This window comes from Myxocyprinus asiaticus, chromosome 46 (assembly GCF_019703515.2).
Source record: "Myxocyprinus asiaticus isolate MX2 ecotype Aquarium Trade chromosome 46, UBuf_Myxa_2, whole genome shotgun sequence".
Classification (NCBI taxonomy): Eukaryota; Metazoa; Chordata; class Actinopteri; order Cypriniformes; family Catostomidae; genus Myxocyprinus; species Myxocyprinus asiaticus.
Genome location: NC_059389.1, coordinates 13,976,246 through 14,120,424, shown reverse-complemented (window position 1 = coordinate 14,120,424; position 144,179 = coordinate 13,976,246). Strand labels below are relative to the sequence as shown.

The 144,179-nt window shown below is 37.7% G+C and overlaps 5 protein-coding genes across 14 annotated transcripts in view; 2 read left to right on the top strand and 3 right to left on the bottom strand.

The window, feature by feature from the left end:
* Nucleotides 1-9,979, top strand: part of LOC127435977 (aryl hydrocarbon receptor nuclear translocator-like protein 1) — a 16,550-nt gene extending 6,571 nt beyond the window's left edge. For all 4 annotated transcript variants that reach the window (XM_051689833.1, XM_051689834.1, XM_051689835.1 and 1 more), the window contains 14 exons: nt 11-43; nt 158-315; nt 594-673; nt 793-885; nt 958-1,075; nt 1,371-1,520; nt 2,986-3,232; nt 3,436-3,542; nt 3,686-3,836; nt 5,127-5,209; nt 6,832-6,940; nt 7,031-7,124; nt 9,101-9,194; nt 9,339-9,979. In XM_051689833.1, the coding sequence (XP_051545793.1) occupies nt 11-43; nt 158-315; nt 594-673; nt 793-885; nt 958-1,075; nt 1,371-1,520; nt 2,986-3,232; nt 3,436-3,542; nt 3,686-3,836; nt 5,127-5,209; nt 6,832-6,940; nt 7,031-7,124; nt 9,101-9,194; nt 9,339-9,496 (1,675 nt within the window). In that variant the 3' untranslated portion in view covers nt 9,497-9,979. The remainder of the gene's footprint in view (nt 1-10; nt 44-157; nt 316-593; nt 674-792; nt 886-957; nt 1,076-1,370; nt 1,521-2,985; nt 3,233-3,435; nt 3,543-3,685; nt 3,837-5,126; nt 5,210-6,831; nt 6,941-7,030; nt 7,125-9,100; nt 9,195-9,338) is intronic.
* Nucleotides 9,980-10,599: 620 nt separating this feature from the next.
* btbd10a (BTB (POZ) domain containing 10a) lies at nt 10,600-37,232 on the bottom strand. 5 transcript variants are annotated; one of them, XM_051689878.1, is made up of 11 exons: nt 37,041-37,232; nt 34,230-34,284; nt 32,490-32,624; nt 25,373-25,575; nt 24,090-24,339; nt 22,299-22,401; nt 19,386-19,490; nt 19,132-19,252; nt 18,530-18,727; nt 16,033-16,143; nt 10,600-13,375 (listed from the first exon to the last, which is right to left on the bottom strand). In XM_051689878.1, exons 3-11 carry the CDS (start codon nt 32,573-32,575, stop codon nt 13,059-13,061), a joined length of 1,494 nt encoding a protein of 497 aa, XP_051545838.1. In that variant the 5' UTR covers nt 32,576-32,624; nt 34,230-34,284; nt 37,041-37,232; the 3' UTR covers nt 10,600-13,058. The 5 variants fall into 5 exon arrangements, with proteins under 5 accessions (XP_051545838.1, XP_051545837.1, XP_051545840.1 ...); XM_051689877.1 differs by lacking the exon at nt 34,230-34,284; XM_051689880.1 differs by lacking the exons at nt 19,386-19,490; nt 34,230-34,284.
* Nucleotides 37,233-43,536: 6,304 nt separating this feature from the next.
* Nucleotides 43,537-45,920, top strand: si:ch211-176l24.4 (uncharacterized). The gene is made up of 3 exons (XM_051690181.1): nt 43,537-43,690; nt 44,097-44,178; nt 44,873-45,920. The coding sequence occupies exon 3, from the start codon at nt 45,003-45,005 to the stop codon at nt 45,918-45,920; it is 918 nt and encodes a 305-aa protein (XP_051546141.1). The 5' UTR covers nt 43,537-43,690; nt 44,097-44,178; nt 44,873-45,002.
* zgc:162634 (uncharacterized protein LOC555881 homolog) lies at nt 45,915-49,124 on the bottom strand. 2 transcript variants are annotated; one of them, XM_051690182.1, is made up of 2 exons: nt 48,967-49,124; nt 45,915-46,702 (listed from the first exon to the last, which is right to left on the bottom strand). In XM_051690182.1, the coding sequence occupies exon 2, from the start codon at nt 46,515-46,517 to the stop codon at nt 46,302-46,304; it is 216 nt and encodes a 71-aa protein (XP_051546142.1). In that variant the 5' UTR covers nt 46,518-46,702; nt 48,967-49,124; the 3' UTR covers nt 45,915-46,301. The 2 variants fall into 2 exon arrangements, with proteins under 2 accessions (XP_051546142.1, XP_051546143.1); XM_051690183.1 differs by lacking the exon at nt 48,967-49,124 and adding an exon at nt 47,181-47,539.
* Nucleotides 49,125-55,875: 6,751 nt separating this feature from the next.
* galnt18a (UDP-N-acetyl-alpha-D-galactosamine:polypeptide N-acetylgalactosaminyltransferase 18a) lies at nt 55,876-131,330 on the bottom strand. 2 transcript variants are annotated; one of them, XM_051689800.1, is made up of 11 exons: nt 130,904-131,330; nt 99,777-99,969; nt 97,107-97,273; nt 94,769-94,952; nt 87,154-87,351; nt 85,655-85,769; nt 79,216-79,401; nt 77,038-77,175; nt 76,118-76,213; nt 62,756-62,920; nt 55,876-56,562 (listed from the first exon to the last, which is right to left on the bottom strand). In XM_051689800.1, the coding sequence occupies exons 1-11, from the start codon at nt 131,142-131,144 to the stop codon at nt 56,416-56,418; spliced, it is 1,830 nt and encodes a 609-aa protein (XP_051545760.1). In that variant the 5' UTR covers nt 131,145-131,330; the 3' UTR covers nt 55,876-56,415. The 2 variants fall into 2 exon arrangements, with proteins under 2 accessions (XP_051545760.1, XP_051545761.1); XM_051689801.1 differs by lacking the exon at nt 79,216-79,401.
* Nucleotides 131,331-144,179: the final 12,849 nt, after the last annotated feature.

The window sequence follows — 144,179 nt, the reverse complement described above, 5'->3', positions numbered from 1 at the left end:
CTGAATCCAGGGATGACCATCCGGGCCGGATAAAAAATGCCAGGTAGAGTATAGATGACCACCAAGTGAATGCTGTCTTTTTTTCCTCCTAACATGCCATCTGTAAATGATTGAATTTGTTGATTAATGCTAAATTGCTAACCATTTTTGTTTTTAGGGAGGCTCACAGTCAGATAGAAAAGAGACGCAGAGATAAGATGAACAGTTTTATAGATGAGTTGGCATCATTAGTCCCCACTTGCAATGCCATGTCTCGAAAGTTGGACAAACTCACTGTACTGCGCATGGCTGTCCAACACATGAAAACGTTAAGAGGTGAGAGCACAGTCAAAAGCCATAACACATTTTAAAAATCAACATTGTGTCATAATTTACTCACCTTTACCTTGTTCCAATCCCGTATGACTTGCTTTCATCTGTGGAACACAAAAGGAAATTAATGTTAGAGGGAGTGGTAGTCTCAGTCACCATTCACTTTCATTCATATGGGTTTGGAACAACATGAGGGTGAGTGAAAGAGCTTGGGGGTGAACTATCCCTTTAATTCAATGTCCATATGAGTTTTGTAATTGATCTTTCTCTTTTTCTTGTAGGAGCCACTAACCCATACACCGAAGCAAACTATAAACCAGCATTCTTGTCGGATGATGAATTAAAGCACTTGATATTGAGGGTGTGTTTAAAATATCCACTTCAAGGCTTTGAGTTAGCGTTGATGATTTTATCATGTGGAAAACTGGTGAATGGATCTGTTTTAAAACTCAGCCTTTTTTCTTTCTTCTCTGTCCGCAGGCTGCCGATGGCTTTCTCTTTGTAGTTGGTTGTGATCGTGGAAAGATTCTTTTTGTCTCGGAGTCTGTTTACAAAATTCTCAATTACACTCAGGTATGTTTTCTTCATTTTATCTCTTAATGTAACAGTGAAGTTTATGGAGTTAATGCAAAAACATTTTTTCAGAATGATCTGATTGGCCAGAGTTTGTTCGACTATCTGCATCCAAAAGACATTGCCAAAGTGAAAGAGCAGCTGTCATCTTCGGATACAGCACCACGGGAACGACTCATTGATGCCAAAAGTAAAAAAATGTTATTATCATTTAAAAATAAAGTAACTAACAACTATTGATAATTGGTTAATCTGTCAGTTATTTCTTCTGTAAATAGGATAATAAAAGTCAACTTTTCTGCATTTTATTAAAAACGTTTTCACATAACTAAAGTGACAGTCGTTGTCAACTACTTTCATTATCAATTTTTATGGATATTATAAATTACTTGTTGCCACTCAAATTAAAATTAGCAGATATATTATACATGTTTCAGCTTAATCTTTTAAAACACTCATTGACTGATGTTTGGTTCTCTCTTAAGCTGGTCTACCAGTGAAAACTGACATCACTCCAGGGCCCTCGAGGCTTTGTTCAGGGGCCCGTCGTTCCTTTTTCTGCAGAATGAAATGTAACCGGCCCTCTGTCAAAATGGAGGACAAGGACTTCCCCTCAACTTGTTCTAAAAAGAAAGGTATCTTCTTTTGATGCATAGTGAAGCTGAGCTGAACGTTTGCATGCGGTAAATGGCATTTGATATGGAATTATGTTTATTTAAACCGGTTTTAATTCGGTTTATCGACAAATACATGCAGAACTTAAACTAACCTCAGTCTCAGTTAAAAAACTAACTTTAGCCTCCAGCAATGGCCTGACTGTAAGCCATTATTTCCTTATTCAAATAAATGATGTGCCATATAGACTCAACCAGGGTTAGTGCAGCAGTGTCAGAAATAAACTTCTTTATTAAGGGACAATTGTAGGTCCTAGTATATTTTCATGGGTATTTTTACATTTTTGAGGGGATATTTTTTCTAGCTATATAAAAACACATTGTTCTGTCCATTTATGTCCAGTACTTTAACTTATTTAATAATAATACATGCAGAAATGCAGGGTTGGGGAGTAACGGAATACATGTAATGAGATTTTAGATTCATCCTCCGCCACCCAGTTTGAGGCGAGTCACTACGCCACCACGAGGACTTAGAGCGCATTGGGAATTGGGCATTACAAATTGGGGAGAAAAGGGGAGGAAAAAAAGAAAAAGGAAAAAAAAAATGCTATCCAATGTAGCCTTTAACATAGTATAGAAAGCTACAAATAATATATTTTCTGCCTCATTCTGAATCTGAATCCACATACGATCAGAAAAGGATGTCGATGTGTACACTCAGTGGGCTATTTAAGTTTGGAGCAGCAAAAATAGTTTACCCAGTGTAAATTGTCATGTGAACATTTAGCTTTATGCTAAGCTAAAATGCTATTTCTTGCCTTTACATGCATCTGTTACCAGCGCTAAATTCACTTTATAGCATAACTTTTTTCTCTAGTAAGACCTTTGATATTAGGGCAAAGATGCACTACATAAATGTAATTCTTAATGAGAATTTAATTGATGTTTTCCTGTAAAAATATCAGAAAATCCTTAAAACAAGAAAAATTTACTTGAGTAGCAAAACTGCATATAATATTTAGGCTTTTTTTCCGAGAATTATTTTTACAGTGAAGTGTATTTTCTTACTTTATTACTTGTTTATTGTCAAAACAAGTGGAAAAATCTGCCAGTGCTGAAGAAGTAATCCAAAGTATTTAGAATACGTTACTGACCTTGAGTAATCTAACGGAATATGTATGTAATTTGTAGAGGAATACTTTTTAAAAATGTACCTTCCCAACTCTTCAAAACTGTATAGATATAAATGACAAAATATATCAATAGTTACTACTTGGTAACTTAGTAATTGTCTCATTTTTGAAATATCTGGTTAATTTTTTTTGTCTTTTTATGACTCATGAGTAGCATTGAGATTGTACTTGAATAAATAGTTGTTTTATGTTTTATTTCCATCTCTGAGATGAGACTTTTTATTGCTGATGGGCAAATCAAATGTTCTCTCTCTCTCTCTCTCTCTTTCTCTCTGTCTCTCTCTCTGCAGCAGACCGCAAGAGTTTCTGCACCATCCATAGCACTGGCTACCTGAAAAGCTGGCCACCCACCAAGATGGGTTTGGATGAGGATAACGAACCCGATAACGAGGGCTGCAACCTCAGTTGTCTGGTGGCTATCGGCCGTCTGCATCCACATATCGTCCACCAGCCCATGAACGGCGACATCCGTGTTAAACCCACAGAATACGTGTCTCGCCACACCATTGACGGCAAGTTTGTTTTCGTGGATCAGAGGTCAGTAGATCTGTTCAACGTTTATACAAGTATTTCATGGATGCCTAATAGATTGCTAAAAACTTTAGATTCTCATTAAAATTTGATTTTAATTATCATAGAAAGCTCAAGGGTTTTAGAAGTATGGATTTTAGGTTACGTCAGTGAATTAATGTCTGATTTAATGCATCGGTTCATCACCGCAATATATTGTTTCCATTTAGGGCGACAGCCATCCTGGCGTACTTGCCCCAGGAGCTTCTAGGAACGTCGTTTTATGAGTATTTTCATCAGGATGACATTGGCCACCTCGCTGAGTGCCACAGACAAGGTTTCTGTTTTATTAAGTAAAAGAAAAAAGCAGTTTCTTCTGAAATACTTTCTCCACTGATGTTACCATTATTGTAATAATGGCAGTATATAATAGATTTGTAATAAATTCTCTTTTTTTTTTTTTTTTTTTTTGTCTTTTAGTGCTACAAATGAGAGAAAAGATCAACACAAACTGTTACAAGTTCAAGATAAAGGACGGCTCTTTCATTACTCTGAAAAGCCGCTGGTTCAGCTTCATGAACCCCTGGACCAAAGAGGTGGAATATATCGTTTCTACAAACACTGTTGTTTCGTAAGTGTCACATCACAACTTCCGTATTTTGCTGTTGGAAACGTTTGTTTAAATTGGAACTTTAAAGGGATCATATCTTTTGAGAAGAAACTTCCTCACTAATGAAAAAAGACTATTTTTGAAACTAAGCTGCTAAAAAAGCTTATTCCCTATCAGACAGACAAATAATTTTTAAACTTTGAAAACATTATCGCCCACATGTTGTCCCATTTAATTCTATGAGTCAGAAAGAGGGTGGAAATGGTCCTAAAAGTTAAATGACGACATTACTGACATTTATAAGTGGAAAACTGTACATAATAATAAAAATTTACTTTCTCAATTAATGTCCTTGGATTTAATATGCACAATTTATCAGTGCATGTTATTCCTTAGTAACCAGTGTTTGGGCAGGGACAAAAAATAATTAATGACCAATAATAACATAGCCTAACAACCACAATCCAATCAAATCCAAGTGGAAACAATCAAGTCCTGTTCTACGTTATTTCTTGTTAAATATATTCAGTTTCACTTTGAAATACATCACTACACTACAGATGTTAAAGGGATAGTTCACCCAAAAATTTAAATTCTCTCATCATTTATTCACCCTTATTCCATCCCAGATATTTATAAGAATATTTCAGCTCTGTTGGTCCATACAATGCAAGTGAATGGTGACCAGACCTATCAAGCTCCAAAAATCACATAAAGGCAGCATAAAAGTAATCCATTCGACTGCAGTGGCTAAATACATATCTTCATAAGTGATATGATAGGTGTGGGTGAGAAACAGATCAATATTTCAGAATTCAGAATGTGAAAGTGGAGATTTATAGTGAAAAAGGACTTAAATATTGATCTGTTTCTCACTCAAAATGATTGCATCGCTTCAGAAGACATAGATTGAACCACTGGAGTTTAATGGATTACTTTTGTGCTGCCTTTGTGATTTATGGAGCTTGAAATGTCTTGTCACCATTCATTTGCATTGTATGGACCAACAGAACTGAAACTCTAAAACTCTTTGTTTGTGTTCAGCAGAAGAAAGAAAGTCACACATCTGGGATGGCATAAAAGTAAATGATGAGAGTATTTTCATTTTTGGGTGGACTATTCCTTTAAATGCATTACAATTACTTCAATCTTTGGTGCAGATAATAATTAAAAATAATAGATAAAATGTTCCGTGAAATACATTATGACCTTGTTATACTAGAACATCTTCCTATTCTGAATTACGCTTTTAACTTTTAGTTTTCTGTTGCTAAATTGAAGTGTAATGAAAGGCACTGTGTGTTGTTTTAGGGGCAGTATGCTTGAAGGAGCAGATTATTCACAATCAGCCTCCTCCCCCCAGAGCATGGACAGTGTTCTAACATCAGGAGACGGTGAGATCACTTTCCAGCTATTTAACAGCACTTTCCCTTGTAGGTTTAGTTTTTCTAGCCAGAGAGCTGTAATTCTTGGCTGAAACTAGCTTTGTTGCTGCATCTGTACTGTTGGCCTATCCAAAAGTCATCGTATGGGTGGGTGTTTTTTTATGATTTAACGCTCACTGTGAATTCTGTACTCTTGACTTTTATGTATATATATATATATATTGTTTTTTTGAGATATTTCTCCTTTTTCTCCCAATTTGGAATGCCCAATTCCCAGTGTGCTTTTAAGTCCTCGTGGTTGCGTAGTGATTCGCCTCAGTCCGGGTGGCGGAGGATGAATCCCAGTTGCCTCTGCGTCTGAGACCATCAATCCGCACATCTTATCGCGTGGCTTGTTGAGCGTGTTGCCACGGAGACATAGCGCGTGTGGAGGCTTCACGCCATCCACCGCAGCAACCACGCTCAACTCACCACGCGCCCCACCAAGAACGAACCACATTATAGCGACCACGAGGAGTTTACCCCATGTGACTCTACCCTCCCTAGCAACTGGGCCAATTTGGTTGCTTAGGAGACCTGGCTGGAGTCACTCAGCACACCCTGGGATTCGAACTAGCGAGCTAGCGAACTCCAGGGGTGGTAGCCAGCGTCTTTTACCACTGAGCTACCCAGGCCCCCAATATTTTTTCTTAATATTTAGACAATTTTGCAGAAATCTGTTAAGCAATACAATTCTTAACAGGGACTAAAAACTAAATGTTTTTCATTTCGGTTCATTCTGAGCAAAACTGTATTTTTTCGTTCCATTTCAGAAGTTACGCAGCCTCCTTTCCAAATGGTTACCGGTTAGAACAAAACAAAAGAACGGTTAATAACATACTTTTTACAATGACAGTACTCTGCACTAAGGAGTGGGTGAAATACCAACTGCAGCATTGCCAGATCTCATAAGAGAAGCAAGCAATCTTTTCTGGAAAAACAAGCTCAAAATAAGCCACTTGTCTCAAAATGTAAAATAAATGAGCGATTTATCACGATAGAAATTGTAACAAGCATACAGTTATTTAACAGTAAAATTGTAATTAAAGATCTGCTTCTTATTCAAAACCCGGCAGCATCAAATTTGTATTACTGCATCATATCTAACAATAATTCAGTGAAGACTTGGAAACAACTGAGAAAAGTACTTTTTTACCTTTAATAATGTTTTCCCTGTATCTGAATTAGCTGTGCATGTATATGTAGTAATTATACATAGTTGTTAAAAAGGTTCATTCACAGAATATGACATCATCTACAGACAATTGGGCAAAGAAATGTGTGATGCAGCCATTTCCTTCAGGATCAAAGCACATTTCATTTTTTCAGGGTGTAGTTCCAAAAATATACTATGCTAAACCCTTTGGCCTTTAGTTTCATGAAAAAATTATCAGAACAAAATTAACCAGTTATAGCCGGTTTCCAGCATTTTTTCACTTCACTCCACACAATTGAAAATCACTATGTTCCGGTTTTCAGTGACGTTCTGCTAAAAATTTCTTCGTTTTCATTCCTTGAACCATTTTTAGTCCCTGATTCTTAAACACTCTTAATCACAATAATCAATTTATAAGTGTGTGTGTTTTTAACAGGTATAGGGAAGCGTGCTTTTCAGACTGTTCCTGGTCTGCCAGGAGGCACTAGAGCGGGAGCTGGAAAGATTGGACGCATGATCGCAGAGGAAGTCATGGAGATTCAGAGGTACAAGAAGCAGCCAGCACATTTAGGTTGTGCTTAAATAGACCTTAGAAAAGTGTTTTTAAATCTTTAATTAATGATCTCACTCCTCAGGATTCGAGGCTCCTCCCCCTCCAGCTGTGGCTCCAGTCCTTTGAATATCACTGCCACTCCTCCACCTGACACCTGCTCTCCAGGGGGCAAGAAGGTGAGACGTCCACATAAACCACTCAATAAGTAAGCCACACATGCGTTACAGTGATTTTACCATCGTGGAAGCACCATGGTAAAATAATTGTAACATACAGCCTCGAGTGACTCATTGCTTTTATAAAACGTAACCAACAACAATGTGATAAAAGACCATTTTCAATAAAAAGTTACATTTAATAATATTTAAAAATGTCAAATAATTAAGACTTCTTCCTCCAAGTATTAGAGTTTATAAGCTTAACTGTATGGTGTTTATGTTTGCCAAGTAGCATAGCAACAACGCATTAAAAAATATTAATTAATCATTTTAATTAATTAAAAATGACAGCATAGAACTCTGCTTATCCAATCACAATTTAGAGTCATAATTCTCTGTTTCATTGTACACAATATAAAATAGATAGCTCCAGTTTTGTATGCTGATTGGTCAGTGCAGTGTTCCAGCTGTCCTAAAATAAGGGATATAGTAACAGCTATGATGCAAAACATGTTGCTTTAGCACCTGATTCACTAATGTAACAATTTACAATGAGTCTGATTTACACTGAAAAGAGGCGTGTTTGCAGTAAAAAGAACGACAATGATGCGTTTACATGTAGAAGTGGGTAAAAATATAGATTTTCCGATGCATCACGATCTTTATTTGAAAAGATATCGATTCTTAATTCCCAAGATCAGTCTTTTACTCCATGCACAACCCTCCACTACAATGAGAGGAAATCACCCGCATTTGCAACCAAATTTCGCACTATGCGACTAAAATTTATACATTTGGCAACTAGCTGGTAAATGTTTACATTTTATTCATCAGTAATTGTAGAATTTAGTTATGAAGTGTTCAGCAGTGAGATCCTTTCACTGTGTGTTGAGAGTAAAAGTTGTTTCGTGTAATGTGTGTCCATAGACGAGATCCACGTGACCCATTTGTCACTGAATAATGTCTCTTTTAATACCCTTTCTGGTCTGTTCAACAAAAAAGAAACATTTTATTCCAATCACACATAGTATGGATGAGGTAAAGCCATTCGAGTCCTCTCTCGTTAACATTCACTCATTTAAAGACACTCTTTATAGAAATGCCGGTTTTCTTAAAGAGACGGTACCGGTTTTTAGCACATGTTCAACAAATCAATGTAAATACTTGTAAATAGTATAAATTATGCAATTAAACAATAAACATGTAACAAATAGTAATATACAAAAAAAATATAATATCTTATTTATTGATTTATTTAAATAGACAAAATGTGACCAAAATGCTAATAAACTAATAAAACTAATAAAATATAATTAGTAAAATTAATATTTTTATATTGCACTTGGTCAGAAGGTCCCCTGCATAATTAACAGCATTAGCTGGGAGAGAATTTCTGAACCTGAAATATACCCATATGAATCTATTCTAAATCGAATCGAGAGTTTGTGAATCGGAATCGAATCGGGAAGTCTGTAATAATACCCAACCCCATTTACATGCACACCAACTGACTATCAAAAATCAGCTTATTCAAAAAACGCAAGAAAAACGCATTTACGTGAGATTTGAAATAATTGAATTGTTCTCTGCTTTTGACATCAAATGTAAACAGGCGTGCGCACAGTACTTGCGCTTGTTGGTTAAGCTGGTAAAGGTGTTTACGTGCAACAAGAAATCGCACTATGCCGATTGGTTTTTGCTCAGTTTATGACCTTACCCTGATAAAGGAAAGCTATTTAATGTGTTTACATGACCACACACATTTTCTGCTTAGTAGGCATTATCGCCATTATTTAAATATTGTTTAAATACTCAAGGAGCAGTTAAACTGGATTGCAGGTGGTTAGTGAAAAAAGACTAGAAAAGGGGTTTTGCACTGAAATGCAGCGTGCAAAAAGGGCACAACTTTTTAGAGAATTCAAATGTCTTCTAGTGGAAGGAAGGCACATGATGAAAAGTTTTTAAATGAAAATTGCTGGTTTCTTTTTACATAGATTCAGAATGGTGGGACTCCAGATCTGCCTTCAGCAGGAATTGTGCCTGGGCCTGACTCAATAGGATACCCATATTCAAATAATTCAATAATGAGTGAGTACACTGTGTGTGTGTGTGTGTGTGTGTGTGTGTATATATATATATATATATATATATATATATATATATATAAAACTCAAGATCGGACATGTAATATTCTCATATTTGTAGCCTAAGTACGCAAATCTTCCACTGCAGGTGATAACTCCCATCTTAGCATTGACATCATGGAAGAACCCGGATCCAGCAGCCCCAGCAATGACGAGGCAGCCATGGCCGTTATCATGAGCCTCCTTGAAGCTGACGCTGGTCTGGGCGGACCTGTAGACTTCAGCGACCTACCCTGGCCTTTGTGAAACCACAGCGGAGTGCCACAAGGATGTGTATTGGGTCCAAGGCTAATCAGGTCTAACTGCAGGAACTATACCACAGCTCATGCACGGTGGTTTGTGGAGGACTAACGAGACTGCTGATGTTAGATACAGGACCTCCTTCTCAAAGCACACATAAAATGGTTCAGCTCCATACTTCCACCACCCCCTCTGACTGGAGATATTGCATTTCTCTTCTCACGATGTTCTGACCTGCCTGTTTCTCTGTAGATATCGGCCTGTATTATCCCTATGATGCCCATCAACAAACATTATCTTTATACATATATAAATATATAAATTTTTGTTTGTTTTAATGTTTTTACACTACGGAAGTTGTTTTAATGTTAAATATTCTATATGCAGATTGTAACTAATGTTGTAATTCTATTATGTAAGAATTCTTTATGCAAAATATATATAGTAAAAGTGTAACGTATTAAAATAAAATAAAAAAATTTGTCTTCATTATTTTTTATTTGATTGTTTTTTACAGATTCTAACACTAAAATACTTCTGAATTTTTACAACTTATCATTAATACAGTACAATATATTTTGATATTGTTGAATCAACATACTGGCTGTCAGGTTACTGATGCCCTTAGTCAGATTATTGTAGAATAGATTTTTCCTTGGTTTTATTATTCACAGTGTGATGTAATCATGTCTGTTTCAGCTGATGTGCCTTAGTCTGGCTTTTGATTGGTCCACGGCTGTGATATTTTTGTTCTGTGTTGCCATCCAGTGGCAAAATCTTTGAGGAATTTAAATGCGTTGGCAGGGGAAAGGAGAGGATTGCTTTGTAAATGCTGCAATTATCAAGTTCTGTGTCATAAGCTTAATTAGATCTCTTATGGACATTTAAAATGTCACATGCATGGAATGTTCACGAAAGAGCATTCTAATTTATTTTAAAATATTGATATTTTTCTAAATTAACTTGCTGGTGAAAAAAACATTTTGCACAAAGGAAATGAGGGACTATTAAGTTTAAAGTCTTAATCTTTTCTGAAGCCTATTTGTAGAATTTTTTTTTTTTTTTTTTTTTTGCTTAAGTCAAACACCACATCTAATTAATGAACCAAACCAATTTAATCATGTTTATTAAAATAACATTTCTCAAGTGGTACACAAAAAGTACTTGTCAATAGTGTCTCTTGCAGCACCACACTCCAGCTACAAATAAAAATAAAATGAAAACTAATATATAATATAACATCACTTCTGTACAACTCATTCAGAGGCCATGCATCACAGTGAGCCTCCATGGGTGCTCCATTACACCCACTCTACACAGTGCACAACGTGGCAACTTGAACATTCCCATTATAAAAAAGGACTTTGTGCTCTTGCAGTGTAGACAGATTTGTTGATAGTAATGGAAATGTGACTTTGTGCACCTGCAATGTAAACAGCTTGATTGACTATAACGGCCATTCTAGCTTTGTCAAGTTGCTTCACTTGCCTGCTTGTAGGGCTGGGCAACATATAAAGTACTCTGCAAAAGTCTTTGTCACATAAGATGTTTAACAAAAGCATTTGTCTTAAGATGGTTATTTATATCTTCAGCTTTAGTGTGTCAATAGGAAATATAAATGTTAGACTCCCAAACATTACTTTTGCAAATAGAAAAGATTAGAATAGAACAGGGGTGTCAAAATCGGTCCCTGGAGGGACACAGTCCAGCAGAGTTTAGCTCCAACCTTAATTAAATACCTGAAGCAGCTAATCAAGGTCTTCAGGAGTGCTTGAAGATTACAAGGAGGCATTTTAGAGCAGGGCTGGAACTAAACTCTGCAGGGTTGCGGCCCTCCAGGAACGGAGTTTGACACCCCTGAAATAGAAGAACAGGGAGCCCTGCAACAGATGTCATGTCCCCCACAGAGCTCCTCACTGAACATCGTGACTGTCTGAGATTACATATAGAGACAGAAGCAATTGAGAGAGCCTAAACAGATAGAAGAACTGTGGCGAATTCTCCAAGAAGATTGGAACATCCTATCTGCCAACAACCAAGAAAAACTGTGTCCAGGTGTACCTAGGAGAATTGGTGCTGTTTTAAAGGCAAAGGTGGTCACACTGAATATTGATTCAGCTTTTTTATGTTTACTGGACTTTGTATGACATTAAGTGATAAAAAATATTTATTTCATTATTTTTGAAGACATCCTCACTATGCAACATTTTTCACTAGTGCCTAAAACTTTTGCACAGTACTGTGTGTGTGTATATATATATATTATAAATTTTTCAGCCTTTTGACAATATTTGATACATCTCGATGTTTGTGCATTTGTATTTATGTAACAGCAATATTTACCTACATGTTATTACTAAAACATTTAAATGCATGAAAAATGCCATGCAGAGACTTCTATTAATATTATCGGGTGAATGACATAAATTAATAGTTGAATCAAAGATTTGATCATTGAAATGGACAGTCTGAAATGCTACATGCAAACAATCGTTGACTCTGAGTTTTAAATCAATAATTTGAAATAGACAAGTTTAAAATTATCAAATTGATTCACACAAACAAATAGTTGAATCAGAATTTTGAAACAGTTCTTTGAAATGGACAGTTTAAATTGATTTACACAAACATATCATTAAATCTGAGTTTTGAATCAGTTCTACCAGAAAGAAAGATTCTCGTTCGAACCGTCAGATCCTGCCAGAAGACGAATGGCAAGGGAGAGGGACTTACCCCCGGGACCTAAACTGGAGGTGAAGGGGTGATAACAACGCACATGATGCGATAACAGACAAATTCAGATTTATAAAGATGCTGGATTATGATTGGACGAGACGCCTGATTGAATGAATGGTGTATAATACTACAAGTCTTCCTGACAGAACTACCGCTACGCTTCCATTTCTTTGAAATGGACGGTTCAAATTGATTTACACATACAAATTGTTAAATCTGAGTTTTGAATCAGTTCTTTGAAATGGACGATATGGACTGATTAAAAAAATTCGATTACAACATCTTCGTTTTAATGCACTCATATTTGCATGGTGCAAGATGAGACATAACTGCGAAACTAGCCTAATGATGAGGTGTTTGGAAAATGAAAGGAACAAATGAAGAGTGCAATAAAATAATCACAATATTCATGATGTTGCTTATTTTAAATTCCTAGTACAAGCATCACAAATACTCGATATATTGCCAAGCCCTACATGCTTACAGTGTAGACATAGGTTTAGAGTGGGTTGTGCTCCCTTTTATTGCTTAGTCAGACAGCAATAGCCACACAGCACCACATAGTACAATCAAACACTTCAAATACTAACCAAAAGTGTGCCTAATTAAATAAAATATAAATCTCCTTTGGTTGAAGTCTATAGGGTGAAAGGCATAGTGTACAAAGGGCATTTCACATTTCTACTGCCGCAGCAATCAGGTCTTTATGACTTGTAAGGCGGGAGAGGACTTGAAGAAAGGCAATGCAGTCTTGGTAGCGGGACTTGGCCTCTCTCTGCAGTGCTCAGTGGCAGTTATTGGACGGAGGTGGTGGTAAGGGGATGTGTGTGGGTCAGATGACCGGGGACGAGGCATCAGTATCAGGGTCATAATGATGGCTGGGTTGGGGGTGGTGGTTGGGGAGGATGTCCAATTCATCCACCTGAGGCCCAGGGTGCATGACCACGAGCTGGTCCTGAGGAATGTCTGCAGCGGCTGCGGCGAGGTTGGTGATGGACTTGCTTTTCACACACTGGAAGTCCACATGTCGGCTTTTACCTTCCTCTTTCTCCCAGGACATTCGAATGAAGGGTCTCTGGACGTAGTTATAAATTACTTCAGGACGCCCACCCGGTCGCTTCTTTACCTTTTCTTTATAAGTGGGATATCCTAAGTGCAAATATGAGCACAGTATTAAAAGTAATGTCTGCACAAGTAATTCATTATGCATATAGTGATATAGAAAATTGTCATACATAATTTTAATATTATCATACCCTCCTGAGATGCCTCGTCCGGATGCGTGGACATTAAGTTTTGGCTCCACAATAGGCTATCCATAATTTAATTTCTTTTAAACGGACTGATCTCAGTTAAGGAGACTCTAGGTTGTCATTAAAGGGTTAAACCTTCGACACGCGGAGTCATGTGACAAAACAACATGTCGCGGATTACAGCTGAGTTTGTCTTTGGAAGAACAAAACAACATGTGGTAAGAAACAAGAAAAAGTTTATACATCAAAACCTATTTGAGTCAAAAGAGAAGATTCTCTAGTTTTATCCGATATGCCATTTAAAAAATGTATTTATTTTGAAAAAATTTATTTAATCGCTGTTAAATACAATGACCACGTACGTGGACTAGGCTCATTTTCAGAATTATTTATGCTAATTTCTGATGTACTGTCTGTAACATCTCAACATGAACATGAACACTCCTGGAAACAAACAATTGGATGATAAAAAATAAAAAAAACATTCTATAGCTTGGTATTACTTCAAATTTAAAAACTTAGTCCTACTGTCCTCGTATGTGGACATATATATTTTAGGAAAAGGATTTGGTCTAAAAAAAAAAAAAAAGAAGAAAAGAAAAGGAAAATGCACCCAGCAGTCACGCTCGGGTCTGAGGAGGATACATTAAAAATACACTATCATACATAGTTGGATTTTAGACACTCAAGTCTAAAATGTATGCATTTTGCATTAGATACAAAATATTAAACCAAGTGTATTATGTAAACAAATGATGCTAGACTTCTTCTCAAACTAACATCATTTTTCTAAGCCATTTTTGCAATTATTATTAACCAACTGGTCTCAGTGTGATTTTTAGTGGATGTATGAAGTCACACACGTGTCTTAACACAGTGGTTCTCAACCTTTTTGATTCCAAGGCCCCCATTGTCCAAGACAATTTTCAAAGCCCCAGAATCTAGATGTATCAATAGATTATAATATTTATCACGATTAATTACCTGATTCCAAATCTTTCAGTTTATATATTGTAGGCCTACATCATGATTTCAACTAATTTCAGCATTTAGATGAAGTTATCAATAGAACTTATTTTAAATCATTTCAAGACATCTTGAGGCCCCCTAATGGGTCCCGGCCCCCTGGTTGAGAACCACTTTACTAGCAGACTAACCACAGGTATAGTTCATTACTTTAACTATGGACATGTTCCACCAAGTTCTACAAGCAGAAAGTGTCCAAATACTTCATTTTGAACAGTATATCTTTAGCTTTATAATATAAAACCTATAATTTCGCCTGAAATATTTTGCTTGAAAGGTGTGCTTGTGCTACAGCATATATTCCATTAATTACCTAGACTGTGGTGGCCTGCCACAGTTTCATAATGAACCGAAAATATTTTTACACTTCTCATAATATTATGTTTTGCGCCATTGCTCTAAGTCCTCGTGGTGGCGCAGTGACTCGCCTCAATCCGGGTGGCGGAGGATGAATCTCAGTTGCCTCTGTGTCTGAGACCGTCAATCCGCGCATCTTATAACGTGGCTTGTTGAGCGTGTTACCACGGAGACGTAGCGTATGTAGAGGCTTCAGGCTATTCTCCACGGCATCCACGCACAACTCACCACGTGCACCACTGAGAGTGAGAACCACATTATAGCGACCACGAGGAGGTTACCCCATATGACTCCCAACCAGGCCAGTTTGGTTGCTTAGGAGACCTGGCTGGAGTCACTCAGCACACTCTAGATTCAAACTTGCGACTCCAGGGGTGGCAGATCTATTATTTTAAATCTATTTCTATTCATTGCTGTTTTATTGTTATTTTATTACTGACTGTTTACAAGTCTTGAATAATTACTTAAGAACTTGAAAACATTCTTCCATAATTAACATATTGGTTAGTGTTTTTATTTGTTTTGGTATTAAAGCTTGTATTGAGAATTGTCAAATTTCACTACCGACATTTTGGACTGGACTTTGAACACCGCTACCAAGGACAGTATAACGAGAACATGATGCGAGACTATATTTGGGGGCTGATTCGTGAAAGTGATTTACAGTATAATCGTAAATCTCGAGAAACTACTCACTTCTAAATCTTTTGTAGTCATTTTTGTATTATTTTAATATAAATACATGTTAATTTGGATTCATATGTTGCTTTTTCTGACTTTATGTGAACGAAAAGACACAAATTCGCCTGTTTTCTCATTGGAAATAGGTACGTTTCAAAATATCACTGTCCTGGTCACAAAAGCAAAGTTTGTGGGGAATAATAGCATTTTTCTATACTTCTGAGGCATAAGCAATTAGGAAATAACACTTACTACCCAGGAACAAAAAAATATATATATAATAATTTGTTACACAGTGTATTCTATTTAATCAAATTACATCAATGCCTTTTTTAAATGTGGCTTCAGTTTCCAAATACTTTTTGGGGCCATTGCATGCAAACAAATCTCACAAATAAGTACATGAGTCAACAACCTTATTCAATTCAAGTTCAATTGCAGCTGAGTAAAAACCCATCTTTATCCACATCTGGTTATTTAATCTCTTACCTTCAATGCCTAATCGAATTTTCTTCAGTCCTCTCTCCTTCAGAACTGACTTGGCAACGTCTCGGTTTTCAATGTATTTGAAGAACCGGTATAGTTTTGTGCTGTATATAACTGTGTTACAGAAGGAAAGAAAACAATTAGAGAGCCATCTTAAGTGCAAAACACATGACCTTTTACCAGTAAAAACACATTTCCTACTAATACATTTCCTATAAACTTGCATGACTTATATTGATTCCATCTTTAATGGCTTAAACACCAAGCTTCATTCACATGGTAGATAGTTGGTATAATAGCAAGCCTAAATATAGTTGTACAATTTCTGTAGAAAATTTGAAGTTGCTATATAGTTGCTAAGAATTTCAGAGTGTTTTTCAGTGCGTTGCAATATTTTGCTGGTTGGTGTGGTTTCTAGGTGGTTACTTACTGGCCAAAGCAAAAAGAACCCAAGCCACAAATATCTGTGATATTCTGATCCCTGCATATGGCTTGAGTCTCTCCTTCAATGCAAGTCTATGGGATTCTTTTGCCCATTTAAATGAATATTCCAGGTTCAATACAAGTTAAGCTCAATTTAAAGCATTTGTGGCATAATGTTGATTACCACAAAAATGTATTTCGACTCGTCCCTATTTTTCTTAAAAAAATAAATAAATATTGATTACAGTGAGGCACTTACGAAACACTCACTGTTTCAAAACTATAGCCACAAGACAAACAGTATGCATGTTAACAAGGTTTTACTGTGATAAAATCGCTTACTGACCTTTTCTGTGCAAAGTTGTACTTAATTTTACAACTTTGTTGCCATGATGACGTTATGCCGTAAACCCCAGTACCACAGTAAAAACGTTGATTTAACCCTTCCTTGCACTTATGGGTCAATTTGATCCTTTTGCATTTTTTATACTGATTTCCATCAACTTAAATTTACATTTTCAGCCTGAAACTTCATGACATTCTCCAAAGAGGTGATCTGAACCTGGCAATGTCATTTTTTTATTTTATTTAATGTATTTATACACACCTCAAGTTGTGCTTAAGGGTCAAATTGACCTTTTTTTATGTTCAATTTCAAAAGCTTGTAAAACAGGCTCTGTTTGCTCTATCTCTCTACTTGTGGTCTTAAATCTTTCATCTAGGTGCCAGCCTACACTAGAAAAAAATTCTCCACCACCTTCTATTCCAATACACAGTTCTGAAAGGCAGGAGACACCTCAACGCATCTTAAAAAAATCTTGTTAAAAAAAGCTTCGAAAGCTTGTAATAAATGCTGTTTGCTCCATCTCCCTACTTTTAGTCTTAGATCATTCCACTAGATGCAGCAAGCACATAGAAAAAAAAATTTTTTTCTATCACTTTCTAACACAATGTACAGATCTGAAAAGCAGGGGGTGCCCCAACATGGCTTGTGACTCCGCCCATTGACATCTAATCTTTTTTGGAAGCCCCGCCCTTTCCCCATGGAATATCTCGGCCACTGAATGGACTACAAATGATCTTGGAGTCATTTCAAAGCTAAGAACCTCAGGTTTGCAATGATGTATAACATTTTATCATCAGTATTCAGGAACATATTCAAACGATGATTTATTTACAATACTTTTCTTGCTGAACTGTATTTTTGTGTTTGCATTTATGTCTGTTGTCAATAAGTGTTTGTGGGTGTCTGTGTGTATGTATTACGTGTTGTGTGTAATTTTGAGTATGACTGTTCTTATAATAACATTTTGACCTTTTCTACAATTTTATGGTGAGGCTTCTCAAAAAAGACTGGATGTCTATGGGCGGAGTTGGGGCTCCCCCTGCCTTTCAGATCTGTATATTGTAAAAGAAGGATAGAAAAAATATTTTTGCTAGTGTTAGCTGGCACCTAGATGAATGATTTAAGACCAAAAGTAGAGAGATAGAGCAAACAGAGCCTGTATTACAAGCTTTTGAAATTGAACATAAAAAAGGGTCAATTTGACCCTTAAGGACAACGTTGGGACTTGATCAAGGAGGGGTTAAACAACTTAACAGCTCAAATAATACAGAAGAAGAATAAATGTGAGTGCTTTTATAAATTTATAAGCTTCACATTTCTAAAAGCCTCCAAAAATTAGCCCCATTCACCTCCATTGTAAGTGCCTCACTGTAACCTCAATTTTTGCTTTTTTTTTTTTTTATAGAGAAGAGGAGGGACTAGTCGAAATTATTATTTATGGTAATTAACATTTTGCCACAAATGCTGTCAATTGAGTTTAACTTGTATTGAACCCAGAAAATTCCTTTAATCACCCCAAGATTGTAAGTCCTATTGCTTAATAAGAAATAGCACACCTCTTAAGCAGCAGCATGATTTAAGGCATCAAATTATTGCCCTAGCAAGCACCAATAATTACCACAAACAATCAATTCTTGTAAGTCCCCTGAGAAATTACCCATAACACTATTATTGACATGTAGGTAATATACTGTAATTGAGATGCAGGTGCAACAGTGGATGTGAACTGACTTTGTGAGTATTCCTCTCCCATCTGCGGTGGATATTCTTCATCCCAATCCACCACATCATCATCAGTCAGCACCACCACATGACACTCCCTCTCTCCGCTCTGAGCGCTCGCCACCATCAAAGGCAGCACCATCTCCTCCAGATAAAACTCAAACTGCCGCCGGGCGCCATCGTTAGACAGCTCGTGCATGAGTGCACCTGCAGTCGACATGTTCCAGTGTTATTCAAACAGGCTCATTAGGATTCATTCACTGACTCATAGATGAATGATTCAAGTAAATAATGACAGAAATGTTACTTTTTGGGTTAACTATCTCTTTTAATACACTTTAAACAGTCATCTCTGAAATAACATGCACGATCGTGATAGAAAGGCCACATTGATAGCGTCCAGTGACCCGTATCTGGCCAATGCATCGAATACGCCACTGACCTACTTCTGAGTTCTTCACTTTCACTAGCTCTCTCTCACATCTACGTCCTCATTCATCCAAAACACTCGGACTATCATCCACCTCACCCGTTGCTGTGGCAATCAGGGTGTTTTCCAGCACAAAAAGCTAAATCCTTGCAGTGCATTTGACATGTTAATCAATACTCACTGAGGTCTCTGCACTTGATGGTGCTGTAGTCGAAGGCGATGCAAAGGTAGTCACATGCCTCTCTCAGCTCTGGGATGAAGATCCCATCAGGGCAGCGGATTATCCCTGATTTGTAATAATCCTGCCATTTAAAAGGGAAAGACGCAAAGGAAAAAACAAACAGGCAGCCATTACTGAAGCAGAACATATTCTAAACAGAAGCAAATGGCTCCGATGCCAAATAAACACACATACACACACACACACACACTCACTTCCCCCTGCTTTTTCTTCTCCTCACATGCACTGATCCATTTAAAGCCAGCCAAACATCGAAAGAGCTCCGTTATACGCACAGCATCAAGAGACCGATCAAATTGCTTCCATCCAAAAAAAACAAAACAAAAAAGAAAATAAAAGGTTCAAAATGGCTGTTATTTCTGTAGTACTCTCTAATGTGTGCCTTCCTGATTTTTCCACTGAGCAGAGCCTTATGTGGTAGAAGCTTAACCCTTTCAATACCACAGAGTGTCTATTAATAAAAACCTGAGGCTTCAAGTCCAAATTGTGGTCCAAATAAACTACTGAAGAGTCTTTTTGTGCTGGCTTGCATAAACTGCAGCTCCAAAAGAACAAATCCTATGTGAAAAAGACACCTTGAAAATACCACCAGGAAAATTTTGCTAGCTTGTAACAGACATAAATTCGACTAAAAAAAAAAGCCATTAAGCCGTTTTGAGTAACACAACACAGATTTTATGTAGCATGTTTCTTCAATTCTGGAATACACCATTACACACTGTAAAGGGCTTAATCTAATAGAGATCACTGCAAAATTATCAGTTTCTCCGGGTTTACTATTTATAGGTATGTGATTGAGTAAAATGTAAATTTCTGTGATCTTGATCCAGTGGTCCTCCATCCACACCTTGATTGACCTGGCTGTGTGGCCCGATTCCAGCCTTGCTGAAGCAGATCACCACCGATCCCCCATCAAATTTCACAGTGGGTGCGAGACACTGTAGCTTGAAGGCCTCTCCATGTCTCCGTCTAACCATTAGACAACAAGGTGGAGGATCGGTGGTGATCTGGGGGTGCTTCAGCAAGGCTGGAATCGGGCAGATTTGTCTTTGTGAAGGATGCATGAATCAAGCCACGTACAAATTTATCCCGGAAGAAAACTTGCTTCCTTCTGCTCTGACAGTGTTCTCCAACTCTGAGGATTGATTTTTCCAGCAGGACAATACTCCATGCCACACAACCAGGTCAATCACGGTGTGGATGGAGGACCACCAGATCAAGACCCTGTCATGGCCAGCCCAATCTCCAGACCTGGACCCCATTGAAAACCTCTGGAATGTGATCAAGAGGAAGATGGATGGCCACAAGCCATTAAACAACGCCGAGCTGCTTGAATTTTTGCTCCAGGAGTGGCATAAAGTCACCCAACAGCAATGTGAAAAACTGGTGGAAGCGTGCAAAGACGCATGAAAGCTGTGATTGAAAATCAAGGTTTTTCCACCAAATATTGATTTCTGAACTCTTCTTAAGTTAAAACATTAGTATTGTGTTGCTTCAAAATAAATATGAACTTGTTTTCTTTGCATTTTTCAAGGAAACATGGCATCTTTTTTTGTTATTTTTTACCAGCTGTCATTTTCTGCAAATAAATGCTCTAAATGACAATATTTGTATTTGGAATTTGGGAGAAATGTTGTCAGCACTTTATAGAATAAAAATAAAAATGTTAATTTTACTCAAACACATACCTATAAATAGTAAATCCAGAGAAACTGATAATTTTGCAGTGGTCTCTTAATTTTTTTCAGAGCTGTATATATAATAACAGTGTAATGTTAATGATTGAAATGAAAAGCCAAATGAATTGCAAAAAAGTGTGGACAATTACTGAGGTAGAGTAGTCTGTTTTTTTATTTAAGAGAACAAGTTAATGTTGCGATTATGGTAGTTTTGTGATATATTGTGATCAAAATAACTATCACAATTATTCAAATAACATTACATTTATAATTCTGGTTTACGTCACATGTTTGTTCTGTCAGTGCACTAGAAATTCCTCCAAAGATGACACGAAAAAAAAGTGCTATCTGGGTAAATAGGAAAAGGACTTCATACAATGCATCTGAAAATGTTAAGAAAATATCCTGGATCTATATTACTCAATTCAAAAAATCAAAAGAAACAAATAAATTAATTTCTGCATATAGAAAATCAGGCCTATATTTATGGCCATTAAGATTTATTTTCATGACACATAATGTACCCCCTAAATTGCTGCAATGTGAAAAAGATGGTCGTTATGATATTTACACTACTGCAATGTGAAGAAAATTATACATTATTTAAATTGTGAAATTTTTATACATCATAGTAGAGCTCCCTTTACTTCCTTTCAATTTCGACAATTTCATTTTAAAAACCCACTGTAAAACAGCATCTCTTATTTATGTAATACAATAAAATAAGTGTGTAATGCGTGTTACGGTAATGACAATCATCACTGAAAACAATGGCCATAGTAAAGGTAAAACGTCCAGACACAGTACTGTAATAGGAACTGAGGGTAAAATGTGTCCTAAAAATAATGTCACAATGCAAAAAATCTTAATGATCCTAAATGTAGGCTTCATTTTGTTTACGCAAAAAAAAAAAATGTTTTATTAATTTGGAGTTGAATATCCCCAGGATATTTTCTGATTGGTTTTGTGAGAATCACCCAAATAAATTCCCTGACAGGTATTTCACTTCACAGGCACAGCTATTAAATATTTTGTGTACTTTAGCATGGCAGGAAGATTGAATTGACCAATCAGCATCCAGGACGGGAACTATCCATTTTATAAATCGATTAAAAGTCGATCTAAAGGTTAGTGCTGTAATCAGGCCAAAAATGGGGGGAGGGGGGGTTCTGGCACTGACTATGAAGATAAAAAAAAAAAGAAACCAAAGAATGAAGACAGTGGGGAAAGTATTGTGCTGAGTTGCCATTTTTATATGTGAGACACATCTGCATAAAGGTGGAAAAAAAACAGCACCGTTTTGTGCTGAAGTCATGCAGCTTTTGATACTGCAGTGCAGACTAATCCAGCACTTAATCAATATGTGGTAAACTAAGTCAAAGAGACATTTAAAACCTCAATAAAGCTTTTAAAGAAAAGTGCACTCACCAAAATGGCTCTAAACACAGTGGAGCTGATTCCCTCTGCAACCTCATACTCGCCCATTTCATTAGGACGTGTGAAGTTGTGTTCCCTTCCAGATCCGAACATCCTTAAAGACAAAACACACCAGTCACGTATTACAAAATCAACAGTCAACACAATAAGTCAAGCTTTCAGGTGATGTGTGTCATTTTTTCTATGTTAAAATTAGGGCTGCCGATCTATTAAAATTTTTTATCAAATTCATTATAAGATGTGCTGATAATTAATCAAATTAATCATAATTTATCACATATATCAATATTTGCAGAAAAAGCGCCCCCAACTAAAATTCATTTAATAAATAATGATAAAATAATTATATTAGTATAAATACTTTTTAATATATAAATATTGTAAATCAGATAATTTAAATGCATTCAAATTATTGTGGCAGACGAGTAAAGCATTGATTAGGCATGCTTTGACAAGCTTTGCAGAACTTCCCATAGGAATGAATGGGAGAGTGCCCCGAACAGAGCGGTTTTTGGCTAAATATTCTCATTAACGTAACTGATAATATTTTTAAGTGGGCTGGAATGAAAATGACATTTTAAAGCATATTTATCTGACATTTTTTGTTAAAAAAAAATTGTAAATTACAAAGTACTTTAAATGAAACTGTGGAGACCATGAATCAGAATTGAGGTAAACTATTATCACATCAATTGAAAAGAGAAAAACCTCATTTAATAGTGATTACACACCTGATGACATTTAAAAGAACTGCATATAATGTCTCATAATACACTCACTATGATGCTCTGAACTCTTTATTTACCATCGCCTCTACTAATACATAAATTAATTAACGTTAAGTTATTAGCTTTAATTTACCTTGGAGCAAAAGTAGGTGTCCTTGCTGATGTTATACATGTTCATTTGGAAATGAGGGTTCACAGTTTAATCCATAGCAAGTTCTTGTCAAGATTTATTTAAAGATTTAAAAAAAAAAAAGAAAGATAAAACACTATGTGCATCCTCTCCAGGTACCTCGTGTCACTATTACAAGTGAATTTTTTTTTTTTTTTTTTTTATAATTTCTATAAAATTCTGCTTAAAACTGCTCAAACATATATTACTCCCATAGACTCTCATTGAGAAAAAGCAAAAGCTTGTCAGAGAAAATGGCAGATAGCAACATTTGCTAAGATAGGATTGGTCAGAAATGCTTTTAAGGTCAGGCTTAGTGAAGGGTCCATTGAACTCATCAATTTGTCCGAGGCAGAGGTAGAGCATCTCGTTTTGGTTGCACCAAATGGTCTAGCTCCACAAAACTTAAACATAGTTTAAAACTTAGAAAAACACATCTTGAGAATCCTGTATTCAGAGATGCTGGACGGAGCAGCTGTGTTTGAACGCAAGAACATGTCCTCATCTTGTGCAGTCTGCTGACAGTCAATGTGGTTTGTTGTCAGTACAGCTGTGCATTGTCTGTTCAGCTGGAGTTGCACTTACTGCCTCCTGCTGACTAAGACTCATAAAAATATGAAGGTGAACATTCCTTATTATGATGGTCCGGGAGCATGATTCATTGTGTACATTTTTTAATGTGTTATTTTTTTTATACAATGAATCGCACTAAATAAAAAGTATTAAATCAACAGCCCTAGTTAAAATACTTAGTACTATTCTAGCTTAATATGCAGAGACAACAAAGAAAGCCATTCATAAGTTGATTTCCCCCAAAACTGTAACACTGCGTTTCCCCAAAACATTGCTCTGTTTTTTGAGATGCAGAGCTAAGCTTTATCCTACCTGCCGAGCATGGTGTTGGGTTGGGCAGTGAAGATGGATGGGTCGACCACAAAACGAGTGTTATCCACAATCAGAGTAACTCTTTCAGCAGTCCTCAAACTACGAGGGCTCTCCTTTTCACACACGTAGATCATGTCAGTTGAGCTATGGGTTTTACCATGGGGGTCGCCATAGAACAAGCTGGAGGTGCATGCTTTCTGTTGTCTGGGACTCGTGGAGCGTGATGAGCAACCTGAATCCCGTTCACGATCTATGGTATGGACAGGGGAGTTAAATAACAGTAACATCATAAAGTAAACATGCTGATTGCAGACTTGTGCATCTATATGCTATAGAAGCAAATATGTTAGTGGAGGAAAAAGATAATTCAACAATACACAGCAATTCTTTTGTGTACGATTCTGAATCAATCGACAACAACAAAAAAATCATAATTTTAAATGACCTATTAACAATTCTGTTTATGCAAAAAGCTACTAGCGTTTTGTGTCATTTAAAGGGAATAAATGGATTTACACCATTTATGGTAAGTAAGTTTAATGTCACTTATTTTAGTACATATTTTATGTGTATTCTTCACACAGAATTTAGGTGTAGCAGCGTAAATCTTTGGTAAGTTACGGTGGCTTGCACACCTACACTGTTACTGAACAGACATCAAGAATTGTTTTGGGGGGCTAAGGTAGCTCAGCGAGTAAAGACGCTGACTACCACCCCTAGAGTCACCAGTTCGAATCCAGGGTGTGCTGAGTGACTCCAACCAGGTCACCTAAGCAAACAAATTGGCCCGGTTGCTAGGGAGGGTAGAGTCACAAGGGGTAACCTCCTCATGATCACTATAATGTGGTCTGCTCTCGGTGGGGCGCGTGGCGAGTTCTGCGTGGATGCCACGGAGAATAGCGTGAAGCCTCCACACGCGCTATGTCTCCGCGGTAACGCGCTCAACTAGCCACATGATAAGATGCGCGGATTGACTGTCTCGGACACTGAGGCAACTGAGATTCGTCCTCTGCCACCCGGATTGAGGTGAGTCACTACGCCACCACGAGAACTTAGCATTGGGAATTCCAAATTGGGGACAGAAAGTTTTGGAACCAAATTGAGGCTCCCTAAATCAACATCAAATCAAATGAGGTGTCTACAGATTCCCACCCCAACAATCTGTGCAACCAAGTGCAACTAATTCATAAAAATTAGCAACAGCTAGTGTGAAGTTGCAGTTAGTATATATTTTAAATTAACAAATTAACTGGTTCCTGAGTTCATCATAACCCAAAACCCACCACCGAGATGCTGGCGTATGGGTGAAGGGACATTCCTGATGCAAGGGGTCAGCTGTCCTTCACCCCTCTCATGTGAAGAGTCCCTGGAGCGATCTCCAGACCGTCGTCTCTCCCTGGTGTGATCCAGGGTTCCTCCTCCGCTGGCTCCATGCAGGTTCATTTTCACCAACTCTTCCTCCTGCTGAGCTCCACGTGGCTGACCACTGCCAGTAAGACAGAAGACACAGTTATATACACGGAGCAGCTGCCTGGCCTGAGTGCATCTGCACAAGGTGAGGAACTCGGTGAGCACCTGCAATAAACTTGGATGAAATCGGGGATCTAAAAGAGAAAGTGCAGTGACAGCAAATCACAATTTCTCGCTTTTCACTGAAAACCTGCACCATGAAACAAGGACAGCAGGGCAGGCTCGCTTTCACTGTAGCCTAATCTGTCTGCGTTATTGAACCATGTAATCACAGATGATTCATTCCCATTTGTCTCAATTTTATTTACCTCACGTGGTTTGCTCGTAAGAAAAAGTGAGTGAGTTTCAATTTTAACAAGGCTAAATCCGTTTAGGCAACAGCCTTTATTAAAAATTAAATATTTCTTCCCAACTTTAAAAGTCTGAGCCCACTTGTGAAAATGCTTCTTTCTGCATTATTATAATTTAATGCAGTATTTTATATTACAAATTAAAACATCAGCCTAACAATTTGAGTGAAAAGTTGAATTTGAGAATTTCTTAGTATTTGGAAGGTCCTTTTTTTTTGCTTTAATGACAGCATGAACTCAAGCTAGTAACAGACAAAGTAGTTAAAATGGTAAATGTCAGAAATTTGCTTATTTTATTAGTGACATAGAAACAATGCTGAATCTTAAATATTTCTTAGTCATTTTACTTCACATCCATTCATTGTTTTAATTTTTTCGTTGTTTATTTCTAGGTTTAAATTAGATTTTGAATCCCAGATGTTCAATATGTTCAAGTATTTCCAAATAGTCTGAAGTGTATGAACTCAATTGGATTTCTTGCATTTATACAATTCGCATAAATCCTTCATGTACACAGAACTGATTTCGCAACTCAAGTCTTAAAGGGATAGTTCACCCAAAAAATGAAAATTCTCTCATCATTTACCCACCCTCATGCCACCCCAGATGTGTATGACTTTCTTTCTTCTGCTGAACACAAAGATTTTAGAAGAATTTCTCAGCTCTATAGGTCCATACAATGCAAGTGAATGGTGGCCAGAACTTTGAAGGTTCAAAAAGCACATAAAAGCAGAATAAAAGTAATCTATAAAACTATAAATTCTCCTCCCTGCCCAGTAGGTGGCGATATGCACAAATGATGCAAATCGCCAAAAACAAAAGAAGAATGTGAAAGTGGAGATTTATAGTTAAAAAGAACTTAAATATTGATCTGTTTCTCACCCACCCCTATCATTTCATTTCTGAAGATATGGATTAAACCACTGGAGTCATATGGATTACTTTTATGCTACCTTTGTGCTTTTTGGACCTTCAAAGTTATGGCCATTATTCACTTGCATTGTATGCATTGTACAGGGTTGAGAACCACTGCTCCAGACAATCTAAGCAAAGACCAGGTGCTGATAATATTTTCTGGCAATAATAATCATTCACAAGGGGGGCAGAAACAGTATCATTACAAAGCAAATGCCCTTGAATCAAGGAGACTGGAGATCAGCACAGACCAAAGCAGTTACAAACAGCCTTTATGGTTTTCTCATGGGAGCTAATGTGCCTTTTACTTCCCCTGCACTACAAAATAAAGGGAGAAGGGTCCATCAAGCATGCAGAATATTCTGTTTGAATAAATGATGAATAGGCTGGAAATAGGGCTTGTTTTACCTGAGTGAAAGTGCTGCCCAATCTGGATCCCTCGATTTATTTTGGCTCTCATGATTGCACCAGCCATGAGCTATGTGACCCCATTTACCAACCAGGGCGTGACCAAAGCCCACAGCACCAACACACACAACAGCAGCAACAAATTTGATAAGTTCAGTAAGTGCTGCATCTGTTTTGCTGAAAGTTATATTTTCCCACCTGTTGCAGAACATGCATGCAACATTTATATAGCATTTATATTATTATACAAGATCAAATCAGGATCAATTAAAGTTTATCAAACTAAAATAATGTTAACATATTTAATATGTACATCGTGTGGCTATACTTTAGAAACTACACTCACTGAGCACTTTATTAGGAACGTGGACTTCTGCTGTTGTAGCCCATCTGCCTCAAGGTTCAACGTATTGTGCATTCTGAGATTCTGCTATTCTGCTCACTACAATTGTACAGAGTGGTTATCTGAGTTACCATAGCCTTTCTGTCAGCTCAAACTAGTCTGGCCATTCTCCGTTGACCTCTCTCATCAACAAGGTGTTTCTGTCCACAGAACTGCCATTTACTGGATGTTTTTTGGTTTTTGGCACCATTCTGAGTAAACTCTAGAGACTGTTGAGTGTGAAATTCCCAGGAGATCAGCAGTTACAGAAATACTCAAACCAGCCCATCTGGCACCAACAATCATACCACGGTCAAAATCACTGAGATCATATTTTTCCCCCATTCTGATGGTAGATGTGAACATGAACTGAAGCTCCTGACCTGTATCTGCATGATCGTATGCACTGCAGCCATATGATTGACTGATTAGATAATCACATGAATAAGCAGGTGTAAAGGTGTTTGCAAAATTACTTTAACATAACAGCCATACATTCTCAAGTAAAAAACAAGTTGCATTTTAAGTTTAACAGCTTACAAAACAATTTTGCATAAATATAATGACGTAAATAATTATTGTATTAATGATATTAAATGAATATTATTAATAAAATATTTTATTTTTGTAGTCCAATGATTATTACATTTTTGTTGCGTCACATAATCGTACCAGCCCTAATAAACACTACCTGTCAATTTATATTCTCTATGCAAACCTTCATTCTACTAACACTTTAGAAGCTTCCTCAGTCTCGCCTTCTGATTGATATTTTAGCTACCAAGATCACAGCCATTACTGTGATGGTGAAACCTGAACTTCAGCTCAGCTGCACCCTTAAGTACCATCTGAACAGTTTGATGACTCCTTAGCAGCATACAGAAATTCATCCAGCACACAAGCTGGACTCATTGTCTGGTGTTGAGTATTGTACTGCATATAGACCATTTCATAGATCCACTCAAAATCTGCTAATTATATCCATGAAGCTATACTATTGTCAGACATCAAGATACTTTTTTGCTTCTCTATTGCATCAGTCCAGAAATGTGACAGAAGTGGCTCACTAAGAATTAGAATGATGGCATATCTGTGGTGTCTCCAGAGCCCTGAGGAGACAAGATCATCTTCTTGACAGGACAAGCCAATTGGGGATATGCCTTTCTGCATGTCAATCAACGAAGGAGAAAAACTGTGCATAACTTGACATTTTATCCAAGTAACTAAGGGTGCACAAAGCGTTCTGTTACTTACAGAGCAAGTAGCATCAATAATTCAATGCACTGCTGACACTGCTCCTCTAATGTTAAACAGCAGGACAATGCGTTTCCTAAGCACGCAGCACCCAGACATGCGTTAAACTGATTAAACTGATTTTTTTTTTTTTTAAATGATAGAATATTTGATGAGAGAACAGCTTCCTAAATAGTATAAATAGAAGGTATGTTTCTTAAGAAAAAAACATTATAATACATTTAATTCATTCTCATTACTTGTGTCTGTTTCTTAAGGAAAACATTCAGCTTTTTAAGTCTCATTCAAAATGAAGCGCGGGTACGTACCTGCCGGTCTCTCGTGGCTTTAAATTGAAGACAAAGCAGCACGACAGCAACTGAGGAATGAACGCACAAAGGACGCGCGCTCCTTCGGACAAAGAGGGCTTGCCAGCCGACTTAGCATCCTCGGGCATTACTTTCCAACTTCAGCATAATTCGAGGACTCTTGTGTAACTCGTTCGCTGCGAACACAGCCTTGAAATGGTGCTCTCCCAAAAGAAAGGACGCCCTCGGGTAGCATCGGCGCGAGACACGGCAGGACGGTAGCATAGTAACCAGACGGAGACGCTCGCGCAAGCATGAATGGCTGGTCGCTTTTTTCGCTACTGTGGCACGCGGAGGCTGCCTTGATGACGTAGCCCGACCTGTTATAACATCTCCTGATACTGTAGATTCTCTCATGCGTGATAACACAAGGGGCTGGTGGAGGAGACGAGGGATGGAGCATGGAAGTGATGCCAATGGAAAATTTCCCTGATCCACACTGGCATTTAAAGTGCATCAATGGCAAGAAAGTTTACAGTGTCATACAAAACGAAAATGTGACTTTTATGATTACTATTACTACATCTTATTGCGATTGTGGGGCAAATTTAAGGTGTTCACGGTGATGCAAATGTCATGTTTTCAATTCAGTCGATATATTCGTTCGAAATCAATTATATATATATTTTCCTTAATAGTTTTAGGGATGCGTAAAGGTTATACTATAAAGGACGTTCTTGGAGCGGACTAGATAAAGAACAGAGATACCCCACTTTTCTTTCATCATTTTTTCCATTGTCCTGTAAATAGTGAAAAGGATATTTTTTCCAAAACGATCGCTTTTTTACCGCTATCCCGACAGTGCCTCACTACTGCTTTCGTTAACCTTTCTTTCATTCATAAACAATGTGGAATGGCCATTGTTTCCAAATACATCCTTAAAACCGTTTTTGTTTTTACAACCAGCAGGTGGCGCAGTTGTCCATAAAGACATAGGCAAGTACATACAGTCTGTACATAATGTAAAATTACAGGGTTCCCACACCTTATGACTAATAAATATTAGTTGACTCTTCCAGGCTTTCAATGACCATGGGAACCCTAAAGTGAAAAATGAAACATCCTTCATAACACAATTTTAAGAATAAACAGTTACAAACTGTTCCCCCAGCAATAAACGAACAGTTATTGCATGCACAGACAAGGTAGCAAAGACTGCAATCTTCACTATAACACATTTACAAAAATCCCTGGAAACACATATGGCTATTAGAATCTACCTAAGAAACATCCTTAAGGCTAAAAAAAAATATATCTAACCAATGGATTGACTATTGATTGAACTGCAGCGAAAATTGCTGCAGAAGATCAATATTAACCCTTAAACACATACACCGGGCCCTTAGTGACCTGAGACCTCATTCAACCCCCTTTACCTCATCTATTCATTGGAGCTGTGCCCACAGTATTCCTCAATCTTTCTCTTATAAATAGTGGAACACAAATAAAGATGCCAAAATTGCAACAAAAAAAAAAAAAAAAAAAAAAAAATGTATAATGGTTTTAATACCAAAGGTGTATAGGGTCATTAGAGAGCCTAAGTATGTAATAGTGTATTAAAAAAAAAATAATAATAAAAAAAAAAAAGTGACACTTCTATAAATTATATTTGTATGGTTATTTCATATCTATATAAGTTTACTATCACAGGATATCCATTTCATTGTTTATCACAAGATAAATTAGTACTATATTCATTAAAATAAATACTATATCATGTTGATTTTCTGTGCTACAACAGTGAATTATCAGCACCCCATAAACGTGTACACATATACTGTACATTATACATGCTATTTGTTTCTCAATGTGCTGCTGTTGTTTCAGTGATTGACTTGATTTACATTTGACATTGCTATTTGATGAAGAAACAACATGGAAGTAAACTATAGCAAGTGTAACACATTCACAGCAGAATATGACTGTTGTCATTTGGGTGTACAACTGAAATTATGCAAGTTGTGCATCTATTTAGACTCAATAAATGCCTGAGAAAATACTTGAGTAGATTGTGTTATTTGTATCTCAATGTGTGTTTGACAGCCAGTTTCGTCTCATGAAATTACCGGGTGCGTTCCATTCCGAAGGTCTCATCCCTATGCCCTAATCCCTTCAAAGGGTTTACCCTCCAGAGTGAGAGCTTCGGAGGGTTGAAGGGTATAGGGCTAAAAAATATTGGTAATTCTGAATGCACTTCAGCATCATCTATCCAAGCCAAAGGAGCCACTGCCATCGAACAAAGGCTGACGCCAATAAACGTCACCTGCACCTAATCAGAAATATTTACACATGATTTTGCATCACTAACTGCATTCAGAATAGAAACTGAAAAGAAAATTCATGTTTAAAAATTGTTGTTTCATTTATTTTAATAAAAAAACAAAAACAAATGTACAGTGCATTTATTAAATAAATAAAATGCCACTGTGTATTATTATTTTATTTAATTTCCTTTAGAATAACTGAACCAGCAAATTTACAGTAAAATAATACAAGCATTAACCAGTTTCAAACAAAAATCAGGGATTTAAAATAAATAAAGCGTTTATAGACTATGGAGATGAAGGGATGTCACATGTTTTTGTTTATAGAAAGAGACTGATGTTGCAGCTGGTTTAATTTACACGTAATTACACTTGGCAAACCTCCAGATTTGTGACATATGCTCCGGTTTCGGTCTGCTTGGCAGCGAAGTGTCCATCCAGTTGAGCCCTAAAGAAATGCCCGTTTCGAAGGGCACTTTGAAGCAGTTATTTATGAGCCCTTCGGTTTGGAACGACCCTTCAACATGGCAGCCAAAATCTGTCCCCCTTTGAAAGTGCCCTTCGGAGGCAGATTTATACCGTTTGGGACGCAGGGACAGTGTGAAAGTAATGAATCCTGTTCTAGATTTGTCCTGATTTGTTGCATTTTCTCTTTGATATATGAAAAATAAAACATATCAAAATATATTTTATTTTATCATTTTCTAATTGTCTTGAAAATATTTGAAAACTTTTACAAACTCTGGGCATTTTGTAGATCCATTTGTGATAGATAGATATTACGCATGTAAGAAGAGTGTTTGGTGAAATTCCCATGCATTTAAGGGTTAAATGCAATTCATAAAAAAAAATAAATAAATAAAAAAAATCAAACAAATCTTTTCAATGCCAAATGCATTTGATGATGCAGTGTTTTGGAAGATTACAGTAAGACAATAGAACACATTGGCAGGGATACAGTATGTCTGGAGGTCGATACTCCTATAGAAACATATGTTATCTTGTCTTACCTTGAGTGTTTGCAAATTGTTGTCCTGTGATCCCAATTTTCAGAGTCACTCAAATGGCTGCCATAAGAAATGGGGCGTGATGCCATCTCAACTAAGTTGATATTACAGGATTTACAGGTCTTCAGACTTCATAACCTAATAGAGAAAAAGTGTCAAAGATGTCTAAGTTTGTTAATGTGATATGTTACTTTGTATTTTTTAACCTTTTTTGTCCATTTGCATCAAATTGCTTCTTTTATATAGGCACACATTATTCAACAATGTTTGCTTGATATTTGGGTCATTGACAAATAAGGTTGTCCGAGGTGATACAAATTAGAAATCCTTTAAAAATCTAGTTTAAAACACGTGTCAAGTAAGGAGAAATGTAATCTTTGTGTCCAATTTGGTTTCATACATTTCTGAAAAACATTTATAGAATTTTCTACAAAACAATTATTACTTTAAAAATGTCATGTGGTGTAACCATCAAGTAAAAGGTATTAAAGCACTATCCCTGCACCTTGAATACATGAGTGTACACAACATAATCACTGATGTCAAAAATGTTTTCACAGCCCTCTACATTGCGAGTACATCACTCGCATATGCGACTAAAATATCTATGTTATTAGCCACTGGCTAGTAAATATTCAGATTTAATTCGCCAGTGATTGAGTTGTGTAGTGGCGAACCACCGAGATCCTTTTACTGAATAAATAGCTGGCAATTAAGTCAGTTGATAATCAAAAAGGTAAAAAGAAACATTATTTCTAATAACACATTGCACGAATGAGGTAAAAAAATAAAAAATAAAACGGCAAATTCTCTCGTTAACGTACCATGCGCTCATTTAACCATAAGCATTTGCTGTCTGAGCTGCCGATTCTCTTAAAGAGACAGTACAATTTTCGCACTTGTTATACGTATCAATGTAAACTCAATGTAAATCGCATTCAACTAAATGTAGTAATGTAGTAAGTACAATAAATGTGTAAATACATAAATACCATATTTAAAAAGGCACAATCATACATTATGATTAATAATATTTTAACTTTAGAAAAACACTGTAAATATTAAAGAAATTAACACATTAGCTCTTGCAGCATCTATGCAGGGGCTTGGTAAAGAAAAAACAAATAAATTAAAAAAATGTGGTTTTGATAGAGCAGCACTTAAATTATTATTTTTATAATATAATTATTAAATCATTGCTATATGAGTAATTCTATGTTCATTATTAGGTTCCAACCTTGAGAATATTTTGTTAAAAATGTGTATGAAATTTAAAATAGTGACAACAGCTTGTATCATTATTAAAAATGCACTTTCATGACATCACATGAATTGATAGAATGTGTGAAGTTTGTAAATTTAAAACAAGCTAAAATGTAACTGAAATGATGAAAAGTGAAATATAAAACAAAATGTGCAATTCCTCATATTATACTGTGTGAAGTAATTTAAATGCATACTGAAGATGCCCTTCTTGATTTGCTTAATATCTTTTTAGTTTTCTCAGGGTTAAACCATATGACCTGAACAAAATTGTGCCTTTTCATAAAAAAAGTCAAAATATCAGATTCCCCCCACCAACCACCCCACACACAGTCTAAATGAGTCCTATCTAATGGGTTTTTTGTCAGCATTAACTACAAAATGGCTTACTACAAGTTGGTTACACCACATGACTTTGATCTGGTGGAAAAAAGGTTTTCAAATATGAATCATATTTGTTTCACTCAGTGCCGGTCCTACCTATAGGCAAACTAAAGTTGCTTAGGGCTTCCGATCCGCCAGGGGGCCACCCACACTGTCAAAGACATAATAAGTTGTGTTACGAACATACTGATGGGGTCCCCACATAAATTTTTTTTTAGGGCCCCCAAAAGCCTAGGACCGGTGTCATATTCAAATGAGTCCGCCCGTAAAAATGGATCCGCATCTGACGTCATAGCGATTCCTAGCAATTCCATTGGCTCACAGAACTTTTAATGAGTACAATATTCACTGCCTGAGTAGAAATCCTCCAAAATCCTTTTAGGATGTACAGTTGAAGTCAGAAGTTTACATACACCTTACATGTAAACTCAGTTTTTCACAATTCCTGACATTTAATCGTAAAAAACATTCCCTGTCTTAGGTCAGTTAGGATCACTATTTTAAGAATGTGAAATGTCAGAATAATAGTAGAGAGAATGATTTATTTCAGCTTTTATGTCTTTCATCACATTCCCAGTGGGTCAGAAGTTTACATACACTTTGTTAGTGTTTGGTAGCATTGCCTTTAAATTGTTTAACTTGGGTCAAATGTTTTGTGTAGCCTTCCACAAGCTTCTCACAATAAGTTGCTGGAATTTTTGCCCATTCTTCCAGATAGAACTGGTTTAACTGAGTCAGGTTTGTAGGACTCCTTGCTCACACACTCTTTTTCAGTTCTGCCCACAAATTTTCTATCGGATTGAGGTCAGGGCTTTGTGATGGCAACTCCAATACCTTGATTTTGTTGTCCTTAAGCCATTTTGCCACAACTTTGGAGGTATGCTTGGGGTCATTGTCCATTTGGAAGACCCATTTGCGACCAAGCTTTAACTTCCTGGCTGATGTCTTGAGATGTTGCTCCAATATATCCACATAATTTTCCTTCTTCATGATGCCATCTATTTTGTGAAGTGCACCAGTCCCTCCTGCAGCAAAGCACTCCCACAACATGATGCTGCCACCCCCATGCTTCATGGTTGGGATGGTGTTCTTCAGCTTGCAAGCCTCACCCTTTTCCCTCCAAATATAAAGATGGTTATTATGGCCAAACAGTTCAATTTTTGTTTCATTAGACCAGAGGACATTTCTCCAAAAATAAGATCTTTGTCCCCATGTGCACTTGCAAACTGTATTCTGGATTTTAATGGCTGTTTTGGAGCAGTGGCTTCTTCCTTGCTGAGCAGCCTTTAAGGTTATGATGATATAGGACTCGTTATACTTTGGATATAGATACTTGTCTACCTGTTTCCTCCAGCATCTTCACAAGGTTCTTTGCTGTTGTTCTGGGATTGATTTGCACTTTTCGCCCCAAAGTACGTTCATCTCTAGGAGACAGAATATGTCTCCTTCCTGAGCGGTATGATGGCTGCGTGGTCCCATGGTGTTTATACTTGCGTCCTATTGTTTTTACAGATGAATGTGGTACCTTCTGGCATTTGCAAATTGCTCCCAAGGATGAGCCGGACTTGTGGAGGTCCACAATTTATTTTCTGAGGTCTTGGCTTATTTCTTTTGATTTTCCACGTGATGTCAAGCAATGAGGCACTGAGTTTGAAGTTAGGCCTTAAAATACATCCACAGGTACACCTCCATTCAGTACACCTCCTATCAGAAAATAATTGGCTAATTGTCTAAAGGCTTGACATCATTTTCTGGAATTTTCCAAGCTGCTTAAAGGCACAGTTAACTTAGTGTATGTAAACTTCTGACCCACTGGAAATGCGATATACTCAAAGTGAAACAATCTGTCTGTAAACAATTGTTGGAAAAATTACTTGTCATGCACAAAGTAGATGTCCTAAACAACTTGCCAATACTATAGTTTGCTAATATTACATCTGTGGAGTGGTTAAAAAATGAATTTAAATGACTTCAACTGTATGTCAATGTAACTTTGTAACTATGACATTTAATGACCTTTAGATCACATGTTACACATAATAGTATATTACCATAGCTATAGATTGTAAAATTAAACATTTCTTGTTCTGTTTGTTTTTCAATTAGCTTACATTTGGCAGTATGTGCCATATAATTAGCCTACTGAACCACAATATTACAAAATATTTCACGTATTTACACACCTTACAATCGTATATGCACATCAGCAATTATGATGGAAAAATGAGCCTGAGCAGGTTTTAGTACATTTAAGAACATTTAGCTAAAAACTAACTATCCTAAAGCATTTCTTAACGCATGATTGCTTTTTTTTTTTTTTTTTAAAGAATCTCAGCTTTTAATGAGTCGTTTCCTATTATTTATTTATTTTTTTAAACTGTCCCTGGACGGTTACACCACATGACATTTTTATTTTATTTTACTTTAAACCCCCCAAAAATATCTAAATGACTTTGAAATCAGAAATTGAAAACATGTTCTTCATAGAGGAGGTGTAATTAAGTTATTGTTTTTTGTGAATTACATTTTTATGTATTCTTTTTTTATAATGTATTAGCTCTAGACAAAAATGTGTTTCACGTCATCAACCTATTTAATTGACTGTCATAGGCCGAATCTATGCTGCTTTATTAAGTAAGTTGATGAACAATATGAAAAATGTTTATTTCTTAAACTAATACAACAGTAGTAGATACATTTGTTGACACGTCTTGATTTATTTCATTGTCCGAGTACACAGGAAACGATTAGCACAATTCTCAAGCACTGATATCATTAACTATTTGCTGAGCTAGATTCCTTAAAAAGTTTGTCTAAATAATAATAATAGTTTCTGGCAAAGAATATAGTTTACTGTAGCTATTCAGTTAGCTTGTCAGCTAGCTTGGTATAGTGCCGATTTCTCACCTGTCTCTGTTTAACGCTGAATTTTCGCCACAAAGTATACACGTGGATTCTTTGACTAATGTTAATATCTGGCAGGTTATTTACTTCCATGAATCGTCTTCAGCTTGTTGCTCATCATCACCCTCGATAGGATATTCATCTTGGACAGATATGCTGAAGCACATAGCTAAACAAGGAGTAAGATAACTAAGCTCAATATCGCGAGAATACGCGCATGTCTCCATAGAAACCACCTCGCGCTCCAATCAACGGTTGAGTAGCTCAGCTTTTGTAATATTACTTCCATAAAAGGCGCGATTGTAACAAAAATAGAACGCATAGAATAATTAAAAATAATTATGCGTTATCTATGGCTTTTATAAATAATATTTACAGTTTATAGGCTTAGCTTTAAAATGTCTAACTTCTGGAACCCTTTTATATATTCTTTGTCACGTTTAGTTATTTCTTGTTAGTGTTAATAAAACGAAAAAGAAAGTAATTAAGATAACATAACAGCATGGCAAAATAAATGTAACCGCCCTAATAAAGGTTAAGTGCGCAGTCCGAGGTCATTCTGAAGAAATAGGCTACTTAAGAAGATTATGATAACATTTGATAACATTTTGCTAGACACTGCTTTTGATAACATACAAAATGTATAATTTTGACGACAGGCTATTAACACATAAAACGTTCAGACAGTAAAAAAAAAAAAAAAAAAGTTTGTATTGTTTAATTTAAACTGTCGCCATAACAAAAATACATCTTGGAGATAAAGCCTTTGTCTATTTTTCTGTAAGAAACATTTTGGTCCTGCATTTGGTTCTTCTTTGTTCAGCTAATATGCCTTATGATCAAAGAACTCATAAACAGCTTAAATAAGAGCTTTGAGCTTTAAAGTTATACGGCTAGGCCGCTAAAATATGAAAAATTACAGTAGATAAAAATATAAATAGATTGTAAACACTGTATAAAAAACATAGTTAATAGAAAAATAAATATAAATGTTGAACAGTATGAGTACCACATTACATCAAATTCTGTTTTCATTGAGAGTTCATCATGAGTTTTTCCAGATTAGTAATGATATCTTCAGTTTCCCTTGGATTTAGGTCTTTCAGGTTGGGAATAATCTTCGGAAGAAGTCTTGTTCTCTCCGGATCGTTCTTGATTGAGGCTGTGTGAATGTCCCGCAGTTTCATCTGCAGCCAGTCTTGCCTCAGTTCCACGTGTTTGTGCACCCCAAGGTTGTGCATTAGTTGTACTTCATTGATTGCCCTCTTGCTTTTTATCATAAAGAAATGTGAAATTAAATTACATTTTAAATTACATAAATATAATTTTTATAGTGGTATATATATATATATATATATATACACACATGATCAGAAATTAGTTTAAATAGGCTAATGTGTTATAGAAAAAAAAAAATTTTTTATTGCTTTTAATCAGTTAAATATTTTTATTGCTTTTAAAATTATTCATGTAAAAAATATAAAACCTATTTAGAAGTTTATAAATTAAATACTAACCTCAGTGGCTTGCTCTCTGCATTTGTTGAATATAATAATATACAGATGAAGAAAAATAGAGCTGTTCTCTCCAAAAGTCCAAGAGTGAAGGAAACCATTTTTGAACCTGTGAATTAAACAGAAATGTATATAAAATTACTCCGTTATCGTGTAATGTGTTGATTTCACAATTCTAATAATATTTCGTTTTGGCAAAATAATATTATAATAAGTTAAAAAATAATAAATAATAAGGATAAATATAATAGTAAGTTAAAAAGATGCATAATAAGCCTAATAAGAATGATTTTACAATCTTTTTTATTTTATTCCTTTTTTTTTTTATAATTATTTCAACACGAAGGAGTAGCACAACGGATGAAATAGTAGGCCACTCACCACCACTGCTGGTATTAAATAACGGGTAGAGTATTGCAGGGTTTGGTGCATCAGATCACATTAGTGTTGGTCACTCTGAGTTCCTTTTATAGCTCTCTGCACATTGATGAGCCGCCTTCATTATTGGTGATGATGTCACCCCCTTCCCTTGATGAAGCATGCGCGTGACGTGACACCCCTGAATTTGAACTTCTGAACCGTAAATTAGAGCGGTTTATTTCCTTAATCTCCTTCACTAATAATTACACAAGCAAATTCATACATAAATACTCCAAAGTTATTTAAAAACAGTTAATACCAAAGGAAAATGTTTTAGAAGACCACTACTGTACCAACCCTTTATTAGCTCGCATCATTAGGCTATTACCCTATCTTTAGTTCTCAGTGCTGTTTACGTCTTAAATTTACGTCTTAAAATTATGAAAGATACAGTATCAGTGTTTGTGGCTCTTAGGCTGCCTTTAAAAATGTATCTCATAATCTACATTTTTGCCCTACAAATCAGTCTTATTTAACTCAAATGAGTAAAGCAAGGCTTTGATATTGTAATATATATATATATATAATATTTACAATATCACACACACACAATATATAATAACACCATCCTTCTCTGTAATAAGAATTATTGTGTGCATTAAAATCGATAAAAGGCTTTCCAAATTTCCTCACAAATATTGCAGAACTGTAGAGGTTGTAACTCATAGCATGTGATTTCTCCATCAGTTGGTGAGCCAAAGAACCTGCTCCAGCAGTCACAGGTGTCCAAAGGGGCACCCGGGGAGGTGGAGGACGCTGTCCTACTTTTATGGGCACTTGATGACAGATTAGGTAACTATGAGTGAATATTTCTAAATGTAGACCAGGAATGTCCCATGTCATGACACAGAGAGTGTGTTTGAGTACCTAAACAGGTCTCACCCATAGATCTTCCCTTGCGGTGTGGTTAGGGTTTCTCTCCAAGCTGTGAGCATGCCTTCTGCTTCTGACAAGAGAGAAAAAGGGGTATGACGACAGGGAGCAGGCAGTCTGATGACATATGAGGGAATAAGCAACCTATCAGTGTGTAAATTATCGTAGACAAGATAGATCGTCACCGAATATCTGAGTTTTAATGCAATAACCAGATACATAGCTGAATTCATAAGCTGTATCCAATACTGCTTAGATGTCTCTTGGCGCAGAATGATCTTGTACATTGCACCTGTTGATGAGCATACTGTTTCATTTACTGGCATTCTGTAAAACAAACTTCACAGGTGGTAAGCAATTAAAGTTGTTTACATACCAGATTCACAAGATTTATGGCTGACAAGGCCCGCATGTTTCAGATGGCTGACCCCATCATGGTCTCTTGTGGTACTGAAATGGACTGAAGTGGGCATGGCCTGTTTAGATCACACCCACCAAACAAATAGACCTTTGACCCCTGCATAGCATCCCAAACACAGTCTTTACAATCCTAGGCAGTATTTAGACCTTTTGGGGGCGGGAGGGGAGAACTTCAACCCCCAAAACTGTAGTTCTCATTACCTCATACTTTATCAATGTATGCAATGTCATGCATCAGCAGAATGTGTTACAACTACACATGATTATTCAGGAGAAATGAGAGGGATCTGGCAGGGTTGGGAGGGTTACTTTTGAAATGTATTCCACTACAGATTACAGAATAAATGCTGTAAAATGTAATTTGGAACATATTCCATTAGATTACTCAAGGTCAGTAACGTATTCTAAATACTTTGGATTACTTCTTCAGCACTGGTAGATTTTTTCACTTGTTTTGACTATAAAAACTCTGCCAATACAGTAAGACAAAATACACGTTAAAAATACATTCTCTAAAAAAACATAAATATCTTATGCAGTGTTGTTTCTAAAACAAGATAAATCAAATTGATCTTGTTTTAAGGATTTTTAGATATTTTTACAGGAAAACAATACAAAATGTATAATCAAGTATACGATTTTTGCCCTAATATCAAAGATCTTACTAAAAAAAAAAGAAATTATGATCCAACGTGAATTTTCTTGATAAAGAAAATATGATCGTGCCTGGTAACATGTGCCTGTAAAATGGCTAGAAATAGCATTTTAGCTTAACGAAAAGCTGACAATTTAAACAAGGTTTATTTCTATTTCTTCTGCTCCAAACTTACTTCAAGCTTACTTCTCTGTCTGCTCATATGAATGTAACACATCATAAGAAAGTGTTTCACCGCTGCTCTAATGCACTTTGGATCATATCATTTATATGTATACATTTTTCCATCTGAAAGGACTAAATATAAAATGAAACAAATGACAATAAAATGCAAAGTAATCTCTTCAGTAATCAAAATACTTTTTGAATGTAACTGTATTCTAATTACCAATGATTTAAATTGTAACTGTAGTGGAAAACAGTTACTTATATTTTGTATTTTAAATACGTAATCCCGTTATATGTATTCCGTTACTCCCCAACCCTGGGATCAATTCACCTTAAGCGCACACTACATGACTCAAGCTCAACTCCTTTGATGTTTTGAGTCAGCAACTGGTCTGCGATGAGAAGCCTCAGATCTCACAACCAACGGTGTGCACACTTCTGCGACATGCCCCGACTAGTCACAGACGCTATGACAAATTTCAAACTGGCTTGATATAAGGCCACCCAATGCAATCATGTCACAGGTGTTAAAGCAATGCAGGTCTTTATCTACTGTATATAGTGACAGAGTGAATTGAATCTATATTAAGTAGCACAGTGTCGATATTTGTGGTTTGCCTCAAGGTTTATTGAGTAGTCAAATGTTTATTACATGAGCATAATATACAACATTACATAGAATAGCATTAAAAAAATAAAATAAAATAATAATAATAATAATTTTGTTAAATCATCAGCGTTCAACAATAGAGTGGTTAAAATAACTAAAGTGCCCTAGAATGTGGGGGCGAAAATGTCCCTGTAGTAAATTCCTCTGTTTTTATCTATTAGCAAACCTTTGATATAGTTCGCACTATTCTTTTCTTGGCCTTATTTAGTTATGGATGCCAGACACCATAGTGACCCGTAGCTGTCTTATATCTTTATTCACTGTCTCAGATGTGTGTTGTTGAATGTATAGCCAATAATAAGTGTTTTTAATGGAAAAAAAATTGTAGATATACAGTATGTAAAAATAATAATAATAAAAAAAGGCCTTGGAAATCAACTGGGCAATTATTGCCTCTTAAAGGATATTTCAACCAAAAATGAAAATTCTCTCATTATTTAATCACCATCATGCCATCCCAGATGTATGACTTTATTTTTTCTTCTGCTGAAATCAAACGAAGATTTTTAGAAGAATATTTCAGCTCTGTAGGTCAATACAATACAAGTGAATGGTGGCCAGAACTTTGAAGCTCCTAAAAAGAATATATTGTGCATATCGCCAACTACTGGGTAGAGAGGAGACTTTATGGTAAAAAGGGACCTAGAGAGCTGAGATATTCTTCTAAAAGTCTTTGTTTGTGTTCTGCAGAAGAAAGAAAGTCATACACATCTGGGATGATACGAAGGTGAGTAAATGATGAGAGAATTTTCATTTTTGGGTGAACTATCCCTTTAACAAAATGTAAATTTCTGTCACATCTCTGAGGTATGACTAAATGCCCAGATTTACATTGTGATGTGTGTTACTGAATATTGAAACTCATAAGAGTTTCTTGGTATTTTAAGTATCATTAACTTATAGTCTGCTTATCACCTTCAGAGGCACAATATATGCTTCAACGACCAGTGCAAGTATAGAATAGAAGATAATATAATAGAATGGAATCTTTATTTCCACATGACTGGCAACTGACTGGTATTATACCAACAACACCAACAAAAATCATGCAATGTGCAAATATACAGTACAATGTACTGTGCAAATATGTAATGTACACAAACTGTAGGACAGTACAGAAGAAATTATATATAAATACAGGATGAAAGGGAAACAAGAGAGTCAGGGATTTCTCCAGCAGTAAAAATTATTGCCAGACAAGCCAAGTGACGCACAGAGGACTGATGTGCACCAAAGTACCGATTCAAGGAACTGTCTAAAGGTAAAAAGGTCAAAGTTAATCTCTCTTTATCGTCACAGCAACGGTGATACTTGTAAATTGGCATGTAGCCAAATTCAGTCTACACAGGAAGGAAAACCGTGTTTAGCAGAGCTCTCATGGATGGCGTCGTCACAATAAAATATATTTCAAAATTTGGCTTATTTGTTGTGACATTCTGAGTGCATGCTGTAAAAATAAATAAATAAATAAATAAATAAATAAAAAAAAAAAAAAAAAAAAAGAATTCGCGTGTTATTTTGTAAACGCATGTACTTACGGCGCATGCGCAAAAGAGCACTTAACGCAAGTCACAATTGCTGGAAAAATATCAGACTGTATTTGGTTATTGATAAAACAGGCATGTAAATTACACTTACACTTTAGTTTCCCTGTTTGCATAGGGCCAGAACAAATAAATGAACTTAACAGAAAATAGCACGTATTTAGTCATTTCCGTCACAGAGGACAAGTTGCTACATTTGTAACAAATGTTGCATAGAACGACATGAAACATTTGACAAGCATTGCCCAAATATTTCTCGTATGTTGCACATGTAAAGATAAAGTCTGGATGTTTTGGTCTACTTTCCTGTCATAACTGGACTATTGTTTCCTCTAGGTCCATCTGTCTGACAGGAAAGGTAACCTACTACAATCATAGAAGCCTCTCTGGTAAGATTAAAGTCATAAATGTTTTGGAACATAGTCGAATTAAAGCTGCTCTTTTCTGTATGTGCTAGTTCCAAATTACGTGAAAAGTTCTGTTTGAATGTAATATTTCATAAGTGCATCCTTATACTAATGTTGTTGTTGTTGCCATTAATACGAATTTGTATTCATTATTTCATATTGCTTTATTAATAATTTCATATTTAGAATATTAATTAGTAATATTGTCAGCTTTTGCAATTTCAGAGTAAATACATTCTGTTTACTGTAGATGCACCTTTTTCGTGGTGTATATATTCAGTATAAGATGCAGCTTTTGTGCTGCCTTTACACTGTACAGTCAATAAATAATAAATTCATAAATCTGAGGTTAGAGAATGTTAACATACAGTTTGTATCAAATCAGCAGGTGTTACTGGAAGAAACCACTGCCAAATAGGAAACTTTGAAGGACACATTGATGAGAAACAAGTATTTAAACACATCAATGAGTATAAAATAACATTCTCACTATGACTTCCTATAGCAGACCCTTATAGGCACAATACTGCATTTAAAGGCAGTTTACACAAAAATCTTTTACTCACCCTCATGTCATCCCAGATGTGAATGACTTTCTTCTGCAGAACACAAAGATTTTTATATTCACATAAAATCACAAAGGCCACATAAAAGTAATCCATAAAACTCCAGTGGTTTAATCCATGTCTTCTGAAGTGATATGATAAGTATGGGTGAGAAACAGATAAATATTTAAGTCCTTTTTTTTTTTTTTTAACCATAAATCTCCTTTCACTTTCACAATGTGAAAGATCGTGAAAGTGGAGATTTACAGTAAAAAAAAAAAAAAGAAAAAGGACTTAAATATTGATCTGTTTCTCACTCACACTTATATCGATTAAGAAGACATGGATTAAACCACTGGAGTCTTATGGATTACTATATGCTGCCTTTTTTGTGATTTTTGGAGCTTCAAAGGTCTGGCCACTATTCACTTGCATTGTATGGACCTACAGAGCTGAGATATTCTTCTAAAAATCTTCGTTTGTGTTCAGCAGATGAAAAAGGTCATACTCCTTTTCATTTTTGTATGAACTATCCCTTTAAATGAATCAATCTGCCATGAATCAACATATGCATTGTGCCTTGTTGTTTTTGGTGATATGACTCATGATTCTTTTATAGGAGAAATGGCTCCATTTCCAGCAAAGATATCCAAGAAAAAGAAAAAGAAAAAAAGGACAAGAGTAAAACTAAGTGCAAGCCTAAATTCTTGTTGCACGATGGCTGCCGTGAGACTGCTATCTTCACACTAATGCACCAGAGTAAGAAAAAGAAAAAGGCAAAGAAGAAAACCAAATTGGAAGATGATGTCCAGCAAGTTAATAAATCAAAATCCAAAAAACAGCTCAAACAACCTCACACAGAGGATATGGAATCTGTCATCTATATCTCCCCTGATCAGGAGGTAATACATTCAACCGAGAGTGGGTGTCATAAAAGTGTGAAAGAGATGGTCAAGGACACAAGTAAAAAGAGCATCATCTTTAACTTGCCACCTGAGCAGAGCCGAACTACAAAGGCAAAGGATGAAGACTTTGCCATCGGACAATTGGATAGTTCAGCTATATTCGTCCCAAGACCTGTTTGCTCTGGAAACATGAGCAATGGCAAGCAGCTTGTAGTGGAAAGCATCTTGAAACCCCAAGCTGAAGAAATTAACAGCCAAGACCTGTTCATCACACAGAAATCATTCTTGGATCCATATTCAGAATTCTCCATCAGTGCAAGCAGAAATGAAGCCAGTACTGTGACGACGCAAGCGAACCATTCATGTAGGTTGACAACTGAGGCAGCTACTCAAACTGAAAACTTTTTTACCTTCCCAGAGCTCTCCAATTCCCTCAGGTTTCAGCAGCAGCTGAACATGTCCATGTTCACGGAGGAACCATTGGACCTGAGCATGCCCAACCGAGCAAGACAAACACCAAGCTCAATCGCCAAGCATCCTACTGTAGATTCTGTGAATCTGCCTAAGCTGAAGGTATCAGACACATCAAGTGAGGATGGTGATGTGGTGTCTAAGGCCAAAGGTGACTTGTCCCAGCTGAAGGTCATTCAGACCCGCCTGAACGAGTCCTTCTTTTTTAAGGTCAAGGGTGATGACTCACCGAAGCCTATATGTCCCTTGATGAAGCTCAAAGAAAAGGCTGAGACAAAAATGAAGAAGTAAGAACAGTTGTTGCTACTGCTATATTAAATGTGACTGGGCCAAATTTGTAAAGTTAAAAGGTTACAGATTTATATAGTCCACAATTAGTTTCTTGATGTAACACAATTGGTTGAGTTTTGTGCACATTTAGGACAAAGACGCAAAGCATTGTTATTTGCAGTTTGTTTAATATATCTGCATTTTACATTGTTCACATAGTTTCACTATTATAGTTCAACATCTAAATGACACTTTTACAGTGTACTCTGAATAAGCATAAACACAAAAATGTGCACTTTGTTAACAAGCAAGCATTGTTCACAAAAACTGATGACAAATTAAAATAGTCTATGTTATGTGAAGAAGTGTCTCTACTTTACATTTTCTATTTAAAACCATAATCTAATTGTGTCTAAACAGCTTGATTCCCATCCACTTCCACAAGTGAAAGAAAACATACACAGGAATAGTTACTGGCAACAGCAGACTGTAAAAACATATACTGTTTGTACTTGTGCAGCCTTGGGGGAAATTTTCATCCATGCTTGCGGAGTATAAAAGTCCAGACAATGATATCAGTGGAATAAGAACAGTCACTGTAGACAGGGAGAAAAACATTGCAGCAGAAAACCAATGGTGATGAACTTGGTTTATGAAATCACTTCAGGATTCAACTGGTTTTTCAGTTGCTTTGGTTTTCTGGATCATTGTACAGCTGGTGGAATCATGCTAGGAATACCATCAAAAATGGGATACGCAATGCCAAGCTCTTCGTTTATTCGTTCATGCTCTTTTCATCGTACCTGGAATATATCATAGTCATATAATATGTATTAGTATAAATATAAATTATGATTATGATAAGCTGAACACTACACTTGAAAACATAGTGAGCTGCCTACTTTAGGCTTCATACTGTGTCTGTATGTGCTATCTAGTCAGGCAGCTCACTATGTTTTGGACACAGCTTACAAAGTCAAAAGTTTATTTATCAAATGCAAAACAATACAGCATGCAGAACTAATTACTGTCAATTAAATGTTTCAGCAAGCTCCAGAGAAATAAATATTAGATAAAAGTAAAATGTGTATAAATATGCATAGAAATACAGAGTAAATCTGATGTGTACATAATATTAATTGCCAATTATGATCGATCCATCGATCTGTCTGTCTGTGTACCAACTCAAAGTACATAACATCAGCATGCTAAATATCTCTAGTGGCATCATTATTTTATTTTTGTATGCTTAAATATTATAAAATGATGAACACCTCATACCTCAAGGTTTTTTTGGACAGTGGACAAACTAGAAACTCAAGAAGAGAGACATCAAATGCTCGACTAACTTTTAATCCATCAGTCAAGCTCCTCTGTTGATTCTTAACAGAGCTTCCGGTGTTATGGATCAACTGGGGATCGTGTTAACTGGGGATGTGCGCGTGAATAATTTTACTTGCATTTTCAGCAGATTCGTTCAATGTGAACTGCCAAGGAGCCAAGAAAAGGTGTTTTACACATCATAAAATAATGTTGGTATAATTATTAACCCGCTTTGTATGATCAATGTCTCTTCCAATGAATCTGACACAGCGATTTTAACATGGTTTCACAGGGTAACATGGTTGCCCATGTTAACGTGGGACATTGGTTTGAATGGGAACTGGCAATTGTATTTGTCAGAGCAGTAAATCGCTTGTGGAAGTCTTTTATTTGCAACACTAAAGCATCTTAGGCTTATGTCAACAATAGGCTTATACTCTTAAATTACTTATAATATATATATATATATATATATATATATATATATATATAAATAGCTTCATAAAGCTGATAAAATAATTGTTACTTTTCACAGAGAAGGTCTGTTGGTCTAGCAGTAGTGCGTTTGCTAACCTTGCATACAGACCTTGGTTCAACTCCCTTCGAGTACCAGCATTTTTATTTAAATTGTTATAATAGCATCTTTTACTTTTCAAAGATTCTGTGCATGACAGTGTCGTATGTTTGACTACCTATGACACTGCCAAAAGATGATCTTTCAGAATAGTGCAATATTTTTGGTGGAGAGCAAGTACAAAGGCCAAATTGACCAATGGGTAAGAATAAATGTCTGAGAAAGCATGAGAAAGTTCTTCAGAAACAATGATTTTGTTTGTTAAAATCTTAAATCTAAATCTTAAAATTGTTTGATGATTTTATAAAGCCTGTAAACATTAGAAAATGTAGTTCACGGGTATTTTCTTCTCAGTAATTAAACCATTCTCAGAAAAACTCAGAAGATTATACTGTAATTACTGTCTGTTAGATTGTTGCAATTTTGATTGATTTAAAACAATATAATAAATTGTGTCTGTATATGTGATTTAAAAAATTATTTTCAATAGACCTGTTAAAAATGCATCACAATCAGCAGCAAAGCTTCAAATTTGTCCTGATTGATCGGGATTTGAACCCAAGTCGCTATGTTTATTGCCAGTATGATTTAGCACTGGACCAGTGTCCTATCTATAATTATTCATTCATTTTGTTATATTTTATGGTCAGAGAAAGTTACTCAAACTATTAGTTCATCAAGCCATTATTTATTGTAAAGATATAAAAGCAATTGAAAGTATATTATTGACACATATCAGCATATGATGCTTTAGTGTTGCAAATAAAAGAATTCAACATGCAATTTACTGCTCTGACAAGTGTAATCGCCAGTTCCCATTCAAATCAATGTCCCACATTAACATGGGCAACCGTTAAAATCGCTCTTAAACTGTCAAATTCATTAGAACAGACATCGATGAAAAAAAAAAAAAAACTCGGTTTAACAATGATACCAACATTTTTTTTTTTATGTGCAAAACGTATTTTCTATGCTCATTGACAATTAACATTAAACGCATCAGCTGAAAAGGCAAGTAAAAATGTTCACGTGCACATCCCCAGTAGATCCATAACACCGATCTGTTTCACAGATCTGTTCACGCTTAAAACACCAGTGACAAGTTTTCTCAAAACACACTGAGACATATCAAAAAGGTGTTGTATGATTGAAAAAACAAACTTGTTGCACCTTCTATTGTTGACTGCTGATAGAGATCCGGAAGCGCAGAGCTCGGCGCGTCAGTAAATATGTCCGTGCACCTTTGCAGTATTAGTAAGAATGTTCCGGTGTCGTGATGTTCCGTTATGACACTAGTTTTCATTTTAAACAGTTATGTGGTGTGAGGAATAGTGTATGTATGTATGTATGTATGTATGTATGTATGTATATATATATATATATATATATATATATATATATATATATATATATATATATATACAAGCTTAGCATAAAATAGCATAACGCGGCGCTCCCATAGCGAGGAGACAAGTGGACGTTTTCTTTCTTTTTTTTTTTTTTTTTTTTTTTTGAAAGGATGTCTACGAAGGACATGCTTTGGTGTGCTGAATAAACTGCTTTTGTGAGGGAACAGCTCATCTCGTAATGAACTGATCGCCTGTCTGCTAATTTTCAACATGTTTTACGCAAAACAATACTTTCTGAATGAGCTATGTGTGGAGTTTACGACGATAAAATAACTGTTTTATAAGAGAAGACACGGACAATTTTGCGACAGGTAGGAGTTGGATTACGGCTCTCCCTATTCATTTGTATGATATCCGCAAACGGTGACTTACTGTCGTAACACGCTAGTTGACCGTTATGTTCTAGTCTCCAATGGTAAAAGCGCTGTGTCTCGGTATGTATCAACTTGGCTACTCAAAGATAGCGCACTTTAATAATAGCCTAATAATAATAATAACACGCACATACCACGTCAGGGATTAATTTAACCAGTCTTGAAATGATAGAATATGCTATTTTCATGCGTTAATAGCGAAATAGCATCTTACAACCACTTTGTGGCGCTCTTGCCTATCGCAATACGAAATAGAAAATCAACAAGAGTCACTGCAGACATTGTTAATGACCAGCAGGTGTCGCCAGTATATGATTGTCAAAAAAAAAAAAAAAAAAAAAAAAAAAACAAAACCCGACACAGAAAATAGTCCACAAACTTGATTTTTCAATACAGAAATATCCCCTATAGAAAATAAAGGGAATTACAGTTTACATACTGCATAATTAATATCTTGCTCACTGTTTTGGTGTAATTAATATGGGATTAATAATTGAATTTTAGGAAATGGGTACACTACCAACTTCAAAAAATGTTACCGTTGGTTTTACCTCATATTTCTACTGTTATGAACTGTTGTTGATGTTGTTGTTGAGGGACAGTGAAAGCTGTTGAACTCTAAACATGGACCTGCCAAGCATGTGAAATGAAACAAATTGCTCCAGGCCAAATGGAGGACAGACACTACTCAGAAAACTCTTCAGATCGGTCTGAGACTGACGTGGCATTGGGTGAATCGATTGCCTCTGCTGTGTGAATTTGCAATACCCACTTGCCCTTCTAATATGAAGCATTTGTTTTAATGTCTTGAACCTTAAAGTTGACTTCTGTGCCAAGTTGTCTGACATTAAGAAGCATGTGTCAACTCAGAAGCACACTGAAATGTCCAAGCCATATAACCAAGCAAAGCAATCTACATTGCCATTTTCTACAAAAAACACTTACTCTTTGAAACAGGCAGAGGCTACAGTGACAATGCTATTGCAGGGCATTGTTCCATTCTCTCGTGTGACCACATTGGTCAGGCATGTAAGGCTGCTTTTCCTGATTCCAGTGCAGCCAAACATTTTCGGATGCATCGTACCAAGTGTACTGAAATGATCAACGGTGTGTTGGCCCCATATTTTCTTAAAAGACTGGTGGCTGACATTGGTGACAGCCAATACAGCCTCCTTCTTGACGAAAGCACCGATGTGTCTCAAAGTACCTTGGGATCATAATTCAGTATTTCAGTAAGGACAAGGGAAATGTGGTGGCCACTTACCTAGGCCTTGTTGATCTGGAGGGAGGGGATGCTAGATCAATATCCAGAGCAGTTCTAGCTTTTCTTGGGAAGTGTGGCCTCAAGAGGGATAACCTGCTTGGCATTGGCACAGATAATGTATCTGTGATGACAGGAGTGTACAATGGTGTGCACAAAATTCTGAGGGATGAGAGTGACTTAAAACATCTGGTCCTCATCCACTGTTTGTGTCTCTCACTACAATTAGATGTAAGCTCTGCCTCCAAAAACACACTTCCACATAGTGTGAAATTCCTCGTTAGAGAAACCTATAATTGGTTCTCTATTTCACCAAAGTGCAGAGAGGCATACAAGGTTGTCTGTGATACAATAAACTGTAGGGAGAAGCCTTTGCTGATAACTAAGGTCTATGCCACACGTTGGCTTTCCATAGAGCCTGCCGTGTCCAGAATCCTGGATCAGTGGGAGGAGTTAAAATTGCATTTCAGCCTAACCATGGCAAGTGAACACTGCTACATGGCAGATGTTCTGCATTCCATGTACAGTGATCCACAGAACTTCCTGTACCTCACTTTTTTAAAATCTATAATTAGTGAGGTGCAGTCTGCTGTTATGGCTTTTGAGGGGGAACAGACGGATCCGCTCAAGCTGCTTGACTGTTCAATGAGGCTTATCAAGTCTGCAGCAGAGTCATTAACCCAGTGGCAAAAACTGACATGCTCAAAGAGCCAATAGATGGACACATTTCTCCCAAGCCATACCTTGGCTATACATTTGAGTCCAAAGCAGTACAGCTGAACCTCTCTCCTGAGGAGGATTGTGTGCGAAGGAGATATGTGTGAGCTACACCATCTCCTTAGCAAATTAACTGAAAGCAAGGCTCCCAGATAATGTAGAGATATTGCAGCACATGTCTTTGTTCAATGTGGGGGAGACACTAAAGCACAACAAGAACCTAGCAGACATGACAAAACTTACAAGCCTTCTAGGATATTGCCCAGCCACAATTGACAAAGTGATTAATCAGTAGAGGTCTATTCACCTTCAGAAATGGAAGGAAACAACAAACACCATGGCATTCTGGGCTGAGGTGAAGAAACACAGGGATTCAGCAGGCATAACCCATATGGAGACTTGGCTTCTGCTGCAGTTTCTGTCGTCTCTCTCCCACACTCAAATGAGTGAGGTAGAGAGTCTGTTCAGTCAAATGGGTGTCATTAAAAACAAACTCAGGAATCGTATGTCTCTTCAGACCCTCAGCTCTATTCTATATACTAGATATGGTTTGAAGCTCTCTTGTAAGTCACTTTGGATAAAAGCATCTGCCAAATGAATAAATGTAAATGTAAATGTAAATGTAAATGAGGCTGGTTGGAGATGCATGCTATGAGCACACACTGCCAGATAAGGTGCTGCGACTCTTTGGCACTTCAGCTGCCTGTTCAGGTTTACAGTATAGTTAAATGGCTTTTTTTTTTTCACATACAATGAATTTGCTTTGGTGTTGTGAGGTAGGCTATAAAAAAATACAAATCAGATAAAATAAAAGTACCACAAAAATGTAGGCTATCCACATTTATACACCCTCTGTTTCTTAAGGTTGGCATAGAGATTAGGTTAGCTCAACAGTTAGGCTAAGAGTAAGTTTAAGTTTCCATCCATTTGTATCTTTTTAATTTGCAATGTACATATTTGTGGCACTTGTGTCTGCCAAATTATCATATATAAATGTATAGTTCATTAACTCCATTCTGTAAAATTATTATATTATTATATTATAGAATTTGCACATAGTTTAACTCGATTTGGTGACAATTTCAATCTGTTAATTAATATATCAGAATCAGAATAAGAATGAGCTTTATTACCATGTATGCTTACACATACAAGGAATTTGTCTTGGTGACAGGAGCTTCCAGTACACAACAATTCAAAACACAACAAGACTTTTAAAAAATATTTAAAAATTGAATAAAAATAAATAAATATTGAAAATAAAATAAAGTATATACAGAATACACAATAGACAATATATATATATATATATATATATATATATATATATATATATATATATATATATATATATATATATATATATATATATATATTAGAGGGAGAAGAGTAGTGGGGAGAGCAACAATCCCTGGGGGGCACCAGTGCTGATTGTACAGGTGCTGGAAGTGCATTTCCCCTGTCTCACAAGCTGCTGCCTGTCCGTCAGAAAGCTGGTAATCCACTGACAGATAGACATGGGAATAGAAAGTTGGTGAAATTTAGTCCGGAGAATAGTTGGGATGATGGTGTTGAAAGCCGAACTGAAGTCCACAAAAAAGATCCTTGCATATGTCCCCGGTCTGTCCAGATGTTGCAGGATATGATGCAATCCCATGTTGACTGCATCATTCACAGACCTGTTTGCTCGATAAGCAAATTGAAGGGGATCTAAAAAGGGTCCAGTGATGTCCTTCAGGTGGGCCAACACCAGTCTCTCAAATGACTTCATGACCACAGATGTCAGGGTGACAGGTCTGTAGTCATTAAGTCCTGTGATTTTTGGTTTCTTTGGGACAGGAATGATGATTGAGCGTTTGAAGCAGCAGGGAACTTCACACTGCTCCATTGATCTATTGAAAATCATTGTGAAGATGGGGGCCAGCTGGTTAGCACAGGATTTAAGACATGCAGGTGAAACGCCGTCTGGGCCTTGTGTTTTCCTTATCTTTTTTTTTCAAAAGCCACGGCACACATCATCTTCACAGATCTTAAGTGCAGGTTGAGTAGCAGGAGGGGGGAGGAGGGGGGCTGCAGGAGATGTTGGTGTTTGTGTGAAGTGAAGGTCAGAGTGGGTGTGGGGTGTGAGATTGGTCCTTTCAAATCTGCAGTAGAACACATTCAGGTCGTCAACCAGTTGTTGGTCCACCACAGGGTTGGGGATAGGAGTCCTGAAATTCGTAAGTTGTTTCATGCCACTCCACACTGATGCAGGGTTGTTAGCTGAAAACTTGTTTTTCAGCTTCTCAGAGTATCTTCTTTTAGCCACTCTGATTTCCTTATTCAGTGTGTTCTGCACCCAGCACTTTTCAAAGCTGATTACAAAGCACTTAAAGTGTTCGACAGCTTCTTATGCTCTGAACCATTGTATTACTCTCAGCATTGAAACAATCAGGCAAAAACAGCTTTGGCTTTATACCTTTGATTAATGGACAGGCTCAGAATATATGCTGCTAAAATTATTCTTCTGATTACTAACCTAAAAAATACATCAGTGCAAAGAGATTGTTTTGCAATGCCATGATCATATGGTGTGTGGTCCATATACACTTACTGAGAACTTTATTAGGAACACTAAGATAATAAAATGCCCAACGTGATCTTCAACGTGTTGTGCATTCTGAGATGCTATTGTGTTCACTACAATTGTACAGAGTGGTTATCTGAGTTACTGTAGCCTTTCTGTCAGCTCAAACCAGTCTGGCCATTCTCTGTTGACTTCTCTCATTAACAAGGCATTTCTGTCCGGTAAACTGCCGTTCACTGGATGTTTTTTGTTTTTGGCACCATTCTGAGTAAATTCTAGAGACTGTTGTGTGTGAAAATCCCAGAAATACTCAAACCATCCTGTCTGGCACCAACAATCATGCCACAGTCAAAATCACTGAGATCACATTTTTCCCCCCATTCTGATGGTTGATGTGAATATTAACTGTAGCTCCTGACTCATATCTGCATGATTATATGCATTGCACTGCTGCCACACAATTGGCTGATTAGATAATCGCATGAATTGCGATGACATGCTGGTGTCAGGAGCACAACGTCTCCCTCAACGTCAGTAAGACAAAAGAGCTTGTGGTGGACTTCAGGAGAAGAGAAAGAGAACACAGCCCCATCACCATCAATGGAGTACCAGTGGAGAGAGTCAGCAGCTTCAAGTTCCTGGGTGTCCACATCACTGAGGAACTCACATGGTCCGTCCACACTGAGGACGTTGTAAAGAAGGCTCATCAGCGCCTCTTCTTCCTGAGACGGCTGAGGAAGTTTGGAATGAACCGCCACATCCTCACACGGTTCTACACCAGCACTGTAGAGAGCATCCTGACTGGCTGCATCTCCGCCTGGTACGGCAATAGCACTGCCCACATCTGCAAAGCCCCGCAAAGGGTGGTGCGAACTGCCAAACACATCATCGGAGGTGAGCTTCCCTCCAGGACATATACACCAGGCAATGTGTGAAAAAAGCTCGAAGGATCATCAGAAACTCCAGCCACCCGAGCCATGGGCTGCTCTCACTGCTACCATCAGGCAGGCGGTATTGCAGCATCAGGACCCGCACCAGCTGACTTCATGACAGCTTCTTCCCCCAAGCAATCAGACTTTTGAACTCTTGATCTCTCACGATCAATATACATCTGCACTGCACTTTATTACTCTTATTATCTCACACTGGACTGTCATAAATTATATTCTCTTAACAACACACTGGCAACTGACTATCAACCGACAGCCTGAATGTCAATACAGTACAATACAACCTACTGTACATTTTATATATACTTTTTTTTTATTGTATGTGTATTCTATATTATGTGTATTGTATAATGTACATTGTATGTTATTATTTGTATATTATGTTTTGTGTAATTATGTGTATATTAGATTTTAAATTGTGTTGTGTACATTTGATGTTATGTCTCATCACTGTCACGACTGCAATGTTGCTCGGAACTGCACCCAAGAATTTCACACACTATTGCACTTGTGTATATGGTTGTGTGACAATAAAAGTGATTTGATTTGATTTAACTGCCTGAACATAACTTTTAATACCCTAGCATATGCTATTGAGGAATAATAAAATACCAAAAAATGCATTTATTTTTCAGTTTTATGTCATGGATTCTTTGGTGTCTTCATTGAAAAATTCAAGGATGACAAGTTAAAAGTATTTTTTAAATGTTTTTATAAAGGCTATTTACATTTATAAAATATAATTTTTTCAGGTTAAATAATCACAACCTTCATTCACGAAACTAAGACATGTAGGAAATAAAAAAAACTAAAAATTAAATTTCAATTTTGTGCTACACAGTAGCAAAAAAAAAAAGAAAAAAAAAAAAGAAGCCTAAATATACAAGAGCCCATGCAACCTTAAATCATACAGCACAAGAGCTCTGTTGATATACATTTAAGCATCACAGTCTCAACCAATCTCTTTTGGTCAAAATTAAATAAAAATAATCAGTAGGAGATTTTGACATTTGTTCCATGATGTCATTGAATTCCAGGCATGACACTTTAAGGTGTCATCATACAGTTTTGTCCTCTGTCTGACAAAACATCAATACATGTAAAGGGACACAGCATATTAGGGTGCTTCCCATTTCTAAAATTGTGCATTTTCGTTTCGTTTCCTTCTTTACTTTCCTTGTGTCCTTGCTCCATCCTCTTAGGAAATGAGAAAGGAGGAATCGAAGCAATTTGTAAAATTGAATGACGAGGATGCACAATTTAAAAAATGAGACGCACTCCCAGTACATTTTAAATTTAGTGATAACTGCACTATGCAAGTCCCTCAAAAGATACCATGACATTATAGAACTTTGCCAGGCAATACATTTGTAATTGTCCATTTCTGATTGCTACACTTCTGAAGAGCCAGCTGGTAACCATGCTCCACTTCTGTACTTTCTACCAGCTCCAGGCAACGCTTCGACTTCCTGTTCTGAATCGAGCCTCCCTGGAAGACAAAAGACACATCAAAATGTTAATAGTCACATAATTTGGACTAAAATGTAATTAGATTACAGTAACTAATTACTTTGTAATTAGATTCCCCACAACATTGATTCATCCATATTTAGAGGGTGTGCTGAAAAAAAAAGAAAAGAAAAAAAAAAGAACTGCAACTGTAAACACTTCACACAACATAACAAAAAAACTACTTTGTTTTTCTGAAATGCTGAGCCTGTGAACCATCTTATGTTTCTCCTCTTATTTCAATTCATGCAGGTTTGACTCATGAGAGCATCCAATTATTACATTAAACAAAGTTGCATTTAAAAAAAAAAGCAGGAGGAATTCATCATGTAAAAGCCTGTCGCTCCCATAACGAGATTTTAATAAATGTAATTATCTTTACTATTGACCTTAAATTGTAAGTGCATTAGTTAATTGGTTGGGTGATTGCTTAACCTTTTCCACCCACTGCACAAGTGAGCAATTTATAAACAATGCCTATACTTTCTATATCTCTTTTCCTTGGGCTCAAGTTGTTGAATACATTTATGTTTGAATTGATTAATGGTTCAGTTAAAGACTGGATTTTCTCTACCGAGAACAATATGTGGACAGAACACTATATATTTAAGCAGTGTAACTTTTTCAGTATAACTTTTCTATTAGCTAGGTATTATTTTATAGGGTAATTGTTTTATTATAAATCTTCACTTTCTTCTTCTTTTGTGTTTTGCAATTTGCATTCTTCGTGCATATTGCCACCTACTGGGCAGGGAGAACAATATATAGTAAAAAAAGAACTTGAATATTTATCTGTTTTTCAACCACACCTATTATATATCTTCTGAAGATATGGATTTAAACACTGGAGTCGTATGGATTAAGTTTATGCTGCCTTTATATGCTTTTTGGAGCTTTAAAGTTCTGGCCACCATTCACTTGCATTGTATGGACTTACAGAGCTGATATATTCATCTAAAAATCTTTGTTTGAGTTCAACTGTTCTATCCCTTTAAATTAAAAGTGCTCTGATTTCTAGCATGCGTCATGAAACTGGAATCACCATTAGGGACCAGTGCATCTGCTACAATTAAGTTCTCTTCATCATCAGCCTTCTTGAAATATATCCTCGTTTTTGCACAAACTGGTTGTTTTGCCAAATGCCCTTATATATTTCAACTGAGTACATATGCTACAAGCTCAATGATGCCTTTTTTCAAGCCTGGCCATGCAGTATCCTGGATACAGACAGAAAAACAGGTGGTCAACAGATCTTTGAGGACAAAATGAGTTGATAAAGACTTAAAGGCATTTCTGATGCTATACTAACCAAAATCCATTTTACTCTTTTACTGGTTTTGTAATTCTTAGCATCTAAAAGGCCACAATTGATTTGGCCCTTTTTCCTCCCACCTGATTCCATTTTAAACAACTCTTTATCCCTTTATATCCCATCAAGCTCACCTGAGATAAAAAGGCACGTCCCGAGGGCCTTTGTGAGAACTGGTATCTTTCATACTGTTATAGTGTGTATGATAGCGTGTTTGTTCATCTAATGCGACATCTCTCCCAAGGGGGCAGCATTACCCCTATCTGATAACCTGTTCTGGCATTTCCACATTTTAGCTAAACCCTTTATATCAGTTATTCCCAACCAGAGATAGTTCACCCAAAAATTTAAATTCTGACATTTACTCAGCCTCATGTTGTTCTGAGCCCGTATGGCTTTCTGTCTTTCGTGAAACACAAAAAGAGATGTTAGGCAGAATGTAAGTCTCAGTCACCATTCACTTACATTATATGGAAAAAGATGCAATGAATGTGAATGGAGCCTGTGACTTACATTCTGCCTAACATCTTTTGTGTTTCACGGAAGAAAGTCAAACGGGTTTGAAACGAAATGAGGGTGAGTAAATGATAACATAATCGTAATGTTTGGGTAAACTATCCCTATAAATGATGCAGACTGCAGTGAAATATGTTAATTCATCCCTGTTTGAATATAAATGAGTATATTATGTGGCTCATGCCATTGAGTCTATGGCTGAAATTAAGACGCATACTATTATCCTGACTGGCACTTAAATTAGGAGAGCTCTAAAAGACACACAGCTCACACCTTTGAATTATTAATGCTTGATATCCTGAAAATGTCCAGTCGTACAGCTGGAGGGCTGACAGATGCTGCAAATTTGACAGTAAATTTTAAGGGAAAGTTTCTAAAGTCCTTAAATGACTTCAGAACTTCAGAAGAGAGAGATTCTGACATTGGCTTTAATTCAGCTAAGGGATGTCAGTGTGTGTGTGTAGTGGCCCACAATGGGAAGGTCTTTATGACACTTTTGTAAAAAAATAAACCAGGCCGTGCAGACTGGTCACTGTCATAAACTCTAATTTAAAGGAAAACAGTTTTTTTTAGAAAAAGCAAAATCGAAGGTACAGTGAGGCACTTACAATGGAAGTGAATGGGGTCCATAAACATTAAAATACACACTTTCAAAAGTATAGCCACAAGATTAAAGTCAAAGTAAACATTATACACATGTGTAAACATGATTTTAGTTTGATAAAATCCGTGATTTACCTGTGTTACAGCACTTTACCAGATTAAAAAGGGAATAGCACTGTGATGTTGCCATGACAACAAAGTTGTAATATTGTATACACACTGATGAGCCAAAACATTATGACTATGGCTGTCACGATTATGAAATTTGACTGACGATTAATTGTCAAACAAATAATTGCGATTAATTGTCCGTTTTAGGGCTATGATGATTAATTGTCTCTTAGGGCTTTCTCGAATAATTGTCATATAAAATGTGTGTATACACCTCAAGAAGACATTTTTATATATTTAACTTCAAATATATAAATCAAATAATAAAACAGGAAAATATGATTTTATTTAAAGGCTTAAAAATTTATGAATGACATGAACAATAATGTTTTGTATAACAAATCATTTTTAAATACTAAAATATGTCTCTCTTTTTAGTTAACTTTAATATTGGTCAATTTTACACTGACATTGTTGTTTTTGGAAAATACATTTTATTTTTGGTAAAAAAAATATTATATATATATATATTTATTATATTTATATTATATAATAAAATATTATATTATGCAATAGTAAAATATTTCTATCCTAGTTTCTTCACTTTCACCCATTATTTTAATGCTCTTTGTTTAACCCAAGAGCCCTTATTTCTCATGAAGCAAAACCTTTGAGATTTCATTTCATCATTTTATCACTCCACAGAAAGAGAGTAAGCGTGTGTCTCGTCCTCTGTGCCACTGTATTAGCCATTACAGGATAGTTTAAAGTGAAGCCGGAGCGCTTTGTGTTCACTATCAAAGTTTATATTTGTTAGTTTATATTTTGCACTTGAGAAGCGTTTCACGCGCTCTTCCGGACAGAAGCTGCTCTGGTTGACGTCCGCGGTGTGGCTCAGTGATGCTCAGAGTTCAACTGAATGACACACAAACATGCCGTTGATGGCATTTATATATTCACTTAAAATTCCCTTATTTGGTCATTAAAATTTGATTGAAATTTGAAGTGCACAATAATCGTGGTTCTCTTAAATAACCATGGTTAGATAAATAACCGTGATCAGACGATTATTTAATAATCGCGACAGGCTTAATTATGACCACTCACAGGTGAAGCGAATAAGGTTGATCAAGGCCACATGTCAAGGTCTGGGTAGATTAAATGTAAATGAACAATCAATTCTCGTAGTCAATGTGCTGAATGCAGGAGAAATGGGCAAGAGTAAAGACCTAAGAGACTGTCAAGGGCCAAATTATGACCAGACGACTGGGTCAGCGCATCTCTGAAACGGCAAGGCTTGTGGGGTGCTCCCGTTCAGCAGTGGTGAGCATCTACCGTCAGTGGTCCAAGGAGGGACAAACAGGCGACAGGGCGTTGGGCGCCCAAGGCTCTTCAATGTGTTAGGGCAATGAAGGCTATCCCGTCTGGTCCAAAACGACAGAAGGTATACTGTGGCACCACAGAAAATGTTAATGATGGTTATGGGAGGAATGTGTCACAACACACAATGCATTGCACCCTGCTGCGTATGGGGCTGCTTAGCCGCAGACCAGACAGAGTGCCCATGTTGACCCCTGTACACGTCGAAAGCACCAACAATGGGCACGCGTTGTGTTGGAACTGGACCTTGGAGCAGCGGAAGAAAGTCACCTGGTTTGATGAGTCCCATTTTATTTTACATCAGTGTGCACCATTTAGTGATGGCACCAGGATGCACTGTGGGAAGACAAGTCGGTGGAGGGAGTGTGATGCTCTGGGCAATGTTCTGATGGGAAACCCTGGGTCCAGCCATTCATGTGGACATCAATTTGACAATGGCCACCTGCCTAAACATTGTTGCAGACCAGGTACACCCCTTCATGGCAATGGCCTCTTTCAGCTGGATAATACACTCTGCCATACTGCACACATTGTTCGGGAATGGTTTGAGGAACATGATGAAGAGTTCAAGGTGTTGCCCTGGCCTCCAAATTCCCCAGATCTCAATCCGATTAAGCATCTATGGGATGTGCTGGACCAACAAGTCCAATCCACGGCGGATCCACCTCGCAACTTACAGGACTTGAAGGATCTCTGCTAATGTCTTGGTGCCAGATACCACAGGACACACACCTTCAGGGATCTTGTAGTGTCCATGCCTTGGTGGGTCGGCACTGTTTTGGTGGCATGCAGAGGACCAACAGCATATTAGGCAGGTGGTCATAATGTTTTGGCTCATCGGTGTAACTTTACACAAATAAGGTTAGTAAGAGATTTTTTATTACACTAAATTCATGTTAACATACATAATTATGTCTTGTTTTCGTCTTGTGGCTATACTTTTGAAGCAGTGTGTATTTTAACTAGGGCTGTCGATTTAGTTCATTGTGATTAATTATATAAAAAAAATAACGAGTTGAAAAAATATTGCAATTAATAAATCCCTTGAACCGTAATAAGGAATATTCCTACCAACTGAGCAACTCCTAGTCTCAGCCTCAAACGGCATGCCCACGGACCACCCACAGTCTGTGTTCTAACCGTCTGATGCATATAGCACACAAAAATGGAAAACGCTTTATCAATCAACTCAGCGCAAATCTGATTGCTTGGTTCGATGGAACTTCTGCAAGTGGAAGCACACAGGACTTTATCATCAATTTGCGTGGAAACACAGTTGTGTTAACATGGATACTTGTTGATACAATGAGCGTTTTTGAGGATGAAATTATCACCAGATTTGTCCAAGTTTACCAGGTTAGTGACATTAAATTTTTTAAAGACATTCAGAGTTTCGTTTGAGGCACATAGCAGAAAATAAAGTGGATATCCACAAGCTGCATATTCTTCTTTGTTTACTTAGGTTTTGTGTGCTGTACTTGCATTCTCCACACATTTTCCACTATTTTCTTGTGTGTTTTCTGTGCAGTCACTCACGGAGATTGTCATGCCATTATATAAATTATTTCTTTCCCCATGTCGTTTGTTTGTTTGTTTCTTTCATTTTTTTACACCATGCCAGCTTCTATGGCTATATTCATGGCGGGAACCAGGTTTAGTTATTTAAAATATTTAAATAAGTTAAATGAGGTGTTTAAGATTCATTTTTCCTAAAACCTTAAAACTAAATTTGGATTCACTTGATTAAAAACCTTTTCAAAATCAACTGAATAATACAGGTTCCTCACATGTGTAGAGGTATGACAGTCCAGTAAAATATGTTTTTCCCCATGTCGTCTTTTATTATGGTATGATATATCTTGGATAACCCCACCCCTAAACGGCACGTAATGACAAAACCAACTGTGACTGATCACTTTACTTGTCAGTTTCCTGTCTAAGTGGGCAGTTCTTGGCCAATCTAAGCTGCTATAGATCCCAGACCTTTTCTGTTTTAGTCAAAGGTCTAGCAGGGACTGCTGACTAGTTTTAAATAAACGATGGACGAGTCGAAATAATTTTTGTATTAAACATTATGCCATAATTAATCTTTAATATTATCACTGTACAAAGTACTAACCAGACCAGCATTTCTTTAAACGTTTCAATTTGTTAAAGCAACATAGATTGTGTTTATAATGCCAAAGTGAGTATGGATAGTACAAGTTGTACTGTTTACATATACTGTAATAATTTCCTGAAACAACATGTATACCTGAGTAAAGAGCCAGGACGGCTTCATGTGCTTGTTGCTGGCATAGCTGCATTCAAGCAGTCGCAGCCGGCCGTTCACGTCCACCAGGCACTTGTTGTCATCATCATCAATGGTTGGACTCAATCCTCCAATATGCAACTGCTGAGAGCTGGTGTAGTACACATTCTGAAATAACAAGGAAAGACACTGTTAAAGGTATAGTTCACCCAAACTGAGGCTAACATTCTGCCTAACATCTCCTTGTGTGTTACAAATGACAATGAAGAAAGAAATTCATACTTTTTGGTTGTTCCATGCTTTAGAACAACACAAGAGTGAGTAAATGATGACATAAAAACAAGATTGTTTTTTTTATATAGCCATCATATATCATTTATAATTTGATCCATTCACTTATCTAATATCGTGATCGATTGCTTTTAGGTTGTCTGAGAGTCTTTCTGACAGCATGTGTATTATCCAGCTTTGCATTAAACAGCCAATAAAATTAATTATTTATGTAAGGGAATTGTGCCTTGCCTCTGAAATCTGAAACACATTTGGCTCAGTTCCAAATCCCTGTGTTAATGACTCCTAGTGTTGCATCTTAATCGGCTCAACAGGGAGGAATAACTTCTTATCAAATGACTGTCATTTGTTAATTTGTTTCCCAACACCCAACCTGGGCAGCATGCCAATTTACTTACTCCCACTATGCACTTAAATGATGTATATTGCAGGTGATGGGAAAGTACATACTTTTGAGTATGTAGTAAGACAGTATGCCAGAATTTGGGCATACTTCAAAGTAAAAAAACAGCATCTTGATCCCACAGATCCCTTTGCTGCTTAAACGTTAGCACCTAGCAGTATTCATTACCTTAAAATTGTGGCTGTCAATCAATTACAAAATGAAAGCAAATAATTACATGTAGATTAACCAAATTAACTGCTAATAATCATATATTATAAGACTGCACATATTTGCTGTGAAAAGCCTGTATTTAAGACACTGTGTCAAGTTATATACAGTTCAACTTTAAAAAATGTGTCTCGAAACCCCTGCGTTCTGTTCCAAAAACTAGATGTCTAGCTGTTTTTATTGTGTCCCATGTGATTAAATGCAACACTTTTCATCAACTGCTAAAAGTCGAAAGAGCACCGTCACTAAATCCTCCTCTTCCAAATCGTAAAAGGTTGTGAGTAAGATTAGCCCAAAAATCATAATGCATGCTCGGAAATCTGTGAATAATACACCATCTAATCATGTTTGCCATTCTATTTTTAAAATACTATGATTTGTTATAAACTAATCCTAATATCGCACACTATGAAGTACAGGTAGCATGCGAATTGGGATGCAGCCCTGGTTTTCATTCAGATTGATCACACTTTAATTTCTGCAAAAATAGGATGAAAGTTGAAATTGGTCTACGCTAAACGAAATTTGAATCATTATGTTGTTTATTTCTCGATCAGATGGTCATTTTCTTTGAAAGGCACACATATCTGACATAGTTTAAAACCCTTGTTTTAGCCAGACTGATCACATTGTTAATTTGTCAACAGTAGGTGGAGAGGCACTGAAATTGGTCTGCCCCCAGAGGCCAAACATGTGTGAGCTCCAGTTTCCAGGTGAAATGTCCACAGAGTGGCAGCAAAAGTGAGTTGCATTTTTTGTTGTAAATGATGTAATACAGTCAACAGGAATGTATATTTTATTGTCTCTACTCCCTAACCCAAACCCTAATCCTAACCGTCAGTGGAATAACAATTTAATTTTAGAGCGAAAATGCAACCTCCAAATCATGCTCAACATTGTTTATGTAAACATAATTACTTCCTGGTTTCCATGGGACCAGAACCCATGTCTCCAAATTCTCTCAGTAATGTTCTTATCTGAATTGTTTAAAAATGTCTGATGGGGAAATTCGGCTGAATAGGGTTGATTTCAATGTTTGTGAACTTTCAGAAGCAACATGTCAATCATTTAAGACAAGTAAATTCCCTGATATTCAACATGTACTTTGAATCACTACACATTTTCAATGTACTCTGAATCAATGCACATTTTGTTGGGCCTGATCATTTAGTTCCCTCAACTTACTGAAAAACAAGCCCTTTCTGAGAGAATTTGTTCAATGCATCTTTTTTTCTCAGGACCTGAACTGATTGATATTTTACTTTTGAAGCATGTGCTTGGAAAACCTCTCACAGTAATATTGATTAAATTTAATACAGATGTTTTTTCCAATTACTGACTGATGTCTCTTCAATCAGATCTCTGAATGCATCACACAGTTTGATACTTTTATCAAATACATAGATTACATTTCCTATATACGATCTAGTACAGTTTTCGCAATCACAGGGTTTGGTTGTTGTTCTAGGGAAAAAAAATCTGATAACAGTTTGGCAGAGACAAGTCCCTTTCCTGTTTGGGTCAAATCAATTCTGATCTCTTGGTGTCCCTTGAGAGTACCATGCGCTCTACCAACCTGATGAAAAATGTTCTTAAACCAGCCTAAGTTGTTTTTTTGATTGTTTGTTTTTTTGGATTTTCTCCCCTTTTTCTTCCAATTTTGTAATGCCCAATTCCCAATGTGCTTTTAAGTCCTCGTGGTCATGTAGTGATTTGCCTCAGTCCAGGTGGCGGAGGACGAATCCCAGTTGCCTCCGCGTCTGAGACTGTCAACCTGTGCATCTTATCACGTGGCTTGTTGAGCGTGTTGCCACGGAGACATAGCGCATGTGGAGACTTCACGGCATCCACCGCGGCAACCACGCTTATTTCAACTCACCATGTGCCCCACCGAGAATGAACCACAGTATAGCGATCACGAGGAGGTTACCCCATGTGACTCAACCAGGCCAATTTTGTTGCTTAGGAGACCTGGCTGGAGTCACTCAGCACGCCCTGGGATTCGAACTAGCGAGCTAGCAAACTCCAGGGGTAGTAACCAGCGTCTTTACCACTGAGCTACCCAGGCCCCCTGGTTTGTTGGTCTTTGATGGTTTAAGCTGGTCTAGCTGCTCCCCCAACCTTGCCAGGTGGAAGGACACGAAGCATGCATTAGTGTCTGCCAGCTGGAAGTCGTTAATCATCTGACCATCGGGACTACCAGCACAGGTAATGGTTCCAGCAACGGGAAAAAAGGATCTAACGGTGCGGGCTCTTGTGTTGTCTTCAAGTGACCAATGAGCTGCTTCTTTTACTGAAGTACTGACAAGAGGTCAATCTGATCTGAATGCTTTCATGGCACTCAGCTGCATATCATCACAAAAGCTAATTGTAATCCATAGTGATTCTGTCAAAAAGCATTTTTCCACACTAAAACAACTAATGAAATCAGAAAATGGATGCACAACAGTCTTTTTTTATTTCATGTAATTTCTTCATTCACTAAAAAATGCATATGGACATCCGTGTTCTACGGCAAGCCTCGAGGGAATAAATACAAAATTACAAATTTTCACAAGGTATGAATCGCTTCCTAAATCACTTTTACAATTGTTTATGCTCACGCACTACACCTGTAGTTATTTCGGCGAGCTCCACGTGACAGGGAATCATAGAGAGAGAGAGTGAGTTGCAGTGAGTTGGTATGTTTGTTATTCCTCAACCATTCTTAATCTGTAAATGTTTCATACCTCCAACTGAAGAGAGCGAGATCTCAGCAAAACAGTCGGCAAGTGTGACATCCTCGGTCAAAATCTAGTTGTTTTGGGTCTGCTAGTGTGGCGCCGGCTTATGATGCCTCAAGCTATTTTCTCTAAAAACTAACCAGGTCCCACTATAAAAGTAACTACTCAAATTGACTTTGGAATGGCACAAATGCAAACAGCTCAAACATTTGCGAGGCACCTTGAAATGAAAACTTCTCTATGAACACAAAGGCTTAACAGTCAGTAGATGTATCTCTGCAGACACATAAAACTACTAAACATTCATTCACAATGGAAACAATGCTTGTCCTTCGGGATCCTTTGATGAGCAATGGAGCTTTAGGAGAATGAATGGGGGGCTAAAATGGGACAGAGAATAATATAAAAGAGCGGGGGAAATAATTATTCAACTTGCAACGGACTCATTTAGCACTGTTCCTCTATTTCAACTTGAGGAAAAGGCTGCTTTTCACTGCTTGGGAGATTTATGGCTATTGTATGAAAACAATGTTACTTTTACTGAATAAAAGTGAGATACATGCTGAAAGAAAGAGTGAGTGTGTATATGCTCCATTTCAAACATGCTCAAATCCCCAAACAACTGCTTCAGTGCTAATACGCTCAACTGATGTATTGTCTAACACTCCATTTAGGATAGAACAAATCCAGCATAACAAGAGGTAGTAAAAGGCTCATACTCTGCACATACCATCCCATACAGGAATCTAATATATGGCATAATGGATATACATATACATACAATCACTGAGCACTTTATAGGAACACCTGTACACCTACTTATTCATGCTTTTATCTAATCAGCCAATCATGTGGCAGCAGTGCAATGCATAAAATCATGCAGATACAGGTAAGAAGCTTCAGTAAATGTTTACATCAAACATCAGAATGGGGAAAAAATTTGATCTCAGCGATTTCTATTGTGGCATAATTGTTGGTGCCAGACAGGCTGGTTTGAGTATTTCTGTAACTGCTGACCTCCTGGGATTTTCACACACAACAGTCTCTAGAGTTTATCCAGAATGGTGCCAAAAACAAAAAGCATCCAGTGAGCGGCAGTTCCGTGGACGGAAACACCTTGTTGATGAGAGAGGTCAAGGGAGAAGTCAAAAGAGAATGGCAAAACTGGTTTGAGTTGACAGAAAGGCTACAGCAACTCGAATAACCACTCTGTACAATTGTAGTAAGCAGAATAGTATCTCAGAATGCACAACATGTGGAACCTTGAGGCAGAAGACCTCATCGGGCACTTTATTAGGACCATAGTGTTCCGAATAAAGTGTTCAGTGAGTGTATATATAAAATACATATATAAATATTGGTCATGCATAGTTTTCTCTGATATATATAAAAAGTTGCATACTATTACATATAGGCAACATATTTCAAAATACTACAAAAGTTTATATTTTACAAAATATTTAACATATAATTTCCCAAATCATAGTGGAATTTGAATATGTAAATATATGCCCAAAAACATGAACTATGATTTTATATGTACAGTATGTTCATATTGTCATGCCTTCCTTGGGCTCTCCACCTCCCTCAGTGTTCTGCTCCTCTTCTCCCGACTTCTAATTCGCCACACCTGCACACAATCAGCTCACTCATCAAGGACTACTTACCTTCTGAAGTCACCTTCACTTCAGTTCACTGTCAAGTCTCACTAAGGACTATAGTTTGACCGCACTGCTCCCATGCAGTGTAAATTTATTGAAGTTTATCGAAGTTTGAAGATTTACCTTGTCGTTTGTTTTGGTTACCAAGTTTCCTACTTACCGTTACTTACCTGTGTCATCCCATCTGTGTTTTGATCTCACCGTGCATTTCCTGTAAACCTTTTGTGCTCTCACTAAATGCTCTCGAACCTGGTCCCAAAAAACTAAACTTGTGTGGACTGAATCTGTAACAGAAGACTTGACCCACTATGGAACCAGTGAGACCAGACTCACCCAGTGCTGATGAGATCCTTGAGGCGCTTGTATATCAAGGCCGTCGTTCCATCACAGATTATGCTATTACCTGCTGTACCCTCAACTCAGCCAGCGGGTGGAACGAAGCAGCACTCCACATTGCCTATTGCCAGGGGCTCACAGCTACACTCCAAAGACAACTTGCTTCCTACTACGATGCGATGGGGCTTGAGTATTAGTACTCTATCACCAATGTCGCAACCAGAGTGAAGTTTAGCTACTCCTTACGCCACGGAACCCAGCGACGAACCCATGCAAGTGGATTCATCACATCTCAGCTCCGCAGAGTGCCATCGCCGTATCCAGCATCACCTCTGCCTTTACTGTGGGGCTTCCGGCCACCTGCTGAATAACTGCCCCATTCATCATACATGAGTAGTGGTGAGTTCAGTCCAGTTTAAGCCTGTGATTCATTCCCCGATGAGTACAGTGGTCACCATTTCTGCCAATTCTCTATCTTTCACCGTAGAGGCCCTCGTCGACTCGGGTTCCGCTGGTAACTTCATCTCCCCGACACTCTGCCAACGAATCAGCCTCACCGCCTTTGCCTGTTCCTTGGCGCTCCCCATCCACTCAGTAGTGGGACAACCCCTAGGAAAAGGCTTCATTACTCATCGTACAGGTCCTGTAATGCTGAAGGTGGGTGCTTGTCATTCTGAACATTTATCTTTTCTGGTGCTGGAAGGCTCCACGACCAACATTGTTCTGGGCAGACCGTGGCTGCTTCAACACTCCCCCATTGTGTCTTGGGCCTCCGGATAAATCTGGTCCTGGAGTTCGCAGTGTTTCCAAGGATGTCTGACTCTGCCTCGTTGACATATACCTCCACCTGCTACAAAATCTTTCCCAGTACAGATCAATGTGACAACAATTGAGAGTCCCAACATTAATCAGTCTGTATCCGTTCCTCCTGAGTACACTGAATTCACGGACGTCTTCAGTTCGACCAAAGCAGCCCAACTCCCACCTCATCGCCCATGGGATTGTTCGATAGATCTGCTCCCAATTTCTCATCATTATACTGACGATATCCTCATCTACTCCAAATCCCCAGGTGAGCACCACCGACATGTGCAGTTAGTCCTCCAGCACCTCGGAGAACATCACCTCTACTTGAAAGCTGAAAAGTGTGCCTTCCATCTCCTGTCAGTTCACTTATTAGGCTACTGTATTGGACCTGAAGAGGTGCAAATGGACCAGGGGAAAGTTGAAGTAGTACAGTCCTGGCCAACACCTACTACAGTAAAGGAACTCCAGCGCTTTCTTGGCTTTGCCAACTTTTACCATCACTTCATAAGGAACTTCAGCTCCACTGCCGCTCCATTAACTGCCCTTCTGCACATGAAGCCTAAGAAACTACCCTGGTCACACGAAGCCGCCCATGCCTTCCAAACCCTCAAACTGGCCTTCACCTCCACTCCGATACTTCGTCATCCAAACCCTGAGCTCCCTTTCATTGTAGAAGTCGACGCCTTCACCACCGGCATCAGAGTGGTGTTGTCTCAATGCCAGGGCCAACCTCCCAAGCTTCATCCTTGTGCCTTTTTCTCCTGCCAGCTATCGTCTGCGGAAAGGAACTATGACATCAGCAACCGAGAGCTTCTTGCCATCAAGTTCGTTTTGGACGAGTAGCGCCATTGGCTGGATGGTTCCAAGTACCCTTTCCAGGTGGTAACTGACCACCGTAACCTCAAATATCTCTGGGACGCAAAGACGCTGAATCCTTGTCAGGCGAGATGGGTACTATTCTTCACCAGATTCTGCTTCTTGGTAACCAATCGTCCGGGATCCAGAAATGTCAAGGCTGATGCATTATCACGATTACACTCTCCAGAACCCGATTCCACCATTCCAGATCCCATCTTGCCTCCCACCATCTTCGTGAGTCCTATCCGGTGGGCCCTGGATGATGAAATCTTCCAAGTTTCCGTGGCAGACCCTCCTCCGGCCGAAAGTCCACCCAACTGCAAGTATGTACCAGCCTCGCTCCATCATTCCCTACTCGAGGCTGCCCACCCCTCTCCAGGCTCTGGTCATCCCAGCATAGCACAGATCCTCTCACTCCTCCGCAACCGTTACTGGTGGCCTCAGATGTCCAGATATGTTCGACAGTTTGTACAAGCCTGCCCTGAATGTGTTATCTCCAAAACTCCCCGACATCTCCCAGCCGGAAATCTTCTTCCCCTGCCCATTCCTCAAAGGCCCTGGTCCCACCTAGTAGTGGACTTCATCACCGACCTGCCTTCTTCTGAGGGGTTCACCTGTGTCCTTGTGGTAGTAGACCATTTTTCCAAGGCCTGCCGATTGGAACCGCTGAAGAGCTTACCAACTGCCTTCAAAACGGCGGAGACCCTTTCCCATCAAGTGTTCAGGAACTTCGGACTCCCGGAGTACATAATATTAGACCAAGGACCCCAGTTAATTTCGAAGGTATGGAGAGAGTTCTTTTCACTCTTGGGTGTGTCAGTTAGTCTCTCTTCTGGTTATCACAAACAGACGAATGGGCAGACGGAACAGAAGATCCAGGAGATCGGCCGCTTTCTCCGGACCTACTGTCATCATCATCAGGATCACTGGAGTCGCTATCTTCCCTGGGCCGAGTATGCACAGAACTCTCTCCGCCAGCAGACCACCGGCCTCACTCCATTCCAGTGCATACTTGGCTTCCAACCTCTGCTGTTCCCCTGGTTAGGAGAACCATCTGAAGTCCCGGCAGTAGATCACTGTTTTAAGACTAGTGAGAGGGTCTGGAATGCGGCTCATGTCAACCTTCAGCAGGCTGTAAGACGGCAGAAGAGCAAGGCCAATGTCCACCGCTTGGATCCACCACCATACCATCCTGAGCAGAAGGTCTGGCTTTCTACCAGAGACAGTAGACTCCATCTACCATGTCAAAAGCTAAGTCCTCACTTTATTGGTCCTTTCCTTATAGTAGAACAAATTAATCCTGTCACTTATTGTTACTTACTGTCACACCTCCTTCGGGCTCTCCACCTCCCTCAGTGTTCCACTCCTCTTCTCCTGACTTCTAATTCGCCACACCTGCACACAATCAGCTCACTCATTAAGGACTGTTTAAATAAGTCACCTTCACTTCAGTTCACTGTCAAATCTCACTAAGGACTATAGTTTGACCACGCTGCTCCCGTGCAGTGTAAATTTATTGAAGTTTATCAAAGTTTGAAGATTTACCTTGTTGTTTGTTTTGGTTATCAGGTTTCTCTGCCTGATTCTTCCTCCTAAGTTCTGTGGACAATATTATCTGGATACTCACCTTGCTGATCCTTCATCTTCCTGAGAAGTCTACTTACCGTTACTTACCTGTGTCATCCCTTCTGTGTTTTGATCTCACCGTGCATTTCCTGTAAACCTTTTGTGTTCTCATTAAACGCTCTCGCACCTGGTCCCAAAAAACTAAACTTGTGTGGATTGAATCCATAACACATATATAGCCATACATCACATTTCGGTAACACTTTATAATAATGGTCTGTCATTAATAGGTAACTTTGCAGGAATGAATGCAGGACAAATGAGTAGTACTACATTAACACTTTAGTTACTACTGTTAACTAATATGGAAACACGATTAACCAATCAGTAAGTAATAGTGAACTGATGAGGTAGTTCACTGTTAGGTAATCAATAATTACTGAATTTGATTTGCCTCATTGAGAACTATTAACTAACTATGGCTAATTTAATATAACTACTAATTAATTACTAATCAAAACATTAACGTGTCTAAAATGTGAATGATAATGTTTTTATTGGGATCATGAAATGCACCTTCAGAGAAATATGCACCTCACGTGTGTTCTTTGCAGGAATTAATTTATGAATGTAGCTCTCTAAATCAAGGCTACAGTGTCTGCTAGAGCAGTGTTTCCCAACCACTGTGCCACGGCACACTAGTGTGCCGTGAAAGATTGTCAGGTGTGCCGTTGAAAATGATCAAATTCCACAAAATAAATAAATGCATGAAAAAAAAAAAAAATGTCAGGGATCCAAACTCCTCACCTTTCAGAGAAATTCGCCATTTTGAAACCATAATCGGTCACTTTTGTGATTGTGAAGAGCAATGATTAATGTGCAAAAGTGATTGATATTTATACGCGTTAAGGGTTTTTCACATGACTCGTGTCAGCGCTGCAGAATACATTGAAGCCTATGAAGTGACGCCACTTTACACCAAAGTGTTTTTCACACACACATTTTTGCTTCACCAATAATGTCTTTGAGAGTACTAAGCAACAAGAAATATTTAAAAACTGTCCAAATTTGTGAAGAGACATTGAATGTCTCATAATTTCTTTTAATTAAATATTACCTTATCGTTTATGAATATCAGAGACCCCAGTTATTGAACTAATTAAAATTCACCAAGAAAACGCTTAGACTTAAACATAAACGAGTCCTTTTATTAATTTCTGCTATCAAAGCAACTGCAAACTTTTTTCTCTCTTCCAAATACGTTATCAATGTTTATTGTGCACACCTCCCACTTTTTTACATGGCAAACTTGTAAAATCGCCCCTCTGTGACGCTTTCTGCAACTCGTCATGTGGAGGGCAATGCGCTGTTTGACGCTGGCGTTGAACGGAGCGTTGATGCCTCGACTCAACTCATGAGAAATGCGCTTTACAATGACGAAAGAACATTATTGAAACTCAAAATTATTATTATTTGTCTATTATTGTGGTCTTTTCTGATAAAAGCCATGCTCAGCAGTTTAAATAAGCTACTGTATGAAAATGATACCGTAGATCTGCTTTGTGTTTATAATTCTTATACTGAAGTCAGTAGATTTGTAGCCATGCAAGTTTTAATAAAGGAGAAGGTAAGGACGTTATTGAAACTCACTATTATTAGACTATTGTTGTCTTTTTGGATGAAAAATAATGCTCAGACTGAAGGAAGACTACAGATCTGCTTTGTTCTTTTAATACTTAAACACTATAAAGTCTCTTGGTAGATTTTGGTCATGAACGACTCAAAATGATTCACTGACTCACTCATAGCACATAAGACGCTCATTTGTCGCCACCTAGTGACATTTCCAGAAGGGGTCACTGAACTAATCAGTTAATAAAATTGAACAAATTTGTGAAACAGAAGCAAGCCTCATCAAAATACTTTTTATTTTGCAGCTAATTCTGCACAATTGTAAACTTGAATAAACTTGAATCACTAAAATAGCTGGAATTGGTGCTTTTAGCTTATTCTTTAAAAAAAATATCCCCAGAAAAAATGTTCGTGGACCACTGATTGTCTTACCCTTTTTGCCCCTCATGAGTTTGCATCCCTTTAATTTGTTGTGGCATTGCAAGAACAAATCTTCAAAAACTGTTACATTCATAAATTAATTCCCACAAAAAACGCACGAGGCGCATATTTCTCTGAAGGCGCATTTCATGATCACGTTCACAATAAAAACATAATCATTCACATTTTAGACACATGTTAATGTTTTGATTAGTAATTAATTAGTAGTTATTTTAATTTAGCCATAGTTAATAGTTCTCAATGAGGCAAATCAAATTCAGTAATTATTGATTACCTAACAGTGACCTACCTCAGTCATCAGTTCACTATTACTTACTGATTGATTAATCATGTTTCCATATTAGTTAACAGTAGTAACTGAAGTGTTAATACTACTCATTTGTCCTGCATTCATTCCTGCAAAGTTACCTATTAATGACGGACCATTATTATAAAGTGTTACCCACATATCCGTATAAGATAGAACAGATTCTAGAAAGTTTTGAATCAGCAAGAACAGAGTTAACCGGAAACATCATACTGCACTGCTTGGCACCATTGTGTCATTTCCAATAAGACAGGTGCAGGCACATATGAATATGAATTCAGCAGGTGTGAGAGACCCAACTAAGTAGTTAAAATCATGCTGAAATGGCTATTCTCTCTCTCCCTCCCTTTCCCATTTATATATCATTGACATATAGTCACATTCTACAATTCTTCCTCATTTAAATGAAGCCCCTGTGGTGGCAAAACAACCCTCCCAGGCTGTGTTCTAAGTCATTGCACTTTATTGAGATTCATTACAGAGAAGCCTTGAAATCAGTCTTAACTCTGAAATCCCCTGAAGAGAATGAAGCTATATGGGTAAAAAACTATTTTTGCAGCATTTCTCAGTGTATTGTTTGTTGTGGAACCCAGGGGTGTAATAGATTCAGCATAAGATGTTTTATGCAATACAATGACAGTATATCATTGTGAAAGACTGAGATCAATTGTGAAGGGAAAATGGAAGAAATGCAAGCCAAGCATATACAGGGAGATGTGGTAGCTAAATCTTTCATAAGAGAAACCTTCATAAAAGAGTCAGCATTTCAACTCATTGTAAATTTTCTGCATAACTTAAACAACTGCAGTGTGCTGAGGCTTTGTACTTTAAATAGGAGTAATATATTTTTATGTTTAGGGTAAAAGTCAGTGTTGATGTCAGAGCTGTGGTCTTGCAGTTAGCAAACATGCTCTGACACATTTGCTTGTACAGTACCAGGTCCAAAATGTTTTCTGATTCTTTAAATCAAACCAGACTCGGAGGTAGTCAGAAACGCATTTGTAGTGTAAAAGCTAATGCATCCCAGACAACAACAAAAGGCCAGCTACTCATCTAGCAATCAACCATTGTGCTAAAACCAACACGATCACAAGGAAAATCAACATGTTGCTTCCGAAGGTTCCTATTCTACCATATGACTGACAAGTCCCATCCACCATCAGACATTTTTGCATCAATTCAAATGTGATCACCTTTCCCTCTAGCACTACTTATAGCATGCTACATGAGCAACCTCCGAGACACAGGTTCTGGTCCCATGGGAACCAGGAAGTAATCGTGATCACATAAATAATGGTAAGAGCGATATAGAGGTTCCATTTGTACTCTAAAATTAAATTTTTACTCCACTGACAGTTAGGTTTAGGGTTGGGGATTGGGTTAGGGAGTAAACTTAGTAAAAAGACATTAACGTTGAAAGTATTACATAATTTACAACAACAAGTACAACTAGCTTTTTGCGCCACTTTGTGAACATTTCATACATGTGGACATGAAAATACGTTCAACAACTATTCCTGTTTCTGCCACTGGCGGCAGACCAATTTCAGCAGCAGAAGATTCAACCTACTGCCAACAAATTAACAGGGTGATCAGTCTGGCTAAAACAAGAATTTAAACTTTGCCAGATATGTGTGGCTTTCAAAGAAATAAATAAGACTGCACAGAATATTTTCCGTATGTCTAACATCAATGCACTAACACAGATCATGCGTAGCACGCACATTCGAACTGGCTGATTTAATACAAGTCATTTTTACACCTAGTATTGACACAAGTCTGTCTCGCCTGAAAACTTGTGACTTGATCACCTGAGACAGATGTTAATACCAGGTATAAACAGGTTCTTTATTGCATATTAGAGTGATGCAAGTTCGAATTTTGCTAGCAACATTTCCTGATTCTGTTACCTATCCTTCTACTCATTGTTTTTTGTCCTCTCTACAGTAACTATAAATAAAAGTGGCATGTCACATGGCAACAGTGCAGACACAGGGAGAAACACTGAAAGAGAGAGTAGGAGACATAATGGAGCCAGATGTGAGCACTTATTAGTTATAAATGAGTTATACACACTCTGATGCATGATAAAGGATGAAAGCCGGAAGGTATAGATGACTGGGCACAAACCTGAGGCGTCAACCCGTGGCAGATATATAGGATGGGAATGTTGTCTGAGTCAGGTCCTTGATCCACACACAGATCTGGCCTCAGGCTGTTTCTCAGCTATACAACACAAAAGACACAATATGAGAAATCACAAATATCAGGCCTATTTCATGCTGCAAAAACCGTAGAGGAGTAGACGGATTAAGAATGCATAAACCATCTCTTTCTCTCTGTCTGCTAATGGCCAATATGTTTGAAAATGCCCTGGAGCTCAGTTTTACTTTGTCTCCATAATAGAGCAGTTAAATACACTATTCCACAAAAGAATGCCAATTAGCAAAACCGCTCTGTTGGCCTTGGATTATGATTAATTAAGAAACGGCTGGTTTTAATATATCGGGCCCTGAGTAAGAAAAATATTTTTTATATTTATAATGTTATCAAAAACAATTTAATCTTGCGCCACACTCATGCTGCCTAAAAATTAATTTCACACTCAACAATAGAAATACGATATACATTCATATACATTAGATATAATATATAAAACCAAGTTTTTTGCTATTACTTTTTACCAACTGGTCCCAAGGGGATTTTTAATGGATGTCTGCAGTCAGTTCCCCTCCTAGCAGAGTAACAACAGGTGTAGTATGTAATTAACTATGGACATGTTCCTCTAAGTTTGAAACGAGAAGAGTCCAAATACATATTTTCTTGATTTCTAACAAAATATCTACTGTTTTATAAGTTAAAAACCTAACAAACTTTTTTTTTTCCAGAAATATTGTGCTTGAAACATGTGCTTGTATTATCTTTCTTTGCATTATACAACAAAATATCAAACCAAGTGGCATTTATTCCAAACACATTCATATATTTTTAAGTGTGGCTTTAGTGTACAAATTCCATTCCTTTTGTATTTAGACATAGTTTGTACTCACTACACCATAGGCGATTGTATCTGTGTAGGTTCTCATCTCAGAATAAATATTCTTCAGGAACCAGCTAAAGGGCTTGCACTGGAGCCTCTGTCTGAGAGCTTTTCTCTCTGTGATATCACCAATATCGATCCCTGAGTTCTGCACACACAAACCCCCATACACATGAGCATAAGGGAATTCATTTTTAGAGTGTAGGATCAAATGGTTGGTTAGAGCATGCTATTCTGTGTCAATGTAAATCTATCTCAGTAATTCAGAAGTTTAGGGTCAGGCTCTCACAGGCTCTGTGAATTAAAGTAAAGTGATACTATATATGCAGCAGTAAAAATGGCATTTCAATGCATCTCTGTGACAGCTCACAAGTGAGAGCTCATAAAATGATGACTAGATTAAGCCAGTCTGAGACATTATCACTTTTCAACCCCTAACATAAATCACTGTAACTTACAGCCTTGAGAGGCTTATTATTTTTACCCTTATGTAAAAATACCCTTAGAGGCAACAGCAGTACAATAGAAGACAACAATGCCCAATAAGTAATTATATTTATTCATGAAAAAACAATAATATATAATTATTAAACTGAGATTTAGTTAATTAGCCCAATGTTAGGCTTTTTATGACTACCAAGCAATTCAGCACATTAATATTGAATTTTTGTTATGTGCAGTCTGAGTTGGAGTCAAGACCAGATCATCCAAGACTCAAATCAATACCAGACCCTCTAAGACCCAGACCAAGAATAAATCAATCGAAGCCCAAACCCAGACCAATAACAGACTCTCTAAGACCCAGACCAAGAATAAATCATTCGAAGCCCAAACCCAGACCAATACCAGACTCTCTACGACCCAGACCAAGAATAAATCATTTGAAGCCTAAACCCAGACAAATACCAGACTCTCTAAGACCCAGACCAAGAATAAATCATTCAAAGCCCAGACCCAAACCAATATCAGATAAAAAATAAAGCCTCTGAAGCCCAGATCCAGACCATTAACAGACCCTTTAAGACCCAGACCAAGAATAAACCATTCGAAGTCCAAACCCAGACCAATACCAGACTCTCTAAGACCCAGACCAAGAATAAATCATTCAAAGCCCAGACCCAAACCAATATCAGATAAAAAATAAAGCCTTTGAAGCCCAGATCCAGACCATTAACAGACCCTTTAAGACCCAGATCAAGAATAAACCCTTCAAAGCCCAGATCCAGACCAATACCAGACCCTCTAAGATGCAGACAAAGAATATAACCATTTGAAGCCCAGATTCAGACAAATACCACACTCCCTTAGACCCAGACTAAGAATAAATTATTCAAAGCCCAGACCAATACCAGACCCTCTATGACCCAGACCAAGAATAAACCATTAAAAGCCCAGACCCAGACCAATATCATAACAAGAATAAACCCTTCGAAGCCCACATTCAGACATATAACAGACCCTCTAAGACCCAGATAAAACAAACTATTTGAAGCCCAGATCCAGACCAATACCAGACCCTCTAAGACCCAGACCAAGAATAAACCATTCAAAGCCTAGATCCAGACCTGTGCCAGACTATCTAAAACCCAGACCAATAAACCATTCAAAGACTAGATCCAGACCAATATTAGACTCTCTAAAACCCAGACCAAAAATAACATTTCTGAAGCCCAGATCCAGAACGATACCAGACCCTCTAAGACCCAGAACAAGAATAAACCATTCAAAGCATAGATCCAGACCAATACCAGACCCTTTAAGACCCAGACCAAGAATAAACAATTCGAAGCCCAGATCCACACCAATACCACACCGTTTAAGACCCAGACCAAGAATAAACTCTTCGAAGCTCAGATCCAGAACAATACCAGACCCTCTAAGACACAGACCAAGAATACACTCCTTTGGTCCAGATCCAGATCCAGGACCAGGACCTAACCCCAAGACCCAGAATAAGACCTGTTGGTCCAAGAACAATGTTCACAAGATCAAGACTCCAACTCACATTCACAGATGTGCATTTCACATATCTGTGCATTTTACACTTTGTAATTTACAACGATTTTACAAGGTTCAATCATTGATCATTCTAGAGCCTATTCCTAGATTCTTGAAGTGTTCTTGGGTGCTACAATGTCTCCCTTTAGTTTACCTGTGAATAAATAATGAGTTTTGTGGGGTTTTCTACCTGTTGTGGAACATTCCAGGCCATGTAAACATGGCTCTTGAACTCGTCCATCCACACCTCCGCCACTCTCAATGCGTTCCTACGCACATGAGTTGCTAGATCTTCTGTGTACGGCTTGTGGGCACGCTCGATATGAGCTATTCTGGAGCAGGGCATGACCTCCACACTTCCTCCACACAGCCATACCTGATCATGCACAAAAAGGTTTAAATCACACACAAGTTTATTAAAAATGATTAATAATCTTATAACAAGGCTAAACCCATCTAGTTCTCAATGTCCTTTAAAATCCATTACATATTCTAAAAAAAAATAAATAAATAAAAATATCACATACCAACAGTGCTTGTGATTTATTGTGAAGCATGCAAGTTTATTTAGCAGAATAAACCAAATTACTGCAAAAAACACAAAACAAAAGCAAAGACATGCTCTAAGAATTAAAATCTCTTTTATTGCACTTCAATAGAAAAAATGCTTTGTAGAAAAACAAGTGAAAAACTACAATTCAAATCAAGGACACTAAAGTTTTACAGTAGATCTCTTGGTTAAAAACACCCATTGTGCTTTTAGAAAAACTGCTGTTCATATACAAAACAACACAGAGGCATTTTACTGCACGCCAAGCAGAATGCCAAAATAACATAATTGGAAGCTTGAACGGACCATTTAATTTTCTATAATACAACATATTTCTCTGACACACTGCTGACATTATGAGCAATTTAACAGCGCAGTCACCGCCTGGTGTGTCAGTAAAGATGCGAGAGGATCAGAAATGCATCTGTTTGCTTGTAGTGCTTTAATGTATTACACATTTATTTAATGATTTACCCTGAATTAGTGAATTTTTTGCACCTTTAAATGAAGTGTGTATACTTTTCTGTGTGTGTGTGTGTGTGTGTGTGTGTGTGTGTGTGTGTGTGAGAGAGTGATTCCATGGCTTTCTTACTCCTACTGCACTCCTGCAGAGCTTTTAAAGAAGAGTTATCTCTCTCACACGGGATCAGCTTTGTACATCTCTCTAGTAAATCTTCACTTTGGGATTAAATAGAACAAATGCCAGCATGGTGCACTTCGTTCAAACTTTCACACCCAATCCAAAAACACTTTTATTTAGACCTGGTTTGGTGAAATATGAAATGAAACATTTGGTATGGTAATTTTAGTGCAACACTGCCTTCAATGAATTTAAATACATCCAATCAGCATTAATGAAATTAATGGTATATGGACATTCTATGAAACCTGTTTTTTTTAGTTTGATCAAGTGATTTTAAAAGTAAATATTTTAAAGATTTTAGTCATCCTATCAGACAAATAATGTGTTAATAGATTGCACTTTGCCATTTCAAGCAAAATGAATACATTTTAATATGCTGGAATATAATTATGCTTACAGAAAGGTAACAGGGCTGACAGTAATAGGATTCACTGTTTAATTTAACATTACACAGTCATGAAACCAGAATATGTTTCTTAGAAAGAGAATTTAACGCTGATATTTCTACAAATATCCACTTTGAAACAATCTGTGGTTTACTATACAAAATCATGGTAACAGGGTTGACATTTTAAGATCGTCCTCTACTAACAAACATAAGATGAAAGACTCGTTGGGCAGGATTCAACAGAAAGTGGACAGATGTGTGTTGCTCCTATTTGCCTGTAGCATAATGCATTTGCATAATCATTAAAAACAATCCCAATGATCCATGACTGAGCTGTCTGTTCTCTTGAAGCATTCAAAATCATTTCTCACATTTGCATACAATACCTGCTGCAGACAGAGATATTCACACGGCTTTGATCCGCAGACCGAAAGTGTAATCTGTTGCACCGTGACAAATTTTGCAAGCATGAAATGTGAATCAACTCGCATTATACTGTCTGCGAGCCATTTAAGATTTGGTCTCTTTACAAAATTTATACCACCAAGAGTGATCTAAAATATCCAAAGTACAATGCAGCTGTGTGAATACTATTTATATTGCTCTTACAGTCTGTTTACTGTGAAAAAACTCTGGAAAACTTGAACACTAACATTAAAAACAGATATTTTTTTATTGCCTTTTTTATTTATAGGCTTTTTGCCCATAAATAAAAAATGAGCAAAGTTGAGAATTCAACCTACCAGCTGCACATTACCTGCTGTGCTGAAAAAACTCTGACAAAAACAGACATGTTTGGTTTCGTAATAGAAAAATGATGAAATAATGCAATATGATCAATACAAGCACAGTAGGGATGGTTTATAAATGCAAAAATATATATGTTGATATTTTTCAGCCTTTTGATTATATTTAATATACAACTTGATATTTATGTATTTGCAATTGGCATAAAATGCTTTAAAATATGTTTTTCAGTCAAAGCAGTTCAACCAAACAGCCCCTGTAGCCAATAATATTCAACATAATACTAAAAAGTCAGAATATTTCTCTTAATGCTCTCATACGCAAGTCGAGAGACAAGGAGGGATCATAAGGACAGATTGTCTTTAGGAAACTTAATGGCCAAATAACAAGCACATCGCCAGCAAAATCATTACAAATATATTATGAATATTTGATATATTGCCCAACCCTATAGCACACCTGTTGTGATTTATGCTTACACTTTAACTCACTTTAGCATGAAATTCACTACCACTTGAACATTGGGTACCATTTTGAGTTTCCAGTATAATTCAACTTTAAATGAATTAACAACTAGTTAGAATGTCTCTAAAGGGTCCTAATTGACAGGGTAATTACTCTTTACCTGGAAACATTTTTACATTCTGTGGCAATAGATCGTAAATAAAGCCATGCTGACATCTGACATGATCAACAAAGGTTTTCATTCTCCATCATTGATAAATAGATCCCTTTAGTGAGAGCTAAGAATAGAAGAGCACAGAAGCAGTGACCTTTCAGCTTGCCTGACATGGTGCTATTATAGAAAACTGTTTATCAAAACATCTGACAACATGATAGCAGAGTGTTAGATACCATCTCTAATACACCATGGACAAACATATGTGTACACCCAAACAACACACCCATATGGGCTTGATGATCATTTCATTTAAATACTACTGATATTAAAAGGGAGCTGGTCCTATCAGAGCTGCAGTGACTCTTCTGGGAAGGCTTAGGCTCCTAGAGATGGAACCTCTTAAGTGAATGATTTGGAAGGCTCCACAATCCATACAGGCAACAGCAAACAAATTGCAATATGCACAAGAGACTCAACTCAATAGGTTCCAACAGAGTTTGAGGTTAGCATGTTGCTAAGCTAATGATTAGCCTGTCAGACACAAAGAGGCCCTAATAAGCATAAAAATATTTAGCAAGCACAAATATTGGTTAAAATTGTCCATTTGAAATTAGATAATTGTTTGTACTTAATGAATTATAAGCATATTATAATTAGAGTTTAAGGTCAGCATGTTGCTAAGCTAATGATCAGCCTGTCAGGCACAAAGCGTGACATCTTTCTGAAATCAGCATGATGTCCTAAGCAGTAGAAAAAAATCAAGCACACACAAATATTGGATAAAATAGTCTATTTGTAATTAGATTAGATGAAAATTATTTTATAGATTGTTTTCGGTATTGAAATAACTATATTTATAATTGCCATTGCTCTCATTTCTCTCAGACCTCCAAAAACATGCTCTACAAAAGATAGAAAACTTTTACATTTGTTGTCTCCCTTTTTTGGGAATTTCTTTCATAAAACACTGAGGAATTGCAACATTTGTGTGATGTTGCATTTTGAGATTGAGACAAAAAGAAGCTCAGATGATGAGCGCATTGTATTAGGTTGTGGAGAGACAGCTGTCTGAACAGATGTTGAGGGCCATTATCCCCACACAGTGCTAAATCCCCTTGCACACGTCCCTGCCACTTCCTGAGACATTTCTATTTTCTCTCTCTTCACTGAAGCCTTCAGCGATGCAACCAGAAAAGAAATCACAATAGTTGACCGTGTGTATGGTGGGGGGTTTGATCTACTTGGTATTGTAAAGGTGCACCCCGCATAAACTGATTGCAGCTTTACTAGGCCAAATCACAGTAAGAGTGTATGTGGGCATGAGCGAGTGAGTTGGCGATTTCCAAACTGCATTTTGTTCACCCTTAAAGGGCACATCGGAAAGGGGACGCCACTCGAAGTGTAGTTCCAAACAAAAGAAAGAATATGTATCTTTTCACAAAGGATCCTTCCACAAGACTGTTAGCGAAGGGTACATTCATACAGTAATGCCATGTTCCCATCAGAGTACCCACTTCAAGTGCTCTGCCCTTTGAAGTAAGTAGGGCATAGGGATGATCACTTTCGATTGGAATTTGACCAGTGTGTGAGAGTGTGTGTTCTCTGTGGCGAGCTCCATTCACAGCCTGGTCTTTGATTCTTGCTGCAGAAGCTAATTACAGAGCTATCAGGTTTGACAGAGGTCTTGACAGGGCCCGTACATGTGTAATAGTCATCAGTTAGGACCCCACCTGTTTGAAGCAAGATGCTTGTTTGGCAGGTTATCATTAGTGAGACTTAAGTGTGCTCTTCTATAACTGTGTGCGAGATAAAAATCGGTTGTGCCATTCAGAAGTGAATTTGAATGCCTTGTAGATTCCAGTCCAATTCCGGAATTTTGATTGAATTTGAATATTATGTTTATGATATATTTACTGCAAGTTTAGTTTTTAAGAATACCTTTTTTCTTCTTTTTTTTTTTCTTTTCAGTATGAATTACCTATAAACATGTTTTCATACACACAGCATATCGGGCATTTCCAGAAACATTATATGATTTTGAATAATCAATGTTTAAAATATCACCAATAGAAATTTGTAAGATTCTTTTTTCCTCTGATTGGGTCATGCCCCATAATGAAACATCGCACCATTTTTCAGCTTCTCCCACTGAATTTTCCGCCATTTTGAATTTTCTGAAAAAACAATTTTTTCTACCTCCTAGACCGTATGTCCGATTTATTCGAAATTTTGCACGTAACATCTTGAGACACTCATGACAAAAATCAATAAGATTTATTATTAACAAAACCAAACCATTCTCGTATGCTTCAACGAATTTGATTGCGAACACACCAAAATGGACGTGAGGCTCTATCTTCGCAACGCTTTAGCATATTGACACAAAACTTGGAATATGTCATTACAAGCATGACCTGAGTGTACCTGCAGCGTTTCGGCACAGTGCCACCAAGTGCTCAGGAGGTATGAAATTGCTATTTTTGCTTGTAACTTCTGAAAAGTTTGTCTTAAAATTATGAAGCTTGTCACCTTAGATTTTTTTGGGTCATGCCGAGTACAGTGATCCCCAATTTTCCTATGTCCGCCAGATTGGGTGTCGGCCATTTAGAATTTTGTCTAAAATTGATGTAGATTACAAATGCACTGGTGTATTGTTACAAAATCTGGTATACTCAAAAAGTTTGGTCACAGCACAATCTAATGGTCAAAAGATACAAATAAATGCTTATAACTTTTGATTAATTTGGCCTATTGTCATGACACTTGTGTTGTTAGCTTCCTTGGGTCATGCCGAGTACATTGATACCACATTTTCCATGGTCGGCCATACTTCCTGTCAGCCATTTTTCATTTATTTTTAAATCCTACTTTTTGGAACTCCTCCTAGAACATAAGTCCAATTTTCACAAAATTTTGCATGTATCATCTAGAGACACTCAACACAAAAAGCTATGAAAAGTTTTTTGACAGACCAAACCCTTCTTGTTTAATGCCTTAATGAATTTAATGGAAAGATGCTTTGGTGTACTGACATGAAACTTCATATATGGCATTGTGGCCAAGCTCTTACAATACCATATCAATTTGGTGACAGCGCCACCTATTGTTCAAAAGTTATAAGCATTTAAACAAAAATATAAGTAATAAAACAAGTATTTTTTCACCACTCTGCTTAAAATCATCACCGGAATTCTATATTCAATCAAAATGTTTGCCATTGGTGTGCTTTGCCCCATAATTGCTGCTTGCAGCTATATTTTATTATTTGTTTTGTCGCAAATCCTGTGTTTGACTAATGAAATTCCCGTTGTGTGACTGTGTTGAATTTCTTTAAATTGAAATTCTGTGAATACCTTTTCATGAAATTCCAAATTAAATTCCAAAATCAAATTCAAAATCATTATGCGGTCCAATTCAAATTCAAATTCGTGAATTGAAAAGGAGGCATTTCTTCTAAACTTGATGATAACCTACACAAACAAACACACACTGTATCAGGGGGTTGTAACCTCCATCCTCCCTCAAATAACCTGTATACCAAAATAAGTTTATCAAATGAAACAGAATGTGTTATTTATTGACATATGTCTACCCATTGACAGCATTTTCCAAACTCCAGACATCCTGTCTTCAGCAGCCCTTTTAAAACTCTCTTAGGGATTATGAGTATCTCTCTTACCCGGATCCCCAGCTCCACGTTTTCCCCTCCATAAACTTCCATCCCTTCATCCAGCAGTCCAATCTCCTCAAAATATTCTCTATCCACCACGAAGCAGCCAATCAGAGCAGGACTCCTTGTAAACAAGAGAGGAGATACAGTACAAAAAGCTAACAAATGTGACCTCAAATGACTTATGAGAAAGAATTTTACTGAACAAAAAGTAGAATATTTTCATTAGACAATTAGTTTTATACATGTTAAACAGATATTGGTAAATCTTTGTAAATACAGCTCTGGAAAAATTTTTATTTGTTTGAGTAAAATTAACATTTTTTTTTTTATTCTATAAAGTGCTGACAACACTTCTCCCAAATTCCAAATATAAATATTGTAATTTAGAGCATTTATTTGCAGAAAATAGCAACTGGTCAAAATAACAAAAAAAAAAGATGCAGTATTTTCAGACCTCAAATAATGCAAAGAAAACAAGTTCATATTCATTTTTAAACAACAAAATACTATTGTTTTAACTTAGGAAGAGTTCAGAAATCAATATTTGGTTGAATAACCCTGATTTTCAATCACAGCTTTCATGCATGTTGGCATGCTCTCCACCAGTCTTTCACATTGCTGTTGGGTGACTTTATGCCACTCCTGGAGCAAAAATTCAAGCAGCTCGGCTTTGTTTGATGGCTTGTGGCCATCCATCTTCCTCTTGATCACATTCCAGAGGTTTTCAGTGGGGTTCAGGTCTGGGGATTGGGCTGGCCATATCAAGGTCTTGTTCCAGTGGTCCTCCATCCACACCTTGACTGACCTGGCTGTGTGGCATGGAGCATTGTCCTGCTGGAAAAAACAATCCTCAGAGTTGGGGAACACTTTCTTCCGGGATAACCTTGTATGTGGCTTGATTAATGCGTCCTTCACAAAGACGAATCTGCCCGATTCCAGCCATGCTGAAGCACACCCAGATCACCACCGATCCTCCACCAAATTTCACAGTGGGCCTCTCCAGGTCTCCGTCTAACCATTAGATTACCAGGTATAGGATTTTTGAAGATGGATGGCCACAAGCCATCAAACAAAGCCGAGCTGCTTGAATTTTTGCACCAGGAGTAGCATAAAGTCACCCAACAGCAATGTGAAAGAATGGTAGAGAGGATGCCAAGATGCATGAATGCTGTGATTGAAAATCAGGGTTATTCAGTTATCCAAATATTGGTTTCTGAACTCTTCCTAAGTTAAAACATTAGTATTGTGTTGTTTAAAAATGAATATGAACTTGTTTTCTTTGCATTATTCGAGCTCTGAAAACACTGCATCTTTTTTTTATATTGACTAGTAAATAAATGCTCTAAATGACAATATTTTTATTTGGAATTTGGGATAAATGTTGTCAGCACTTTATGGAATAAAACAAAAATGTTCATTTTACTCAAACACATACCTACAAATAGTAAATCCAGAGAAACCGCTAATTTTGCAGTGGTCTCTTAATTTTTTCCGGAGCTGTATACCTGATTGGTGCAGTTTGGTTCTTCTGTGTCCACCAGGATTTGGGAGGGTTCAGGTAGCGACACCACAGTTCCCAGTCAAAGCCTTGAGCAGATAGAGGATACTCTTCAATCTCAAACGTGTCGTATTTAATGTTGTCAAAAGTGGGGGAGATGACCCTGGTTCTGTCTTCTTTAATTCTGTGAAGGATTGGTTCAGCCCTTAGATCAAAAGAGATAAGACATGCTTTAAGTTCAAGGAGAGTAATTTTAGTCATAATAGATGGATGGATCTAGTTTGTCTCTTAGTAATCACTATTTTTACAATTCCGTTTGGTGACACTAGTGGCGCAGAAATGACACACTCCATCCTTAAACTTTACAGCTCCACAATCACAGAACACCATATTTAATGCAGTCTCTTTTATGCCACTGCAAATAAAAATGTACACTTGCTTATGAAATCTGAATGTGGCTTTCACTCTGGCAGGCGATGATTTTTAGATTGATAGCATTACATAATCATGGCAAACTAGAAGCCATCGATCTCACTGTCAAAGAGATAACGGTCCTTTAAAAAACTAATCTTAAAAGTTGTGAAGACTAGCATTAGCGCTGTATTTGAACTTCATAAACACCCCCAGGCAAGCTGAAAGCAGTACCATCCTTTCTGAACCAACTGCATTGAAGCCCAGTGTGCTGAGGTGAAACTTCTTTGTGTGTTCATGAAGTGATGGAACACTGCATTAATTCAAAGCAGGAATAAGCTGACACACATAAGAGACACTTTGGATGCTATCCAAAGCCCCTTTTTTTTTTATTGTTTTTTTATTCGCACAGAGAATAATTAACAGGTATGTAACTTGACAGCTGCGCTGAGTGCATTGATTGCAGTAGACAGGAACTTCTGCTCATATTTCTGCCCTCACACCCACACAGAACTCACACTGCACAGAAGAACAGGCTATTCCTAAATCTATATATGCATTATAACAGATATACAATATTTACAGATCTCCATCTACATTTTAATAGAAGTGTTGAATTGGCTTAACATCTCATTTGTAGAGCAAGTGAGCATTCTTGTCCGAATTCACTCTCATTGTGCACAAAGGAGAACTGAAGGCAAAAGGTAAAACATGTTGTTTGTTTATTTTTATGGGGTTAGGGTTGGGGGTGGGGGGTGTCAAAATGTCAATCTCAATTATTTTTGGAGTAAAAGGACAGGTCAAAAAAGAACCTTAGAAAGGTGGCTTCTTCATTATTTAATTTTTACACAGATATATAGGTCTATTACTAAAATCAGTTGACTTCAGTAGCCCTTGTTACATTATATGCCACTGGTGTGAGTCCATTCTCAAGTTAGAATGCCAATAACTCTTGAAGTATTAAATAAATCTTAATATCCTTTTATATTCTGGTTCAAAACTGACCTTTATGCATCCTCATTTTAAAGGCCCTATGTGGTTAAATCCCAGAGAAAAGAAATTGTATCCAACCTTTTTCTGAGAAAGGCATTATCAGAAATTCAGCATCAGACTCTAATAAACACAGAGCACAAAAGCAATCCATGAGACTCCAGTGGTTAAATCTATATATTCAAAAGTGATATGATAGGTATGGGTGAGAAACAGATAAACATTTAAGTCCTTTTTTACTAAAATTCTCCTCCTGCCCAGTAGGTGGCGATATGCACAAAGAACGTGACTCACTAAAAACAAAAGAAGAAGAATGTGAAGTGGGAGTCACGGGACGCCATGCAAGGTTCGGACGTGTGAACGGCGAGCTCTGCACACTTTGCTAGTTTTTAATACTTTTTATGTCATAAACTGGTGAGATTCAATACACCCTGATTCTAACTGTTTTATGAAGACAATATGTCAAAGAATTCAAAATCCTCAGGCTCTGGAGATATTAAAAACACCTACGTGCTCAAGCTGATACCCCTGACAGGGCCGCAGACCAGGGACTCAGTTTGGATGGTGCGGCGGGAGAAATTCAGCATCAGCTGTCGAGTATGTCTGCTGGCGAAGGTCGTCGTAGACTTGGAGGATCTGGCTGTAATACATCGATTGATCACTTCCATGGAGATGAAATTCACTGAGTTGGTTACAAGAATGGGGGATGTCGGAAAACGGATCGATTATCTGGAGTCATCGGAGAGGGAATTAGCTGCTAACCTGCTAGCGACCAAGACAGACTTGCACCACGTTTGGGAAAAACTGGAGGATTTGGAGAATCGTAATCGATGAAACAACGTCCAAATTGTTGGAATTCTTGAGCACGAGGAAGACCGAGATATGGTAAAATTCCTAGAAGGGCTCTTTCCGAGTCTGCTCAACATAACAGGCCATAAGCTGGAAATCGAGCGAGCTCACAGGGTCCCGGTTCGGAGATCCGCTGAGGGAGGGAGACAGGCCCCGATCAATTCTGGCCAAATTTCTGAGATCATCCGATAAAGATCTCGTGTTACGTGAGGCGAGGAGTAAAGGAAAGCTTTCTTGGAAGAACCACAGCATTTTCTTGTTCCCAGACATTGTGAATTAGACAAGAGAGAAACATGATCGATTCAAGGAATGCAGGAATCTCTTACATCAACGGAAGGTCGCTTTTGCACTGATGATTCTGGTCAAACTGAGAATAGATACTAAGGATGGCCGTAGAGAATTTACATGCCCATAGCAAGCATTGTCCTTCATAAAGACATTGGAGTGAGTAAGCCATTTGATGATTTTCATGTTGCTGCCTAGTGGACCTGACTCACTGAACATACACTCGACTGCCCGAGGAAGCTGGGCGCCTTCTTTGATTCTTTCTGTGCTGGTTCCACCTAGTGGCTGGAGTTTGTTTTGTGTAATATAATTTCTTTGGGACAACTTGTGGATGAATCTGCACATTTTTGGTGCTTATGCCTCCTGTGGCCTGGAGTTTGTTTTGTGGAATATCTCTTGCAGGATACTGGAGTGATTGGGTCTTTTGTTGCACTCATGTATCAGCCGAATGGGCCGGCTTACTGAACATTCGTTTGACTGCCCGAAGAACTGAACTTTCTTTTTTTTGTGCTGGTTCACTAGCGGCAGGAGCTTGTTCTGTGGAGGAACACACCGGGACAGTTATGTGGATGAATCTACACGTTTTTTGTGTTTATTCTGCTTATTGGCTGGATTTCTTTTTTGCTGTGTAATTCTGTCTCACAAAATTTGTATAGAAGCATCGGACATGAGCAATCTGATGGCAAAGTTGTCGCAGGGACTCTCATAGGCTTACATGGACTGTTTGAGTTTAGAGGGATGGACGCCAGTTGGTGCTGTCATGCGTGGGATTAATGCGCATGTTTTACTTTTTATGTTTGTTTGGTTCGGGGGAAGTTTTGGGTTTGATTGTTACACTAATGTTGGAATGTGATCTTTATAATATTGTTTTTGACACAATCTATTTTTTCTAATATGTCAAATGTTAATATGAGTGGATTATCTTTCTCCTCATGGAATGTGAATGGGCTGGGGTACCCCATAAAAAGAAGGAAGGTTATTTCTTTTCTTAAATGTAAGAAATATGATATAGTGTTTCTTCAAGAAACGCATCTTTCCCTGCAGGAAGCTGAAAAATTTGGGAAGATATGGGGTGGGCATGTTTTCTTTAGTGCTGGCTTGAGTAAGAGCAGAGGAGACATTACATTGATAAGTAAACATTTACAATTCAAATGATAACTTAGGAAGAATCATTATTGTTTTAGCAGAAATTCAGGGGCAAAGGTTGATTATGGCTAATATTTACGCACCTAACGCTGATGACCAGGGCTTTTTTGTAGATCTTGAAGGGATGTTGCAAGCTGCTGGCACCCCTCATGATATAATATTGGGAGGAGACTCAGTCCTTGATCATAGTGAAGCAAAAGTGTGCAAGCCCCCTAGAGCAACATTGTCGCTTCTCAGGATGTGTAAAAATCTTGGCCTTACAGATATTTGGAGACTTTTGAACCCATCTGGTAGGGACTATAACATTTTTTCATCAGTCCATAAGATTTATTCTAGAATATATATTTTTTTATATAGCCAAGTCCCTCATTTAATCTGTTGTTGATTGCTCAATTGGAAACATCTTAGTCTCAGATCAGCCCTGGTGAGTTTAGAGGTGTTGCCACATATGGAGAAAAAGAAATCATATAGTTGGTGCTTTAATGTATACTTTTTGCAAAATCCTGAATTTTAACAAATGTTAAAGGCTGAAATTAATGTTTATATGGAGACCAACTAGTCCTCAGTATCCTCTGTGGGCCTGGCATGGGAGGCACTTAAGGCGGTTCTTAGGGGCCAGATCATACAGTATGCATCATTCACCAAAAAACAAGAACTTGTGTAGTTGGAAGGGAATATTAAAAGTGCCGAGGCAGAGCTGAAGCACCGAATGTTGTCTGATGGCCTCAGAGAATTGACCCGATTGAAATACAGATATAATACTATTTTGTCGCAGAAGGTGGAGTTTTGGCAATTCAGGGCAAGACAGTCATACTTTGAGTCGGGGGACAAAGCAGGAAAGCTTTTGGCTAGATACATAAAGCAGAGAGAGTCTTTTTCTACCATTTCCTCAGTGAAATCTGCTGGTGGGGAAATATTTACCTCGGCCATTGATATTAATAATGCTTTTAAAGAATCTTATCTTGATCTTTATAGTTCCACGTCTTCGTCTACTGATGAAGATGTTAGGAACTTTGTGGAACCATTAGAACTCCCTAAACTGATGACTGAGCAAAAAAATTCGCTTGATTCTGAAAAAACCTTGGAGGAGCTTAGCAAGGTAATTAAGGCCTTGCCTTCTGGGGCCAGATGGCTTTGCCGCTGAATTTTTTTAGATCTTATGCTACAGAACTGGCTCCACTTTTGTTAGAAGTTTATACGGAATCATTAAAGAATGGAAAGCTTCCACCAACCATGACACAAGCCCGGATCCGTCTGATTCTTAAAAAGGACAAAGATCCAAGCGAATGTAAGAGTTACCGTCCAATTTCCCTGATCCAGCTAGACGTAAAAATATTGTCAAAAATTCTGGCTAACCGATTAAGTAAAGTTATGACATCTCTTATACATATAGATCAGGTTATCTTCTGATAACATTAGGCGTTTCATCAATATCATGTGGTCAGTGGCAAATGATCAGACTCCGGTCGCTGCCATCTCACTTGACGGCGAAAAGGCAGAACTGGATTATCTTTTTAAGATTTTGGAAATATACGGGTTCGGGAAAACTTTTATTGGATGGATTAATTTACTTTATAGACACCCGGTAGAAGCGGTACAAACAAATGGATTAATTCTTTTTCTACCAATTTTGATTGCCCAATTTCCAATGTGCTTTTAAGTCCTCGTGGTCACGTAGTGATTCCCCTCAGTCCGGGTGGCAGAGGATGAATCCCAGTTGCCTCCGCGTCTGAGATCGTCAACCCGTGCATCTTATCACGTGGCTTGTTGAGCGCATTGCCACGGAGACAGAGCATGTGGAGGCTTCACGCCATCCACCGCGGCAATCACGCTCAACTCACCACGCGCCCCACCAAGAACGAACCACATTATAGCGATCACAAGGAGGTTACCCCATGTGACTCTACCCTCCCTAGCAACCGGGCCAATTTGGTTGCTTAGGAGACCTGGCTGGAGTCACTCAGCATGCCCTGGGATTCGAACTAGCGAACTCCAGGAGCGGTAGCCAGCGTCTTTACCACTGAGCTACCCAGGCCCCTATTAATTCCTTTTCTAAGTTCTCAGAATTTATCTATGATGGCGAAGGTTTATATTATTAAAATGAATTGTATTCCAAAATTGAACTACCTGCTACAGTCTCTCCCTGTAGATGTCCCCCTCTCTTATTTCAAGCAACTTGATAGCATAGCGAAGTCCTTCATTTGGAATGGTAAATGTCTCCGTTTACACTTCAGTAAGTTACATAGGCCAATTGACTAAGGTGGGCTAGGCCTACCCAAGATTTTGCTTTATTATTATGCGATCGGTCTCAGACATTTGGCTCATTGGTCACTTCCACCTGAGAGAGCCCCTCCCTGGTTTTGTATTGAACAGGAAGTTCTTACCCCTATTTCGCCACTGCAAAGCCTTTCTATCAAACTAACTGGAGAGGTTAAGTTACACCCCGTTATCTCGCATTTGCACTCGGTATGGACAAAAATGTCCAGTGTGTTTAATTCGGACATTTATTTAAATGTTGCCTCAAGCATATGGCTGAACCCTAAATTATTTCTGCTGGTTAGACTGGATTGTGAAGGGGGTTACTACACTCTGTGACCTATATGAGAGTGGAGTATTGAGATCTTTTGAAAATTTGGTTCAACATTTTGGGATTCCCAGATTGTATTTACAGCTGCACCACCCGCTCTGTATTGTTTTTGGGAGAAGCATACACCCCCGTAAAGTGGAAGATACTCTGGGAGAGGTGATTACTGCTTTTGGAAAAGGTCATGAGGCATCAGTGTATTACTCCCTGCTAATTCAGTGTCTGGGGGACGGAACTTCAACTTCTCTCAAGAGATTATGGGAGAAAGATTTAAACTTGGTATTGGAGGAGGGAGTGAGGGATTGAATTCTAAAAAACGTCAAGTCTGCATCTAGAGATGCAAGGGTTCGCCTTATGCAATTCAAGATTTTATATACATTCTATTGGACCCCCTCTAGATTGTATAGACTTGGTCTTTAATGTTTTTTGGGGGTGTATTAAGATCCAAGAGTTTTGGTTGAAGGTTCAGTGTGTCATTTGTGACATTTTGGGCACTCAAATTTTGTTTTGCCCCAGACTCTGTATTCTGGGCGATGGGGCGGTCATAAATTTGGGGGACAAACACATAAGAGATTGGGTCCTGACCAGTATTATGATTGGCAGGCAGATAATGTTAAGGGGATGGAAGTCAGATGGGGCTCCCTCATTTCCAGAGTGGTATGCGGAGATGGGGAGTGGCAGCTTTTGAGGAGATGTCGAGCAGAGGGCTGGGGGTTTGAGATTTGTTTGCTAGGAAGTGGGGCAGGTATTTGGTGTTTTGGGGCGACTCACGGGGAGGGGCTGTGGAGAGAGAGGTTTAGTTTTAATTATATATGATTATTATATTTTCTTTTTTGTATTTTTGTGTGTGTGTATTCTATTTGTGACCACAGGGGTGTTCGTTGGGGGTCGGGGTGGGGTTGGTGATTGGGGAGGGGTAATAGTGGGGGTTAAATGTCGACTCAATGTATATATGTTGTGTTTTAGCATTGTTATATGTTTGAGTCGATAAAAAATGTTAATTGAAGAAGAATGTGAAGTGAAAGTGAATTTTTATAGTAAAAAAGGACTTAAATATTAATCTGTTTCTCACCCACACCTATCATATCACTTCTGAAGACATGGATTAAACCACTGGAGTCGTATGGATTACTTTTATCCTGCCTTTATATGCTTTTTGGACTTTCAAAGTTCTGGCCACCATTCACATGCATTTTCTTGACCTACAGAGCTAAAATATTCTTCTAAAAATCTTCATTTGTGTTTAGCAGAATAAAGAAAGAATTATCCTAGAATATGGAAAATAGTAATAATAAAGAATAAGTGTCCAAACTTTTGACTGGCAGTGCAAATGACCTGAAAATATACTGTCACTGACCATCCCATGCTGAATTCCACATGGGCATCAAACAGGGCCACGATGGAGGCGGTGGCAGCTCTCCAGCCACTCACACGAGAGCGAATCAAACCCTCCTGTTTGTCATGCCGAACCAATTTAATGAAGTCAGGATGCTGCTGGTTGGTCTCTTCTACAAACCTCTGCAGGTTTTCTCTCAGTTCGGCTGTAAGTGAAGAGAAGCAAAGAGGGATTAGTTGAAAAACAGGGATTAAGGTTCCCAAACTTTCTGCAACATGATCACACAGGAAGTTGACATGTTGCTACCGAATGTTCCAGTCCCCTATTTGTTCCACTGACAAACACCATCTCCCATCACATTTCTGCATCAGTTCAAATGGGTTTATCTTTTACTGTGGCACGACGGATGCGTTTCTGTGTGCGCTGCGTCAGCAACCCGGGTTCTTGTCCCACGCTTAAACCAGGAAGTAATTGCGTTTACATAATCAATGACGAGTCAGATTCAGATCCATACTCCACTCATGCTTAGATTTAGAGTTGGGGTTTAGGTTTGGGGGTAGAGTTAATAAAATATGCATATTACATCATTTACAACAAAAAACAACTCGCATTTGAAGCCACTCTTTAGACATTTCACCTGGAAACTGTAGCTCACATGTGCCCACACGTTTAACAACACTTCCAGCTTTAGCCACTGGGGGCAGTGGTTTAAATATCGATTAGCACAAACCGATTTCAGCTGAAGAACTTTGACCTCCTGTTGCCGAATTCACAATGAGATCAGACTGATTTTTGACCCATGAATTTCCATAATTTTTCCCTGACCTTTCCAGTTGTTTGTGATTGCAGGATAAGCATTTTTATAAATCTTTTTGATTCAGAACTATTTGCTAATGAATCATTTAGATGGAATTTTGACATCACTATGGCTTATAATAAAGTTTTACTCTACACAACTCTAACTAATTAAATATTTTAGAACAACGCATAACTACAAAAATGTATATTCACAAAATAAAAATGTCCATGACTTTGATGACTTTAAATATTTGATATTAAAAATGTCCATGACTTTTCCACCATTTTAAAATTCCCTTATATTTCCAGGTTTTCAATGATCGTGGGAACCCTGAGGGAAAGTGTGAAAGACATCATACAATCTTAAAATCATACCTGCTGTTTACAACATCACCCTTGTGGAATCTGCAAAAGTTTCAGTACTCAATATTTCAGTAGAGACCCTAGTGACATGCGTACCTGACATTTATTACATTCTAATAAAAATTTGTTTATATAGATTTCCCCATTCGATCTCTCAGGGAATTACAGACATGAACTGAAATACTCAGAACATCAGACACTAATATTTGTCAGCGCTCTGTGATATTTGCAGCCTCTCTTGCTGTCTGTCGGTGATTACTCCCTTTCCCTCTATCTCCTGTGCTGTTTGTTTTTATTAGAGAGACAGACATCATCCTGTATCACCATGGCAACCAGATGGTGTGACGTGGGGCTGCTGTTAATCTGTGGGAGAGGGAAATGTCCGCACCTCTGCACCTCACGTTAACCCCCCCCCAATATAACACACACACACACACAGGAAAATGTCACCATAGCATAACCACTGTGAACTGCCACAAAGTCTTTATACGGTAAAACTAAATAAACATGAGGTGACCGGGAGCAAATAAAGGCTTTGCTTTCTGACTGGATATAAACTGAGATGAACCCACCTGAGTAGTGAGCTTTACTGCACACCTGAGCCAACAAACTGTTATCGTAAAAAAAAAAAAAAAAAAATGTACTAAAGGCAGCACCTTTAAGCAGTGGTATTTAAAAAAAAAAAAAAAAAGAATTTGCCAACCCATAATTTTCTACAATCAACAATCCACATTACATCACTTAGGATGGATAGTGTGCGAGTTGGGATGCAGCCGAAGACATAATATTCTTCTGGACCAGTCAAATTTCTTCTTAAAGCACTATGGCTCCTGATGTTAAACCTTATAAAACATTTAAGTGTACACACTGTACACTTATAATTATGCTTCACATAATCCCCCAGTGTTATCGTGTTACCGACCTCAGGATAACATTCATATGTATTATTCATATTAATCTGTTATGCAAGAATCAATTCCTGCTGAAGGAGTCCCTGTATGCCATGGTTAAATTAAAAGGCATTCTGGGGCACAAAAGGAGATGTTAGGCAGTTTTGGAGTCTCAGTCATTGTTCACTTGCATTTCATCTTTTTTCCATAAAATGAAAGTGAATGGTGACTGAGGTTGTCATTCTGCCTAACATCTCCTTATGTGTCCTTATGAAAGAAAGGTGATTGAGATGCAGCCAACCACTCACCGTTGCTGCTGTTGTCATCAACAAGTATAATCTCCTTGAGTAGGTGGGAGGGCGTCCGACGGATCACTGAATGAACGGAGCGCAGGATGACTGACAGAGCTTCATTCACAAAGATGAAGATGATGCTAACTTGTGGTAGACTGGATGGGTATGAGATGTTTCTGCACCTGGAGGAGAGAAAACCATAAACGGAGGGTGATACATCTGCAGGGGGTAAAGGAAAGAGAAGATGTCACACTTGTGCCTTCTAAAAGCTTTTTGAGCAGGTTCAACAATGATAAATATCCTCTCCCTTTATGTGGATTCTGCTTTAAAGAAAAAGTTAATTAATTTACTCATCCTCATGACATTTCAAACTGGTATAATGCAATTTTTTCTGTGGAACAAAAAAGTAAAAACTTTGAAGAATCATCATGCAGATCATTTCCATAGAATTACCAGTTCAAAGTGACCATGTCTTTCAAGCTCCAAAAAGGACAACAAAAAAAAAAAACACCTTAAAAGTACCATAAAAGTAGTCCATATGACTTGTGTGCTATATTCAAAGACCTCTTAAGACATACGACATCTTTGTGTAAGGAACAGACTGCATTTTAAGTCATTATTCACTGATAATTTTCCCTCTGCCTTATCTCTCAAATAAAATATAGAAAAAGAGAATATTTCCACCGAATAACAACTTAAATTTCAGTCCATATGACTTGTGCACTATATTCAAAGTCCTCAAGAAATACGATAACTTTGTGTAAGGAAAAGACTGAAATGTAAGTAACTATTCATTGATAATCTTCCCATCCTCCTCAGCTATCAAATCAAATATAGAAAAGGAGAATATTTCCAGTGAATAACAACTTATATTTTAGTCCATATGATTTGTGCACTATATTCAAAGTCCTCTTAAGACATACAACAGCTTTGTGTGAGGATTAGACTGAATTTTAAATCATTACTCACTAATAATCTTCCCCTCTGTCATAGCTCTCAAATCAAATATGGAAAAGGAGAATATTTCCAGTGAATAACAACTTACTTTTCAGTCCATATAACTTGTGCACTTTACTCAAAGTCCTCTTAAGACATATGATAGCTTTGTGTAAGGAATAGACTGAAATTTAAGTCATTATTCACTGATAATCTTCCCCTCTATCACAGCTCTCAAATCAGTCTCTCTGTAAATTACAGCTTAAATTTTGGCCTGTTCCTCACACACAGCTATTGTGTGACATCAAAAGACTTAGAATATTGCATACGAATCATATGGACTACTTTTATGTCCTTTTTGAAGCTTGACAAATGTGGTCACTATGAACTGTTGTTGTATGAAAAGCAGATGTGTAAAGACTCTTAGAAAATTCTCATTTGTGTTCCACAAAAAATAAATAACAGCATACAGGTTTGGAACAACATGAGGGTGAGTAAGTAATGACAGGATTTTCATTTTCATACAAAATATCACTTTAATTAAAAATTGAATGAGTAAAGACGCTGACTACCACCCCTGGAGTCGCGAGTTCGAATCCAGGGCGTGCTGAGTGACTCCAGCCAGGTCTCCTAAGCAACCAAATTGGCCCGGTTGCTAGGGAGGGTAGACTCACATGGGGTAACCTCCTCATGGTCGCTATAATGTGGTTCTCGCTCTCAATAGGGCGCGTGGTGAGTTGTGCGTGGATGCCGCGGAGAACAGCGTGAAGCCTCCACACACACACTATGTCTCTGCGGTAACGCACTCAACAAGCCACGTGATAAGATGCGCGGATTGAAGGTCTCGGATGCGGAGACAACTGAGATTCATCCTCCGCCACCAAGATTAAGGCGAGTAACTACACCACCACAAGGACTTGGAGCACATTGGGAATTGGGCATTCCAAACTGGGGAGAAAGGGGCAGAAAATCCCTGCCCCCCCAAAAATAAAAATTGGCACGGAAATTTAAGGGGCTTTTCCACTGCACGGTATGGCTCGACTTGACTCTGCTCGCTTTTTGGGGGTTTTCCACTGTGGATAGTAGCTGGTACCTAGTACTTTTTTCAGTACCACCTCAGTCGAGGTTCCAAGCGAGCCGAGCCGATACTAAATGTGACGTCAAAACCCTGCAGATCACTTCTGGTCAGAGATAATCGTCACTACCAGCGTCACTGGATTTGCGACACGGGACATCAACCCGCTAGTTTTAAAGTTAGCAACAGCGATAGCAGTATCATTTGTTCACGTGACTTTCCAATTGTAAAAAGAAATGGCTGTGTGCAAAACCACACCATGGTCAATAAACTAGGTGCAGACGTTCCCCTCGTTAGTAGCCAAGGAGAGGATCCAACGAGAGCTAGATGGGGCGACGCAACTATGACGATCAGCCTATAATCCCACCCACGTTGAGGCTGCACTAAACTGCAGTGGAAAAGCAAGCTCAGAAAAGTAAAGCAAGCGGAGTTGAGTCGAACCGTAACGTGCAGTGGAAAAGTGCCAAATTTAGACTGCAGTATCCATATCTTTGCTTCTTTTAAGTGATTCATTTTGTTCACTATAATGAACAGGCTGATGAAGGAAAATCAATATTTCTAAAGAACACAGATAGACATATGCTTGCAGAGAAAGAGTGAGGGAGGAGAAGAGAGGGAGAGAGGGAAAGAAAGAGCTTCAGATTGTGACAGCGGGCAGTGAGTGAATGATTCACCCGTCAGGCCTGAGGTCTGGGATCGTTCTGTCCAAAGACAGTCTGTCGCTGAGGTAACTGTTGTAACCATAATACTGGAACTTCTTCAGGGCCACCTTGCGGCTCTCTGGGCCGAGGTCATGACCCCAGCGGGCAAACAGTGAGCCAGAGAGGGACAGGTAGGCTGTGTCTTCCCCATCCTTCAGTGGTTTCTCTAAAGTTCAGACAAAAAGAGCAACAATACTCAGTGTCAGCCCGATGGCCTGCCATCTATCCATCCATCTATTTATCTATCCTAAACTATGAGAAGGTTTTGATTTGTTTAACATTTTTTGGTCACTGCATAATCTTTTCATTGATGATATTTCAGTGTTCTTAACCTTTTTGACTCCAAGGCCCTCTCCATTGTGCAAGACAATCTTCAAAGGCACCCCGATGTACTGTATATTAAGATATTTCTTCTGTTACTTCTGTTGTAATGACAAAGCTACCAGTTTAAATATATATATATATATATTATTACAGTAACTGAAACTAACAATATTACTTGATGAAAATAAATCATTGTCAATTTTGTGATTCCATAAATTTCAAGAACTGTATGTTTAAACAACAGTAGTTGAAAGGAGTTGCTGAATAACACTAAGAAATATTTATATTTAATATGCTGTACATCTTTATTTTTGCAGGTTTTAGCATTTTTATTAAGTTAGATATAAATACTGCTTATTTAAAAAAAAAAAATTATCTTGAGGTCCCCTGGGAAGTTTGCTAAGAGGCTGGTTTTATAAAAAAAAAAGTATAAAATAAAGAAAGAGCAGATGTCCGTACTTTTCACTGGTAGTGTAAATCAAATTAGTATGGTATAATCTTCTAATACCATCACTGTAGCATTGTGCCAGAATGGTACTTTTTTCAGGAAAGAAAGCTAGTCGCTTTAAAAATGCTGTTTTTTTTTGTGTATGTGTCCCCCCCCCCCAAAAAAAAACATTGCTAGGAAAAATAATGAATCCATTACTTATCTAACTTCCATTCATCAAGTTTGCGACCCCTTCAAGGTCTTAAAGGCTTTCTAACAGGAACTCTCCATCATGTTACCTAGGCAGCAAAACAATAATATCTACTTCCACTACATCAAATTCAAATACTAAGAAATTATGACAGCATGCATATCTATAAATGCTGAGTGTGCTGGCAGAACAGAGAGAAAATGCTCAGAGAATGATAAAAGGCCGATGCAGGTAATTAAGGAATGCTCATTAACAGAAAAGAGGTTATTTAATTACAGCCACCGCAAAGAGCTGGCCCAGGGAGGATCGTTCATCTTTGCCACTGCAGACACAGAGTATGAAACCAACTTCAAAACAGAAGACACTGCTTTCATGGACTATAAAAAGCTTTTTAAAGGGCCTGCATGAAGGTGTGTACAATAGGAGCTAGTTTCATGCTAACATTCCTTCAAATCTGCATTCCTGAAAAAAATAAAAAAAATAATTCTCTGATCTTGAAAGCACCTTTCTTTAGACTTTTTATATTAAAATACTTTCTCCTAACCCATTTACAGTAATATGCTGATACAACTTTAAGTAAGCCATTTGTATGTTGATTTCTCTGAAAAGTGTACTTAAAAAGTGGGTATGAGGCTTGAGTCACCTTTACACTAAAAATGAGCATAGTCTCCTTTCAGTTCTATTCAGCATTTAGTTGCTTACGTTAAAGTAGAGGCAATAAAAACAAGCCACAGTGTCTACTATATGGGAATCATGTAGTAAAAGAAATGACAGTATTTAGGGTCCAAATTGCCTCCATTATTTTATTTAGAAGTTAAATTTGCCATGTAATTCAGGTAGTCTCAATAAAACCACTACCGTAAATGGGTCTCTTTTGTTGCTGCACTTGAAATGACTTTAGATTGAAAAATTATGTAAAAGTTTTCACTGACACTGTTGTTTTGTATCCAGAAAATACTGTATGAGAGGAGAGAGTCAAGCAGACAAATACTGAAGCACAAATGCAAAAAAAACGTGCAAGAACTGAAGGTGAAGGTAAAATATGGCAGATCAGAGTGTGAAACTTCTAGACAAGCAGATTGAAAAGAAGGTTCTTTCCATCATGACTGTTCAAGGTAATTTTTTTGACGTAAAAATACTTTCTCCGATCCCAAGTTAATATACAGAGACATCTATATGTAAACCCTTCTAAGGTTGATTTTTTTCTAAACACTCTGCTATCAAAAGTTTGCTCTGTTTGTTTAAGCATCTCGACCAGCCTGACACGGCAACACTGGTGCTCAGCCAATGGTGTGAGTTTAGGGTGTGACTATAGTTGAAGTCAGAAGTTTACTTACACTTAGTATTTGGTAGCATTGCCTTTAAATTACTTAACTTGGGTCAAACATTTTGTGTAGCCTTCCACAAGCTTCTCACAATAAGCTGCTGGAATTTTGGACCATTCCTCCAGATAGAACTGGTGTAACGGAGTCAGGTTTGTAGGCCTCCTTGCTCGCACACGCCTTTTCAGTTCTGCCCCCACATTTTCTATCGGACTGAGGTCAGGGCTTTGTGAAGGCCACTCCAATACCTTGACTTTGTTGTCCTTAATGCCTTTTGCCACAACTTTGAAGGTATGCTTTGGATCATTGTCCATTTGGAGGACCCATTTGCAACCGAGCTTTAACTTCCTGGCTAATGTCTTGAGATGTTGCTTCAATGTATCCACATAATTTTCCTTCCTCATGATGCCATCTATTTTGTGAAGTGCACCAGTCCCTCCTGCAGCAAAGCACCCCCACAACATGATGCTGCCACTCCCATGCTTCACGGTTGGGATGGTGTCCTTCGGCTTGCAAGCCTCACCCTTTTTCTTCCAAACATAACGATGGTCGTAATGGCCAAACAGTCCAATTTTTATTTCATCAGACCAGAGGACATCTCCAAAAAGTAAGATCTTTGTCCACATGTGCACTTGCAAACTGTAGTCTGGCTTTTTTATGGCGGTTTTGGAGCAGTGGCTTCTTCCGGAGCAGACTTTCAGGTTATGTCAATAAAGGACTCGTTTTACTGTGAATATAGATACTTGTCTACCTGTTTCCTCCAGCATCTTCACAAGGTCCTTTGCTGTTGTTCTGGGATTGATTTGCACTTTTTGCACCAAACTACGTTCATCTCTAGGAGTCAGAATGTGTCTCCTTCCTGAGCAGTATGATGGCTACATGATCCCATGGTGTTTATACTTGCATACTATTGTTTGTACAGATGAATGTGGTACCTTTAGGTGTTTGGAAATTGCTCCTAAGATTGAACCAGACTTGTGGAAGTCCACAATTGTTTTTTTCTGAGGTCATGTCTGATTTTTTCTGATTTTCCCATGATGTCAAGCAAAGAGGCACTGAGTTTGAAGGTAGGCATTAAAATACATCCACAGGTACACCTCCAATTGACTCAAATTAGCCAATTAGCCTATCAGAAGCTAACTGGCTAATTGCCTAAAGGCTTGACATCATTTTCTAGACGTCACTTAAAAGGAACAGTTAACTTAGTGTATGTAAACTTCTGACCCACTGGAATTGTGATATAGTCTTTAATTAATTATTAATTAGTAATTAAAAGTGAAACAATCTGTCTGTAAACAATTGTTGGAAAAATTACTTGTGTCATGCAAATATGAAATCTGTGGAGTGGTTAAAAAATGAGGTTTAATGACTTCAACCTAAGTGTATATAAACTTCTGACTTCAACTGTATCTGTTTTACCAGCCAATGGTAGATGATGGGAGTGTTTGGGAAACCTGTTTGAATTTTTTGTTTCTACTACATTGCTAAATATATTCATATTATGTCCCTCATAAGCTCTGATTACTGACAAAATAAAAACATATTCAAATATTTTTATGTATATTCAGTTATTCTAGCAAAACAAAAAAGGGTTTCCCAAACACAGCACTCAGCAAGTAGGAAATTATTCATGCTATGAGAAAAATGTTGTAGGAAGGGTCCAAGCTAAAACAGCACCCCCCCCCCCCTCAAAAAAAAAACAGGCATTTGTGACCTTGCTTGTGGCATGTTGTCTAGCTGTCAGTGCCAGCTCTGAGGAGCTTGTGTAAAAGACACTCAGCATGTAACCCAAACTATTGACTTAATGGCACACACAAAAAATTGCCTTATTCTGTTCTTACTTTTTCAGACACTAAAAAGCATCTTTCTACCATACATATAATGGTCATATGTGTACAGTACATAAGACATGTATTTGTGTATGTATGTGTGTGTTTGGGTTTCTATATCTGACTCACATAGTCGGGATGACACTGAAAACCAAAATATGAGCGCACTCACATAAGTACTGAGATGAGGTCCCCAGCTGACGTAATGTTTTTGCGGCACTTCCATCTCAACAACCCTGTGAGATTACACAGTATGTAGTCCACAGACAGTACTGGGTAGATTACTTCTGAATTGTAATCGAGTACTGGTTACAAATTACATGACAAAAATTGCAATCAGTAATGTAATCTTGCAGGGGGGTTATCTAATCTGATGACTTTTGGAATACTTCTAACCTAACTCTTCTATTTGAGTTTCAGGCATTTCTTATGGGAGTTTCTAGAAATATGGACAGGTTTCAGAGGAGCGTTACACAAACGTGGTCATGCAATTTCGGCATTTTACAAATGCCATCCATGTGTGGTAAGAGATCAGACCAGTTATATTTGAGAATTAACGTCACCAAAATGGCCTCAAAGTTATTACTAAAGCAAAAGTGCATTCATTCACATTTTTTAAGCAGAGTACAAAAGCAATTCACAAAACTAAAACTAATTTTACGGCGCTAATACAATTGGATTACTTTCTGAATATGAAATTGTGTGTATTTGGGCATTTTGATGGACAAAACACTTTCAAACACATAGAATGACAAGTGTCTGGTCTCTGTGCAATTTTACAACCCTCCCCTCTCCTTCTCTTCCGAAAGCACTCGAAGAGTTTCTGAACGTATATCGTAGGCTGATTTAGAGTGAAAAATATAAAAGATTTAAAAAAAGAGAAAGATTATGGTGATCAATAAATTGTGAACAATTTACAGCCATTGTCTAATTTACATGTAATCATGTTATCCTTAAAAAAGTAACTGTAGTCTGATTATGAGTATATTAAAATGTAGTTTAATCCAATTACAAGTACTTAGTGCTTACATGTCAGTGATAAAATGATGGAGAAAGGACCTCTTAACGCTATATGATGCGCAAAACAAGCCCAGATGGGACTTGTGATAGAAATCAAGTTTTTTTCAGCCTAAGTAAGGCGCATTTTAATTACCACAGAAGCACACCAAGTCTTAACTATCAGCAAATGCAGAACGAGACTTTTCTGTCTGCAAGCGTATTTCATGTGGAGTTCAAATTGCCGCTTGACGCTGCCGTTGACGCCCTGACACGAAATCACGTCACGATTGCTGTAACAAAGCGAATAGCCACAGTCTACCGGCAGATTAATATTGTGGAGAGAGTTTAAGAGATTTAATGCCTATTGCAATGAATACGCAACCTATGTGAGGACTAGTTCTTTCAATAAGTCAAACTCCCACTTAGACTTTGGGAAATGTTTAATGTAACTTGAATTAGTGCTATTTAAAAAATTTTTAATAAAGCATTATATTGTTACATATTGTTCTGTTTTTTTTTCCTAAGAAGAAATAAATGCATTTTGACAGGAAAAGAAGTATATATAGTGTCAAATTTCAGCACTTTCAAAATCTGCGATAAATCGCAATTAACTACAAAAAAGAATTTCTGTAATTAATCGTGATTACAAATTTTAATCGACTGACAGCACTATATAATATACTCCTCCTCAGCTGTGGATTTTCACTACAACCTGTTCCACAAACAATTTTGCCACTAAAAAAAGTTTAATCAAAAGTTGGTGTACTTGGTTACCAAGGAGACAAATTGTTAGTGAAGAGCTTACTTGAGATAATATATGAGACATGCGTGAAGAAAATCAAATCAACTGTGAATAGAAGATTTTTATTGTGCGTCATTATCAATCTAGGTGTAATTTTGAAAGGGTGGACATAATTGTGTTTATTAAGTACATATAAAATGCAATGAAAGCTATGAAATTAGTCTGAGTGTTACATTTTATATATAAAAACAGAATGCTATCAAATTAAACAAACTAGTGAGAGTGTTAAAAGTGTGTACTTTTAAGAAAGTTTATCGTCTAAAGTCCTCAGGGCCAAAAGTGCCCATAGTTGAAGAGAAACCCATATATTAAATATTGAAAAATGTTTTCCACCTTCAGCTCCTAAGATGCATCATAGCGGTGATGATGTAATAACATAACACTTTAATGGTGTGGTGGCATTAAATTGTTGGCCCCATAGTGATAAGATGTGTACGGCTAAGAGGTAACGGGCTACTTTACTTGATTAAATTAGCCCTATAGTGCAGCTCTAAATGAGGTGAGAGCAAATACACAGCGAAGATTGGTTGCTCTTATCTTCCAAGAAAGGTTTTTATGTATTAATGATGACATATTGCAAATACATTTTTAAAGAAAAACACAATGCTTTTCAGGTCAACGTATTGAAAATTTCACGGCGTGACTCAGACCATAACATTTCATTATAATTTCGTATTTTATTTGTGGTCAAGGATGTAGACAGCTATTTGCTCATGCAATTTCGAGATGCCTCTATTTATTGCATCACAGACCGATTTCATAATTTTTTCACTTTATTGTGCCAGTGCAAATACTTGGCATGGACAGGCCATAAAACAGTTTACTGCTTTCTTCCAATGCAGTGAGTGTACCTTAATCCAAATAGCCCTTACATTTCAACACATTTGAAAGCCTCCATCCACCATCTCTCTCTGCAAATAAATAGCCATCATAATACAATGTCCAGTCAAGAGCTGCTAGAATAACATTACACTGCAGAACAAAATGACCAGATACCCAAGGCTATTTCCACAAACAGTATAATACAACAAGAGCAGTGATTTGTTTTGTAACATGACAGATAGTGCTGTGAATAACTGCTGGATAACAATCTGTAATGCCTAATCAATTCTGATATTACTCATTAAATAGTGCCATAGTGGGCCAGTATATTAGCCTAAATGTTTTACAAATGTATAACTGTTGTAAGAACTGGATATCCAATTGAGCACCAATGCTAAGATATTATTCTCAGGGTTGTGCACCATTCAGAATTGAATTGAGAAGTCCTTTTAAATTCCAACTCAGTTCCAAAATTTGAATTGTGGTATCAAACAGGATGCAGAATTGTAATTTAAAGGAAGAAGAATTACAATGGAATGACATTCAAAGAAATTCATAATTGCTGTAAGCGTAGTTTGTTTTTGTAACACATTTAATTTTTCAGTATGAATTCAACACGTTATCATACAACACGAGGTATTTCCAAATAAAATAGATGAAATTATTAATCAGTGTTTGAAATGCCTTCTATAGAAATGTGTATTTAATTTATATATATTTTTTAAATATGTTTAGTCAATTAACTTTCATTTTATTAACCATGGTGGAAGAACACCTTTTCTTTACACTGAAAACCCTAATAAGTTGACTACTCATTTGATTGAGTAAACTCGTTCCCTCAATTGAATTGAGTAATGGTGTCTCCAAAACTTATGTAATTAAGTTAAATTAACTTGGTGTTCATATAGAATACATTTAACTTTTTAGGTCAAGTTAACTAGATGCAAGTAGACTTAACTCAGATTTTCTATTTAAATATTGCTGTTTCTACTATTATTAATAATTTTAATTAAATTGATTAAATTTTAGATCAAATAATAGCACAGCTCAAATAAAGATTATAACTGATTCTAGGTCAGTCATTAAATAAACGTAAATCTCCAAAGAAATGCATATATACCTGCACTTTAACTGCTCATGCAACTTGACCAAATGGGACACCGACCAGTGTTCACCCAAATGGTGACATCACACAAATTAACTATTTGCAACAAAACAACATAAATAATACTACAAAGGAGCTAAAACCTCTGTAAATTCTTAATTACAATTATTTAAATGCCCCCATAACTTCCCTTCAACCAAGGAAACATAATTAAATAAAGCGCAAAGCATTATGGGTATCCCCATAGCCTCAATTTTGTACTCAAATGTTTGAGTTATTTACACTTAAAATATTAAGTCTATGGATTTTTAAGATAAATAAGTTCAATGAACTTAAATATTTGAGTTATGAGCCCAAAATCTGACATTTTAAATAACAACTTGATATTTCCAGTAATGACAACTTTAGGGTTTACAGTTTACACTCGAATTTACACCAATGTTTTCAAAATAGAGTGCCAAACATCAATATAATGTACTTTATAATCAACATATTCAAATTAGCTGGTTATCTGAAAACAATATGGAAAATGTGTAGTTGTGTATGGAAACATTTAAATCGGTTTCGAAGGCTGAGTTTAAATATATTTTGTCCAAATTCCTCAGAACTCAGCGGTTCAGGAGAGCATTAGAAATGACATCATCGAAGGAACAGAAACAGAATTTCTACAGCAGGATACTTAAACAGTGAAAGGATGGTCCTATAATGCAGTCTCAACAGGTGGCCCGTATTAAAGTGTTGCAGGTCTATTCTGATAGGATCACAGACAGCAGGGAAAAAACCTAAATGCTAATAATAAAAAGCAACTGATGTGCATAGTAAGGATAGAAAAAAATAGGCTCATCAAGTTTTAAAAGGGAGAAGAAAATGCTTCCAATTATATATTTTGTTGTTGATGTTAAAGGCTGTGCATCCAATCAAATTCAAAAGACAGTAATTTTAGTTTGCTTTTGTTTGATAAAACATTTAAGTATTGCATTGTGTTGGGTCACAACTTGGGTCCTAAAGTAAAATCAGTTGAGAAAGACTACTTTAACGGACAAATTCTAAACTAATTATTAGCAATCTTATGGAGTTAGTATGCGTTAATGAACATGACAGGTCTAACACTTTAGCTGCGTAAATAGCAACACAGAACCTACTTTATTATAAAGCATGGTGCAAAATGTAGTGATTCAAGCTGGAAGGCTCTACATTTAGATCCTGAATAAATGACTGAGTCTTGGCTACTCGGCTCATTATCATTGACAGGTTTCAGACCTAGTGACATGGATGCCTAGTCATCATACAGAAGCAAATATATGGCAATATATGTACATTTTGCATATATAGGGCAATGGAAAGCTACATTCAGTGCTAAATTCATGATTCAAATGCATTTGTAATTACTTGAGTGTTTAAAGCATGTTGCTGAGATTTTCCACAGAATTACTGTTAAATTTAATTGCTTTGTTGAGATGAAAGTACAATGGTCAAAGGAATATCTTACTGCTTCTATCAACAGTCAGGTTTCCATCCAAGTTGCGAATTAAATTAATGCAAAAAGTCATAATATCGCAAAAACAATCTGCAAATTATGCAGCATTTCCATGCCATGCCAAGAGAACAGATTTGCCATTTTTGGGGAAATTGGCTAAGAATTTAAATGGATATGAAAGTTGTAGCCACTGGGGAAGCCACTGTTGCCATTTTAAGAAAAGTAATAAATTACTTGAGGTTTAGAGCACGCAGACAAAACGTTCTGATAAACTTCATGCTTACAGGGCCAGATCTAGCATTTTAGGGGACCTAAGCAAGTCAAATCAAATGTATCCCCCTCCCCCCGCTACCCCATAATAGTGTATATGGTTTTTTTTTCTAGTGCGGTCAGTTGATTATTTTATTTTATTATCACAATTAAATCGCAAAATTAATACAGATTTTGAAATTTGACTCTAAATACACTTCTTTTCCAGTCAAAATGCATTTATTTCCATCTTTGGAAAGAAAACAAAAGAATATGTAACAATATAATGCTTTATTAACATTTTCCAGACAAAGCTTTCCACAGTATAAAGATATTATACCAATTCAAGTGACATTAAACATTTCCCAAAATCTAAGTGGGAGTTTGGCTAATTGAAACAAGTCACCACATAGGTTACATATTCATTGTAATGGGCATTCAAAACTCTCATCCTCCACAATATAAATCTGCTGGCAGACTGTGGCTATCTGCTTTGTTACAGCAATCGTGAAGCCGCATTCATAATTTGCGTCAGAGCATCAGTGTGACCGTCAAGCGCTGCTTTGAATGCCACATGAAAAGCGGTTGCAGACAAAATGTCTCATTCTGCGTTTTGGTGATAGTTATGATTTGGCGAACGTCTGTGGTAATTCAAATGCACCTTTCTAAGGCTGAAAAATGTCTTTCACAAGTTCCATCTAGGCTTGTTTTGTACAACAAATAGCGTTGAGAGGTCCTTTCTCCATTTTATCACTGACACAGAAACGCTGTTGTGTGTGTTGTGAAGTGTGCGTCAGTGTAATGATTCCGGGCGGACACAAAGGTTCCGCCATTCCAACAAGTGTTTACGCTGTATTAACGGTAAATGCGTTAATCGTGATTAATGAAAAATTATATAATTTTGATAGCTATATTTTTAGCACATCATAGTATTTCCGTCCAACTTTTTTAATGCAATGTGAAATAAATTTGCTTAAAAATACATCTATGGAAAACCAGCTATTGATATCTAAGGCTGGGAAGAATTTCATTACTATGTATTTGAAAAACAATTTGCTATGCCATCTAATAAAACAACTGCAAAAAGCAGGGTTGCAGGCCATTTGGAATGCTTGCTTGGGTCACAATCAGTAAAGTTATAGAGAGTAAACTAGATTTGTATTGGTCTCCGAACTGCAGATAGGGTATTGGAATCTCGTTGTGGAGAGAAATTGACAAACCACGAGAAAAATCTCCATCTGCTATTGGTCGAAAAACAGTTAGTCTCGCCCAAAACGCACGCCATTTATTGAGCCGATGTTGCTTTGACGTGCTGGTCGGGATGCCCAAAGAAACAGAGCAATATTTGGAAGGCACCACAAAGCCACAATGTGTTTACTCTTTTCAGGGAAATCACCCAATGAAGGCAACTTAGCTGACACTACATATTAAGCTAGGATAGAAGAAAGTAATTTAACATCGAAATTGAGGGGAGATGGCATTTTTTTTTTTTTCATGTAGAAGACATAAATCCATTGAACGACTGTGGTTATAGGGCTAATGCCCCAGCCACAGTCATTAAACAATATTGTGTCCTGAGGCAGGGCAACCCAAGGCTACAGGATGGAGAGACAGAAGGTACGTGTCTTGACCGTCTAAACACCCTGCTTGCACACATTTGCCATTCTCCCCATCCTGTTCTGAGCTTATGGGAGAGGACAGCTTGCTGGCAAAACAAGGAAATATAGTTTGCGACTCTCCAGGGGTGGTGACAGAGAGAGAAAGTGAGGCTGGATACGCTGACCTGGCTCAGCCTGGAGCTAAAGCCGGTGCTGGGGAGGAGTGGGGCGGAACGTGATTTGTCGTCCAGGCTGGCCATCTGTCTGACCACAAGGGAGACAGTAAATGGGACACTGTTGAGTACCTTTGTCAGAGGCGATGGAAGTTGGGTGGTACATGACATTCTAAAATTTAAGATGCACATCAAATCCATTTTAACATGAGTTTATGTAAGTGGTTATGTAAAAGTTACAGGGAATATCTTTCACCAATAGGGGAGGCTGGGGCTAGTTGTCACAGGGGCTATATCTCAATAAGTATAAGGTTTTTAGTTAAATGTGTAATTACACAAATGTGTGTTTTGTCTAGTAGTGGCTTTGAATCTTAGTTTCAAACACCTAGTTCAACACCCTCTTGAATTAGAATAACATTTGTGAATTATACACTGTAAAGAATGCTTTGTCAGGTAACCTAAAAATGTGCTTTATGTGGTAACATCTAAATTAACTAGTTTTATTCAACTCAAAAGTATTATTTAATATGACTATGTCTAAGTATATATTTATATATATACATATATATAATCTAAGTAAAAAAAGTAGTGTAACATTACATTTAAATTCTTATAATCAGATTACAGTTACTGACTTTCAATTAATTTAATTACTTTTAAGTACATTACTAAATTACTAATATAATTTCTAAAATAATAAATTTTATGTAAAATACATTTAAAAACATTTTTGTTCATTATGGAAGCTGCAGAGTGCCAATTAAAAAAGAATGAAGAAATAAATGATCAATCTATTAATTTGAAAATAAAAATGTGGATAAATAAACCAATTTATAAATGGATAAATTAATAGACACATTTAAATGTTTATTTAATTCATGTTTAAAAATGTAATTATATTTAACAGTTAAAATGTGTATTAATAAATAATGCATTTAATTAATGTTTAAAATGCAATTAAATGTAACAATAAAATAGCACATTAATAAGTCATTTTTAAATGCATCTTTTGAATTGCATTTTAAAAAAGTATTTGGCAATGGCATTCATTTTCCAGTTGCTTTTCTTCATCTATTTGCCAATGGCTTTTCTTTTTCATTTTACTTTGGCTTTTCTTTATCTATTTGACAATCAAGTTTAATAATGCCAATGGACAGTTGACACATGGGAGCAACCAATTAACTTTCGACTCAATTTTAAGACACACACCCTCTCCCACGTCCCACTCGAAGGAGATGTAAGACGGTCTGTATTGGACGGCTATTGATAGAGATTTAAGTGGTTTATGAAACCTGCGCAAAAGAAACGGACACGAAGCATATCAGAAGTTAATGGTCACTTGTTGCTGCTGCAGTTAAATGCAGAGGGTGGCCCTACCCAAACGTGCACAGTGGTACATGTCACCTGCGTGAGGTACCAAGCAGCTGGAGAAAGGCCGCTAAATTCTACCTGAAGCAAACGCTTCTCTGTGCGGCAAGACCTTACTTCATCCGCTCTTATCAAGCAGTGACACCACGTCCACTTTCAGTGATATCACATTCCATTTAAGACACTTTATGTCCACCGTTTTAATATTTTAAGTAAATTTTTTGCCTGAGTATGATTGGGAAAATGCGGACCAGCTGATACACAGAAGGCGAGCACACTTTGATGAAAATGGTAGAACTTAAACTACTGTTGTGTTTTACCTATTTTCAAACATTGAAAAACGGTCTGTTGGAAATGCTAATTTAAGAATACTATAATATCTACCAGCTGTGTACATGACTATTTATAATGTTGCAAATAAAGTCTGTGCTTCTTAATCTTGTGTTGTGCACCTCTTCATAAAGATGTTTACTGACAATAACAGTAGATCTATGCCCACATTAAACACACACTGTATATTGGCATTAAAGAGCTTTGTGAAGTATTGCTATTGTAGTCTGGTTTGTATGGATTTAACTTTTTTTCTCCCAATTTGGAATGCCCAATTCCCACTACTTAGTAGGTCCTCTTGGTGGCGCAGTTACTCACCTCAATCCGGGTGACGGAGGACAAGTCTCAGTTGCCTCCGCTTCTGAGACCATCAATCCACGCATCTTATCATGTGGCTCGTTGTGCATGACACTGCGGAGACTCCACATATGGAGGCTCATGCTACTCTCCGCGATCCACGCACAACTTACCACATGCCCCATTGAGAGCAAGAACCACTAATCGCGACCACGAGGAGGTTACCCCATGTGACTCTACCCTCCCTAGCAACCGGGCCAATTTGGTTGTTTAGGAGACCTGGCTGGAGTCACTCAGCACTCCCTGGATTTGAACTCGCGACTCCAGGGGTGGTAGTCAGCATCAATACTCGCTGAGCTACCCAGGCCCCCTGTATGGATTTAACATTAATTAATTTACTCTTTAATTGTACCAGACTCGATTGTGTTTTACATTTAATTGACAGACAATGGCAACTAACATGTCATAGATGTTTGAGGTAAAATGTTAAAGCTTTAGGCTAAAAATTTCTGAATAAAAATTAGCAAAAATCAAGCATTTTACCCCCGATCTCCCCCTTTACTGCTTGAATTGTGTGAAATGAAGCCATGTCACTTAAAGGTATAACTTTAATTGAAAGAGAAAAAAACATTTCTGGTTGTGTAAGTGAACAGCAGTATCACTTTATCAAGCTATATAAATAGAAACAGTTTAGTAAAGTTTTATCGAATCCCAATGGTTGTGAATGATACAGGTACAGTGTATGGGGGGTTTGTTTTCAAATATGGCAGAGAGAGCGGTCATAGAGGAAAGTCATATGAAATAGATGAATAACTGGAAGGTCAGGTAGGACAGAAGCATTTACTTCAGGTAGGATCTAGTGGCAGCTGCAGACTGGAGTTCCAGCATCTTTCTCCAGCTGCGCCGGTCTCCCCTATAATGGACAGGAGATACGAAGAAAACAATGCGCCAGTGTGACCCTATCTGGGGCTTTTAATGTAAGAGATGATAATGTATTGCAGGGCTATTCAACTGGCGTCCTGCGGTTGGTCAAGAAATTTGAAAAGTCAAAAGTTTGAATCATTGCATCTATAATAAACATAGTTATTGTTCAATAAAAAAATTTGTATCAGTATGATTTACTCTTTCTGTAATGGACCAATTTTGAAAGCACCATTTAGATTTGTATTATTATTATTATTATGTTTCAAGTTACCTGTATTTTAGAATTTCCTGCTAGGTGGAAATATTTCTCAAGTAAAAAAAAAAAAAAAAAAAAAAGCTATAAAACACAGATGTTTTATTTATATAGTGAACTAACTTTATAGGCCTGTTATAACACAATATTTGTAGATAGAAGCTTTTCGATAACAAAATATCCTGGCTTGGCCCCTGATTTTCCATCTGGCCCATTTCTTGATGAAGCTGAATAGCCCATATTGACATCCTGTTCCTTTAATTAACTGAATCCCCAATCTATATGTCAACCCTAATCAGGTCACTTGAAATGACCAAGAGCGTATACGTGTTATATTCATAACATTTGAAATAACCAAGCTGCTAAGTGGAGCACTCACTGGTGATGAATGTCATCTTCACTACTCTCCTCATTAAGAGCACTTATGTAAGCATCTGCTGGGTTTAAAATGTCCTGCCGGAGCCATGACGACAGCAGAACAGACATCTAAGTTGACAGACCCTGTCGCCTTCTCTAAGGGACTTTAAACGTCCCACTGAAATTACTGAAGCTACAAGACAAATTTCCTGAATGTCTTTGCAAATCTTAAAATTTAAAGGGATCATCCACCCAAAAATAATCATAACAATAATTTACTCATCTTAATATTGTTCCAAAACCATATGAGTTTTTTTTCCATGGCAGAATGTTAACCTCAGTCCCCATTCACTTTCATTGCATATTTTTTTGCATATAATGAAAGTGAATGGTGACTGAGGCTAACATTTGGTCTAACATCATCATATGGGTTTGGTGAATCATGATGGTAAGTAATGATGGTACCATCGCTTAAAATTCTCTGCCGTAGGAATTATTAAACCCAAAGGGTATGTTGTAAGTACCCTACTTGAGAGATGCTTGTTTTTACGCAGCAACAAAGTCAGTTTCATTTGACATGTTACTATGAATATACCACCAACACCAATCTGAAGAGTTTCAGATGGAAGAATCGCTTGATGCTTCACTGATGTAACCAAAATGCAATGGCTTCAGACCTCAGAGATGCGCATCTAGGCATTTAAATCATAAGCTTGAGTAAGCTTTACTCCATTCAGTAAAAAAAAAAAAAAAAAGCTAAAATAGCAAAAGGCATCACAACACAGACAGCCCCATTCTATCAGTTCCATACACTGTGATAGTGTGCAGACTAAACATGACCACATGCTGTCAGTAAAGCAAAAGTAGGGCATTCTGAAATTCATCCATTTTTTTTTTTTTTTTTACTTGTTCACTCAAATTGTTAGGCTGATAATATATTTAAAATGAAATATTTTGTGTTAAATAAAATTAAAATTCACAATAGAAGACTTTTCACTATCAGTCTCATCACATGGATACCACTTTAGATCAGCACATACTACAGTACCACCCATACCCATGTATTACTTCAATGTATGGTATCATATACATTAGTCTCTATAACTGGGGCATGCTAGTGGCATTTCAAAGCTGAAATGAATGCTGCCAAACATGCAGCTGGGAGTTCATGCAACCCTACAGACTCAGAGTGTGAAATGGAGGCAGATCTCACAATTATCAGTTATTCTGGGTAATACAAACAGTACGAGTCATTTAGGCCACTGGCGATATTTCTATTTAATTCACATTAACCTAGTCAAATTAGCTGCAATCAAAATGCCGCTAGGTTAACATTATGTAATTGCATGTACGTATTCGAAATGGATTCTCTCTTTTTCTTTAAAGTTTTTCCCCAGCAGAGTTTTTCCATTAATTATGAATATTTTTGCTTTTGGAATATGGGCCACATACTTGCAGAACTTACTGTATAATGTGAAGCAGAAATTATTATAAAACTTTTTGTTAATAATAAATTCGATGGGCCTGCTGTTGGTAATGGTATGATGTACACTACAAGGAGCTAAATTATAATTTGCCAAAACATTTCTTCACCAATTCAGAGAGAATGTGAATAATCACAATTACCAGTGAAATAAAAGGGCTTTAAGGCACTACAAAGTATGGAAGGAACCAGCTCTGAATGGATTTCACATGCTGACACAGACAATTATTCTTTCATTGGCAAACAGAAAAATGTTTTTGTCTGCGATTTTCAATATTTCTTGCCTGTAATCTATGGCATTGAGCTGTGAACTATTAAAATTAATTTCAGTTTTTCCACAATCATTTTCTCATGAAAACAGAATGCTAAAGGGAATGAATGCAATGCAGAATTATACAGTATTCAAAAGCTCAGGGTTGTTTTATTAGAAACCTTAAGGATGTAAGACTGAAAGACTTGTGAGTTGCACAAAATAATTTCTTTGAGCCAGTTCCAAAATGCAAATAAAAAAAAAAAACTTGTCTTGGAAAAACAAAACTTCTCAGACCAAGAAGTCATCAACAAGTCATCAAGTTCGTTCTTATTAAGGCTGACTATCTTCAAAAAAATAATATTAGAGATGTAACAAAAAATGTAATTTCCTACAAAACACAATGGCCAAGGCACAAAATATAAATATGCCACACTTGCACTGACAAGTCTATATGAAAATTTTTAGAAATTCAGGGCCGAATTCAATAAACAGTTGAGCCACTTTTGTGTGCAGTATTTCAGGGGAAAAACCTGCATCCGGATCTGAATGCGCCATATTTAAATAGAGTAATATTTAGTCTTTTAAATACAAACACACCTCCTTTCAATGAAAATTAACCCTAGATTGCACCTTATTCAAAGAACTCGGTGCTTTTTGCCTGCCGCAATTAACAATGCTCTATTATCACCAGTGGAAAGCAGGCAGTAAACACCGTTTATTTAAATATAAGTTTGTGAACATTTTCTACTGACTATTGCAGCATTAATTCATCACTCAGAACTGACAAAAAAGCTCGGGAATTGTTCTGTGCAAATTTTGTTAAGCTCTACATTTGATTTAAAGCTGATTTGCATAATGCAAATACACAACACAATAAAACAGATCAATAATTATTGACTATAAATTTTACTATAAATCTCCACTTTCACATTTTGAAAGTGAAATTGGAGATTTATAGTAAAAAAGGACTGAATTATTGATCTGTTTCTGACCCACACCTCTGAAGATATGGATTTAACCACTGGAGTCGCATGGATTACTTTTGTGGCGTTTATGTGATTTTTGGAGCTTTAAAGGTCTGGTCACTATTCACTTGCATTGTAAGGACCAACAGAGCTGAAATATTCTTCTAAAAATCTTCATTTGTGTTCTGCAGAAGAAAGAAAGTCATAAACATCTGGGATGGCATGAGATTGAGTAAATTATTAACTATCCCTTTAAAACACTAACCCGTAGGCTGTATCTGTGTCTAACAAAAGATTTTTCTTGTTTAGCTCTCTTCCATTCTTGACAACTGTATCACAAAGGCAACAAAAGTTCACGGTCTTTTACCCGTATTTTGTTAAGACTCCCTGTCACGCTGATAACATCACCAGCTTGTGTTAAAAATCCAACAAAATTAAAAGACTAACCACAAAAAGATGCACAAAGAAAGATGGGGTTTTATGGGTTCCTTGAACTCAAGCTAATTAATACAAAGCCTTTTGTTTGCATGGACTGCCGTGGGCTGTGCTAGTAACTGCATTAGCAGGTGACCTAGAAGTTGCAGAGTTGTTCTATGCCACGGAGTGTGCATATGAATGCATAGACAGCAACAGATGTCCATAATAATGGTCAAAACACCATTAAAAATAGACTATTATGGCAATTAATGTTCCTCAGATGATACTGTATGAAGCATTAACAGGCAATTTTTCTTTCTTTATTTTTTTTATTTTAAAGAATTGCCCATGAATGCAATTACGAGCACATTTGACTACTTGAAATCTTCCAAAATTAAACTTCAAGCTATGTTTTACATACGTTAAAATGTTATCACATATCCTTGAATAAAGAACTCCAAACAAAATCATGGCACATTTCAACACATAAAAATTGGGATAAAGACTAGAAAATTAGAGAGACACCATAAAACTATAGGTCTTTATAAGGATATTATAAAGAAGCATTTTTTTCTTTTCTTTAAAATCATCCTATAGGGTACTAAAAAGTCTAATCACACAAATCTGTGGAGTCTGAATTTTTTATAAAAGGCTTTGTATAAAGATAATCATGTTTTTGTCTTTTCTCTCTCTATAGAACAGTAGTGGAGATAAACAATTGTTGATTTCAAGTGTTTGACTTTGCCTATAATTTCTGCATGCAAAACACAATTCTGGTTTCTCTGACCAATCCCAGCTCTGCCGCTTGCGTCAAGAAAAAATGTCAACGAAATCACAGTCAGATGAAACCACTTAGAAATATGGAAGATGACAACACCAAGTGCACTCAAAAGCCAACAAAGGCTAAAAACCAAATTGGAGAATCACACTTTGTGATACAAGGATATACAGTATATACAGTTATCTACGTTTTCTCCTGTATTGTGGACTTTGCTTATCTGGAGCAAGTTACCTTTTGAAAGTTTGACTGAAATAATAAACCAGTTACACACACTCTCTCTCTCTTCGAATTGAGTAAGTTCATTAACAGGTGGCCTAATGCAGAGAATGAGCTGTCAGCTGTAGCTCTTTGTCATGACAGCCCAGCACAGCTCCCTATTACACATACTGAAAGTCAAAACTTCACAATCAGTGATTCTATTGAGCTTTTTATTTATTTAAATGCCAAATCAGAGCGCGAAATGTGACAGAAAAATTATTCTTAGGAGCTATGTGCAAGTCACCTTAGGAAAGAGAGTTTACATGTTTACAAAGTGTCAGCCGAGTACTGGCTCATAATAAATTCATTTGTTACAATATGAGGCATACTAAGACTAGGCAGATCTCTATGAAGGATGTTAGATCAACCTGGTCTAATAAAATCATGTTACTTTACTGTAACAACATTTTTGCTAAATTAGTTTTATGTGACTTGTAGGTATTGTGGCAGCTGCCTGGTGAAATGAACACTAGCGGCGCTACAACAACGACTTCTATTCACTTTCACACAAAGCACGATTAAAATGGCAGATTACAAGAGACATGTTCACTGATGTGGATTGTGCTTCTGTATAGAAGACATTATTGTGCTGATGCACACAATCTGAACACGATAGTCAGGATGCTGTGCAGTGCATATGAGATTTTAGTTTAAAATTCTGTGACTGCTATGAGTGATAATATATACTCCTGCATTTTCTAACCAGGGCAAAGATTAATAAAGTCACAGAGAGACATTTGGATTCAAATCCTCAGGTGCGCCTGCTGGGCAAGCCATGGCCTGGCCCTGATGAAACCCTCATGGGTCAGTGTGTGAGATGTCCAGCCATGACAGACCGTCGCTGCAGTTTGGTTTCTGCTGTTTGACAAACCTAAGGTTCTTTTAGTGTTTCTGTTGTGCTATTTTGCTCTTTCATTATGTATTTGTAAATTTGAGATAACCACAAATATGTAAGCATACTGAAACAGATGTTGTGTATATATTTTTTGCGATCTGTCTGGCGATCATAATACTAGTTAGGACACAGTTTTTCATGTGCTTATTCTCCAAATTAATGACTGCCCCATCTCCTAAGATACAGAGTCTGGGGCAAAATAAAATGTTGTGTATATATTAAGGGGGTCAAACAGAAAATTATTATAATATATTTGGATTTTATATTTATATATTCAGATTTACAACTATATATTCTGATTTATAACTATATATTTGAATTTAGAACTATACATTTAGGATTTATAATTTTTTATTCAAAACGTATATAAATATTTGCTGTTTGGCCCCCCATTGTATAAATATATATTTCTTATATGTCTGATTGACAAACTACCTCTGATGCTTGTAAATATGCTTATGATCAAGCAAATCAATTCCCTAAGTCTGCCTCTGGCAGATAAACTGATTATGGACAGAATGTAGCGTGTATTATGACAATCATTATACTGTAAATACTAAGAAAAACTTATTCACATTCAAAACCATGTTAATGTCATAACATCCAATATAATGTAAAGGTGATTTAGCTATATCCACTCAATTGGCTGATTACAAAAGCAACAAGTAACAATGTCTGAGAATAATACACAAATAGATAGCTATTTCACTCCATTAGCTAGACAGCATGATGCGTTAGTGGATTAATTATATTAATTTGTCGCTGCCCAGGCAATGGCCTAAAAAATCTTCTGTGAACAACCCCAGGAGACTTGACGTGTTGAACTGTCACTCATTCAAGCAAAGACATCTCAATTGCACAAAATATTTTGTCTCGCTCTGTCAGTCAAGGACAACCAAGCATGTTCTTAAAGGGTCAGTTTAAGAATCTCCCCAAAAAACAAAAATCTAATTTACTCACCTCATGCCATCCCAAATGTGTATGACTTTCTTTCTCCTGCTGAACACAAACAAAAAATTTTAGAAAAATATCTCAGCTCTGTAGGTCCATATAATGCAAGTGAATGGTGATCAGGCCTTTGAAGATCCAAAAAGCACATAAAGGCAGCATAAAAGTAATCCATAATACTGCAGTGGTTAAATCCATATCTTCAGAAGCGATATAATTTTAAAGTCTGTTTTACTATAAATCCTCCTCCCTGGGGCCTGGGTAGCTCAGTGGTAAAAGACGCTGGCTACCACCCCTGGAGTTCGCTAGTTCGAATCCCAGGGTGTGCTGAGTGATTCCAGCCAGGTCTCCTAAGCAACCAAATTGGCCCGGTTGCTAGGGAGGGTAGAGTCACATGGGGTAACCTCCTCGTGGTCACTATAATGTGGTTCGTTGATGGTGGGGCGCGTGGTGAGTTGAGCGCGGATGCCGCGGTGGATGGCGTGAAGCCTCCACACGTGCTATGTCTCCGTGGCAACGTGCTCAACAAGCCACGTGATAAGATGCGCGGGTTGATGGTCTCAGGCGCGGAGGCAACTGGGATTCATCCTCCGCCACCCGGACTGAGGCGAATCAATACGTGACCACGAGGACTTAAAAAAGCGCACTGGGAACTGGGCATTCCAAATTGGGTGAAAAAGGAAAATAAATAAATAAATAAATAAATCCTCCTCCCTGCCCAGCAGACAGTGTGAATGTGAATCGCCAAAAACAAAAGAAGAATGTGAAAGTGGAGACTGATAGTAAAAAAGGACCCAAATGCTTTTGGAGCTTCAAAGTCAATTCACTTGCACCAAAAGAGCTGAGAAAAAATCTTCTAAAAATCTCTGTGTTCAGCAGAAGAAAGTAAGTCATAAACATCTGGGATGGCATGGGGTGAGTACATTTTTTTGGGGGGTGAAATGACCCTTTAAGAACATGCTTAGTTGCCCTTGACTAACAGAGCAAGACCAAATATTGTGTGCAATTGAGATCAAAGATGTCTTTGATTGAATGAGTAAATAATGAGAATTTTCATTTTTGGGTGAACTAAACCTTTAATCTTGAATTATTGGCTTAGAAGCCAATGACTGAGCGAAAAGTTAGTGACACCGAAATCTTAAATATTACTTATTCCTATTACTTATTCAATGTTTCTTAAATTTTTTTCAAAATCCTAAAACTTGTTTGTCAGGTTTAAACAGCATTTTGAATCCCACATTTTCAAAATGGACTCACAACTGCACATAATGTAACTAATTAATTTACCAGCAATTATGTAACTTGTACTAATCACGCAACTATCAAGAACTTGTAATTTATTTCAGTCAACGAAAGCCTTTTGAAGTACCGATGCTGTCTATTAATCCAACTTCAATCACACACCAATCAGAGCATCATCATGAAACAACTAAGTCATATCTTGTTTTCATTCTTCTCAACCTCCCCCCACAGCATGGATCTGACTGAGCGATTGAATATAGCTGAAACCCTTTGGCTTCATTAGAGCTGGAGCTCTTAGGATTACTAAGGCTCCAGCCTGATTACGGGCTGCTCTCCGACTTCAGACTTCCGTCAGATGGGCTGACAAATCAGTGAAATCTGAATGCACTCTAAATGGAACCCATTGACAGAGGGGATGACATTGTTTATCAGCATCTGGCCTCATTGTGAGAAATTTGAACTAGGGCTAAAACAGTTATAAATCAAATGACAACATTCCACATGCCAAATACCTTACAAACTTTATGTTTAACCATTAACAGAGTCCACACTGGTCCACTTTGCAGTTTATTGGTCAAGAACTGCCCACCAGTGTTTCCTGCATCGCTTTTTAGCATCGGCACTCCGGCACTACTGAATCTCCAGCGTCACAGCAAAAGAATGATACCCAAGTTGTGAGGTTGCAGTCTGAATTAAATGTGATGAGATAAAAAGAGTGAAAAATAATGCAAAAACAACACATCTTTCTATTGCATTGTGTAGGGCTGAATAATCCATCAAAATAAAATCAATATGACCTTATACGAATATTAAACCGCAAAGGGCTGTAATTTATTAAACAGTCTGCACGTGCTCATGCGTGTGTTCTGAGCACATGTGAGGCGGTTCTGTGCTAGCTCCACGGTTCTGTGCTAGCTTAACCTTATGCTCATAATAACAGATGTTTTGCATAAAATTTGGTTTGGTGCACAGAGCATTGTGGTAGTGTGGGCGTGGTCTAGCGCCGGCTTGTGAATGGAGAGCGAGATTGGGAGATGAGAACAGTAAGGATCATCACCTGTCAATGATTGTCTCTAACAGATGTCTGTCACTGCAGTGAGTGTGGAGGAGTTAAAGGCAAGCCACATGCCAGTGGAGGAGAGAGAGAGACCCACATACACCCCCGTTGAGCCTGTGTGGCATAAGTGTTGCGAAGAGTTTTTTTTAAATTTTTTATTGAAAATAAATACCTTACTGAGTTGAAGTTCATGTTATATTTACAGCACTCCAAATTCACTTTAATTGGCCACTACAAGTTACTATACAAATCTAAAACAACACTATGACACCAGGTTTTTGTGGACAGAAGAGTAGATGAGAACATTTGTGGACAGTGGGACTAAGTTGAGAAATTTTAAATAATACCAAGTTATAGAAAGTCAGATTTTAGTTAATCAAATAGTTTATTATGTTTACAGGAGTGTTGGCTATTCATGGTTTTGAGATGTTACAGATATTGCAACAGTAATTAGCATAATTACTTCTGATTCATAGTAATGGCTAGCATCATCCAATCACTACCAACCTTGTTAAAATAAAATTATACATTATACATTCTGAATCTATGTACTGATTACCATTGTCCCATGTCTGCCAAACATGTTGAGTGGTCTAAACATCATCAGCAGCCTGAAACTGAATTTTTGGTTGGATTTTAGAACTGAATGCACTTAGCTGCACAGGAAAGCTACAGATTGCTCCCTATTTAGTGAATGACAACCTCCAGTGTGCTGTCTGTCTGCACTGGTTTCAGAACTGTTTGAAATTTTCAACTTAACTCCACATAAAACCTCTGAAAGCAAAAAATTTTCAGCTTTTGGATGAACCCATTGATTCTCAATGTGATAATGCACAGTATATATAGGATTTCTAAGAAAAAGATGTGCTAAGGTACAGATTAGTGTACATCGTGTTTGGCAGCTTGCGTTTTGCAATAAATCCCTCAAATTTTAAAAACAGCATATCGGATGAAACTAGAGACTCTAATCTTTTGACTCAAGTAGGTTTCAATGTAAAAACTCAATTAGGTTTCTTACCAGTTGTAGTTTTGTTGGCGTTTCTCCCAAAGACTAACTCAGCTGTGATCAACAACTTATTGTTTTGTCACATGACTCCGTCTGCGGAAAGTTGAACTGTTTACTGAAACCACAGAGTCTGAACTGAGATCAGTCGGTTAATAAATAATATAATTACCAATTTTCTATTATAATTATATTATTCTTAATAGAGGGGGCTGTTAGGGCAGTCACGTAAAAACAGCCAATCAGATTGGACGTGTTGATTTCTTCCAGATTTTGCCATTTTTGTGTGTGTGTTGTCTGTGGGTGGTCCATTACTATCCTTATCCTGATCCAGAACACAAGTTATCCCTAAAGATATCTAACACAAATAACAAAAATGTCGCAATCTCTCCATAGCAAGGCTTCAGTAAAGCCTTCAGTTTACCGTCTAGACTGAGCGCTCTTTCTTCACCACAGAGACAGCTCATTTAATTAGCGAAGCAATTACCCACCTTTAATTAACTACAACACATTTTAAACAGTCAATCAAGACTTTCTGAGAAAAATCATCAGACTGAGGAAGCAGCTTCCCAACACGCACAATTTTGACACTTATTGTAACCTCCGTGTTATCAACTACCCACTTCTCGAACAACTCTTTCCCCCTAGCATTTCTCCTTCATTTCTCATCAGCAAGTGAAGCATGATGTTAAAACAAGCCCTTGTGTGACCTATCTTATAATGAGCGAACCGTGGATGAAAACACCTTTTGATAATGACCAGCTCAGGTGGCATTTTAACAGTAATGTAATGAAAGGACAACACATGCCTGTGGGGTGTGCATGCAAAAACATCCAGCCTTAATTGTCAGGCAGGCACACCGTAATGAGACAGTTCAAACTAAATTATTTGTAAGTGTGACACGTGAACTTGTGAACAGGGCAGTGAACAAAAAAATAATAGTATGATGGCAGTATTGTTATACTACCAAGACACCCTGCTGATCTCCAGTGCAGAGCTGAGAAAATGGGCAGATAGTGAATAAGTTATACTGTATTTGCTTTGTACAGCACTAATGCTCCCTTTAGAAATACAGCAAAGCTCAGCAGTTGGTTCCACAGCAATCACCAATGAGCTCATGAATACAAGGCTCTAATGTACTCGCCATACACTGGATCCAGTTAAAAAAGTAGCATACCACACTTTAAAAGGCTTCAATGAGGTGAGAAGCATGTTTAATTGACCATGAGCTGGACATCTGAGTAAAGTGCAAGATGGTTCACTGGTACAAGGAAGAATATTGCATACTTTGTGTGATATTATTTCCTCCATTTACTTAGCTGCATTAAAAATAATGTTAAAGATAAAATCAAAATTACAGTTTTGTGTTTTTGCTTGGAGGTCATCTATATGCTAGTGCACTCCTAAACCTTGGCAAAATTCTGTTTTAGTAGATATTTGCATTCAAAACCTCTTCTGGGAAAACAAACCCCAAAATATCAATGACTCATGTTGCACTACACAGATTTTTGTCTAATCAAATGCCCTGAATGATCTTCTAGAATGAGAATGTCCCTTCCCCTGCAATGGACCAGCAAGTAGCACATAAAGGTACATGGCTGTGACGTAATTAAAGCATATTGGCTAATTAATAAAAAAGGGACGAGCCCTTGGATATGTCGAGCCCCAATGACAATTTTACATTAGATATTTGCATTTCACTTGCTTTCTCGCTAACTCCATAGTATCTTACACACTCTGCATTTCAAATGGCACAACACCAGATCACATAACCTGATGGTCACAGTAATGCACAATAACCATGGCATTTCAAAACTAGCCTTTCACTAACCAAAGTTCACACCTGCTAATTAATACTGTGTTACGGGGAAGAACTGGCCTTGAAATCTTTCCCTCGGTAAGACAGCACATTAACACTGTTGCTCCTGCAGAAGCAAACTGGAAGTGCAGCATCAGTCTCTTCCAATGACAATGCAATCAGACGGTTCAGATGGGCGTGAAAACTGGACTCTTCACTTTTAATGGATTTTGAGAAAATAAGACTCTGGAAGGAGCCACTGACACTCACAATAAAAACTAAGGGAGACTGCAAGCAAATTTGAGACATCCTAATTATTGCTTTTTCTGAGAGACAGATTTATATCTTTACGTTTTAAAGGATAATTCACCCAAAAATGAAAATTCTGTCATCATTTACTTGCCCTCATGTTGTTCAAGTGCTGTCATGATTATGGATTTTGGCCGATGATCATTTTCCAACAAATAATTGCGATGACGATTTATTGTCTGTTTGGGCTTTCACAATTATCACGATTAACTGTCATACTTCTTAATGTGTGTGTGTGCTTCATATACCAAAAGAAGTAATTTATTCACATTTTACTCTGAATCATATAATAAAATATGGATATATGATTTCCTTTAAGGCTTAAAAAACTTAATATTGCACAGGGGTAGAATTATATTATATTAAACATTTACATTTTCCAAATACCTAAAATGTGTCTCTTTTTGGTCAACTTGTTCTTGGTCCATTTTAAATTTACACTGTTGTTTACAGTACATTGCAGTTTACACATTAACACTGTTTTTGGAACCTAGCTAACCTGAATAGCTATTAAATTATATTATAGTATATTATATCGTATTAGATTTTGCAATAGTAAAATATTTGTGTCCTAAATTCTTAACTTTCACACGTTATTTTAATGCTCTCAGAATAATATGAAGGTAAATGTGTTGCAAAGAGCTTGCAGATTTGAATTTGAGAATTTTTACAATAAATATCTGTATTCGTAAACTGAAATTTACACTCACAGCACTGATGTGAAAACTTGTAAAATAAAAACCTGAAGTTGAATGTTGCAATCTGCACTCACAGACAATAATCAAAAACCTGTGTTTTGAATTCAAAGTTGCAGACAACAGTCACAAGTGTGTAAAATGACATTCATATAAATACAACGACAGACGTAAACTTGCATTACATATTTACTTTTGCACATGAATTCACTTTCACAGTACCTGCAAATAGGCACTTAAAACCTCTCAAATCTGCCACTGCAACTTCAAATCTTCCCGCCTTGACTTTTGCAACAACTTTAGAAAAAAACCTGTAGCAAAACTCACTTGTGCATTTGTACATGCAGTAGTGAGAGAGTAGGCTGCAGGTGTTGGTGCGGAGCCAATGAAGTTAATTAATAATTAATCACACGATCTGGAACTGTCAATACCAGATGTTATTGCACTGATTTGCACAGAATGGGAACAAACAGCTGGGAATAATGATAAGAAAGCGGTTCAGGAGATGTGGGTTATGTTTTATTTACTTTTTTTTTTTTGTCTCCTGCTTCCTAATGCCTTTCTCTCCACTTGCGCTCTCTTTATATTTCATTGACTGTTGCTCATTGCTCGTCTCTCACTCGTGAGGACAGAGCGCACACCTGACGTCTCATCAGACAAATTTCAAACTGGTGAGACTTCTACTCACAGAGCAAACAGGTGGAACAGTGAATACAAGATGCTTCATAGATTTCTTAATTATCAATCTCACGTTTTGTGCTGCTTTATCACCTGTGGTGAAGAAAGGAAAAGCTGACATCTGTACTCCCACAGAAGCAGATATCTCATGTAGCTATACTGCACAGGCAACCTCTAGTTTTGGTTATAGTTCAAAATAAATATGAATAGGCTTGGGATTGATTCATTCTAATTAATAATTCAAAACTAAAGGGGGGGCTGGGTAGCTCAGTGGTAAAGACGCTGGCCACCACCCCTGGAGTTCACTAGCTTGAATCCCAGGGCATGCTGAGTGACTCCAGCCAGGTCTCCTAAGCAACCAAATTGGCCCGGTTGCTAGGGAGGGTAGAGTCACATGGGGTAACCTCCTCGTGATCACCATAATGTGGTTCGTTCTCGGTGGAGCGCGTGGTGAGTTGAGCGTGGATGCCGCAGTGGATGGTGTGAAGCCTCCACACATGCTATGTCTCCGTGGCAATGCACTCAACAAGCCACGTGATAAGATGCACAGGTTGACGATCTCAGACACACAGGCAACTGGGATTCATCCTCCGCCTCCCACCAGGACAGAGGCGAATCACTACATGACCACAAGGACTTAAAAGCCATTGAAAAAGGGGAAGAATCCCCCCCCCCAAAAAAAATTACAATTAAAAAAATAAATACTAATAAATAAAAATGAGTAACAATAACACATTTATTTAAAATACTCAGTTTTTAGTATTTAAATATTTAATAATATTTAGTGTGTTTGAGAGGGTTTTGATAGAGAATCAATATTTATTTTATTTTCTTGTGCAAAGAGATTTCTTTAATAGAATGATCTAAAGAAAGAAGCTGAACATTTTTGATACTCTACTAAACTAAGTGTTTTGATAGAAAACAGTTTATTTAATTTTATGGATATTCCTTACGTTCATACTTAATGTAAAAGGCCACTTTGTTAATAACATAAAATAAATAAAGTCATTGTTTATAGTTTTTTATGATGGCAATACTGCCATACAAAGGCTGTAACTAACTGAATTTTTGTGTGGATTTTGAGCTAGATCTGTATGTTTGCAGGACATATCTAAGAAACCGATTTTGATCAAAATGTGAAGTTGCTGTGTTTTGCCTTTGCACAGCAGAATAATCAATAAGAACAACATGCAGATGTATCAGGAATCGTTTTAGCATCGGATCATGACTATTAGAATTGGATCGAACTGTGAGGTGCCTAAAGATTCCCACCTCTAGCGAAATCACTTACAGTACCTTTAAAATTCCCTTATTTGGATAGCAAAATGTAGAATGTAAATGTGATGTGAATGTGGAATTTGAAGTGCACAATAATCAAGGGCCTGGGTAGCTCAGTGAGTATTGACGCTGACTACCACCCCTGGAGTCGTGAGTTCGAATCCAGGGTGTGCTGAGTGACTCCAGCCAAGTCTCCTAAGCAACTAAATTGGCCCGGTTGCTAGGGAGGGTAGTCACATGGGGTAACCTCCTCGTGGTGGCGTGTGGCAAGTCGTGCGTGGATCGCGGAGAATACCATGAGCCTCCACATGCTGCGAGTCTAAGCGGTGTCATGCACAACGAGCCACGTGATAAGATGCACGGATTGACTGTCTTAGAAGCAGAGGCAACTGAGACTTGTCCTCCGCCACCCAGATTGAGGTGAGTAACCGTGCCACCACGAGGGACCTAGTAAGCAGTTGGAATTTGGCATGCCAAATTGGGGAGAAAAGGGGATAAAAAAAAAATTTAAAAAAAGTGCACAATAATCAAGGTTAACTCAAAGAATCGCGGTTAGATCAAATAATTGAAATCAAGGGTTTTTCTTCTAAAAAAATAAAAATATTGACATTAGAAGAAAAAAGTAATTTGTGTTTGGAACAACATGATGGTGAGTAAATGATGACAAAATTTGTTTACTATCCTTTTATATGTACAAAGATGTAATTAATGTTTGCTGAGAATTTGGTTCCAGTAAAAACATTTTATGAAAAACAATTTAATGACAAGTGAGGTAAGCAACTCAAATATTATCTTCAAGCATATAATGTTTAGTGAAAATGTTTTAACCATGACATACTTCATTTCTATAACGGCCTAACAGTGTAGGCGTGCTGTTTTTATTTTATTGACATTTATGGCTTCAGTATGAATGCTCTGAGGGAGCAGAAAGCTTTAAGTCCTCGAGCTGAGTAGAGACATACTTAGGTACCAGCCAATGTATCCAATAAATCCAGCAAAAGGCTTCTCAACTAGATTAACTCATTAATACTATACAGAAATGGGCCTGAACGCAATTTCTCACATAACTCTCTCTCAAACACAAAGCCTGTTAATTAATAATTGTGAGTTTATTTTGAAGACAATGCGCATTTCTTCATTCCAAGGCCAAAAACTTTTGACAAAACCCTTTGATGCATGGACTACAGTGAACAGGTCTTTAAAAGCCATTTTTAACCATTTTTAGGGATCACAAAGGGAAAAAAGTTAATGTTTTCTTTTACTTCCTAACAAGAATATACTCCCTTCGATGTATTTTGAGAGTTACATATCTGTCCATTCCATAAAAGTTAATGGTAGGGATAATGGGTGCATCACCACTTTCGTCACCATATTGAATTTACAGCCTACTGCCATTAATAAGAAAAACACACAGATAAAATGGACAGTCATACATAATTATGGGTAATGGTCAAAGGTAGTCATCCAGGATGTTCTGGATGTAACATCATCAAATCTTAAAAATGGTTCAAAAATGGCTTTTAAAGACCTGTTCACTGTAGTCCATGCATCAAGGGGTTAAATCAGATTTCATAAAGAGTTTACAACAGTACACATGCACTATCTAGATGATGATTAATTATGCAGGATGAGAGAGGTTGCTCGAGCTCTTGTGAGTTATCATCACTCCCAGCTGTCAAAATGGGATCCTGTCTGTGTCCAGCAGTGAAACATGGCACCAGCCGTGAGACTGATGTTTACACAAAGAACAAGTGCCAAGTGCTAAATTGATGTCCCTCTCTCTCTCTGCAATAAACACTGCACCAGCTCACACTGACCCTCAATATGGAAATCAGCATTTGGAGCTGAATACAGTGATAGGATGGAATAGCTGTGCTACAATCTTAAGATCTGGCTTCAATGAACCTCAAGTGACTCAGGTAAATTAAAGTGCATTCAACTTGCTCCCAAAAGAGGTAATGGAGCCCAGATGTGATAATAGAGATCATGCAGGTGTGCCCATCCTCTTAGGCTAGTATTAGAAATGCAAAGCCCGTTTAAACTTTTATTGATCGTCATGAGTGGTGCTGTAAGTAGTAGATATTAAGATACGGACGGACAGCAGTCTTGCAAATGTAGAGAGAAAGACATTCAACTGTTACACATTACAAGTTGGCATTTTACAACATCATACCTTGGATGTGTTGGTTAACAACACTCTCCAGTCGGTCGAGTCTCTCAATAATCCGCAGCGTTTCTCCTCGGGTATCGTCATCAAACTTTTTCATGGGCGTCCTACCTGCAACTTTGGCGTTCCCGCTATTAGACATATAATTGGTGATCCAGCCGACGTAAAGGAGACATAAAATATTAGTCATACCGCTTAAAATCACGCACGTGGACACCAAAGTTTTGGTTCTCCTCGTGCATGCCATCGCAACATGCCCACGTGCGCAGCGCGCGCAGAAACGGTCACAAATCCTCTATGCCTTTGCTTTCATAAAGGCCAGTGGATTGATTTTCCATATAAGATAGCTGTTATGACAGCTGCAAATGACTGTTCAGATGTCAAAACAGCTCGGTGCTCCTAAGGTAAATACGCCTCATGTCTAATGTCTCTCGCGCCTGTCCGCACTGTTTGACAGCGGCAAAGCAGCAGTGGTTCGGCAGCAGGCGTGCACGGCGTCATAAAGCCAGAGGGACACGCGCAGCAGTACGTTGCAGCGCGAGCAGCTGTTGACAGCCAATGAAGTTCACTCGAAGAGTCGCAGTAATGGGTTACTGATAAAATATTTTCCAATCGATGACGTTAATTTCTGGATTCATCAACTGGATTAATTCCTTTATATAAAGTCAATATGGTTTGTTGTTATGGTTACTTTGGGAATCCTGGATTGAATCCTACCCACTTGCTCTAAACTTAAGCAGTGACAAAGTAAACAAGTTTTACAACATTTATGCAAGTGTAACAATATAAATAAATAAAAATGTTCGCTGTATTCCATGTCCTTTTAAAGCTTTGTGTGAGGAACAGGCCGAAGTAGTTATTCACTGAAAATCTTCACCTCCACTGCAGCGCTCAAATCTCATTCTCTATTCCCCATATTCAAACTGGCACACCATGCAAGAGCCAAAAGCAATTGCCAACAATAGCATCAAACCTGGTGCCATGAGTCAATGCACCATATACACACAAATAAAATTGCAGAGCTTCAATGGTGGAGAATAGCGTGAATAACGATGTCAATTTGTATGTGTTCTGCACACAAAGCAAAAAATAAAATAGTGCACAAGTCGTATGGACTACTTTATAATGCTTTTTTGTCTTTTTAGGAGCTTGACAGTCATGGTCACTATGAATTGCCCTTGTATGGAAAAGAGCAGTGTGAAAGTTTTTCAAAACTTCTCCTTTTGTGTTTCACTGAGAAAATAACAGCATTCAGGTTGAAGTATAGGTTTCTGCGGAATAATAATGGCAGTTTCCCAATCTGTGGGTGTTTTCAAACCGGGATGGGCGTTTTTCAACTATCCAGTTACAATAGGGAATCTCAGTGTGGTAGGCAAATTGTGTAAAGCAGTTGAAAAACGCACATCCCAGTTTGAAAACGTCCAGTAATTGGAAAACGCTCATTTTTGTTCTGTAGAGACACAACTGGACCAACATAAGGGTGAGTCAATAATGACAAAATTTTTGGATAAACTATTTCTTTAATCTGGTTACTCAAGAAGTCAATCAACCAATGATTTGACCTAATAACTTGACATAATAGTGCATTACATATATCCTGTAGTGCTGTTTTACATTTGATTAGTTTCGTGGGGAGATTAAAGGCATTTTGACAAATATTTTGAGTATTTGTTTAAATATTTAAAGGGTTTTTGTTTTCAAGTGGGCCACCCTTCACTTCTGTAGCCTCCTAAACAACCAGGCTCTAACTCAAGTGGAAGGATGCGGTCTTAGCAGATGATCATCATCACCCCTCCACACTCTGTTCTAAGCTGTCAGGTTGATCAAGCAAGGAGGAAAAAACATCAGAGAAACATTACGTTAACAGATGGAATCAAGAGAAAATTACCCCGAGGTACTGGCTTTGATCTTTGTCTTAGGCAATGGCATTTCTCCAGCTTACTCTTTTACCTGTTTAGTCCGCCCAAATGTAAACAGAGACACCTTCGGGGCACAGCTGTGTGAAATGATTCATGAAATATGAATGGACTCTCTTTGGAGATCATGGTCCATAATTACTTCTTAAAACTTGGGAGATCCAGACTAAAGGTGTATGAATGATTGATCTTAAAAGAGAAAATGCCATAGTTCATTTTAGATTTCATAAAGGTACAGTAAAAAGGCCAAGACTTATGGTTGCTTGGGATTGAAGGACTGTATCTTCTGAGAGGTGTGCAGAGACAAACCACTGCACTCAGCTCATTGTAGATTTCAAAAAACAATGTAATAAAGGAGTTCAGTGGAATCTACAGTATGCTGCACTAGTGTTACCTACTGAAATAATCATAGTACTTCAAAGAGCACCTAACCCTTCTTACAAATCCACCAAATTTCCAACATTGTAAAATCCAACCTTCATGCATGCAGAATTATAATTGGCATTTTCAACAAATAGGGTGTCCCATTACTATGGAACTAGAACAATGACTAAAGGATTTGAATCTGAAATTTGTTAATTTGAATTATAGACATGTGACAAATTTAATTTAGATTTTTGTGGCGTATTTTATAAATTTGTATTTACAGTATGGCACAAGTTAATAGCCCAGCTTTGCTTGACCCTTGGCCTACAGTAGATTTGTATTTGGCATCCTGAATTTCTTTTTAATCTGAAAATGTAAACCTGTAATTCTATCATCTTAATTTTTTTACAGCTAATTCCACCTCTAAAGAATTAAAAACAAAAATCTGCTGTTTTAAAATACAGATTTATAAAATATGCCGTAAAAATCTAAAATTTAAATGAACAAATTTCACATTTAAATACTTTAGCCATTGTTCATACATTACATTATTTAAGGCATTAGAGACAAAAATCCTATGTTTTAACTGTTAGATTACTTTTATCAACCGTAAAAAAAATAAAAATAAAATAAAAAAAAACACAACATTTTTACATTCCTTAAAATTGTGACATAAAAGAAGTGACATGATTTGGACCCTTCATACTAGAGGTTGACCGATACCAATAACTAAGTTGGTGGAAAAGCCTATAACCGATTTATCGGCCTATAGTTTTTAAAATTGATTTATTGAATCTTTCCTTACTGTGCCGGGCAGAGACATAGAGGCTTACAAGAGTCCAAAACGAATAAAATCCCTGGTGCAGTTTGTTGTGCAACCAAAATACCATTAATAACCAGATTTATTTTTAGATGTGGTGCATAACGTAGGACTTTTAGCTATTGGCAAGCCCCAAATACACTGGGGACTTCTATTTTGAAATGTCTGTGCTTCCAGCAAATATGCACTCTTATCATCTACAGTGTATTACAATATAAACACTATAAAACAAACATTGTCATATGGGCTGATAAATACTATATGTACAATGGTAGATCATCATTATCAGCAATCACTTGTCATAACTGTCAAGTATTCCAGTAATCCTGTAGATTTTTTTTTTCTCTAAGGACTCTGTTGGTCAAAATCAACATGAATTAAATCATGTTGGAGTGGTGGTGGTGTAGTGGACTAAAGCACTGAACAGGTACACAGAAAGTTGTTGGTTCAATCCCCACAGCCACCACCACTGCGTCCTTGAGCAAGGCACTTAACTCCAGGTTGCTCCAGGGGGATTGTCCCTGTAATAAGGGCACTGTAAGTCGCTTTGGATAAAAGCATCTGCCAAATGCATAAATGTAAATACCCGTTCAGTAATGTATATTTTTCGTTTGTGTCTTGTATGTATATATGCACTGATAAGCCGAAACTTTATGACCACTCAAAGGTGACACATTGGTCATCTCCTAACAAGGCCACATGTCAAGGTCTGGGCAGATTAGATGGTAAGTGAACAATCAGTTCTCGTAGTCAACGTGTTGAATGCAGGAGAAATGGGCAGGAGTAAAGACCTGAGTGATTTTGACAAGGCCCAAATAGTTATGGCCAGACAACTGGGTCAGCGCATCTCTGAAACGGCAAGGCTTGTGGGGTATTCCCAGTCAGCAGTGATGAGTAGCTACTGACAGTGGTCCGAGGAGGGACAAACCACAAACCGGTGACAGGGTGTTGGGCGCCCAAGGCTCATCGATGCGCGAGGGCAATGAAGGCTATCCCGTCTGGTCACAACCAACAGGAGGTCTACTATGTCACAAGTCACAGAAAATGTTAATGATGGTTACGGGAGGAATGTGTCACAATACACAGTGCATCGCACCCTGCTGCGTATGGGGCTGAATTTACCTGGGGAGAGTTATGGCACCAGGATGCACTGTGGGAAGACGACAAGCCGGTGGAGGGAGTGTGAAGCTCTGGGCAATGTTCTGCTGGGAAACCCTGGGTCCGACCATTCATGTGGATGTCAGTTTGACACGTGCCACCTACCTAAACATTGTTGCAGACCAGGTACACCCCTTCATGGCAATGGTATTCCCTGATGGCAGTGGCCTCTTTCAGCAGGATAATGCACCCTGCCACACTGCACACATTGTTTGAGAATGGTTTGAGAAACATGATGAAAAGTTTAAGGTGTTGTCCCAGAAATTTCCGCAATCTCAATCAAAAAATCTGTGGTATGTGCTGGAACAACAAGTCTGATCCATGGCAGCTCCACCTCACAACTTACAGGACTTGAAGGATCTGCTGCTAATGTCTTGGTGCCAGATACCACAGGACACCTCAAGGGGTCTTGTAGAGTCCATGCCTTGGTGGGTGGATACTGTTTTGGTGGTACGTGGAGGACCAACAGCATATTAGGCAGGTGGTCATAATGTTTTGGCTCATATGTGTACATATATATATATATATATATATATATACTACTGGTCAAAAGTTTTGAAACACTTGACTGAAATGTTTCTCATGATCTTAAAAATCTTTGATCTGAAGGCGTATGTTTACATTTTTTTAATTAGTTTTGTAGACAAAAATATAATTGTGCCACCATATTCATTTATTTAATTATAAAACTAATATTTAATTAAAAAAAAAATAGGTCTTCAATACTGTTTAAAAAGCATCCCAGGGCGATACCTCAAGAAGTTGGTTGAGAAAATATCAAGAGTACATTTTTGCAAATTCTAGGCAAAGGGTGACTACTTTGAAGATGCTAAAATATAACACAGTTTTGATTTATTTTGGATTTTGTTTAGTCACAACATAATTCCCATAGTTCCATTTATGTTATTCCAAAGTTTTGATGAATTTACTATTATTCTAAAATGTGAAAAAAATTATAATAAAGAATAAGTAAGTGTTTCAAAACTTTTGACTGGTAGTGCATATATATATATATATTTAGAGGAACATGGCAGAATAAAGAAAAATACTATCGGCCACTGCCGCCATTGATTTTTGTTGATAACCGATAGTTCCAAAAAGCAACTATCTGCACCGATTAATCAGTAAAACCAATATATAGGTTGACCTCTACTTCATACAGTATGGCAGAAAGAAAAGTAAATAATAAAATTCAAGTTTCTCAATTTGTATACAAAGTGTTGTTATTGTATGGGGAAAAAATATCAAATATAATTTTCTTTAATTTATTTATGGGAAATATACATTTATTGATGACTGCTAACCAACATTTGGATTTTCTGTATTTAATTTTTATGTTTATTGCTTGAAAAAAATCACACAAATCAGGTATTTAAATTGTATATTTAGACATGTCCCAAATTTTGGTAACAGGGCTGCAAAAATAGCAAAGCTCATATAAAATGAACAGAAAATGGATCATTTCATATAATATTTGTTTGACCCCCTGCATGGGGTAGACAATCAGCATTTTCTGCAGGTTAAGCACCTACTTTCACAGACCATTTTAATAAAAATGACAGTTTTTAAAAGTTTCAGTCCCTATTTTGAACTTTTATTTATTTATTTATTTATTTTTTGGAAAGTGCCGATTACAAATACAGGGGTTTACCAGATTTTAAGGAACACCTTGTTTTAATGATACACATTTCCTCTGCACCACCTAGTTACTGACACATCCAGCCCTGACTTCCTAGTGGTGATGTATTTAAGCATGGACCCTATAACTCAACTATGCATAAGATCAATGAGACAGAACAAACTCTGTTCTTTCTGCCACAGCCCCCACTGCAGTGAGATATTATTGGACTGTAATTTAAACTGAGAGGTCTGGGGTATATCGGCTCCGTTACAAAAGGAAGGAGAAAGTGCCTGGAATATCAATAGCAAAGGGGGTTCTTTTTGCACACAGAGCAATGTGAAATTTACTTAATCAGAATCCCTAGACCACATGCATTGCATGAGATGATGCATAAATCTGATTTACTTTTCAAGAGAATCTTACATAGAGTGAAAATGTAGTTGACCTACTGTACTTGGTGGATGTTGAAACATATGGAGGATTACGATGATGAAAATCCACCGTTAGCCATTGTATAGGTTTGCTCTGTTCATTTATGGGGTAAAAACACAACAAATTTTGTATTGACCTAGGGTGAAAAGTCAAAACTAGGGAAAGACAATGTGAGCGGTGCTTGCCTGTGCAAAACTCTGTGATACTATAGTGTTCTAGATGGTTTCTAGGGGTTTGTACGTGTGCAAGTCAAAAGAAACCACCCCCAAGCATTTTGCTTATTCTTATTTGAGAAAAATTACCTTAATTTTTTCTGACCCCTGTTTTTCACAGAGGTTATTATGGAACAAACATTGCACTATGTAGAAGACATAATTTTAGAGGATATAAGCCAATGATTATTGTAAACTCATATCTGGGTTATATATCAAATGTTGGCATCACATTGCAATATCAATCGAGGATGATAATTTTGGGTCATTCTTTCCTACCAACAGATTTTTACTGAATTAAGCCATGGTTAGATCAATTCAAAAGGCGGCTTAGCTAATTTTCCAGTGAAAGATTGTCCATACTCGGAAAACTGTGAAAAAGATGCGGTACTGATAATAATGTTCTCTTAACAGCATGAAAGCTATATAATTTTTCAGAATGAATGCTCCCAAGGAGCACAATACATTCTCATTTTGACGAGGTGTATAGAATATGAACTTCATTACCTCCTATTACACATGCAAGCATACTTGTACCATTTTTAGAGTCTCTCAAGTCTGCATTCTCTGATATGAAAATCAGAGTGCCTGGTTTGTGTGCATTTTCCTGCCAGAAGTAGATAAGGCAAAGTCAGAAGTTCCTGCCTGAGAGAATCTTATTTCCTCTGAATCCATTTAAAGTGTAGAGTCTCGTTTTCACCCTCATTCAGACTGTCTGATTACTGTCTGACAACATTGTAAAAGCTAAATCTAAATCTACAGCTTGCTCTGAGACCACTCTTGCCATATAACTGCATCTTCTACAAGAAAAAATGTGCAAATGTACCATTCAGATGGTTTTGGCACCAGGAGTTGGAGTTTGTGCCAAGAGATTACCTAAAATGTTTGATTGAAATAATATTTAAAGTATATCATATTTCTTTGGCATACTACTGACCTAATATGAGGTTTAGAATCAAAATTTATGATTCCAGTATTGTCAGATTTGATTGCTGATTTCTCAGTCTTTCTCCATTCAAGTGATAGGAGTTGCACTGGCATGACTGGAAATAGCCTCCTGAGAACGTTCCAAAGATGGCAGACAGTGGACTTACTTGCTAGAAGGACTTTGGTTAGAGTGTACTTTTTTTCATTGAAGTTTAATTCTATTGCCTTTCATTAATTTTTTTATCAACATGATCCCACGTGTACTTGACATATTGCAACCCAATGCTCCAGTACCCTGACATAGCCAAGTTACTGACAAGCAGCATCTCCTTTCAGACATCTTTGCATCACTTCAAATGCGTTTACCATTTCCTGTGGCGCTGGCATTGTGTGAGCAGTCTCAGAGAAACAGATTCTGTTCCTATGAAAACCAGGAAGAAATCGTGTTCTCATAATTAATGATAAGCGTAATTTGGAGGTTGCATTTTTTTTCTTTAAGCTACATTTTTACTCCACTGATGATTAGGTTTAGGGTTGGGTAAGGGCGTAATTTTGGTAAAATATGCATTCCTGTTGACTGTATTAGATTATTTACAATTAAAAACAACTTGCTGTACAACTTGCTTTTGGCAGCACTTTGTATTCATTTCACCTGGAAGCTGGAGCTCACACGTACCCATAAGATTAACAAGACTTGCAGCTTCGGTCACTGGGTGCAGTGGTTTAAATATTGATTAGCACAAACTTATTATAGCTGAAGAACTTTTGACCTACTGTTGTTGAATTCACAGTGAGATCAGTCTGTTCATTCAAAAATTATTGTTTTTTATCCCAGAAAAATACGGCTCTGATTAAATGAGAAATACATTTACAGTATAAAGTTGTACATTTAAAAGATACTGCCCCCTCAAGTAGCTTCAATGTAGTTAGCTTACTTTTGTTAGTAGCTTGAAGTGCAGCTAACTACTTTTTCAAAAGGATAGCTGCATTGTACATTTACATTAACATGTATTCATTTAGCAGACGCTTTTATCCAAATTGACTTACAAATGAGGAGTACATTAGAAGCAATTAATCCTAAGGAGGCAGTAATAAGTAAAGTGCTGTAATACAAAGTTGCAAATTCCTTAGAGAAGCACAAGTAGAGAGGAAGATGAGACTGAGACAGTGATGAACAAGAATTCATTTTGAACTTTTTGTTTTTATTTTTTGTAGAGAAGAAAGAAGACAGTTTTAGCATTAGTAGGATTGGGTCAAGTGCTTGTGAAAGTGTGTGTGTTTAGATGTTAGTTGAAGGTGGCTAGAGAATTAGCTGCTGGGGTGGGGTTTGGAAGGTCGTTCCACCAGCGAGGAACAGTTGAAGTGAAACTCCGGGAAAGTGATTTTTTTGCCTCTGTGAGATGGTACCTTGAGGTGCTGCTCACCCGATGATATTAAGCTTCTGGAGGGCACATAGACTTGAAGTAGCAAGTGTAGATAGGGGGGTACGGAGTCAGTGGTTGTTCTGTAAGTGAGCATCAATGCCTTAAATTTAATGCGAGCAACCATTGGCAACCAGTGCAGTTTGATGAAAAGAGGCATGACGTGTATTCTCTCTGGCACGTTGAAGATCATTCGTGCTGCTATGTTCTGGATTAGTTGCAGAGGTTTGACTGTACATGCAGGAAGTCCTGCCAGAAGAGTATTACAGTAGTTCAGTCTAGATATAACAAGAGCCTAGCATATTCATATAGGATGTTCTAATAGGGTCTGATCTTTCTAATGTTATACAGTGCAAATCTGCTTGATCGGGCTGTTCTTGCAATGTAGTCTGTGAAGTTCAATTGATTGTCAAACATACAGTAATCCCGAGATTTCTGGCTATCCTGGATGGTGTAATTGTTGATTAGTCTAGTTGAATGGTAAGTTATGATGAACTACTGGGATGGCTGTAAAAATTAGGAGTTTGGTCTTTGATGGGTTGAGTTGGAGTTTGTGTTCTTTCATCCAACACAAATTGTCTGCCAGGCAGGCTGAGAATCGTGCAGCAACCATAGGATTATCAGACTGGAATGAGTGGTAGAGTTGTGTGTCATCGGCATAGCAATGAAAGGAAAAGCCATGTGCCTTAAAGACAGATCCCAGTAATGTGATATAAATGGAGAAGAAGAGGGGACCAAGCACTGAACCCAGTGGTACCCCAGTGGCTTGTTGTGACCAACTTCTATATTGAGTAGCTTGTCAATCTACAATTTCACACTAGCTTCCCATTTGAATGTTGAAGTCATCCCACCAATAAGGAGAAAGAATGGAGAAATGTATGGACTTGCCCTTCATGTGGAGAGACGGGGCCAATGGTAGCACCATACACAGGAGCAGTATCTTGAAATGATTTCTTGGAGATACAGGCAGCGGTGAGACCTGAGCAGTGATAAACTAGATCATTTTTTTAGAGAATATAAATAAGATGGTCAGCAGCATTTGGATTTGCTTGAGGGCATATGTTTCAGAAACTTCTAGCAGTGGACGAGGAATTTTGCTGATGTTGTGGAATAGGTGTGTAATGACTGTGTGTCCTAGAATATATGGTTTACTGAATGAGGTTGAATACTTTAGACTATGAGTTCTTTTTCTGGTATGTGCTTAAGAGGTTGATTAAATTCTGTGGCAAAAATGATTGCAGTATATTGTTCATAGCCTAGACATACAGTAAGAGCAAGCATTTGGCAGACAGTGCACGAGGAGTTCTTTAAAGAATCCACTTCATGGAAATGATTGCATAAAGAATTTACAGGAGAGCGTATGTGCTAAATTAAGAGAGGGTCAAAAGCCAAAACATAGTGTCAAAAAATAGTAAAACGAATTAATAACAAGGTAGCTGTAAAGCAATGGAAAATTATGTTCTAATAGTCTTAAAACACTGGCACAATCACTAAAAATAATTCTGTGAATCATAACATAATCTGATAAACACATAGTGGATATCTTACACCATGTGTGAATCACCTATGAAAGGACCATTCTCGTTTGAATAGCTATTTTGAGGTTTGCTTGGTTGCTGTGTGTTGTTGTTTTTTTCTATCAGATATTATAAAGCTGTAAGGAACAAATTGCTAGCTTCTGAAATAAACTGTATTCCCTAAACCAAATTCACGGTGCATAGCAGAAACAATAAAATTATTTATTGTTTCTATATATAAATTATAAAAGCCTCAAAGCCATCTTGAATTCTCTTACATAATGTATATTGACATGATGCTGGCTTAGAACTCAATTGCAGAATGCAATTGGACTTGGTAGTAGCAGGAAGTTTATTAAAAAAAAAACTCAAGGAAACATAAAACAAGTCGAATCTAGACAAGGTCCAAAAACTCAAAAGCTAGGAAGGCTAGACTGGCACTTCAAAAATAGAACAGAGATACTCCAAACTAGTAATCTTAGAACTAGATACTTAACAGAGAGCTGGGAAAAACAGGAGATCAAACATCGGCTAGGCAGCTAGGCTAGAACACACGACAATCTGGCAAAATAAAACTGGTGACAGAGAACTTAAATACACTAGAGAGAAAATCAGCAAACAGGGAAGAGGTGAGGCTGATGATCAAGGGAGGCTGCTGATAGGCTGGAACATTCATGTTATCACAAGGAGTGGGAAAACTGGAACCTGAGAGAGAGAGAGAGAGAGAGACCCCCCACACACACACACATCTAGGAGGCAGGAAGGATCCTGACAGTACCCCTCCCTAACCAGGGCATCAGGATGGTGCTGATGAAAGTCTCTAATGAGAGAGGGGTCCAGAATAAAACGAGCAGGCAGCCAACATCGCTCTTCAGGTCCGTAGCCCTCCCAGTCCACCAAGTACCGCAGACCTCTACCCTGACAACGGACCTTGAGTAGCCTCTTGACTGAGTAGGCCATTCCTCCATCAATGAGTCTGTGTGGAGGAAGGGGGCTTGGTGGGTTAGGAGAGATGGCTGGAACAGAAGGGTTTAATATTGGAGACATGGAAGGAGGGGTGTATTCTCCTGAGAGAGTGGGGGAGTCTGAGACGCACAGTGCAAGTGTTAATAACCTTGGAAATGGGGAATGGGCCAGCGAACCTCGGAACTAGCTTGCGAGAGTCAACCCTTATTGGCAGATCTCGGGTAGAAAGCCAAACCCTCTGTCCAACGCGATACCTAGGGGCTTTTCTGCGGCAACGGTCTGCATGCCTCTTGAAGAGAGCTATCGAGTGGAAAAGTTTAGCCCGGGCAGATCTCCAGGTCCTGTGGCACCGACGGACAAAGGACTGGGCTGAGGGAACCGCAACCTCCCTCTCCTGTGCAGGGAAAAGGGGTGGCTGATAACCCACTGAACACTGGAACTGAGAGAGGCCGGTAGAGGATACTGGTAGTGAGTTATGGGCGTATTCTACCCGGGGAGCTGTTGAGACCAGGTGGAGGGGTTTTCAGATTCCAGACATCGAAGGGCAGCCTCTAGTTGTTGGTTGGTGCGTTCTTTCTGGCCATTAGTTTGGGGGTGAAAACCTGAGGAGAAACTAGCAGAAGCACCAATAAGGGAACAGAATGCCTTCCAAAACCCAGAGGTGAATTGTGGGCCTCTGTCAGAAACTATGTCAGTGGGAAGACCGTATAGTCTGAATACATGAGTAATGAGGAGCTGTGCAGTCTACTTAGAGGAGGGGAGTTTGCTAGGGGAACAAAATGGGCAACCATAGAGAAACGGTTGACAACAGTCATGAGTACAGTGTATCCATCAGGATTAGGGAGGCCAGTTACAAAGTCAAGGGCTAAATGGGACCAGGGTCTACGTGGAACGGGGAGAGGGCATAGCAATCCTGAAAGGGGTTTGTTGTTGCTCTTGCCCCGAGCACAGACTGAGCAAGCCATGACAAATTCCCTGTAACACTTGGGACTGAACAGGAGAAGGGACATATAGGCAGTTGGGAGGGATGTTACCTGGGCCAGGGTCTTGATGTTGGGCATCCAATAACTTAGCTTCAATGTCCCATTGGGCAGCCGCAACAAGGCATTGAGAGGGCAGGATAGGCACAGGGTCAGGCGTCTCCCCCTCAGGAGCAAACTGGTGGGACAGAGCATCTGGCTTGCCATTCTTTGAACCTGGATGTAGGAGAGAACAAAGTTAAACCGGGAGAAGAAGTGTGCCCAACAGGCTTGTCTGGAATTTAACCTTTTGGTGGTCTTGATGTATTCTAGGTTGTTGTGATCCATCCAGACAATGAAGGGGTGCTCTGCTTCCTCAAGCCAATGTTGCCACTCTTCCAAGGCGAGTTTAACAGCCAGAAGTTCTCAGTTGCCGATGTCATAATGTTGCTCTGAGGGGGTCAGACGATGAAACAGGTACGCACATGGATACAACTTCTGATCCTTAGGGCTCTTCTGGGAAAGCACAGCCCCCACGCCAGTCTCTGAGACATCTATTTCCACTATGAACTGTTGTGCAGGGTCAGGGAGGGTCAGAATGAGTGCAGAGATAAATTTCTCTTTTAAACTGGTGAATGCAGCAGTGGCAGCAGGAGTCCAATGAAAAAGAGTGGTGGTGGACATAAGGGCTGTCAATTGGGCTGCCAGAGATCCAAATCCACGGATGAACTTACGATAAAAGTTAGCGAAGCCCAGAAAACTCTGCAACTGTCGTCGGGTGGTCGGAATAGGCCAATCTGCCACGGTTTGCTCCTTGGTAGGATCCATCTTGATGCTTCCTGCAGACACAATAAAACCCAGGAAGGAGACTGTGGTCTGGTGAAATTCACATTTCTGGTATTTCACAAAAAGTGTATTCTCCAAAAGATGTTGAAGAACTAGCCTGACATGATGGGTGTGTTCCTTG

Excerpts from the sequence above, each read along its gene's own strand:
- btbd10a (XM_051689876.1), bottom strand. The coding sequence starts at position 29,304 with ATGCCCGAGGATGCTAAGTCGGCTGGCAAGCCCTCTTTGTCCGAAGGA. Across the intron at positions 18,728-19,131 it reads CATCAAGTGCAGAGACCTCA|GTGCACTCATGCACGAGCTG; the intron begins GTGAGTATTGAT and ends TGTCGACTGCAG. Across the intron at positions 13,376-16,032 it reads AATTCGATTAGGCATTGAAG|GATATCCCACTTATAAAGAA; the intron begins GTAAGAGATTAA and ends ATTTGCACTTAG.
- si:ch211-176l24.4 (XM_051690181.1), top strand. The coding sequence starts at position 45,003 with ATGCACCAGAGTAAGAAAAAGAAAAAGGCAAAGAAGAAAACCAAATTG.
- zgc:162634 (XM_051690182.1), bottom strand. The coding sequence starts at position 46,517 with ATGTTTTTCTCCCTGTCTACAGTGACTGTTCTTATTCCACTGATATCA.
- galnt18a (XM_051689800.1), bottom strand. The coding sequence starts at position 131,144 with ATGGCATGCACGAGGAGAACCAAAACTTTGGTGTCCACGTGCGTGATT. Across the intron at positions 76,214-77,037 it reads ATACAATCGCCTATGGTGTA|CTGAGAAACAGCCTGAGGCC; the intron begins GTGAGTACAAAC and ends TGTGTTGTATAG. Across the intron at positions 56,563-62,755 it reads CGTCCTGGCTCTTTACTCAG|GGAGGCTCGATTCAGAACAG; the intron begins GTATACATGTTG and ends TTTGTCTTCCAG.